This window comes from Neovison vison, chromosome 11 (assembly GCF_020171115.1).
Source record: "Neovison vison isolate M4711 chromosome 11, ASM_NN_V1, whole genome shotgun sequence".
In the NCBI taxonomy this organism is placed as follows: Eukaryota; Metazoa; Chordata; class Mammalia; order Carnivora; family Mustelidae; genus Neogale; species Neogale vison.
In genome coordinates this window covers 25,279,375-25,423,553 of record NC_058101.1, presented here as the reverse complement: position 1 = coordinate 25,423,553, position 144,179 = coordinate 25,279,375, and the positions used below count along the sequence as shown (strand labels likewise).

Below are 144,179 nucleotides of genomic sequence, written 5' to 3'. Positions count from 1 at the left end.
TGGGGAACCCCAGAACATCCTCTTCCGGGGACCCAGACCCCCTATGCAAACAACATTTTACAATGACGCTGCTTTTCCCTAGTCACCAGACAGTCCTTGGAACTAGCTGAAGCCAGTGGGCTTTACAAAGAATGCTGTCTGATGCAATTTCATTGTGATCCGGCGGCGGGAGTCTAGGAGTACACGGGACGTTGGCAATGTCAGAGTGCAGATGGTGCTTAGCTACTGTATGTAGAGCAGTGACGTGTCTTTCAAAGTGTGTGCGTCAGGGATACCTGAGGGCTCAGTCGCTTAAGCGTCTACCTTCAGCTCAGGACATGATCATGCACACAGGGTCCTGGATCGAGCCCAGAGTGGGTCTCCCTGCTCAGCGGGGAGTCTGCTTCTCCCTCTCCCTCCGCCCCTGCCCTCTTGGTGCTCTGTCTCCCAGATGAATAAAGAAAAACTCTTAAAAACAAAACAATGTGTTCATGGGCAGATCAACCCCTTTCTTAATAAGAATCAAGGATGTACACCGGTGACCCCATAAATAAGGCCAGGTATTTGTCTTATTTGATCTGAGTCCCTGAAGTCTTTGCTTTGGAAGTACAGGCCCCCCCAGAAGGGGATAGCTTGGGTCCCCTTAGAGAGGTACTACTACTCAATGTTTGGCATAGGCACTGGGGAAATATTTGTTATATTATTGAATGAATGCCTTAGAATTTGAATCTTTATCTTTTCCTCTTTTATCTGCTGAGGCCTCCTAGGGCAAATGCTATCTCTCTGACCAGACGAAGAACCTCGTTTCCCTCGGGACTGATCAGTTGCAAGAACATCCCCATCTTCCTCCGATATCAACATTCATGCCCCTGCCGGGCACGGTACTAATTCTTTTTTTTTTTTTTTTAAAGATTTTATTTATTTGACACAGAGAGAGAGAGAGAGAGAGATCACAAGTAGGCAGAGAGGCAGCAGAGAGAGAGGGGAGGAAGCAGGCTCCCTGCAGAGCAGAGAGCCCAATACGGGGCTTGATCCCAGGACCCCGGGATCATGACCTGAGCCAAAGACAGAGGCTTTAACCCACTGAGCCACCCCAGGCACCCCGGGAAACATAATTCTTAACTTCTCTCTCCAGCCAGGGATCCAGTTCTCTTCTTTTCCTCTAGAAAAGCAGAATAGGATTAAAGCTTTTTTTTTTTTTTCAAGATTTATGTATTTATTTGGAAAGAGAGAGCATGGGGGTGGAAGTGCTAGGGACAGAGGGAGAGGGAGAAAGAGTGTTAAGCAGACTCCACACTGAGTACAGAGCCGGATGTTGGGCTCTATCTCACGAACTGAGCTGAAACCAAGAGTTGAGCCGTTGAGCCTGGAGAGAGACTGACACAGGCACTTGGGCATAAAGTAGATCCACACTAGGGGAAGGAACCTCCCCTGTTCCCACAGGAGCACTTAAGAAGGACACCCACCCTATTTCTCGGGGATGGGGCTGGTGGTGGGGGCAGGAAGGATGGCCCGAAGCAGTTATCACCCCAAGCCAAGTATTAGAGAATGAGCAGCAACTGAGCTAAACAAAAAGAAAGGAGAGGGCGGTAGGAGCATCCTGAAGGAGGAAAGCCATTGTGTAGGAGAAGGTCACAGACACCGGTGACTCAAACTCAAGTCCAAGTGGCAATGCAGTTGGATACATGGAGAGACTTGAAGCAGCATCTGGGCTGCAAACATACTTGAGCGGGTCCCTGGGGACTCTTCAGTTTAAAACAGGTATACATTATCGTTATTTATAGAAAAGCACTATTTACAGAAAGGAAAGAAATGCAGAACATTCTATTTCTTAGCATTTGGAGTGTTGCTCCATTCTTTGCGGTGCGTGCTTACTTCTAGAAAGCGAATTCCATCTTGGAAGGCTTCCCCAGGGAGCGCCTGATAATTGGACAATGCGGGTCTGACATTTACCTTGGCTGCACCTACAAAGGAAGAATTTGCTAAGTTAATGAGTAGAGGCCCTGCAAGCAGAGAATGTACTTCATCTACTTCAAGGGCACTTTTTTTTTTTCTTTCAGCAGTTTGTGAAGTACACTATATGCAAATGATGCTATGCATTCAATTAAAAATCAGCCTCATCTAGTCATCAAAGCAAGCCATGGCTTAATATCTATGGGGAAATGCTTAGCTCTTATAAAATGAACTTGAATTTAATTATACAGTGCAGCATTTCATAAGTACTCTTATTAAAACTTTGTATGAATTCAGCCTGACCTTCTCTAGTTTATCTGACTAATGAGGTTTGACCAAACTTGATAGATGCTGGATTGCCTGTTCCTGACTTACATTTTTCATAGCCTTGCATTATGGAAAGGAGAGTTTCCAAATTCTTCTGATAGGAACCGTATAAGCAGGACTATAGTAACCAACTGATATATATTTATTTATTAACACAAAACTTGGGCCCAGCCTCTTTATCTAATTGTCTTATGGACAATTTATTAGTAAGACAATTTTTTTAATATCTGGAAAAGGGTATCAAAAAATCATAAAATGTCAAGCTAGAGAGTTGCTCAGAAATTTTTCAGACTCAAAGTCCTCTTTTCCCACTGAAAGAACTAATGTCTAGAGAAATGAAATGGTTTCCCCTCAATTCACAACTCTTAGTAAAACAGCGCTACAGGTTCACTTTCTCTTGTCTGAAATCTCAAAGGCCCTTAAAAACACAAGCTTTATTAAAAAAAGATTTTCTTTATTTATTTAAGAAGTGGGGGCAGAGGGAGAAGGGGAGAACCATGCAGACTCCGTGCTGAATGCGGAGCCCAATGTCAGGCTCAATCTCACGACCCTGAAATAATGACATAAACTGAAACCGAGAACGGGTGGCTGAACCGACCCAGCCACCCAGGCGCCCCTCAGTGCCAAAACTTATTAAGTAGCAAAACCTGGCCTAAGCTAACGCGAGGCTATTTTTCCCACTGAATACACATATTCATACATTTCACTGAAGAAATACCAATGTGTTTGATTACAGAAAGCTTTCCAATACTTCAGTGGAGATGTAAAATACACAGCCTTGGGGCACCTGGGTGGCTCAGTGGGTTAAGGCCTCTGTCTTCGGGTCAGGTCGTGATCCCGGGGTTCAGGGATCGAGCCCCGCATCGGGCTCTCTGCTCAGCGGGGAGCCTGCTTCCTCCTCTCTCTCTCTGCCTGCTTCTCTGCCTACTTGTGATCTCTGTCAAATAAATAAATGGAATCTTTAAAAAAAAAAATGCACGGACGCCTGGGTGGCTTAGTGGGTTAAAGCCTCTGCCTTCGGCTCGGGTGATGATCTCAGGGTCCTGGGATCGAGTCCCGCATCGGGCTCTCTGCTCAGCTGGGAGCCTGCTTCCTCCTCTCTCTCTGCCTGCCTCTCTGCCTACTTGTGATCTGTCTGTCAAATAAATAAATAAATAAATATCTTTTAAAAAAAATGCACAGCCTTTCTACAATCTGGAGAATTCTGGATGATTAAACATATCTGGTCTCAAAGGTTTTGGATAAGTTATTATAAACTCTTAACAACAGCTATCAAGTTTTGGGCATTTGCTTTGCAGCAGATAGGGTCCTAAGATTTTAGATGCATTTTCACCATTTTAATTTGACAGATTGTCCAAGCTTGACCCCACCTCCTGTCTTTCCAGCTCACTCTTTCTAGTACCCCAATTCCTCCAATCAATGGACTGGATCCTTCTCCCCTTTTTACTGGCGGCCCTATCTTCTCTCCTCACCCAGCTTAAATTCTTCAACTATCATGCTGTAATGACTCACTTCAGAACCCCTGAAACCCCTTGCCCCTCTCGCCCTGCCCCTCTTGCTTAGCAAAACCACAAGCCTCTGCCTGTATCAGAACGGTTGACTGTGTCTAGTGAAAACCTCAACTGTGCTGACCGGCCTCATTTTGAGTTCGTGATCATTAACCCTTACGTGGGCCCTTCATGTTGCCTGCCGTGTCACAGTACGTTCCCGAAGTCCACTCACTCTCCTGCTCTCCTTAGCGAGTTCATACTCTCTTCGCCCCACCGCCTCTCGGCCGCTCACCGGGCTTCCTGGTTCTCTAGGAAATTCGAGGGAACCAGCCCCAGATGTCCACGGACCCCCGCCCCATATCGACCCACTGCCGGCGTCCGCACCCACCTCTCTGCCCTTCGCCTGTTGGCCCAGATCCCTGTGCACCCACCCAGAGCTGGTCCCTCGCGCTACTCAAGCGCATCCTTCTGGCAACGTTCTCTCCTCCTTCGGGCATCAGCAATGTTCACTCACCAGATCATTACACAGCTGGGGCGTCGGCGCACAAGCCTGTTCTCCCTCCTACAGCCATGTCCCTCCGCCACCCGCCATGGGCGAGCCTTCAAAATAATGGTGATAATGGTGAGACAGGCTCCCCATTTCGCTGTGGGTGCTGGGCGCTAGCCCAAAGGTCCTGCCTGCTCTGCAGTCACTTCTCCCCCTCCCAGCCACGCTAGCTCCTTTGCTCTTGGCTCTCCAACATGCCTGGCATACTCCTGCCCTCTGGCCTTTGTACTGGCCGTTGCGTCTGCCTGGAACATTTTGTCTCCTGATACCAGCACGGTTCACTCCCTCACTAACTTCAAAACTTTGCCCAAGCATCACCTTTTCAATGAGGCTTACCCTGTCTGCCTCTGTCTACACTACATAGAACTGCAACTTATTCTCACCTCACAGATCCCTTTTGGGACTCTTAACCCTGCCCTCCTGTTGGCACATAGAACGCTAACAGAGCATATGTTGATTTGATTGTGTGACTGGTGTTTTGTTCGCTTCCCTCCCCTCTACCCTTGCTAGACTACAAGCATCACAAAGCCAAGGGGCATTATTCCATTCCCCGATGTATCCCAAACACCTACAACAATGTCTGGCACACAGTAGGTGTTCAGTACATGTTGAATGAAAATGGCATTGTACTTAAACTTCACAATAACCTTAGGAGCGAGGTTTTATATTATCCTTATTTTAGAGATACAGGCTGAGAGAGGTTTTACAAAGGTGCCCACGGTCACACCACAAGAAAGGGGAGACAGCGAAGAACCCAGTCTTTCTGACTCCCTAGTCTGACTCCCAAATGGCCCTACCATGTGGCCTTCCTACATTGAGCCTGCCTCGGAGCTTGGAATACGTGTTGAATTTACATCTACCATAGATAAACCACCATCCAGAGCCACCATCTTATGTCCCCTTGGGACAAACGACAGTTGGTAGTTTTCAATCTAAGATCAAATGCTACTCAATTTCCTTCCATACTCCAGAAGGCAACACGCCAAAAAGCCAACCAAAGGGACTGGCTTTCACTCATTTATGTATTCACTCATTCAGCATGGATTTATTGAGCACCGACCTACTGAGGCTGTCCTGCTGAGCACTGGAGATGGGGAGGCAATCAGTAGACCAAATTTCTCTCTTACCCACCAGGAAGGAAGAAATGCCATTGTCCTTTTTTGGAACTCAATCCACAGATGAAAGATGATCTTTCCTTTAAATCTATCAGAGCTAATGGCGCTCTCCTCAGCCCAGGAAGAGCCCCCTGGTCTCACCCCTGTCCTAAGGCCTCCATCCGCAGCAAGTCAAGAAGGCAAGTCTGCCAGGGGCGGGGGCGGGGGCCGGGCCCGATGGGTCTACAAAGTTACATGGTCCATCAGTTGCTCATTCTGAATAGCCTTGTGCTGGAATTCAGAAGGAATCTGTGTAGAGCTCAAGATGAGGCTCAGTTTGGCTTCAGGGACTATGTTAATTAAATTAATTATCTCTAGAAGAAACACTTAGAGCTATTTAAGCCCAAACAATAGATACTTGTTCTCGCTTCTAATAGGATGCCTGGTGCAGAGTTCTCTGGGTGAGCTGAAGACAATGCCACAAGTAGATATTCAAGGAAGCCCCCCCCCCCTTCCCCTTTGCTCGCTCTGTGCCCTTAGTGGAGGCTTTCAGAGAGGAGGGTCACTGCGGACTGCCGGCAAGATGGAAGTGTCCAGAATCTACAAGATTGACCTCCATGGCTTTCCTGACTTTCCAGGCTCCTCTGCGTCTTGCATGTCCGTCATGAGCCTTGGACCCCGAGTCACACAGCCTTGCGTGGATAGTCTGCATTTCCAGGAAAAACGGGAATTACCCTAAAGAAAAAGATGTCGCCCCCTTTCTCTTACGTTCTCCCTGCCTCATTTACTCCTAATGTTTCCTTGTTTTCAAGAACTCCAGGTTTTGTTGTTGTTGTTTTTAATGTACACCTGCCTCATTGCAAAAACAGAAAAAAAGTTTGATCTGGCTCATTTGTTCTATCCTATCTGTTCCATTTAAAATTGCAGCGAAAGAAGTAAAATAAGTCAACATCTCCTCCAAGCCCCGAGTCTTTCCCGTGTTCCTCACATCCAGCAAGGCCCTGCAACTTGTTACTTGAAAAAGAAGTACGGGGCTGGGGGTTCCCTTACCCAAAATCCACTCTTCAGACTGGTGTATTATCATTCATTGTGCATCATTCTTTTGGGGGAAAGCTTTGATACCATGGGCTCTTTTTTTTTTCCCCATTACTGAAAGGGAGAATGTTTCAAGCTTTTCCATGCTGTGCTATGCCCTCCTCCCTGAGCCATTCCTCTGAATTCAATTTACCCTCCACAGCGCCATAAATGGCCTCTGTTCTTTGGTGGCTCTTGCAGTGTCCAGTGGACATAGCACATAGCAGACAGCCCTGAAGGCAGTCACTCTGACAGACTGATGGACAATGACGCTATTAAGTGTCCTAGGAGCTGTGTTTGCCAGACTGAGTGCAAAATAAGGACCAGAACTTGCCCAATTAGCTTCCAATAAGGATGATGTGCCACAGCTCAGGGGCCACGGCTTGGGCACCAGGTAGAACAGGTCCCACGCAGCTCGGACTGGAGGCATCATTTAGAGAGTAGGACTTGGTAAATCGTGCTAACTCCACTCATGAACTACAGTGATAGGTAATAATGACACTCGGGATTATTTTAAATCTCCCTTTGGTATATTCTAATCATTACTAATGGGCAACAGAGAAAAGAAGAAAAACGGATCTATTTTATCTTACGTAGTTATTTAAAGAAAAAAAGTTCCGTTTCAATTAAAACCTCATGACTAATTGTTAATATCTGTCCCCCCTTTTTTTTTATTCTGGGATGACCCTGACTTCTAAACTATTTGGCAAAAACATTCTTTGAATGCACAGTAAAATTCCTTTTCAACATCATATGCATGCAGGTAACAATCAAGGGAGTAGACCAATTGCAAATGGCCAATGTTTAAAGTTTTTCTAACCTGCCTTGGTACCATTTGCTTCATACCCTAACAAGAATGACTAGAACACTATCCCCTTCTACAGGTAAGGAAGCAGAAATCTAGTAAAACTCAACTGTCAAAGTGAGGATGGTCACAGATTACACTGAGACAAACCTTAATTCTGAGCTGCGAAACTTTAATGTAGCCCACATGCTCCCTATTTTCTAACATTAACTATCTTAGGATATAGATGAGTTTCCACGTTTGAAAACAAGTTCTGCATAAGAGAAAAGAGATGAGGTAAATACGTAATACTGGTCATCAGACTCCGCTTTCCACTTGTAAACGCCTAGTCAAGTTACTTGGCACACACACATTCTCACATTACGACATAAATTTAGATTAATAAAGACTAAGTTTCATTGGTACACTCACTTGAAAAATGAAAAAAACAAAAAAACAAAAACAAAACAAAAAAAACAACCAAACAAAAACCCTTCGATAATTCCAGGAAAGAACAGTCTGTGGTTGGAAAAGAGCAATGCACTCTCTGGACTACCTTCAAAACCCTATTTCCAGCGAACACAAAAAGGATAGAAATGTTGATGCTGTTCCTGTGGTTTTTTCTCTTAGGACGAACTGTGTGTGGTCTAAAGTCATGACCTGCCAGAGATTTACATATTTTTTCAAAGTAGACTCTGGCCTTTGTCTCATCTCTCTTCCCATCCCATAATACTATTACCTTTTATCAGTCCCATCCGGGAAGTACACTACTTTATTGAAATCAAGGGTTGAGCTCAATACTTGAGTGTGTGAGAGATTTTTATGACAGTGTCTCTATTTTTTGTTTTGGCCTACATTTATAATCTACTGATGAGTTTCCTCACAGATGTCTGTTCAAAGTTCCCACTGCCCTTCTTTTCATTCTGAAGGGGTCTGGAGACTGTAATTTCTTTTTCTTTCTTTTTTTTTTTTTAAGATTTTGTTTATTTATTTGACAGAGATCACAAGTACGCAGAGAGACAGGCAGAGAGAGGTGGGGAGGCAGGCTCCCCACTGAGCAGAGAGCCCGGTGTGGGGCTCGATCCCAGGACCCTGGGATCATGACCTGGGCTGAAGGCAGAGACTTTAACCCACTGAGCCACTCAAGCACCCCCCGAGACTGTAATTTCTTAACAGTGGCTGGTTAGGAGTGGCCAAGCCTCTCAGTGGACACACAGAACCATGGGAGAAACGAGGGACATTTCCTAGGGTCAAAGTTGCCGGGTAATGCCAGCCATATATTAAAACAAATATGGCTACAAAATTTACTTATTCACTTGACAAATATTTCTCGAGGACTTATCATGGGTCAGGCAATATTCTTGGTGCTGGGAACGTAGTGCCGGGATTTAAATTGGCCAACATCCTCAATTTCATGGGGCTGAAAATCTAATGGAAGACATACCAAATGACAAAAATATAAATAAGATTGATGCAGACACTGCAGAGTATAATCAAGAAACTACAGCTGGGAACCCACTGGATAGCAGGGTTAATTCAGACTGAGTTGTTGGGAAAGGTTTCACTGATGGAGATGTTGGTGCTGAGGGCTGAATGACAAGAAAAGTTAGTCATTCCAGGCAAAGGCAACAGGAATAAAGGGCCCCTGAGGAGAACTAAAATTTGCCGTTTTGAATAACCAGAAAAGACCAGGTAGGGGTGCCTGGGTAGCTCAGTGGGTTAAATCCTCTGCCTTGGGCTCGGGTCATGATCTCAGGGTCCTGGGATGGAGCCCCGCATTGGGCTCTCCGCTCAGTGGGGATCCTGCTTCCTCCTCTCTCCCTGCCTGCCTCTCTGACTACTGTGATCTCTATCAAATAAAAATAAATAAAATCTTAAGAAAAAAAAAAGAAAGAAAGAAAAGACAAGACCAGGCATTCAGACTGGAGTAGGTGAGATCAGGTGCTGGGAAGGAGGAAATGAAGGTGAAATGTAGGCAAGGACCAGATTACAGAGAAATTTGGGAAACAGGTTAAGGGCAATGATTGCCCTAAGAACTGACAGAAGGTAATGGAAGCCTCGACAAAAGTGAAGAGATTCAAGTAGGGAGAATGTATTTCCAAGGGGGTGTATGGGGAGTAGGGGAATTGAGGGGGAAAACCACTCCTGCATTCTTGTCTCAAATATCGGAGTGAAAGGAGAAGCCGCATACTGACTGTGGAAGAAGACTGAGAAAGGACAGTTTCACAGGGAGAAGACCAAGAGTCCTGCTTTGGCCATTTCGAGTGTGAAATGCCTGTTTTGTTATTCAAGCAGAGAAGTGTGAAACTGGCATGTGGCTGTCTACACTTCCAGCTCAGTGGCCAGGTCAGAGCTGGCCATGTGAACTTGCATCAAAACCACGTATCAGAGGAGAGCGGACGTGAAAAGAGAAGGGCACGAGTCAAGTCCTGGGCCTGAAGCCTCGAAGCCTTCCAGCGTCTCGGGGGTAAGGGCAGGAGCCGGAGCCGAAGGATCAACTTTAGATCCAGTAACTGGAAGAGCGCGAGGTCAGGAAGTAGGAAAGGACAACGCAGAGAGGATGGAATGGTCGGCTGAGTCCCTGCCCCAGAGCGACAGAACAGTGGGGTGGGTAACCTAGAAGCGGGGAGAGCTCCAAAACCTTATTAGGGTCTGCGGACGTCAGCTGGGATGGGAGCAAGCTTCTGAGAGGCATTTTGTGAGAGATGAGAGACGCGCCAGAAAGGGATATGAGGTCCGGGGAGGATTTCGTTTTGTTTAAACATGGGAGGAGGATGCGAATGCGTGTACACTGATGAAAAGATCTGGTAGTGAGAGGCGGCCAGTGCCGGACACTTCAGAGGGACGTGAAGGTATGGCAAAGAAATTTTGGACAGCAAGAGAACACAGGTTATGTTTGAAGCAGAGTCACAACTCCCGGCGGTTAACGATTTGACGTTTGTGGGAATGAGCTAAAAATGAAATTAGCACTGGTTGTAGGTTCTTCTCCAGCCGCATTCAGCTGCTAGGTGTCGGCAGTCGGGGGCAGCTATGTTTAAAACACATGAGACTCCAGGGTGACTAAGGCAGAGGGAGAGCAGATGAAGGAGCTGCTGTAATTACAAAGCAGCAGATGCTAATGACAGGCTCTGGTAAGTTAAATCCCCCATGCAATACGGGTGTTTATTAAATGTTTGGTGAATAACACAGATCTGAAATCGAGCTTAATCGTTTCCTAGAAGAGCAAGTTTCTTCAGCGTCCTTGGCAGAAACAGAGAAACGACCCTTTATGTCCAGGTTTTCATTGTAACTTTTGTCAAGTGTGTAAAATCGCACCTGGCGATGAATAACCACTCAATGCATGTTAGTTTCAGTTCCACTTTCCAAGCACAGTTTCTTTTCTTCCTCCAGTGACTCGACCATTTCTTCGACACTCAGTCTGTGCCAGGCACTGTACCGAGTGCTAGAAAATAAATAACAAGGCAAACAGGGGGTTGCTCTGAAGGCATATCTGGGAACACAGATATCATACAAATAACTACACTTAATATTTAAGTTCAGTCATAATAAACACTATAAAGTGTTATAATTACACAAAATAGAGATGTTGGAATTCGATTTCTTAAACTTTCAGTTAAACTTTTGTGAAAATGTTCAAAGAATCAGAAGTTTAACATTCTGATTTATTCTTCCTGAGTATGAAAAAATACTAACTCAAAATAAAAATCTAAAACACAAGAAAAATCTATTCACATAAAAGAGGCCAACAGAGTTGGAAAACACTGTGATATTAATTCCAAAAACAGACCACACTGTCTACTCTGCTAGATTCAGAATGCATTTTTTTGAGAGTTGGGCTCAATGTTATAGTTCCTTAAGAAATATTTTTTTTTTTTCCTTAAGAAATATTTTTTAAGCTTGAACTTTAGGCCAGGCATCGTGCTAAGTGATGAAAAAGGCAAAAACAGCCCCTGGCATGTGGGGGCTGGCTTGTTACTATCGGCGAGGCCTTGGTGTTCTCCTGCTGAACATAAACTGAATCTCACAGAACACTACTATTAGGCATCCGTGACCCTGATGAAATGAGACAACAGATAAGCGCTCTTCATAATTTTGTCTAAGGATGGACAAAAAGCCACAGTGCAAAGCACAAATTCCAAACACTCCCCTCTCTCCCCTACTACTAGTCACTGCTGCTTTTTAACCCGTTCCAGCTTTAACTTTGCTTCATTCTTCCCTCCTTCTAAACAAGATCCAATCATAATATTACCCCACTTCCTGAGGGAATCTAAATCCAGAGCAAACTGTTGCTTCCTTGACCTCTTCCAAATTACCTGAGTCCAAATCTTATTCAAGTCCTTTCAGTGCTGTCTGACTGAAATACCCTCACTGATTCCCCATTGTGTGTGCTCTGGTTTCAACAAGCAACAACCCCCATTTTGTTCAACTCCTACTCATCCTGGTGGTTTTGGGTAGGGTGGCATTGCCAGGGGAACACATGTATTATGTTCTTTAATCCTCAGAGCTCTTTCTTGAAACAGGTGGTCTCAAAAATCCATTTTACACGAGACACAGAGCTGTTAGGTAACATCCTCAAGGTCACACAGCTGGAAGGTGATGTCAGAGTTAGATTCCAGGTTTGATTCCAGAAATTCTTTGATCCAGAATTGTTAGAATGCTAGTCTTTCCGTTAAAGGGCAAAACCAGTTTTCTACACCTCCATTCCTTCTCTCTTACCTATTATTTGGTCTTACTGCTAGAATAATGAGTTACTAAACTAAGGAATAACAACGGAGCTTATTTGGGATGATTTCAGGGTCCAAAGGAGCATTATCAATGACAGATTGCTCAGGTCCATTCCTTTTCCAAAAACCCTTCAGTAGCTTCCGATTGTAGTTAAAATTTCAGCATGATACACGTCTCTTCTTCCTTTCCTAGCCTTCTCTTGATGCTTCCTCATCATCTATTAATTTCACATCTAATTACTATATACCAGACCATTTCCCCCTATTTTCCATCATGGAGAACCCATTTTTGTGGTTGGCAGTGTGTGCCTGTGTTTGTATGTCCGTAGTTGACACAATGTTGCATTAGTTCCAACTGTACAGCGTAGTGATCTCACAACTCTGTGATGCTATGAACATAGCAGCAAGGAGCAAGCGCAGCTCCCGTCTGTCACCCTGCAGTGCTACTACAATACCGCCGACTTTATTTTCTGCGCTGAACCTCCCATCCCAGTGACTTGTTTCTTGACTGGAAGCCTGGACCTCCCACTTCCCTTCACGGATTTTGCCCATCCCCCCACCTCTGACCTCTATGTCAACTATTTGTTCCCTTATTTCTCAGAACCTCTTGGTTTTTTAATGCACCGTATTCATAACCGTCTCTGCGCATGTCTGTTAAGTTTCAACTGATCCTTCAAAATCACCTTTACTCTTTCTGCTGCGGACCTCACTTAACTTCCCACTCAATACGAGATGTATTGCTCTTTTGCAGCCCGGCCAGGCCATGTAATTCCCTTGGCTGTTACCACATCACGTGACATGCTTTCTCCGCTGGACTCAACTCTTCAGAAGCAGAGATGGTATTTCCTTTAATACCCTTTGCCCTTGGCACAATATCTGGGAATGGGCCAGCTTCATACATTGTTTGAACCCTTTCTTCACCAAACCAAATTTTTTTTTTTAAAAGATTTTATTTGACAGAAAGAGATCACAAGCAGACAGAGCGTCAGGCAGAGAGAGGAGGGGGAAGCAGAGCAGAGAACCTGATGATGCGGACCCAATCCCAGGACCCTGAGATCATGACCTTAGCCAAAGGCAGAGGCTTAACCCTCTGAGCCACCCAGGTGTATTAAGAAGAATAACTTAATTTCATTAGTAACATATTTCTAGCTCTCTTACCTGCAAATCTACATTAATCATTTAGTAAGCTGTGCATTAGCCCAACGAGGGGCAACTGGTTTTCAGACTACTCTCCTAAGATCTACTGGTGGATTGTAAGATAACTCAGCTGGATTTTTTTGTCTCACTCAGAAAGGGAAGCTTAACAGGTCTTTAGGTTACATCAGTGTCATCTCTTAGAAGTACCCTTTAATACACTTCTTTAATGCACTTAAAAAAAAAAAAAAAACCCAAGATTTTATTTGAGAGAGTGAGTGAGCGCACAAGTGGAAGGAAGGGACGGGGGAGAGGGAGCAACAGACTCCCAGGTGAGAAGGGAGTAGAACTCAGGTCTCAATCCCAGGACCCTGGGATCATGACCTGACATGAAGCCAGATGCTTAACCAACTGAGCCACTCAGGTGCCCCTCAATACACTTTTTTTTTTTTTTTTTTTTTTTTTTAAGAAAGCCTTTGTCTGCTATTCCAGGCCACAGCTTACAGGATTTGGAGACACTGTAAAAACAAATCTCTTCAGTAACTAGCAGGAAAGGAAATACTAATAACAAAAACAAAAGAAGTTTCACAATACAAGGATTACTCTATGGAAGCAAACTGAAGAGAATGAAAACTAGCAACTTCTTTCGTGCCTTCTGAACTTTGAACTGATGCCAAAAAAAAAAAAAAAGGAGGCGGTATCTCTTAAAGCTGAATTTATAGTTGTTGGAAGTAACAAAGTCATATAGATAGTATGAGATAACTGAAACAACTTATTTCACCTACGTAAGTGTAATAGACAATCCTATGAAGAAAAGTCTATTACCAGGGCTGCATTTAATAGTAGATTTAACATACTGAGCTGGACTCCTTTGCTTTAAGAAAACAGATTCGGTTATCATCTATTTTAAACTGTTAAAATTGGAATCAAAGAAAACACAGTTGACCTGGCATTAGAATGACAATAGTAATCTTGTAAAATGTTTCCCTCTTTTGTTTTTGAGAAAAAGATACCTTTGAAAGGCAATTTTGTGAGTAGATGGATTTGCTGTGATAGTAAATTCTACCTTACTTGAATTATTTTTGACATTCCCTTGGATTTGCTTTTAAGACTCCAACAATTAGATCTGGCAGTTTCAAAAAGTTCAAAGGCTTAAGCCTTTTCATGTTGAAGAAAACAAAATAAGCATTTTGTCAAAACAAACATGAAAATAAAACTCAAATTCTGAAATCTAAATTGTTATTCCAAGGCAAAACTACTACCATCTCTGGTCAACACTCTGAATTATTTAAAAGCAAGAATCATTTTTTATTCCTTCTATTTTAAACTATTTCAATATTCCCCCAATCAATTTTAGACTTCACCCAAAGGCATACTTGGAACACATTCTAACATACTATTTAAACTTCTAGATTTCAACATTGGCAGCTCCTGTACTTCATCTTCTTAATGAAAAACATTCTCCAGATGATTTTGAATGATTTAATGAATTTCATTTGTGGTGTTAATACAAATTCATCCCAAGAATGCAACTGTGATACGTAAATCAGAGTAGTTTAATAGAGGAACCACAGAGATAACCAAGAAATTCTTCGCGTTCACCCATTTATGTCTGGAAATGTGGCATTCAATTTTAACACATTCGAAGCACAGGGATAGGGGCTACACACTGCTGGAAGAACAGAGTTAAGACAACTATCAGAGTTAGTAATCCTACAACATCAAAATGCTGTATCTTCACTGATGGCCTTACTTCAAGAAGAGAACTCCAAACTAAGTTAAGTTTCTGACAGTGCTCCAGGCATTTGAAGGAAAAGCACATTCATAAAAGTATTTAAAATTCTGTGATTTTTAAAGTTTATAGTCTTATCAAAAATATATCTAAAGCTGATACTTTAAACTGTTAAATTTTCAAACTATGCAAGAACAAGTTCTTAAATGAGAGATTCTGGTTAAAGGGCTTTCAATCAGTAAAAACCATTTTAGACCCTCTAACTTCCTGCAATTGAATGGTGAACACACTTTAAATTCATATGATACACAATTTTCTTCTGCAATCACAGTCTAGAGCCATAATGCCATTATTACTGATGCCAATAACTAAACTTCGGGCCTTTCCTGTCATTTCTCAGGCACCTGCCTGTCAATTACCCTCAACTGGCAGCCTGCTGGGCGGCCAGCTCCTTGAGCATAGAGTTTTTAGTTCCAACATTTCCATTCATTACATCAGCCAGCCACTATTTCCTCCACAACCCTTTCAAATTCCTTGTAACTTCACAGAACTTCCCAAAGTATAACATGTTTAAAAGAATGACAAACTGAAGTTGAATAATTCTGATCTCTATTGAATATTAACTGTCAAACATTCCATTTTTATATTGTCATTCATTATCAAGACTTGCTATCCATGCGGAGGCAGAACTAGAGTGGCAAGTCTATGGAGAATTGGTTTGCCACATAGCTGAGCAATGGTGCGCAGACTACACTTCATTATCCCCAAGCATTTGTTATGTAAGGGAACATTATGTGCAGTTTATGCGCACAGATCTATAGAAAATGTAAAGTCGGGTTCGCTGAAATTAATGTTGCTACACATTACAGTTAGCTCACGCTTTTAAATAAAAAGGGAAATTAATGGTAAGGAAACAGGATATAGTTAAGTTAGCCTTACATTATTCACTGTTTGCTTGGAAAATGCAATGAGAACACACACATACAAATCGGTATTTGTAGACCTGCCTTTGTAATTTAAAATGTTAATGAAATGTAAATTTTTTCAATACAAAATTCATGAATGTTCATCTCTAAGCTACATTGTGTCCAACCTTGTTGGAGTCCTTTTTTTATTTTATTAGTACCGAAAGTCCCTCATTGTCCATTTCTCTTCCATCTCACCACCACCAAAGAAAATACACTTGACAATCACAATCAGAGTGGTGACAGTAAAACATAAAATAATTTTAATTTAGAAAACAACACACCCCTAGCATTTTTTTTGGTAACAAAATCAAGTTTTTGGGTTCCAAGCTATTTATCATGAAGAGAATGTGTTTAATTTGATGTGAAGTTGGCTACCCAGCAGTCTAGTCAGGCTGTAGAATGTTTAACTCAGGGCCTGGTAGGCTGCCAGCCATTCTGAATGTTTTCACACGGACCAGCAATAAATAATTAAACGTTTAAGTCACAGTTCTCAGGTTAGGCAGTAGACAGAGCTAAGATTTCCTCACTCCTGGAGATAAGAAATTTGGGGGGTTTTTTTGGCCCAAAAATTCGCTTTGGGTGATAGTCTTTCAGTTACACAAAACCAATCTTGATAATGCTTTCTGGATTTCAAATAATTACTTTTAGGACTTCTTTTTTTAATCGCTAAGTTTGCAAAAAAGACTCTATTTATAGCATTTTTTGCAGGAAAGACCCCACATTTGTGAACTAGAGATCATATGACTGGGGTTTTAGTCCTGCTACTGTCACTAACCATCTAGGAGTGTACAAGGTTAGAGCGGGAAGGGAAGGTATCTTATCATAATTGAGAAGACTTTTCAAAACACATGTTCTTCTTTCCTCTCCTCCCAGTTCTAACGGGGGTGGGAGTATATGTATATTTGAAAAAACAGAAACACTCCCCAGTTGATTCTAATGCATATTCCCATAGGACATGTTTAGGGTTTCGTCCAGCTCTGAAATCCCACATTTGCGCTATGGCTAAAGAGCAAGACCCATTACTGACAGAACTAGAAAAGAAGATAGTGCTTTTCTACACACATCCTTTCTTCAAAGCTCTTTCTAGTATCAATGCTGACGATTTTGATATTTTTTTTTAAGATTTTATTTATTTATTTGACAGAGAGAGATCACAAGTAGGGAGAGAGGCAGGCAGAGAGAGAGGAGGAAGCAGGCTCCCTGCTGAGCAGAGAGCCCGATGCGGGACTCGATCCCAGGACCCTGAGATCATGACCTGAGCCAAAGGCAGCAGCTTAACCTACTGAGCCACCCAGGCGCCCTCGATTTTGATAGTATTTACAAGCATGCCAAGCATTTATAAGTAAGCTATCTCATCTTTGCCCTAAGCAGTATACTGAACAAATACTAGTCAATCAAGGCAGAGAGGTTGATCTCTTATATTTACATTCTGTTACAAAACTACCTTCCAGCAGGTAGTAGTATATTTCATACAGAAGACGAACTTTGAATGAAGAGCTGGCTTATCAGTTTATAAATCTTAGAATAGTTTTGTTAAATTTTAGCTATATATGGAAAATAATTTCACAAAAGTTTTTAGTCCATTCTGGATGCTCAAAGTAAAACTATACTACTTATTTTTTGCTTACATGAACAGAGCGGGTTTGCCTACCTCTTCAGGTCAGGGTGTCCAAGTGCATGAATCCTAAAGTTTAAAGTAATGTATAAGTCACTTTCAATGGATTAATACCACTTTGGGGGGGAAAAAGAAAAGCTCTCAGTATATAATACAAAAATAATTATGTTTCTCACTTCTCACTAACTTTCACCTATAATTCTTATCTATTTTCCTCATTCTTACAAATTCTCAATTTTAGTATTATGACATGAAAAAAATCATAGCATTTATAGGGAAACCATTGAAAAAAACAGATATGCCAGGCTGAAGATACAAATTCATTCCGGGGCACCTGGGTAGCTCAGTGGGTTAAGCCCCTGCCTTCAGCTCAGGTCATGATCCCAGGGTCCTGGGATTGAGTCTGCATCCGGCTCTCTGCTCAGCAGGGGGCCTGCACCACCCCCCCCCGCGGTCTGCCTGCCTCTCTGCCTACTTGTGATCTCTCTCTGTCAAATAAATAAAATCTTTAAGAAAAAAAAAATACAAATTCATTCCTATACTTTTTGACTTTAGTCTTTAAGCTATAGATAATTAATTTTAAAAGCTTTAAAAATATTACAGGGGGAAAAAAAAACCACCCAGAAATATGGGTTTACCAAGACTTTGGAATGTAAGACAAAAATTCTTACCAGATGTGGTCTGGAAATTGAGATTTTATCTATGAAGCACAGTAGTTGACAAGCATCTTTTGGGAAAACCATCTAATGAAAAGGTACCATAAATACAGAAATTAAGGATTTCCTTTTCCGATGTTCTTTATAAATTTCATATTTCCCACTGGTAGCAGAATGCCTTTGGAATTTATGCTTCTTGTCCAGGTCATTCAACATTAAAGAACTATTAGAGTTTTTACTGATGTAATTAATTAACTGTTTTGAGAGAAACAGTCATTCCTTGTCTCCAAATAAGGAGGCTTATTTGCAGGCTTTTCCTTTTAACACTTGAGATACCTCTCTAGTGATCAATTTTAAATCTGCTCAGACTTGGATAGCAATTTTTCTTCAGAGGTTCCATATTATTTTTGACATTTCTTATTTAGAATGTCTAAAATTTCTTCCAGTTATATCAGTGCAGTATTCGTGCTGATTAAAAAACAAAACAGAGCGAAGCCATACACATTAATCGCAGACCATCAGAATACTGCAGACTGCTGAAAGCGTATGTATGGTTGGGCCACAAAGGTACTCATTAGTACCTTCGAGGTACTGCCACTAAGCAAATCCCTTCACTGGTTCAAGACTTGTCAAATTCCTTCCGCTCAGACAGGATATTTGAACTTTATAGTAAAGGGAGTCTTCGAAGTCTAGAATGGGATGCCAAGTAAGGAGCATAGAACTAAAACCTTCAACTTGACACTCCAGTTAACATCCTTAGCACCCAGTGACACACCAGCAAGGAAATTTGAGTGCGCTAATCCTCACCACCAAAGAACTGGTTCATCCACAGGGCCTCCTTTAAGGGACAACGCAAGGTCATAAGGTATAAAAAGTACAGTGCTAGAAGAATTCAAAAAGAGACGGGGGGGGGTAAGATAGAACCATGTCTTTGCCAGTTGAGAAAGAGTTTTTCACTTTTTTAAGGGCCCTGTATTAGTCAATGAGGTAATCTATGGTATGCAGCCTGAGCTCCAAAAAGTGGGTGGTCTTTGCAGAGGGAGGTGCTCACTCACTCTACCTCTGGCCAGAGCCAGTTCCTGCAGCTGGACCGAAGGCAGCCCACAGACTACACTCGGCACATTTCTTCATTTCTCACTTGAGTGCCCTTCTTTAGTTCCCTTTCAACTGCCCACTTTATATCGGCTTCATTACACCACCGCTCCATTTGTAATGTAAATTGGGAAACTCGGGGAAGTTTTTCTTTTGGCCTTGTCTACGGAAGAATACGGAGAGGTATTCAAAACGTATTAACACAAATCAATGGCACCAATAAAAGCAAAATCTCCTTAGCAACATAATCTTGATTGCAAAAGGAGAACTGAGAGCATTTAGCAGAACAGTGGCCCACATGGAATACGCATTTGTCTGGAAGAATCCAGCACAAAGCCTAAAAGAGAGATTTTGAAAAAATCCAAAATTAACTCACAGGGAACAGTTACTCTTTTTTTCAAAAGTACACAATTGGCTACATTAAATCTATCGTGTGCTTTTGGCTCAGCAACATTGTATCACACCACTTTGCAAACTGAAATTACAACACCCTGCATGCTTCACATGAGTTACAGGGTGTTTTTTGTTTGTTTTGTTTTTTGAGGTTTTTTTTTTTTCTTCCTTGATTTCTTTAGTAAAGCAAACAAAAAAGTCTCAAGAAATATTCATCTCACACACAATGCAAAGAAAATTGAATGGCTATCTAACAATATCTGAGACTGTAGGTACAAAAGGTTGGGCTATCTTTTTAAGGCTTTCTGTGCTGGGTTCTAAGATAGTAATGCCTGACAGCGGTAATGGTATTTTTGCTTAGGTCTCCATTTGTGAAAAAGGAAACTGAATACACTTCTGAGAACTCTCATATTTTTCTCGTCAGAATGAAAAAAAGAAGTGAATGAAAGAACAGGAATTCAGAAAATAAGGAATCAATCCTTTTAAAACTACAATATTGAGATGATTCAAGGAAAAAATTCATTCACAAACACAAAAATTTCCCTCAGTTTTTAAATGTTTCTAATAGGATTGTCCTTTTGTATTTTAACTAAAGCAATCCAGGTGATGGGGATGAAAGTATCTTTGCTGCCTAACAAAAACTGAGTTGCAACTTATCTTAGAATGAAGTGTGTGTGCATGTGTCTGTGTTGCACATACATGTATTTTCCCCCATATATGTGGAATTATTTCTTAAAAGTTTTGCACTAGAATCTGAGTCAATCAAGTAGAACTTTTCTGAAAAAGTAAAAGTATGTATGACAAAGTTACTTGAAAGAATATGAAAGATAAACTTTAGACACTGCTAAATTATGTGTATTTATAGGAGTAATGCTTAGAATATTTCTGCCTCCCCCTGAAAGTTTAAAAACCAATGCTAAACCTAAAGAAGATAATTGAGAACCCTATTTTCAAAGCTGTATTGACTTTTAAAACTTAGGGACAACTTAAATAAGATCTTTGGAGGAAAAAAAAGTAAGTTGTACCATTTTTCTATTTTTTCTATGTGTAAGTTTATGAATACACAAATACAAAAATTTATTATGCATGGTTCCTAAACTTATATTCATAATGTCAATTATTTTATTCCCAGATATTTGTAGAGATCCTACCTACAGAAGAAGTATCTCTGAGTGTATTCATTCAGACATCATTATTTTGGCCAATTTCTTTAAAAGTGATTTGTTCTCTAAGTACCAGGCTCTCTTTTCCAACTTCAACTAAATTGGCTTAACATTTTATTTAATATAGTACAGTCTTTAAAGACCAAATGCTGCAAATTAGCCCTCATTTTAGTTTCAAACACAGAACCATGTACTGAAGTCACGCACTACAACCAACTCACTTAACAACAAAAACTCAACTAGCCAAAGTCATCAAGCAAAGTAAAAAAAATTCTCCTAGTTCAAATTAGAAACCATTTGTTTACTAGAAAAACCTTGTCAATTAAGACTTGATTTTATAAGACTAAACATACTGCAACATACCTGAGACCAAAAACCAAACCACTTTAAACATAACCCATCTACACATTTCTTCACAATTATGAAGGCCAAGAAATTCTTAGCTACTACCCCCCAAAATCTTAACACAGATGTCTGACAATGGTGTTAATTTCTTAATAATTAAAGAAAAACATGATACATATCTTTAAAATTCAACTGTATATTTTACTTTTTTTAATTTTCATTTTTAAAAATGTTACTAGACTTACCTTTATGTAACTAGAATTACCTGAAAACATAATAGCGACCCTGACTTGGGTCTGCATAACTGCTCACCCACCATAAGTTTCTGATTACTTTATTCAAGAACTATTCCATGGTTACTAAGGACTTTAGGAATAAATTCCTAAAATCCTTTACTTCTTAGTGTTTTTTAAAAAAACTGTCACACTTATATTATAAAAGATAAATAAAAGAATACTTTATTCAAGGTAGCCTCCCGTTACCTTCTCAAAGGACATGATAGCAGAGAAAAGCTCTATCTAGAACAATACTTTTTCTTTAAAAAAAAAAAAAGTTCCATTATATTACATAAAGAATATATAAAAGGAAGCATAAAGCTCTGTGCAATTCCCCACCATTGCATAATTTTGCCTCTTGTAAACCAAAGTGTAAGATAACAATGTAGTTATTTCTCTCAGCCAGAAGATTTCTGCATACCGCTTTCCAATGTCTACCTTGCTTCTACCCCAGCTTCACAATGCTTAACTCTTCTGAGAGGACAAAATGTCATTCATTAGCTCCAACAGATGTAAAAAGAAATAGAGACTTTAAAAGAGCTTTGATAACTTCAAACTCCTGTTTATGAAGACTTCATAGCAATGCCATGAGATTACTGTAATTACCTAATTAAATAAGCTGCTGCTAGAAGAGAAAGAAGGAGGTGGTCTTTTATTAGTGCAAAAGGTTTCTTCAGGGAATAGAATGCTCATTCGTTCCTCTAGAACATTTTAAATTCATACAGTATTTATGTCAAGAAAGAACTAGAACCAGTTATACTAAATAACGAACCAGCAGGAGAGATAACAGGAAATCTGCAGTTTGAGAATGTATTACGTATGGTTATATAAGGTCTAACAGAGTAGCCAAAAGACTGATCTATTACTTGGATTCTCTTAAAGGCTGGATGATTTTCTTTAAAAATAAATACATACAATTTTTACCTATCTGACAAAATCAAGGATGCCTGGTATGGTTAGAACACTGAAATATTTCTGAGATAAAGCTGAGAAAGCGATATACTATCTATCTTTCATTAAGAGAAAAAAGCAGTCAACTCTTAAATTCAGAGCACTATGTTTATGAAGTAGAGATGTTACTTAAAGGGTGGGGGCATGATTTTGCTTAAGTATCTGAAAGGTAACTATATCTTAAAGAGTCTTACTAGAAAGAAACTCTTCTCAAGTATTATATTTAATGTCTGTGATTTTTAAACATGCAAGTCAGTACTATAAATATATATAGGGAGTACTCTCTTTAATTTTAAATGCAAAATTTAATAATAACTCAGGTTTCTGCTGATTCTGTAAATAAGTCAAAAAAGCTACTCATTCATTTCTACTTTTATACAGGTCTTAGTAAATAACAGCAAGAAAATGATTAAAAAATATGAGGTAGTCACAGTATCTTCCTTTTGTGGAAAAAGATAAATGCAAAGAAGCCATGTAATTTGATTATTTTGCAGAACAGCAGACATAACTTCAAAATCAGGATTAGCATTCTGGATTTCTATTTTCAGTATTGTCTATTAAGGCTACAAACAACCTCTGTTGCTTTAACTTGCCACTGTGGGAGGAAGGAGAATATTGCTCCCTAGTACACAGAATTATGACTAATAATTTAAACAATACTTAGGCTTCTCTTACATTACTACCTAATGAACAGAACAAGATAATAACTCAAGTTTTAAAGACAAATCACCTTCACACCTCAACTTACATAAAAGGCAATTTCCTAAAAATAACATAAAGCTGACTATTATATCTGAAAGTATACTTAACACAACGATACAACTATTATAGGATAATTAATAGTTTGGTTTAGGATTGGTCTTGAACCTATTCTTTCTGCCATCATACGAGATACAGATCCGTTTTCTTCAGAAATGGTGGTTTGAGAAGCCCCACATGCAAGCATCCTATTATTCTTTCCCTGCAAAGTCTGCGCGGATAAGGTCTGTTGAAAAGGAAAATACCGATTGTTCCATGGCTCCCATGGCAAATTTAAGTTAAGAAATTTTTGAAATCCAAGTACCACCTTAGCAGAATTGAGAGTGTCACCCATTAATCATTTAATATGACTAACACACTTTCATTGGCCTTCTAAACACCTAGCTAAGAATACAAAAGAATGGACCATTTGTACTGTGAGCTCTAGGGAAGGAAAACAAAAGGCAGTGGTGAACTATGTCCGCATATAGATGAAGACTCTCTACGTACGTCAGGAGGGCAGCAAAAGCACCCACACTGCTTCAGCAGGATAAGGGAAGGAAAGAGAGTCCAGGACTAGATGCTGGAATTCAGTCAAAGACAGTTTTGAACAGACTGAACTTCTGATTTAGTACTACTAACCGATACTTGAGCCAAAGCAAGTATTTACAGTGAAAATCAGGCATGCAGCTAAACATTGTAACTGTGAAGCAAAATACCGTAAGAGTTAAAACAGTCTACGTACATAACGTTATGTAAGACTACTGTGGTCTGGACTCATGCGACTGTGGACCCAGCGGTACGTGTTACTATGACTATCATTCTTTCATAACCCAAGATTGGTACGGAATGTTGTCCAAGTTTTATACAGTTTGCCTGTGTCTACTAATACAAAGATGCAATCAGAGGCTGTCTATGAAGAACCCTGAAAACACAGCCATGAAGAAAATTGTAGTTCTTCCCGATTTAAAATTATTCAATTATAAAAGTAGTTTTTCTAGTACGAAAAGGAAATTATTGCTTACTATTAAAGGTTTGAACACTTCTTGATTTTAGGCCAAAATTACATGTTTATATTTCAAACGAATGGAACCTAGTCATTAAAGAGTCTTAATAAAGCATCTGAGGACCATTTTATGTAGGGTAATGTGACCCCCCTGTGAGCAGGGCCTTAGAAGCTAAACGTGTCATTTGAATTTTACTTATAGTCTTTAGGTAGAGTATGCATGTATTTTAACTCAGATATATAACAACAGTGTGTTAAAATATAGTAAGCTTTGAAAAGTAAATGTTTCTACACAAGAATGATGAACTACCTATAAAAAGCCCATAATATATTAACGAAGACCGTAAGTTATTCACTTAGCCTATGTAAAATCTATACACTAGATTTTCTGCTAATAGTATCTTTTCTTGGCCAGTTTTAAAAGTACCTATGGTTCATGTCTCACAAATTTTAAATCAAAAAACAGGAACTGAAGAACAATTATCATTTTAAATATTTCCTTTGGAAATGTTTCCTAATGTTCACACAACATAGGCATCTCTGACATTTCTAATTTCCAGTAACATGGGCACTTAGATTCATGAATCAAGAAAGGATATGCCAGAGGGCTTACTGGGGGCCACTAATAAAAGCCCAAACATGGAACTCTAACTGCTCAAGGCGTAACTGGCTAATCGTAATGTTACATATTAGGCATTCCTGGTTCTTTTCTATATACACATCAGAAATGTAAGAGTGCACATTTCTAAGGAAACTTAAAGTAACTGACATACCTCTCAAAATCAGAAAAGCTTTAAAAAGATTCCTATACCTAAATACTATCAATTGTGAAAATTATCTTACGTTAAATTAGTCTTATGGGAATAATTTTTAAATTAAAATTTTCAGAAGACTAGTAACAGGAGAAAATAAATTGTCTAAATAGGTACAGTTATTCCTATAAAAGCTGATCAATATGGTACTCTACAAATTTATAGAATTGTAGATATAGAACGCTGTGTTGCAGAGTCTACACAGTTCTATTTTCCTGGTCTCTCTGAATCCTGAGGCAGATTTAGCCTTATCCAAACAGTAATTTTTCACACTGAAACCATATAGGAATACTAGTTTTTGTAATAGCATTACCTTTAAGTTCCACTACTTTAAGATGGTAGGACACACCCCGGACACCAGTTCAATAAAGTGAGAAAAGGTTTGAATTACCTGCACGTCCAGCTCTTCCGAGGAAAAGCGGTCTATAAATTCAAATTGTTAAGTGTTTTGGGGGGCAATGGAAATAATTCTCAGGCGGAAAAAAAAAAAAACACCAAAACTCTAGTTTTTAAGATAGTTCCTCATGTCCAAAATAGAATGTAGGATTTAAGATACTAGAATCCAACTATTCGAATTGAGATAGAATTACAGTACTTTGGAGAAGTACAGAGTAATACTTTTAAAAAATACAGGTATATAAATTAATGAAACTGGTATTTAAAAGATTTAATACAAGGAGAAAAGATATTGTATAGTGGTACCAATTCTCAATACAAATTAGTAAGCATAGTTTATATAATTTCAAAAGTTATTCACATTATTGCTAGATACCACAGTTGTATGGAACAAGTTCTTGACACACATTAAAACTTGTATAATTTCACGTTTATAAAAACAAAAATTTACACATAGGCCATTCAGAAATTTAGAAAGTTTAAAATGCATGGAGATATGTACAACAAAAGGAAGGAAAAAATATGTATGTTTGTGTATGTTTAAAAGAAACTAGCTAATCTGATTCATACTTATATGTCACATTCTTAATCAAAAAAGTATACATAACTGGACTGAAAGCAAACTAGTGGATAAAAACAGTACTAGATCTCTCCTCCATTTCTTAGTAATAATCTGTTCTAAGTATCAATGGGGTATTAAACACCAGCTCACTTTTAATTCAAGAACTTCTGCTTTCTTTCAAAAACCTTTCAGAAACATATATCCATTCTGCAATTATGTTAGATTGGGAGAAATATTTTCCTTAGAAATCTTTAAAAGGAGTATTTCCATACTTTTCTATATAAGATTTGATAAACAATAAAAAATAACACAAGTAAGGCCATTATTATCTTGATCAAAAATATACACAGACTGTAATGCTACTATATTTTGTGATCCTGAGCTCTAGAAACCATTAGGAGCATGCATACCATTCGTTATTTATCTATTCTAATAAAAATAATTTAATCCTGCCTTACTACCTCTGAAGACAGAAATACTTTCAAAAATTTGATAGGTCTTCATAATGTTACAGATATTTCTGCTGTAAACAGAGCGTTAGGAATTGAATGGGAAAGGATATATTAGGTTCCAAAAAGCTAGTAAAGAAAACTTACTATTTTAAAATAATAACTATTTTAAATTTTAAAAGGAAGAAAAATAATACAATTTTTTGTGCTTGCTAGAATAGATAAGTAGAGCCTTACAAAAGTGTTCTTCTATATTATGGCATTAATAAATAAAAGACTGTGTGTACCTTGGTGATAAAATAAAAAAGGCTGGCCACTTTTTATGCTAATTTCAAATGTATTTTTTCGATAATACAAAAAGTAATCCTTGAAAATCAGAATACATAACAGAAAAGAGCACAATAACTTAAGTATTAAACATTTGTATGAAATAACTTGCAAAGTTTGACAAAAATGCACACTTAGAACATGCGGTTATTTTAAAAACAAAACAAAACGAAACGAAACAAAAAAAAACAAAAAAACACCACACGATTCTGTAGAACCAATGTTATGTCACCACCAGGAGAGCACCAAGCAAGGCACCATTGGAAAGACAACATACTTGGAAAGTCTCTATAAATAAAGTAAATGCTAATCTGGTCGAAAAATCGGTGTCTTTGGTAAAAATTCTATGAGGATGACCTGCAGAAGGAGAAAAAAAAAGTTTTAAAAAGATATAAATAAATTTTTATCTTAAAAAAAATTCAGTTCTATTCCATCACTTACGGCAATTTGACAGTGCCCCTGAAGGAGAATGCATGCAGGGATGAATGAGGAAGGGAGTCAGAGCTAGCATTTCTTGAGAAATGACTACATACCAAGTGTCTCATACACTGTGGATCTATTTAACCCTAACAACTTCTCCATGAGGCAAGTATTATAACCCTCATTTCACAGATCAAGACACTCATTATCCAAGTAATTATAACACCACAGCACTGTGGAGTCAGTACTGAAACAAAGAACTACCTTAACTCCAAAGCTTTGCCCTTTCTACTACACTTCTGGTTACAATCAACCCAATGTTTACTTCTTCTGCCTTCCTCCTTTTGGTATCACCCAATTCCATGGGTCTTTAGGTTCTAGATCTGCTCTCACTTTACCCTAGCATGATACATAATCTCTTGATAATGGGTTCTTTATCTCTTTAATTTTTTAAAAAAGCTCTTCTCATCTTAAGTCAGCAATAATAAAGATTAAATTTGTTCCAAAGGACCTTTTACTATGAAACTAAAGGAAAACCAAAATTCATTAATACAGAAAAACACAAGTTGACCAGAGCTAATTTTTATTCCAAATTTGAGTCGTCTTAAATAACAATCAATTCTTTCCCTTGTTCCAGGCTCTGTATGAAACTGATGCTAAACAAAATATTTGAAAAGCTTCCAAGTTTGGTGAGCTCCTCATTTTTCTTTCAGAAACTTGCCCTGATGTAACCTCCAGGCTTGGACACTCTTCCACATTTAGGCAACTGGGCCAGAAACTTTCATTTTCACTCTTCAATTCTCCTGACTTTTGATCTGCCTCAATAAAGCAAGCTTTTCTGCACACAACTCAAAAATATTTCTCTCCTACTTGAGTTATAACCCTGTACTAAGTCTTCGGCGGCACCCTCTGCCACTCTTCTGACCTGGTATTTGCTGACAAAATGTTCCCTAACTTCCTACAGTTTTTTATTTGAGCTGGATTCCCCTGTTTCTCAGTTACCTCATATAATAAATAAAGGGATTCGAGTAGATGACAAAATTCATTGCAGCTCTAAAATCTGATTATTAAACTAACTGATTTGATGTTTAAACTACTCATGAGTCAACATTCAATAAACACTTCCATATTTCAAATTTGTCCTCATTAGACAGTCTTTATAAATTTCAGGTCTTAGGTATATGCATTACATTTTACAGTGTTTACTACCTAATGCAAAATAAAGGCTACCTTGACTATATTTGAATTATCATTAGTTTTTAAAGAATATATCCTACAACTTCTATTCCTTCAGAAGGAAACTGGCCACTTGTCTTATTTCTTCGAAATCACACTATCTTACTATATCTGAATAAAAGAAAAGTTGGTATCAAATTGGTATTTTTTCTAAATTGTCCCCAATATTCAAAGTATAATCAGGAGAATAATTTTCCTTTAACTAACAAATGAAATTTCTATAAGTCAAAGACAAGATGAGGTCAAAGAGAGGTGTGGTAAAAAAGGCCCCAATTCATTAGAAAAATGGAGCACTCTTCCTATCTTAACTTCTGAAAATTATTTCTTAAGGAGTTTTTGAAATTATGTTATTCTCCCATGCAACTATCACAAATATACATGCTCTGTGAAAATTTAGAAAAAATACATTTTTGTAGCAATTTTTATATTTTTTTTTCTTAAAAAAAATTTGTATTTTAAAGTAATCTTTATCTCCAAAGTGGGGCTTGAACCCACAACCCCAGGATCAATAGTCACATGCTCCATGGACTGAGCCAGCTAGGCACCCCTATATTTTTCCTTTTGACAACTCTTCTGGATACCTCCCATAATGGTATGTGAAATAATATGGCTTTAGGAAAAGTGTTTATCTAAAAATTCATAATAAATTTAACTATTTTACAAAGTACAAAGTTCAGAATGTTTTGAATGGTTAAATTATTTTTAGTTAATAAAAGAACATCATAAAAATAAACATGAATATTTGAGTGCATTTTATGAATGAATAACATTCTTAAAATTCTATCTGAAAATAACAGCACTGGAAATGACTTTCATGTTTTCCTTCCCAAAGTAAATTTAGAAATGTATTAGTATTTTGGTTCATAAATATAGCAAGTATCTTTTCCCAAAATCCTTTAAATCATCCCTCCCCCCAAAATATATAAACTCTTACCATCTATGATGAAAGCCAAGACTAGCATTTTCATAGGTCAATCTCAAAGGTCAATCTCAAAACAAGTTCTTTGAATATGCTTTTTAATTAAAAAAAAGTATCAAGTATCTTTCTCATCATCATAAATTAACATGTTTGATATAATAGATAATGATAAAATCTACATTCTTTGATTCACTGAATAGAGCTGTTCTATGAAAAAAGACATTTTTAAGATGTCTTTTATGTTCAAGGCTAGAAATGGGATTTGACTGTATGATAATGAAAGAAAGGGAAAATGCTACAGAGAAAAATGACTTTATGATAATTTTCAACTATTTAAGCACTGTTTTAATCAATGTCTTGGTCACACACGCTCTCACACACATGCACACACATACATATACTATCTATGATGACTATATTGTTTCAGAGAATAGACAAAATCTGCCAGAATGTGCCTGGTTACTTCACAAAGACTATGAATTTCCTTTTCAACAAATAAGTCTTCCACAGAGCTTTTCAATAAAGCAACCTTTCCATATTTAAAATAAAACACCCAAATTCAGGGAAGAATAAACAAAAATTCATGATTTTCTACAGTATTCTGAAATTTTCAAAAGGAGAAAAATTGTTCAAGTAAATCAAGGATTTAGTAAATTATATCCCATACTGAATAAACTCTAAAATTCATTGTACACATGGGCCAATTAGGTCTCTTTTAAAGAATACAGAATGAGCAACATCTCATCTCCTGCTTTAAAGATAATTTTTACAAAACAATATTCTAATAACATTTCAAAAGATTCTTTAAAGGCCACTGAGGTATGGGCAGTTAAAATCTATAAAGGCTAAAGGTTTCTTAAGCTCCAATGGCTTGGCTGAAAGGTTTTCTTCCATACTTGGAAACTTGATTAGCATTATATAAAAAAGCCATATCTGACTTGCTGCGTAACCAAAGTTGTGGTTATTCTTTATACAGCATCTAAAATTTCACACTCCATCAACACATGTTCAGGCTATTTTATCTTGGCAATTAATTTATTATTTTTCAGAACACAGTGAAGCCTTGTTTTCAAGTCATTCATAACTTTATAAATCAGTCTTGCACATGAAACCATGCATCTGTGAACCGTAGAAAATCCCTGCGCTCAGGAGATTAAGCTCCTGACACCTTTGCTGATTAATAATCATGGAAAGAATAAGATCAGAAGCAAAATAAATGATCATTTAATAGAGAAACTCACAAAACAGCCCTTTAACTTACATATTCCATCATGTTATTCGTTTCACATTTCCTTTTGCTCAGTCTCCAGTGCAAGCACAGCTAGACAAGTAGGAGAGTAAAAGAAGAAAAATGAGCTCTATTTTATTGCAGCACACAGACTAACCCATTTGTCCACCTTTCATATTTTTAGTTCAACAAAAGCATCTGTTTCCATACTGTGCAATTCAGACCCCAACAGTACGAAGCTGCTCCCTGTGGTACTCACCTTGTGGTATAACCTATTGTTTTCCCATTCTAATAACTTCTCAATCGATCTTCGTGTCTGGAAGACAAATGAGAAAAAAGTTTACTCTTGACTGGTTTTAGAAAAACTTTGTTTTGCAGCTGTTTTTTGTGTGAAAGGGAGAGAGGTAGAAGACAGTGACTGAGTGAGCACATGGTGGTCTATAACACTTTCAACATTTTTGTACTAAGTAGTACCCTGAACAGAAATGGTACTATTATAATAAAGATATGGTTTTATTCTTCAACATTGTATCTTTTTTTAACTGTTTCAAATTTACTAGCCTCTGATATGAAACTATTGAAGTCTTTTAAAAAGCTAATATCAAAAATATAAATAAAAATAAGATTGAAAAAATAAAAAGTTAACATCATCTACCAAATGATATAGATTTTAATGCCCATTTCTTTCAAAAATATTTCTGTAGTACTTAGTGATAAAAGTTCCTTCACTCATATTTTAAAACAAGTTATTTAAATATTAGTTAACAAAATGCAAATGACTTCAGGGTAAAATCCAAAAGAAAATAATTAAACAATCACAAATTTTTAAAAAATCCATTAGCTATCAAAACAAATCTTCGCATCACACCTAATACCCATATTTAAAAGCCCGTTTATTAATTATTCCACAGATAAAGATTTTCAGAGGCAAAATATATATAGCCCACAAAAATGATACTAAAATCAAATGCCTAAGTCAATACTACTGTTAAAGCAATCAACTGAGAAATGTAAGTTCACTTGATTTCTGCAATATCTACTGTGCAGCAGGAAATGTGTCTTGCCTGGAAGTATGAATAAAGGAGAGGGTAATTCATGATGCCAGGTGTTAGGATGAGACCGACACAGCTGCAGGTGCAAAAGGGACAGTGTTGTGCAAGAATCAACTGCAACTTGGCGCAGCTGCAGCTTCCTTGCAAGGGAAGGAGAAAAGCATCTAGTGCTATTAACGTGTACAACTGAGTACTAACAAATATGAAAATCTGCATGTCAAGCAAGGAGGAGAGACGTAAAAAATTGTTAGGATCAAGGTGGTTTTAAACAGTTTAACGTTACATAACAAATGGTTAATATTTCTTTAAAGTATCCACTGTCATCTAAGTTACCATATTAACCTTTTAGCATGTTGTAGGTACAAAAGATATACTGGTCACAGAGGTGCCAATTATAATTCATAACTACCAATGAATTACCCACTATTACCATTTTCCAAGCTTATGTCATAAAAATCAGAAAATCACCTAACTCTGAGCAATAACACGCCAATGACTAATTTATTACATTACTTTTTTTGAACAGGTTTTTTTTTTTGGCAAGAATTTTAAGGGAGAAAAAGTGCCCTTGTTAACAATGATCAGCAGACCTCACTTGTTTCTTTGTAAAGATAGCCTTTTAGAGGCAGCTCTCCTTTTAAATGAAAATAGGGCAGCAGTTATGGTCACACTTTTTGTTAATTTAGTTGCCAGTCAGCCCCAAATCAAAAGAAAATAAGGCTGCAGAGTGTAATTAACATTCAGTTCAGTCGTTTTGTCCCTTGTCTAGCCCCCAAGCTTTGTTAAAATTGCCATCTGAATGCTGAAGGCTGTAGGGAAATCGATTTGATTCTAATCGCACCATGAAAAGAACATGATCTAACTGCTTTCAGCCCTCCGTAAATCTGTACTAGGTCTTTAGCACAATGCAACTTCCAATTTAAAAAGCACTGAATGTCTCGTCAATGACTTTGTGAAGAAAAAAGAACAAGGAGCAGACATAAAAATTCCAATAGTTGTTTAAGCATTAAAGTTCATTTGCATCACAGCGAACCTGAAAAGGGCTGACCTCTCAAACCGCCTCTCAGGTCTATGAAGTTGTAGCCTTGACAAGCTCACATTGACAGAGCTCATTGACTCTGAAAGGCTACTCTATCAATGGTGAAAAATGGCAATAGGTTCTACTCTGAGCAGGCATCTGCCTGCCCACCCGCTGCTAAACCAATGGCAAAACCGATTCAAAACCTGAATCTACCTTGTAATCTTCCTTTCTAGGACTTTTTAATAATAGATTAAGATTACTATACAATTTGAGGTTTTACTTTTACTGATGTTTAAAAAGGGGGGTGGAGGATGAAATAACTAGGGTGGGGAGAAAAAGCCATCCAAGTCCAAGGTTTTGTATCAATGTAAAAAAGTAAAAGCTTAACATTACATTCAGTAAATACTCATTACTCAAAGAAAAAAGTGTAGTTAACCATCATCATATTTCATCACAAATTTAAATCTAGGCTATATTATAATAAGAATGGATCTCATTAGGAATGGATCTCATGGTGTATAGGATACATACAAAATCAATTTAGAACTTGAAAATAGTTACTTTAAATAACTTAAGTCAACTAGCAGTTTTTGGATAAAAGGTAATTACAAAGTATAAACCTAAAATTCCAAAATATTTATGTAGGAAATCTGAATTTACTCTTTGCCTCTAATTAGGAGTTTAATGATAGGGTTTGGTACGATAATTGTATCTTACAATATTTAAGAACTCAAAACAAAACGAACCCTGATATGCAATATTCTGAATAAGCATCTAAATATAAAATATTTCTACATACTTGACAGTCTGGAGAAAAAGCAGTGAATTAGCAGCATCTAATCTTGCGATAAGACTTCTTTCCTGCTTGACAGGTGAAAAAAAAGCACTTGCACGTGCAGCTTAATTAATCATTGCACTTGACATCTCAATGATTTACAGTGAGGAGCAGGTGAGAACATACAAAACCAGAAAGGAACCCTTGATCTAAGTGGAACATTTCTAGGACACTAAGGTGACAAGTATATAGATTCTAGCAGTCATTTAAAAAAGGAAAGAGAAAGAAAAAAAGAAAGAAAGAAAGAAAGAAAGAAAGACTGTGCCACAAATTATTTGTTAGTAACAACAAAAGCTCAAATTAAATGGAAGAAAAAAAAGCTTTAACTACCAAGAATGTTTAATACTCTGCAATTATTTTAGCTAAAAAAAAACCCAAAATATATTTTTAAGCTTAAATACAATACCAATTTAGCAAATACTGAAAAAAAATATGACACCTCAGCATTTATAAAAGCTATTTAAAAGCCTTTCAACATGAAAAGAAAGCATCTTATAATTGCAGTCATCTAGAAATAACAGTGAAGAGTTTAGGTCCACAGGGTTGTTAGACAGCTATCTCTAAAGAAATTTAAGATTCAACACTTCCAAACTCTATTAATTATTACTAGTCAAGCAAATCTAACCATACAAAAATCTGTTCTTGATTTTTAAAAGTTTGTATCTATCATCAAATTCAATATAAATTAAAGTAAACTAATATGCATCAGAAAAAAAATAGTACGTACAGGGCCTGTCAACACAAAATACCAAAAAAATTATCTTTCAGTATTCTAGGCCAGTGGATTTCTAAAAATAAATCATCTTAATTTTCTTAAAAGAATTTGGTCCTTGTGAAAAGCACCAGACTGATAGTCATGGGAACTAAAAATCTTCTATTTAACTGAAAAGAACAGGGGAAAGGGCAGTGCAGGCTTCAGCGCTAGCTTCCCTACAGTGGGCCTTAATCCTTTTCAGTGTTCACACCCTGGGGTGAGAGGACAGGTTAGTGGTTCTTTACCAATGAATCCTCAGACCCGCAGCATAAGATGATCAACAAGAAATCTAATTTTATCATGGATTCTTAATTAAAAGGACCAAGACCACCAACTCACACCATGCAAGCACAACAGGTTTTTAAGAGAATCATGTCGTGCCATTAACCTGGTCTGGAAGAGGACAGCCCCAAGAACTGGACTGCCACCTATCTTCCTTATCACAGAGCTCACTTTTTTCCCCCCCACATACTTCTTCACCCAATACCTTGCTAATTACATTTTTCTCACATGTGAAGTAACTATAATATAGCCATTTGGCAATGTTAAAGTAAAAAATAATAGCGATTCAAAAACATTTCAATTTTTAAATAAACTTACTTAAAACACAGACTGTTGAGTAACTAATAGTAATAGAAGGATAGAAACTTTGGCTTCTATTTCTATTGCCTTTGATTCCTTTTAAATTTTTGATAGAATTGTGGAAATAAGTGAAAACAGGAAAACCATAACAGATGTAAAATGGCCTGGATAATTCACAAAATGGCTAATTAAATAATGATTAATTAAAAATTTACATTAGATATACTGCATTATCAACTTTCAAAGAGGCATCTAAAGTACATTTACAATAGTAAAATACCTATAAAGGAACTAGAAAAAGTTAAGTTAGCACAACTAAAAATTAGGGTTTCTTGAAAATTCAAATTTGACTTATTATGAAGCATTTTTGCCATTTTTTCTAAATATTATTACTTTCTAAGGAATAAATTACTATTCCTTATAAGCAAATTACATGCCATTAGGTATATAAGTATTCTGGGGCGGCAAGGACTCTGTATTTAGAAACCCTGAGTGTATTATTCCTCTACTTTGTTACCACTATTACTTAATAGTATACTCATTACCAATGATTCACTTACCACAGTCAATTGTTTGAAAAGTGGTTTTTCAAAAAGTGATTTTCTAGAAGTTTAAAAACGAAAATCAATGGAAATCTCATGAATTTTAAAGTACTTCAAAGCCAAAGGAAAAAATGTTAAATGTGGAAGCTGTAACAAAAATTTCTCTGAATTTTTCCCAAGGAAACAGCCTTCTTATCAGTCTTGAAAACATAAAGATGCTAAAATATGTTAACAAGATGTATAAATAGAATATCTCACTAATAACTATAGAAGTTCAGCTATTTAAACTTAAAATACCTAACTCAATAAACTCAAACTTTATTTGAATGAGATTTATTTACAATATCACAATGTCAAAGAGCAATTCAAATGCTCAATTTCTTTAAAACATTTTAATTTTAAACTCCTAAATTTATAATACATTAAGCTTTAACTAGAACAATGCTTCAAATATATGCATAATCTCATTTTCTAAAGTATTTTAAGTATTTTCAAGAATTATACTTTCTTTTGACATCTGTACAAATTGAAATTGCTAAAGTAAGTGATACAACAATGTTTCTAGTTATGAGTCATTAGAAGGAAACCATATGACATTTTAAATGAATTATTTTAACAAGAGAAAATTACTTGAGTCACCTGTTTCTTCTGGATTAAAGTAAGTCTTACACTGCAGTGATGTGCAGAAAATTAAATGGCACACCTCGGTATTGTGACACATGAAAAATCTGGATTCAGCAAAAAGACAAACTAGAATATGATCAGATTCCTCAAAAGGATGTTTAAACAAATTCCCTTCCTGTATTTAAAGGCTCCTTTTAAAAATTGTATGTGAACATTAACTTTTAAATAACCCAGATAAACTAAAACATCCACCAAAATATCATCAGAACAACACTTTTAGTACTATTTGTAAAAAGTAATATTTTGAGATGAAGATAAGCTAGGCAACTACAGATATCTGTGTACCAAAACTGTAACTACGGTATGCTTAAATTCAATTTCATCAAGAGTTTATGACGTAGGCTAGTGGTTCTTACCTTTTTTAGGTTACTCTACTTGGTGAATGATGAAAAAGGTATATATACATAAATACACAAAATGCTGCACATGATATTAAGGGAGTTATCCCCTACCTCTGATAATATTTCAGTAAATACGGGTAACATCTCAAAAAACGAAAACTGCATTCATTATGGGTCCACTATACTCAAATAAATGTTTTTAAAAGCTAAAACTGCATTTTAACTGACATCAGATTAGAAAAACTGTTCATAAAGACAAGTGAATTTCACTAAGCTAATATAACCCAAGTATTACTATCATTTTAAAAAACTATGTAATTACACAAGAATGAAACACTGGTTAGGACCAACAGGTGAGAGGAAAAAAGTCACTTGCTAAGTGATTATAATGGACAACCAGAGAAACAAAAAGGAATAAAGAATAGTACCTACTGATCTTCACATCCAACTAGGTATCTTCCCTTTGTTACCATATGTAATATTCACAAAGCATCCATAAGGCATCTTGATTTACCTTCATTTTACATATGAAAACTACAGCTTAAAGGGGTTTCTAAGAAACTTCAAGCTACACTAGAAAGAGGCCAGGATATGAAACCAGGATTATATGGCCTTCAATATAATGCTCTTTTCATTATACACCAGAGCTAAGAATTTGTAAAGAATCTGTCAAATAACACATCTATGACATGCAAAAAGTATCTAAACCACTAACGAGGCTATTGGCCTTGATCATCCAACTTACTCTAAAACTAAATTCTTTCCACCTCTAATATTCTGTGATTCTAAGGTCTGAAAAATACCATTCAATTACTCTATTCCTCTGTCTCAGTGAGATTCATCCAAAATGTGTTTTCTTTTTTATACCTTGCCTCCTGCAATGAAACACAACCTGAGGTATATTTCTATTTTATACATGAAGTACACAGCCTTACAGAATTTAAATGGTTTGCCCAAGGTCACACATACCATTCAGGGGAATGACAGGATTCAAGCTCAGATCTCCAAACTTTAAGGCCAGTGATTTTTGTTTGTTTGTTTTTAGATTTTATTTGTTTGTCAGAGAGAGAGAGAAAGAGAGAGCGTGCACACCAGCAGGGGGAGGGGCAGTTAGAGGGAGAAGCAGGCTCCCCACTAAGCAAGGAGCCTGATGCAGGACTCCAGGATCATGACCGAAGCAACAGACAGATGCTTAACCAACTGAACCACCACCCAAGCATCCCTAAAGTCAATGTTCTTTCCACTTTGGATAACTATTTCTACTTGCATCTGAATTTTTAAAAATTTCAAATAAAATGTAGAAACAAGATAAAAACAATCGTCTAGTTCTTTGCTTTCAATCATGCAAAAAACATCATTCCTTATACCAAGTAAAAGTAGCTGGAGACTTCTACACTCCACTGCCAATAGAAATGAATAAAGTGAAGAAGAAAAAAAAAAGCACCATTATTTTTAAAACATCAGAAAATTCTGAAAACATGAAACACATGAAATAAAATCCAGGGACAAAAAGAGCCGTTCTTAAATCATCTGATGATTACTGGCCATTTTCTCTGTTTGTTGATTCCTAGGGTGGGCTAAGGATCCGATTTGGCAACAACCAGTGGGACTCAATAGTGGGAAAGGGAAATCAACAAAGCTTCTGCAGGTTGTGCATACTGGCTCAATAGATTGGAAATCAGATGTACCCTAAAATGCAAAGCCAGTTCTACCTAGAAACATTACTGAGTTCTTGGCAGAATGGAAGGGTCAGGGACCAAGCCAGAAAGACAGAGAAAAATTATTCACAGTCTCCCAGGGCTTAGGACACAAAAATTCTGCTGGACGGAGAAGGCTCTGCAGCAATCCAACATTTGATTGGTCTCTCCCTCAAGACATGTGAACCTGCAGGAGACTAAATGCTAAAAAGCCAAACTCAAAATATCCTAAGGGTACAACTTTTAGGAGAAAAAGGAAGAGAGAAAGAGAAGACCTGCCAAACCTCATCGAAAGTCTAAGAAGGGCCAGACCCAAGAAAAAGGGAAAAATCCAAAGGTGAACTGATTCCTACTAAACTTGTAACCCAACCGGTGCCAACCTAGCTCAGTCCCTGATTAGACCAAAGTGATCACTCTCCTCACCCTACCTGCCGATGAGAAAGGAGGAGACCCTTGACTGTGAAAGACTTCATCTGGAGCTTCTCATTTTGTGTATGATATCTAGCATAAAGTAAGAAATTATAAAAGGCAGGAAAATGTGAAGAATAATCATAAAGAAAAACACCACAGTTTAAACAGACCCGTGAATAATCCAGGTATTGGTGTTAGCCGACAGAACTTTAAGTATGGTTAATATATTTGATGAAGTAAAAGGAAAAGATGGACGAATATGTGTAAAAAGATTTCAAAGAGAACTGGACTCACTAAAAACATCAAATGGACATTCTAAAATTTAAAAGTCCAATGTCTGAAAGAACTCACTGGATGGTTAAAGCAGACTGGACACTGAAGAAGGCAGGCAAAGCAAACTTCTTTTTTTTACAAACCACACCAATACTATGTTCTAAATACTCAAAGGGGGTGCCTGGGTGGCTCAGTCATTGGGTGTCTGCCTTCAGCTTGGGTCAGGATCCCAGGGTCCTGGGATTGAGCCTGCCATCAGGCTCCCTGCTCAGCGCTAAGCCCGCTTCTCCCTCTCCCTGTCACTCCCCCTGCTTGTGTTCCCTCTTTCACTGTCAAATAAATAAATAAAATCTTAAAAAAATGAGTGAGTGAATGAATGAATAAATGAATATCAAAAAGAACTGAATGTCAGCCAGCTTTTGGCAAAAATACATTTTCTAAGTTGTTTAACATCTTTCTCTAAAGACCCAGTGCCACCTCTGTACACTTAAGGCTTAAAATTGATACTTTTTTTTTTTTTTTTTTAAAGATTTTATTTTATTTTATTTTTTATTTATTTGAGAGAGAGAGACAGTGAGAGAGAGAATGAGCGAGGAGAAGGTCAGAGAGCGAAGCAGACTCCCCATGGAGCTGGGAGCCTGATGTGGGACTCGATCCCGGGACTCCAGGATCACGCCCTGAGCCGGAGGCAGTCGTTTAACCAACTGCGCCACCCAGGCGTCCCAAAATTGATACTTTTTTTAGTATCTTCTTTTATTTTTATTTTTTTTAAAGATTTTATTTATTTATTTGACAGAGAGAGATCACAGAAGACAGAGAGGCAGGCAGGCAGAGAGGAAGGGAAGCAGGCCCCCTGCTGAGCAGAGAGCCTGATGTGGGACTCTATCCCAGGACCCTGAGATCATGACCTGAGCCGAAGGCAGCGGCTTAACCCACTGAGCCACCCAGGCGCCCAGTATCTTCTTTTATGATGAGAATTTAGTAACATGCTTTTATTCCAGTTAAAAACTAATTATCAGCACTATTCACACCAGGGCCATAGTTTGTTTCATTTATGCAGGAATCAATTTTCTAAGTTTCAGGCCTATTCCTCATAATGTGAAATCTTTTACATCCTTTTCCAAAGCTACTGAGCTAACGTTTCAAAGAGATGACACCTATTTCTTTATCCTGCACTTTAACATATGGGAGATACTGAGGAAGGGGCAACAACCCAAACACCCAATACCTAGGGCTGGACAGAGAAAACACAACTCTGAGAGTCCCTGTCCTGCCTACATTGCATTAACTCATTATACCGTATCCCCAATCTCTCTAAAATATGTAAGTTTTAAGGAAGGATGTAATATCAGGGGGGAAAAAAACCTTTACCAGTAAACGTGTATACCTATTTGTTAGTAAGTGAGAACTTCATAAGTAATTTTTCAAAGACAGGTATACTGATTTTTATTTGTTCTTATAAAAGTAATATAGAACCAGAAGCACTGTATCAACTCTTAATTGTCCAACTGGAAGGCTGTATAAAATTTAATTAAAATAGGGGCACCTGGGTGACTCAGTGGGTTAAGTTTCTGCCTTTGGCTCGGTCATGATCTCAGGGTCCTGGGATCGAGCCCCACATTGGGCTTTCTGCTCAGCAGGGCCTGCTCCCCCCATACCATCCCCTGCCCCCTGCCACCGCCTGCCTCTCTGTCTACTTGTGATCTCTCTCTGTCAAATAAATAAATAAAATCTTAAAAAAAAAAGTCAATCAAAATGTACTTCTCTCCTGTGTTCACTTTATCTGCTTTAGAGCCTCCTTCCTTAACCGAGATTCTATCTTCAAGATATAAGAAATCTATTTAAATATTAGAAAAAAAATTAATTGGAAAAATAAATTTGCTGGAAAACTCTAGTATTATAAATGCTGATATAAATGCTTGAACATTATTACCATTTATAAATCAACCAGATAAACTTAGGTAAATTCTTTTTGCCAGATAAATTAGGTAAATTATACCTTCTATGGGTCTTAATTTCCTAACTTGTGAAATAATGATCTTCTAAGTTCCTTTCGAACCTCTAAAATCTCCCTGCTTCTAGGTATAAAATCAAATTATAATAAGTACTTTTTAAAAGCTTGATTTTTTTTTTCTTATTGAAGAATTAAAAAAAAAAAAAAGAAAAGAAAAAATATGAGGTTTGGAGCTATAAGCCCAGGATTCTAGTTGTGGCTTAGCTTTAGGACTGTGGGGCTTCCAACAGATCACTTAACTTCTGAGCCTCAGTTTTCTCATCCTCAAAGGAGGAATAATATGAGCATCTACTCTTGGAACTTGGGGAAAATTAAATGGCACGGTGCAAGTAAACTGATTAAGCCAATCCCTGGCATACAGTGAGCATTCAATAATTACTAGATGTTATAGTATTTGCCATATAGGACTGTGGTAAAGATTGAAAGAGGATAAATGGATTTTGCAACGTATGTATACATCAGATCATCATGCTGTATACTTTAAATTTATACATGTCAACTGTATCTCAAAGCTGGATTAGAAAGAATGTATGGACTATATCTTATGTTAAATGTTCTTATCATATACACAAATACATACAAAAGAGGGAGGGAAGGTGGAAGTTATTAGAGGTGATGGTCAGTTCATGGTACTGTTTATGGTGACAATATCACAGGTGTATACTTAGCTCCAATTTATCAAGTTGTATACATGAATACATACAGCTGCTCTGTGTGTCAATCATACTTCAATATAGAAGGAGACAAAAAGCATCCAAAGAGAATCATACATATAAAATGCTTTGCTAACAGCAAATGTACAATATGGGTTTCCCCAGCTATCCAAGAGTGGTTTTTGTTTTTGTTTGTTTGTTTGTTTTTTGAGAAAGAGAGAGATTGAGAGCACGCAGGAGCAGGAAGGGAGTGGGGCAGAGGGAGAGAGAAACTTAAGTAGCCCCCATACTTGGCACAGAGCCCAATGCAGGGCTTGATTTCATGACCCTGACGATCATGATCGGAGCCAAAATCAAGAGTCAGGCACTTAACCAAACAAGCCACCAGTGACCCCTATCAAAGAGTGTTCTTAACAAAACCTTTCATAAACTGAAACAGCATGAAGAAGCAATTACAATTAATTTATACAGAAATTTTTTTTAGCTTTCCCAGACCCAAAAAATAACCTCTTAGGCTTTTCTGATACTCCAGGACACATCTTGCTAACAAGTGTACAAAATAAATAAGAGATAAAACATAGATGTTCACAGGGACGCCTGGGTGGCTCAGTTGGTTAAGCAGCTGCCTTCGGCTCAGGTCATGATCCCAGAGTCCTGGGATCGAGTCCCACATCGGGCTCCTTGCTCGGCAGGGAGCCTGCTTCTCCCTCTGCCTCTGCCTGCCTCTTTGTCTGCCTGTGCTCACTCGCTCTCTCTTCCTCCCTCTCTCTCTGGCAAATAAATAAATAAAATCTTTAAAAAAAACAAACAAACATAGATGTTCACAGACACAGTTCAAAGCTATGGTGGCTTGATGCTGAGATGCTGAATGTGTAGTTCCTGGGGAAGGAGTATGGTGGGACCATTCTTGCTGCTCAAGGTGCATGCTGCCTCTTTAGCAGCTGGCTGCAAAACAAACACTAAATGCTATTTTTGCTTTTTGCCTTTCTTCCTAAAAGCGAAAATCCTCTTCAGACTTCCTTCAGTTAACAAAAACAGGTAATAATATAGATCTTTTGTAAAATTGGAGTGGTCATAATGTGAACTTTCAAAAAGCAGGGGATATATACAATTATTTTTCTTTTTATTTGTTCCTTGGGGCCTATTAATTCCATTATATATCACTACAGATTTTATATTTTAGCAAAACATTTTCAGTTATACATGTATTAGGAATTTAGCAAACAAAATGTTTGCTAGGGGCACCTGGGTGGCTCAGTGGATTAAGCCTCTGCCTTCGGCTCAGGTCATGATCTCAGGGTCCTGGGATCAAGTCCTGCTTCGGGCTTTCTGCACGGCAGGGAGCCTGCTTCCTCCTCTCTCTCTCTCTCACTCTGCGTGCCTCCCTGCCTACCTGTAATCTTTCTCTGTCAAATAAATAAATAAATAATCTAAAAAATATATATATATATACAAATGTAGAATTCAATTTGCTTCTCCTGATTTACAGGACAGAAATTGCTATAAATCATATTTTATATTGCTAAGTCTATCACTGTACAGTAGAACAATATTAAATCTTCCTTCACAACAAAGATCAGCTTCCTGAAAAACTTCTGTAATAAGGCCATATAAAGTCAAGTAAAAAGGATACTGAAGACTAAGAATATTCTGACTGCATGAAAGCCCTTATGAATATTTATTATATTTACAGAAACAAAGCAAATTGGATAGCATTATATTAAAAAAATTTTTGCATTGATTTTTCTGCATCTTCAATTAATAATAATGGCTGTCATAAGAACACATTTTATTCATCATCCCTTGTTCACTAGAAACTTTTCAGGGTTCCCCTTTAATAAAATTTAATTAAGATACTTTTAAGTTTGGGGGTGCCAGTCTGGCTCAGAAGAGCATGCAACTCTTGAACTCAGGGTCCTAAATTCAAGCCCCACATTGGGTGTGGAGATTACCAAAAAAAATAAACTTTAAAAGACATGCTTTTAAGCTTATTTTGCTTTGTTTCATTATCTACAATATGTTAAAGGCATTTCTGTTTATCTAATTCTTCATCCAAATGTTCAATGCCACTCTCATTTTATGATCTGGTTACCAACCACAAACACTCAAATTACAGAGTAAATGAGAAATCTGAAAGTTGTGGGTAACTTCCAATGCTGTCTGTATAACTGAGTAAGTATATTTCAAGTTCCTCCCATACACAAATATTTGTAGGTTCCTAATTATGATTTCCCTATGTTGACTTTCCCTTGAACTTCCTTAAATCTGAATGGTACATTCTCACTCAAAAACTCTACTCCTGACCTCTCCCATTTGGATTTTCAACTCCTATAACATCCCAAGGAAAGTAACTCACAATTACTAGATAACTAAACCGGGGTTGAGAGAAAAGATATCCAAAAGTGAATCTAAGCATTATACTAAATTTAAAGTAAGAGAAATGCAGTTAGACTGGCTTTGTATCCTTTTCATCAAATTTTTAAGAACTAAATAGCAATTTTCTTTAAAAAACAAAACAAAACTTGGAGTGCCTGGCTGGCTCAGTCAGTGGAGCATGCAACTCTTGATCTTGGGGTTTTGAGTCTGAGCCCCACGTTGGGTGTAGAGATTACTTAAAAAAAAAATCTACAGGGCGCCTGGGTGGCTCAGTGGGTTAAAGCCTCTGCCTTCGGCTCAGGTCATGATCCCAGGGTCCTGGGATTGAGCCCCACATCGGGCTCTCTGCTCAGCAGGGAGTCTGCTTCCTCCTCTCTCTCTCTCTGCCTGCCTCTCTGCCTACTTGTGATCGATCTGTCACATAAATAAATAAATAAATAAAATCTTTAAAAAAAAAAAATCTACAAAAAAACTCAGAGAAGCAAAACAAAACAAAAAACTAAAAAACAAACAAAAAAACTGAAAATTTTTACTAAAATGTTAGTTCTTTAGATTTGAAATAAAAATCAACATTGAAAACTTCTTTACTTAAAGCTTAGAAATACAAATGTTTTTATAGACCAATACAACTCTCAATATTCAAAGGATTATAGACTTTTCAGAGCTATAAAGGACCTGAGAGGTCAGTTAGTCTCTCTTTTTCTCAGATTAAAAGAAAGAGAAGAGTAGGAGGCAGAAAAACTCCAGGCTCAGAGAGGTTTTTCAGTGACTAGCTCAAGTTCACCCAGCTTCAAACAGTGATTTACTACCTATTACACTTTGTCACATTGTCCTTGCAGAAGAAAAATGTCTGTTATTTACTCTAAGAAACAAAATCTTGTTTAAACAGCAAGGACTATTATCTTCTGAAATCTTATGACCTTACTACTCAAGGATTTCAAAAACCAAAGAGTACATTCATTCAGCAAATATTTATTGAACACAAAGTAGATGTGAGGTACTGTGAGAGACACTGGGGATAGAAAGACAAAAACTAGGAAGAATAGTAATAAAATGATAATAATAGCAACTGCCATTAATTAAGCCCCCACTACAGGCAAAATACTATAGTAAGTATTTTATATGCACTTGCTCTAATTCTTAAAGTAACACTGTAAGAGATTAATAGCATTTCGGATAGGTGAAAACTGAAGTTTACTCAGAGTAAGTTCCACTTTCCAAATGCCAAAGTGCAAATCCTAGGTACCCCATGATGTAGCCTACTTCCCTATTCCTAAGCAAATGATCCCCTGATATAAGACTAAATACAAACAAAAGAATATAAAGAGGATAGAAATATACACTATATACAACAAATCCATATAGAGAGCACTTTTAGAAACCCACATAATTCTGGTCATCAAACGTAAGAGAGATGAAACACTAAAAAGAAGGAGGTAAGACACAAACAAGGTTAAGAAGTTGATGTATTGAACAGTCAACAATCTAAAGTTTTCAGTCAAAAAAGGGTAATGGCTGAGAGCATATACAAAGTCTATAAAGTCACTAAAGTTGGGATAGGATATATATACATACAAAATCTCAGAAAATGAAAACAAATAGTTACTTCAATACGAAAGACAAAGCAAAACAAATACACTGTAACACAACATACAGTAAAATTATGAAACTTGTTTCCTCAAAAAAATCAGCTAAGCTAAAAGCACATACAAGTCATAAAGAGTTCACTTACTTGGACATCAATTTTCTAAACTCTAATACTAAAATTACAATATAATCAAGAAGCAGAGTATAAACAAATGTACAAACAAAAATAACCTTTTGCAAAGGAAATGTCATAAAATCTATTTAATAAAACTGAAGCACTTTATTCACTTCGAAGCTCCTCAGGCTGAGGTTTCCTGTTTTATTGTCTTCCAAGTACTTACCACAATTTGCAATCACCTCATTGCTTTTTGTTTACCTTTTAAGTCTACGAGAGGAACCACATAACCTCTAAATAGTATCTAAACAGCATCTAAAACAGTACTGAGCCCATAGTATGGTTTCAGAAATATTAGTTGAATTGAGTAATAATTGCCAGAGAATGGCACAAGAGCAGCATCAAGAAATGGCAGCTGGGGCACCTGGGTGGCTCAGTGGGTTGGGTTGCTGCCTTCGGCTCGGGTCGTGATCTCAGGATCCTGGGATGGAGTCCCGCATCGGGCTCTCTGCTCTGCGGGGAGCCTGCTTCCCTCTCTCTCTCTATGCCTGCCTCTCTGTCTACTGTGATCTCTCTCTGTCAAATAAATAAATAAAATCTTTAAAAAAAAGAAAAAAGAAATGGCAGCTGAAATGCATTTTTGTAAGACATTCTTTTCCAACAGTACTGACTTAGTAAGTCATTTTAAACATTTTCCATTAAAACAAATATATGTTGTACAACAGAACGAAAAGTTCAAATGAGGGGCGCCTGGATGGCTCAGTGGGGTAAGCCTCTGCCTTCAGCTCAGGTCATGATCTCAGGATCCTGGGATTAAGTCTGCATCATGCTCTCTGTTCAGCAGAGAGCCTGCTTCCCCCCTCTCTCTCTGCCTGCTGCTCTGCCTACTTGTGATCTCTCTCTCTGTCAAATAAATAAATAAAATCTTTTAAAAAAAAAAAGTTAAAATGAGTATCTGAGATGTAAGACAAGACTTCAAATATGTTTTGTAATTATGTGGCCATTTCGTATTTCTAGGCCCTAAAGACATATACTTACTGTCATTATTATTAGGTACTTCATGAAAAATATGACAAGTACTTACAAACTTAAATTACCTCTGCCCTCAGCCAACTGTCCAAACAGACTACATGCCATCTGAGTAGAGCATTAATATATATCTTTCTATGCCCAGCCTCTAGTGCAGTACTTTCATGTCAAGAATGCATGTCTATACAGCAATGTCCACAACAGCCAAACTATGGAAAGAAGCCAGATGTCCATCAACAGATGAATGGATAAAGAAGATGTGGTGTATATATACAATGGAATATATGCAGCCATCAAAAACACCCAAATCCTGCCATTTGCAATGACATGGATGGAACTAGAGTGTATTATGCTAAGTGAAATAAGTCATTTAGAGAAAGACAATTATCATATGATCTCTCTGATATGAGGAATTTGAGAGGCAGGGCAGGGGGTCGTGGTGAGTAGGGAGGGAAAAAAATCAAAGAAGATGGGACTGGGGAGGCAGACAAACTGTAAGAGATTCTTTTTTTTTTTTTTTAAAGATTTTATTTATTTGATAGACAGAGATCACAGGTAGGCAGAGAGGCAGGGAAGCAGGCTCCCTGCTGAGCAGAGAGCCCGATGCAGGGCTCGATCCCAGGACCCTGGGATCATGACCTGAGCCAAAGGCAGAGGCTTTAACCCACTGAGCCACCCAGGCACCCCAAGAGATTCTTAATCTTAGGAAACAAACTGAGGGTTGCTTGGGGGTGTGGGGGGAGGGACAGAGTGGCTGGATTATGGACATTGGGGAGGGTATGTACTACGGTGAGTGCTGTGAATTGTGTAAGGCTGATGATTCATAGACCTGTACCCCTGAGGCAAATAATACATTATATGTTAATAAAATATAAAATTTTAAAAATGCTTCTATAAAAAGAGAACATTCGGACTTTCATTTTCTGCAAAAATACTGCAACAGGTACCAGATTTACCCTCTCGCCTGACACGATAAAAAAGGGTGGGGCGGCAAATCTTAAGAAACTCTTTCAAAAACAACGGGCTCCAGACAACAAAAAACACTGATTCCTGAGAGATCAGGAAAAAACGAGATCGGACCCATGATTTCCCAAGCTTATTGATATAAGAGAGCTTCCAGACCACATCAAATGCAGCCTAAAACCTGGGGACTCCCTAAGTTAAGGAAACAAAGCTGAGAGTCTGAGGAGACCAGGGCAGCTAAAAGCCACAGAAGAGTACCAGAGAAGAGAGTGATACACAGAGAATGAACTCCAAAGATATGCAGGCAGTCCCAAGGAGTATTAAGGTGAGTACTGAGCAATGCATGCAGGTAAAGACACTACCAAAGAAGGAACAAAAAGAACTATGAGAAAGGACTAGAGGTAACAATCTCCAAAGCTTACCAAGATGCAGCAAAATTGTCTCCCATTATCAGTCACACTAGGAAATGTCACAATCCATAGACAATTAAGTGACTATCCAGGATAGGGGCGCCTGTGTGGCTCAGTCATTGGAGTAGACTCTTCATTTCACCTCAGGATGTGGTCTCAGGGTCCTGAGATTGGCCTGACATTGAGCCTGGTATTGGGCTTCATGCTCAGTAGGGAGTCTGCTCATCCCCTCCCCACCCACCACCCCTGTTTGCACTCTCTCTCTAAAATAAATCAATAAAATCTTTTAAAATTTAAAAAAAAAGAAGAAGAAAAGAATCCATGATAGTCTTGCCTCCCTGGTAGGGAATAATTAGCCCTAGACTAAACCCTCCTTTGGTTACCCCAAGAAGTTAAACATAGAGGGGAGCCTGGGTGACACAGTTGCTAAGTGTTTGACTCTTGATTTCAGCTCAGGTCATCATCTCAGGGTCTTGAGACTGACTTCTGTCTGGGGCTCCACACTGGGCATGGAGCCTACTTAAGATTTTCCCTCTCACTCTCCCTCTGCTCTTCCCCACCCCTCTCTAAAAAAAATAAGATAAAATAATGGGGCACCTGGGTGGCTCAGCTAGTTAAGAGTATGTCTTTGCCTCAGGTCATGGTCTCAGGGTCCTGGGATTGAGCCCCATGTTGGGCTCCCCACTCAGCAGAGCACCTGCCTCTCTCTGTCCTCCCTACTGGTGCTCTATCTCACTGTCTCTCTCAAATAAATAATCTTTAAAACAACTTTATAAAATATACATATAGAATAAAAAGAAGTTAAACATACAAGTACCTTATGATCCCACACTTCTTGGTATATACCCAAAAGAACTGGAAACAGATATCAAATACATGTTCACCCATGTTAATAGAAGCACTAATCACTTTTGGGTGAAAGTAGTCTAAATGTCCATTAATGGATGAATGGATAAACTAATCACGGTATATACATACAATGGAATATTATTTAGCCATAAAAAAGAAGAAAATAGGGCGCCTGGGTGGCTCAGTGGGTTAAGCCGCTGCCTTCGGCTCAGGTCATTATCTCAGAGTCCTGGGATCGAGTCCCGCATCGGGCTCTCTGCTCAGCGGGGAGCCTGCTTCCCTCTCTCTCTCTCTGCCTGCCTCTCTGCCTACTTGTGATTTCTCTCTGTCAAATAAATAAATAAAATCTTAAAAAAATTAAAAAATAAAAAAAAAAGAAGAAAATATTGACACATGGATGAACCTCAAAAACATTATCCTAAGTAAAAGAAGACAGACACAAAACGTCACACATTTCCATTTATATGAAATATTCAGAATAGATAAATCCATAGAGACAAAACACAAAATGATGGTTGCCAGGGCTGGAGGGAGAAGGCAATGAAGAGAAATTGCTTAAAAGGTAAGGAGTTCTACTTTGGAGTGATGGAAATGCTTTGGAACTAGATAGAGATGATAATTATATAATACTGTGAATGTACTAAATGCTACTAAATCATCCACTTTATAATGGTTAATTTATGTTATGTGAATTTCACCTCAATAAATTATTACTTGGAAAAATATAAAGGCAGAAAATGAGAATGGAAACTAAAAAATTGATGTAGAAAAAAAAATAGTAAAATGAAATTTTAAATTGGCCTTAACACTAGTCACAATAAATGTAAATGGTCCAAAATCCCTAAAAGGCAGAGACTGACAGATTGAATGAAAAAGCAAGAATCAACACTGCCCGTAAGAAATTAACTTACTTTATTTATTTATTTTTAAGTTGGCTCCTGGCTCCATGTTCAGTGTAGAGTCCAAAACCAGGCCTGAAGTCACGACCCAGAGATCAAGACCTGAGCTGATGCTTAACCCACTCAGCCACCCAAACACCCCAAGAAATGAACTTCATTTATTTTTTTTAAAGATTTTATATATTTATTTGAGAGAGAGCACAAAGGGAAAGTGAGAGGGAGAAGCAGACTCCCCCCTGAGCAGAGAGCCTGGTGTGGGACTCAATCCCAAAACCCTGAGATCATGACCTGAGCTGAAGGCAGATGCTTAACCAACTGAGCCACCCTGGCACACAAGAAATGAACTTTAAATAGGGGGGCACAAATAAGTAGAAATGGCTAAGTTAATATCAATGTATTTTTTTAAAAAAAACAGTGAAGATAAATAAGGTCAATTTCACGATCATAAGGAGGTCAACCCACAAAGTAGATACAAAACCTGAAAGTTTATGTACCTAATTACAGTGTCACAATACATAAAACAAAAACTGTAATAGATAAATCCACAATCACATATAGTCAGAGATTTTAATACTACTCTCTTGTTAACTGATAGAATAGTCAGAAAATCGGTGAGAATACAGATGATCTAAACATATCAACAAACTTAACTGACATTTATAAAATACTCCCTCCAGTAATAGATAAACACATATTCTTTTCAAGTGCACAATAATCAATTAATTTATCAAGATAGCTCATATTTTGGAATAAAACAATCCTTAATAAATTTATAGGGATTCAAAACAAAGTGTTATCTAACCAAACTGTTAGTTTTTTATTACAAATTAAATTAAAAATCAGTAACAAAAAGATCTCTATGAAGTCCCCAAAATATCTAAAGCCTAAATAAAATATTTCTAAATAATGCAATGGTCAAAGAAGAAATCAAAAGAGAAATATAAAAGTAAAATGAACTCAATGAAAATTAAAACACACATATGAAAATTTGGGCAATACAATGAATGCATAAATTAGGAAGGAAATTTGTAATACTAAACACCAGAAGAAAGTCTCAAACTAATGACCTTTGTTCCCACCTTAAGAAACTAGGAAAAAAAAAAAAAACTAAGCTCAAAGAAAGAAATAATAAAAGTCAAACTAAAAACCAACGAAATATAAGACAGAATCAAAAGAATAGACAATGAAACCAAAAACTGGTCTCTGAGTCAATTAATAAAATTGATAAACCTCTAGCCAAACTGGCCAGGAAAAAAAAAAAAAAAAGAAAGACCAGGGATAAATTAACAATTTTAGGAATAAGAAAAGTAATTATCACTAGAGATTTTACAAAAGGTTAAAAAGGTAATTAGTAAATATTATGCCTATTATAAACAACTACGATAAAATGGACAATTCCCTTAAGAAACAGAAACTATGAAGCTTAACCCAGATAAAAAAGATGTCCTGAAAAGTCCCGTATCTATAAAAGAAATTGAATTTGTAGCTTAAACTCTTCCAACAAAAAAACTTCCAGGCCCAAATGGTTTCATCAGTGAATTCTTCCAAAATTTAAGGATGAAACAATGCATATTCTGCACAAACTCTTCCAGGAAAATAAAGAGGAAAGAACACTTCCCAACTCATTTTATGAGGCTATCATTACCCTGATGCTGAATTCAGATACTATAAGAAAAGACTACAGGAAAATATCCTTCATGATCATAGATGTAAAACTTTTTTAAATTAATTAATTTATTTAAAGTAGGCTCCACACCAATGTGAGGCTTGAACTCATGACCCTGAGATCAAGAGTTACATACTCTACCAACTGAGCCAGCCAGGAGCCCCTAGATGTAAAACTTCTAAACAAAGTTGTATTCTGTCAAATCCAGAAGAAATATAAAAAGAGAAATAGATTTAACCAGCCAAGTGGGGTTCATCCCAGGAATATAAGGTTGGTTTAACATCAATAAATGTAATTCAACATATTCCTAATCTAAAACTCTTCCTAAAGAGGAAAAAGGCATTTGACAAAATCTAACATGTGTTCCGAATAAAAACTTTCTGCAAATTAGTGCAATAAAACTTCCTCAAGCTGATAAGAAAAAACATTTACAAAAGCCCTACAATTGGGGCACCTAGGTGGCTCAGTTAATTAAGCATCTGCCTTGGGCTCAGGTCATGATCCCAGAGTCCTGAGATCGAGTCCCACCTGGGGCTCCCTGCTCAGTGGGGTCTGCTTCTCCTTCTCCCTCTGCCCCTTCCCCCACTCGTGTGCACTCTTTCTCAAATAAATTAATAAAATCATTAAATTTTTAAAAACCCTACAATTGGGGCACCTGGGTGGCTCAGTGGGTTAAAGCCTCTGTTTTCAGCTCAGGTCATGATCCCAGGATCCTGGGATCGAGCCCCACATTGGGCTCTCTGCTCCGCGGGGACCCTGCTTCCTCCTCTCTCTCTGCCTGCCTCTCTGCCTACTTGTGATCTCTGTCAAGTAAATAAATAAAATCTTTAAAACAAGCAAGCAAACAAACAAACAAACAAACCCAAAACCCTGCATTAAGATCTGAAATGAAGAAAGCGTAAATTCATTTCTTCTAGATCAGGAGCAAAGTAAGAATATCTATTCTCACTACTTCTAATCAATGTTTTTCTGGAGATTCTAGTCACTACAATAAAGAAAAGCAACAAAAAGCATCTATATTACAAAGAAAAGCAATACTGTCTTCATTGCAGATGATATGACTGTCTATAAAGAAATTCAATACTCCACAAATAAGTTAATGGAAAAGGTGTGTTTAGCAAAACTAAACACTTGGCAAGAAAAAAATAACTGAAATTTTAAAAATATACACTACACAATTTCAGACTTCAAGTCTACAAAGCTGTAGTGATCAAGACAGTGTGGTACTGGCTCAAAACAACACACAGATCAACGGAAGAGAAGAGAATATCCAGAAATAAACCTACTATTATATGATCAATTAATCTTCAACAAAGAAGAAAAGGATATACAATAGAAAAAAGACAGTCTTTTCAATAAATGATGTTGGAAAACTGGAAGGCTACATGCAAAAGAATGAAACTACTACTTTCTTCCACCATACACAAAAATATAAACTTGAAATGGATTAAAGACCTAAATACAGGACCTGAAACCATAAAAATCCTAGAAGAGAGCACAGAAGTAATTTCTCTGGCTATAGCAACATTTTTCTATCTACATCTTCTGAGGCAAGGGAAATAAAAGCAAAAATAAACTTTGGGACTACATTAACATAAAAAGCTTCTGTGCAGTGAAGGAAACAATCAACAAAACTAGTAGGCAACATACTAACATACTAAGTGGGAGAAGATATTTGCACATGACATATTCAATAAGGGGATAATACCCAACATATATCAAAAACATAAACAGTTCAATACTCAAAAAACAAATATTCCAATTAAAAAATGGGCAGAAGACATGAACAGACATTTCGCTGAAGAATACATACACAGAGATGGCCAACAGACACATGAAAAGATACTCATCACCACTGAAACTAATAAATACGATATATTAACTACACTGGATTTAAAACTTAATTTAAAAATTTAAAAATAGGGTGCCTGGGTGGCTCAGTGGGTTAAGCCGCTGCCTTCGGCTCAGGTCATGATCTCAGGGTCCTGGGATGGAGTCCCGCATCGGGCTCTCTGCTCAACAGGGAGCCTGCTTCCTCCTCTCTCTCTCTGCCTGCCTCTCTGCCTACTTGTGATCTCTCTGTCAAATAAATAAATAAATAATCTTAAAAAAAAAATTAAAAATAGGGTTGCCTGGGTGGCTCAGTCGGTTAAGCGTCCGACTTCAGCTAAAAAGGTCATGATCCCAGGGTTCTAGGGTTGAGCCCCACATCAGGCTCCCTGCTCAACTGGGAACGTGCTTCTCCCTTTCCCTCTCCTCTGCCTGCCACTCCCTCTGCTTGTGCTCTCTCCCGCTCTCTGTCAAGATAAGTAAGTAAAATCTTTTTTTTTTATTTATAAATAAATAAAAAATAAAAATACATACCATTTGAAAGAGCATAAAAAATAATACTTGAGTAAATCTATACAAGATATGCAAGACATGTCCACTCAAACTTAAAACACTGCTCAGAAAAGAATGTTAAAGACTTAAATAAATTGAGTGAGACACTGTTTCCTGGTCAAAAGACTAAATATTTTTAAGTTATCAGTATCTCAAAATTGATGCATGATTCAATGCAATCCAAACTAAAACTCCAACAGGATTTCCTTTGTAGAAACTGACAAACTGATCGTAAAATCCATATGGAATACAATGTAAAAAGCAAAACAACTGGGAAGGGAGGACAAAGTTGGGGAACTAACACTACCCAATTATAAGATGCAATTACAAAGCTACAATTCAAGAGACAGTGTGGTGCTGGCATCAAAATAAACAAACACATCAAAAGAACAGAACAGAGCTAAGAAATATATGTGTGTGTGTGTGTGTGTGTGTGTATCTGTTTTGCAACAGAAGTACAAAGGCAAGTCAGTGAAGAAAGAATAGCCTTTATAACAAATGTGAATGAACAACTGGATTTCTATACATGCATACACACACAAATTTTTAACTTCAATCCTTCCATTGATAACACTGTACCATACAAAAATTTTTAACTCAAAATGAATCTTGGGCCTAAAAGCAAAACCTGAAACTATAAAAATTATGGAGGAAACACAGGAAAAAAATCTCTGTACTTAGGCAGAGGAAGAGCTATTAGGTATAACACTAACAGCACAATCCATAAAAGAGCAAATGGACCAATTGGATTTTATTAAAATTAGAAATTTCTGCTTTTGAAAAGACTGTTGGGGATAAAAAGTCAAACCACTAATTGGAATAAATCCTTTAAAGTATACACTTGTACTCATAATATATAGACAAGTCTCAAAATTCAACAATAAAGAAACAATAACAAAAAAAGCAAAAAAGTTGGAACACTTCAACAAAGAACATTCACAAATGTTACATAAACATGAAAAGATGCGCAACGTCATTTATTATTAAGGAAATACAAACTAAAACCATAATGATAACACTACACTCCTATTAGGATGACTGAAATTAAAAGGACTATCCATACTAAATGTGGACAAGAATACAGCAGGGGCGCCTGGGTGGCTCAGTGGGTCAATCCTCTGCCTTCGGCTCAGGTCATGATCTCAGGGTCCTGGGATGGAGCCATGAATCAGGCTGTCTGCTCAGCAGGGAGCCTGTTTCCCCCCTCCCTCTCTCTGCCTGCCTCTCTACCTACTTGTCATCTCTTGTCTATCAAATAAATAAATAAATAATCTTAAAAAAAAAAGAAAAGAATACAGCAGAAGAGACTCTATCATATGCTGCTGGTAGAAATGTAAAGTAATACCACCACTTTGGCAAATAGTTTCTCAGTTCCTTAAAAAGTTAAACACATATACACTACAGGATCAAGCTATTCTATTCCTAGAAATTTTTACTCAAGAGGAAAGTATATGTTTACAAAAAGACCTGAACAAGAATTGTCACAGCAGCTTTATTTATAAAGATGAAAGATGGAAACACATATGGCAATCCAGGAAATAAATGTGGTATATCCACACAATAAAACATTACTCAGCATTAAAGGGAAGGAAATATCATGGATTTAACAACACAGATAAATCTCAAGATAATTATGAGTGAAAGAAACAAAAAAGAATACATACTGAACAGTTGCATTTATATAAAACTCTAGAAAATGCAAACTAATACATACTGCTAGAAAGCAGAACAGCAGTTGCCTAGAAGAGGTTGGGGGGAAGGGGTGGAATTACTAAAAGACTCAAGGAAACTTTTGGTGGTGATGAAGATGTTCACTATTTTGATGTATACATGTATATGGGTGTTAATTATAAGACAAAACTCATCAAATGGTACACTTTAGATATGTGCAGTATACTGTATGCGAACTACATCTCAATAAAGCTGCAGAAATAAAAACAAAAACTGTAAAGACATCATTAACAAAATACACTATATTTGAGGCCATAAAATGAAACAACACATTTTAAAAAATGGTATCACACAAAGTATACTCCCTGACAATAGAATTAAACTAGAAATCAGTAACACAAAGGTGTCTGGAAAATTCCTAAATATTTGGAGGTTAAATAACACACTTCTTAATAACACAGAATCAAGAGGAAGTCTCAGGGAAAATCATAACATGTTTTGAACTGAATGAAAATAAAATATAGAATGCAGTCAAAGCAGTGCTTTAGAGAAAAATTTTAGCTTTATATGCTTACACCAGCATATAAAAAAGAAAACTCACATCAATATCCTCTTCAATGAGTTTAAGAAACTAAGAAACAGTAAATGAAATCCAAAACAAGAAGAAATAATAAAAATCAGAGCAAAAAAGTCAATTAAGTTTTTCAAAACAGAAAACAACAGAGAAAATCAGGAATGAAGCAGAGTCCACTCTCATCACTCCTATTCAACATTTTACTGGAAGTCTTGCCCGGTGGAAAAAAAAAAGAGAAAAATAAATAAAAGGTATGCAGATTAGAAACTAAGAAATAGAACTATCACTATTCTCAGGCAACATGGTTATTAATTGCATAGAAAATCCTGTGGCATCTACAAAAGCATTCTGGAATTTAATAAGTGAATTTGGAAAGGTCACGGAACACAAAGTTAATATGTAAAAATCAACTGTACTTGTTATGTACAAGAAATGAACTGGAAATCAAAATTTAAAAAATACCATTACCTTTAACAAAAGCCCTATGCACAAAGAAATACATACATATAAAGCTAATAAAATATGTGCATGATCTGTATCCTACATGAAATACTATAAAACACTGATGAAAAAAATCAAAGAAACCTAAATAACTGAAGAGATATGCCATGTGGAAGACTTAAGATGTCAATTTTCCCAAAAATTGGTCTGTAGATTCAATCCTAATAAAAAAAAAATTTTAGACATAGTACTGGCGTGCTGATTCTAAAATTTACATGGAAAGGCAAACAAATTAGAATAGACCAAACAATCCTGAAAAATAAGAACAGGTTTGGAATACACGCTTCGTGACTTCAAGACTTACTATATAGCTACAGTAAAGACGACCATATGGTATTAAAATCAAGAGACACGGGGCGCCTGGGTGGCTCAGTGGGTTAAAGCCTCTGCCTTAGGCTCAGATCATGATCTCAGGGTCCTGGGATCGAGCCCCGTATCGGGCTCTCTGCTTAGCGGGGAGCCTGCTTCCTCCTCTCTCTCTCTGCCTGCCTCTCTGCCTGCTTGTGCTCTCTGTCAAATAAATAAATAAAATATTTTAAAAAATTAAAAAATAAAAATAAAATAAAATCAAGAGACACACATGGAGATCAATAGAACAGAGTTCAGAAATAGATCTACATAAATATGGTTGACTGACTTTTGTCAACATTCAATGGCAATTTAATGAGGGAAGAAAACAGTCTTTTCAACACATGGTGCTAAATAACCCATAGTCATCTATAGAAAAAATGAACTTTAACTTGTGCCTCTCAAGTATACAAAAAACTGACTCAAAATGGGTCACAGAGCTGAAAGTAAAATGCAGAAGAGATCATAGGAGAAAAAGTCTGTGACCTTGGTTTAGGCAAAGAATCCTTAGATATAACACCAAACACAGAATCTATTTTTTAAAAACTGATAGATCACACCTCATCAAAATCAAACTGTGCTCTGCCAAAGACATTATGAGAATAAAAAGACAAGCTACAGACTGGAAAAATATACTTGGTTATATACCTGACAACAGATTTATATTCAGAGCACGAAAAAGACTCTCAAAACTCAACAGTAAGAAATAACTATTTTAAATGGGCAAAATAGGGGCACCTGGGTGGCTCAGTCAGTTGGGCATCTGCCTTCGGCCCAGATCATGTTCTTGGGGTGCTGGGATCGAGCCCCGCCTCAGCTCTGCTTGGCAGAGAGCCTGCTTTCCCCTCTCCCTCTGCTTGCCACTCCCCTGCTTGTGCTTGCTCTCTCTCTCTCTGTCAATAAATAATATCTTAAAAAAATAAAAGGGAAAATATTTGAATAAACACTTTAACAAAGAGGTTTTACAAATGGCAAAGTGCTCAATACCATTAGTCATGAGGGTAATGTAAATTAAAACCAGAATGAGATGCCACCAAATCTATCAGAATGACTAAAATTTCTTAATCTAACAATACCAAGTCCTGGCAAAGATGCTGAACAATTGTCACTCTCAGACACTGTTGGCTGGAATGTAAAATGGGAAAGCCACTTGGGAAAATAATTTGGTAATTTCTTAGAAAATTAACCATACAGTTACTACAGGATCCAACAACCTGACTCCTAAAAGCAAAAAACTTATGTTCACAGAAAAACATACATGTGAACATTTATAGCACCTTTTTTTTTAAAGATTTTATTTATGTATTTATTTGACACAGAGAGCAAGTACAAGCAGGGGGAGCAGCAGGCAGAGAGGGAAACGCAGGACCCCCAGCTGAGCAGGGAGCCGGACGTGGGGCTCAGTCCCAGGACCCTGGGAAAACAACCCGAGCCAAAAGCAGATCCCTAACAACTGAGCCATATAGGTGCCCCCTTTATAGCATCTTTATTCAAAGATTATTATTATAGCCCCATTTATACCATCTTTATTCAAAATCACCAAAATTGGGAACCACCCAATGTCCTTCAGTTGGTGAGTGGATAAACAAGTTACAACACATCCACACAATGGAATACTATTCAGACAAAAAAAAAAAAAAAAAAAAAAAGAATAAACTATTGATACATGCAACAAAATAGATGAATCTCAAATGCACTAGCTAGATTAAAAAAAAGCTAGACTCAAAAGGCTACATATACTGTATAATTCCATCTATATAACAAACTGGAAAAGGCAAAACTGTAGGGAAAGCAAATAGATCAGTGGTTGTCAGGGTTTAAGAGCTGAAAAGGGTATGACTACAAAGGGACAGTACAAGGAAGTTTTTTTGGAGAGAATAGTAATACATCTTGGTTGTGGTTTTACACAACTATATGCATTTGTCAAAAAGCATAAAATTATATACCAAAAAGAATGGATTTTGCTTTATGGTAAATAATTTTTAAAAATAGTTTATGGCAATTTTTTTAAAAAGGAAAGGTAATTTGGAAGGAACAATAATAATAATACAGATTTAAAAACAATGTCTCCAGAACAGGATCAGTTCATAAAAAGGGACACTCAGTTGGGAGATGGATTTCAAAATTAAGGCAGAAATCTAGTTACCCAAATTCCTGAATAATGTCATGAAGGTGAAAATGCTGATCTGCATATAAAGTATGCTTTCGGTCCTGATTTGTCTTAAGACTCAGACAATTCTAACCATACTCCACATCACAAATGAGGACAAAGGAACAGTTCAGAGGCTAATGATCAGGCAGAGTTTTAGCCTTTATTTATACTAGTACCTCTCAGTCAAGGGTTCCTACTCTTAACATGCAATACCTAGATAAAATTCTAGGAATCTATGAAAGTGGATGAAACAAAAATTCATCTTCATTTTTATGAACCTCTAACTGGAATGTGGTATAGTTTCCTTAGGTTATGAATGTATGCAGCTAACTGTGGTAGAATAAACTGGACCTCTATCTCTATCACTTCCTATCACATCATATTACCATAGATTCCTGCTATCTTATTTTGTATGCATTAATAAACATTTATAAATAATATATTTGAGGGGTCTTATTTTTAAGATTTTATTTGAGAGAAAGCAAGAAAGGGAGAGAGAGAGCACAGAGGGAAAGGAGAAGCAAACTCCTTGCTAAGCAGGGAGCCACAGGTGGGGCTCGATCCCAGGACCCTAAGATCATGACCCAAGCTGAAAGCAGATACTTAACCAACTGAGCCACCCACCCCTAATTGAGAGGTTTTAGTACTTTAACTTTATTTCATATAACTGGCTTCCTTTGTAATCTTGTGGATTTCATTTAACACATTTAAAATACATTAAACATTTTGGGGCACCTGGATGGCTCAGCGGGTTAAGCCTCTGCCTGCAGCTCAGGTCATGGTCTCAGGGTCCTGGGATCGAGCCCCGCATCAGGCTCTCCTCTCAGCTCAGTGGTGAGCCTGCTTCCTCCTCTCTCTCTGCCTGCCTCTGCCTACTTGTAATCTCTCTGCCAAATAAATAAATTAAATCTTAAAAAATAAATAAATAAAATACATTAAACCTTTTAAAATACAAATAAAACATTATTTAAGAGAGGGTTCATAGGCATCCCTCGAACACCAAAAGGATTCACGACAAATAGAAAGTTAAAAACTCCTGCTCTAAATTATCTTGCTCCCACTGTACACAGCACTACTTTTCTCAGGGTAACTAACACCTTCATACATGCATGAAATGTCATTCTCTCCATGGGTATATAATAGTTTACACCCAAGACACGGAAATGCACAGCTTTTTATTTAACAATAATCATTATTTGTTTGCATTCACTAGATAGTAAAGTCCACATAAATTTTAATTATATACATACAAAGAGAGACCATAGACTGAATACTACACTGTTAAATGAAATGTGCTTTCTGAAACTATAGAGAATAGCCTAAAAAAAATTAATCTAACCTATGATTCAAATAAAAAGGAATTTAATGAAATCATCTGAAAAGTGATCTTATGTTGCTAAAAATGCATACAGAGGAATAGAAAGTTAAGTTTTGTTTTCTAAATCCTATGTTGTGCACATATTGCAGTATCTTGCTTTCTCATTTAGAAAGTAAAAAACAGGAGCATCTGCCTAGCTCAGTCGGTTAAGCATCAGACTCTTGATTTCGACCCAGGTGGTGATCTCAGGGTTGTGGAATCGAGCCCCATGCTGGGATTTGCCCTTAGCAGGGAGTCTGCTTGAGATTCTCTCTCTCTCTACCCTTCCCCCTGCTAGCTCTCTAAATAAACAAATACATAAATCTTCAAACAAACAAAAAAAGGCTCTCAAAAACTCAAAAAACCCAGATCACACAGATTTCTAAAATAAGATTCTTATGATTCCTCAGGTTAAGTAATAACCAAGGGATACAGAAGTCACTTTTTTTTTTTTTAAAGATTTTTTCTATTTTCTTGAAAGATAGAGAGAGCACAAGTAGAGGGGAGAGGCACAAGGAGAGGGAGAAGCAGGCTCCCCGCTGAGCAGGGAGCACAACTCAGGGCTCGATCCCAGGACCCCAAGACCAAGACCTGAGCCGAAGGCAGATGTTTAACCAACTGAGCCACCCATGTGCCCTTATTTTGCCCATTTAAAATAGTTTTTTCTTACTGTTGAGTTTTGAGAGTCCCTCTCATGTTCTGAATATAGATCGTTGTCAGGTATATAACCAAGTATATTTCTCCAGTCTAGGCACCCTAAGACAGCAGTCATTTAAATGATGAAAATGCCCTAACAGTAGGAGGGAGTGAGAGGATCTATAACTCCAAGAGCAGCAAATTTCAAGGGACAACTGAAAATTAAAAAAAAAAAAAAAAAAAAAAAAAAATTGTGGTCTGAAGATGATGTGGTCAGAAATATGGAGGAAAAAAAGAAGAAATATTTTTTGGAGGAAAAAATAAATATGAATATTACAGTAAATATTACAAAATTAATCCTACTACAAAGGCATTATCTCCTTACCTATAAAATGTATTAGTGAAATTTTTTCAGTAGAAATATACTACTTACAGAAATCAAGAGACAAACAAAATTTGCTTTTCCATATTTCCTATCATTATGTGATGATAAAATGAAATGGAGCCACACAAATCATTCATAGTATTTCATTTTTATACATACCGTTACAATTTTTTAAAACCTTAATAAAAATGTAATGTGTTCCATCTATAACAACTTGCCATATCTTTACCCATATCTTAGAGATTTTTCATTATAAGCAATCAAAATTATGAATCTTTAAATCATTTTTTCTGATTACAGAATCATTATGCACTCATCTCAGAAAATTTGTAAAATACAAAAGAAAAAATTTCTTAAAAAGAAACCAGAATTCCCCGTAATCTTACCAACTAGAAAAAAACACTGTAACCATGTTATTTCTTCTAGGGGTACTACCATAAATATTAGTAATAATGCTATTAGTCAATATCTATTATTTGAGCTATTTTGCTAATAGCTTTACATACACTATTTCATTTTATACTTAAAACAATCCTATTCAAGCAGGTGGGTGAATACTGCCATTTTACAGATAATTAACTAGAGATTCAAGAGGTTAGGAAACCTGCTTAGAGTCACAGAGATAACTGACAGATCTGAACCCAGCATTCTCAAACACTATGCTATACCACCATGAACGTATACAGAGAGAGAGAATGTTGTATTCTCTTCTACTCTTACGTAACTTCCTAGGTCATAAAAATTATGAATGAAATTTATAATTAAATTTAATGTAACAGCATGTGGACATACCATAATTTACTTTATCGCTCCTCTACTAGATCAGACCATTTTTTATAGTATTTAGCATGGTATGACTCGTTCAATACAAAAAAATAAAAACTAGATGAATGCAAGACTTGCTTGTCGACTTCTAAATTTAAATTAAAATATATTAATTCAACTTACTCTTTTACTGAGGCAAATAACTGGCCACATACTGCAACCTAATGTGCAGCAGCAACAAAGGCAGCCACAAAGTAGCCAACGTACATTAACAGGAAGGTTCTTCTTAAGACAACTGTTAACTCTGTTGATGCTGGCTTTAAATTCTTCGGGAGCTACCTAAAGAAAAATTTTAAGAAATAACAACACTGCAATATTAATGTCAATAATCATGTCTCATTAAAATAATTGTTTTTATAATTTGTTAGGAAAAGACTTTACTTTTTAAGTATATAAATAGTACCTAAGTAAATGATAGACACTCACTTTTCCAGTTAATGATGAAGGGAATTCTGATTCAAATTTGTTGCTCAGTCCAAATCTATTTTTAAAAAAAGAAGAAAAATATGTCATTACACATACATATGTTGAAAAAAAGCCATCTAACTTAATCAAAGGTCAAGTAAACAGATGCAACTCAATATACAGAGTAACAATGGAAGTTTGAAACACAAAAACACTGTAATCTGCAATGTATGAAATGTAACAAGCAATTTTAGCAGCTGAATAAAAACTTTTGTATAAGAGGCTGAAAATACAGAAAGAAATTACTTATTTGGGACTCTGTTTATAAACAAAATATTAATGTAATGGAAAACAATACAATTATTCAACTTTGTAAAAATTACTGAGATTCTTCCAACTAAGTACCAGAAAGCTACGATCTCTGCCACGGATTATTCTTTAGGTCAAGACCCCGTGTTAACACTCAATAAAGCTGTAACATATCTAAGAATGCAAGTTCATCGGCTGGCATTTTCTGAAACCAGCATATTGTTGTTGCAGCCAGAAAATGCTAAAAAACATCTGGAACAAGGTGATAGCTGCCTGCCTACTTTAACTTAGAAGTACAACACTTGTTGTATACAAAACCCCAAAGAAATGAACTGACGTAGTACATTTTAGTATCTTTAAGCTTTTAAATGTCTGTAAAAATCATGAGGATGGATTGGGCACTTGACTATTTCTTTTTGTAAGTTATTAGGAAAGAACAAAATACTCAAGGACACATTGGTAATAGCTCATTGCACCTAGAAATAAAAATTGAGATACTTCAATATAACTTTTGTTGGATCCAAAAAAAAAGCCAAAATTTTTTTCAGTTTTAATGACATATACTTGACATACAACAATATTAGTTTAAGGTATACAACATAATGATTTGATACATGTATGTACTGAGATGATTACCACAGTAAGTTTGGTTAACATCCATCTCCTCACATTCACTGTCTTAATAACACCTATAAATACATAGTACTGGACTTTAGGTAGCTTGCACAAGCAAGAGGTATCTCCTGAGATATTCTGCATGAAACAACTGGCCAGGTCAGGGGTCTCTTTACTCAACCATCAGTACAGCTAAACAGGGAGACCAAGTAATATGGGCTATATGAAAGCAGTAAGGAATGGTGGAGGCTGGCCAAGTGGAGGGTATACAGAATGGGGGGGGGGGAGTCATGGGTCGGTCAGATCTGGCTGATTACTATCATATTAGAATACAGGCCCACATCTCAGAGGTGATATGACTTTTTTTTCTCTAAGAGGAGCTGGGAAACCAGATTTCTATGTAAAAATTTCCCATCTTTAAAATACTGTGCAAGGCAAACAGAACACTTCAGTGGTCTGCATCATTAGTATCTAGACTTTCCTACCTGTGGACGGTGGCACTGGAGACCATTTTATCTTCATCTTAAGTGATTATATATTATTTTATTGCAGCATTGAATGACGTTAATCTGACATTGAATGATATAATATCATAATATAATGTCTTTATAAATAATGGATACTATTTATCAAAAAGATTAAAATGCAACTACCTAAGTCCAATACAAAGTTCTTTTCACACTAAACGCACACTGGCAACTATTACTGTTCTATGTAATTCAGGCATTAATGCCATTCTAAGACTGACAGACTCACTTAAACCCATCTTCTGTCTATATGCCTCAGTGCAACATGGTTCTACCTGCCCCAAGAGATAACTCATTTCCAATCTTAAAACTCCTGAAATGAGGAAGAGGTGTGACATGCTAGAATGACAGCTCTCAGTGAGGTCTCTAGATAATGTACTTCCTTTTCATCTATTTCCCTTAGGGAAGAGGACAATCAGCAAATGTTTATTGAGTATAAATTTTAAATTCTATCTCTTGAAGTATTATGTCCATTAGTCTGAAGATTTTCTCTTTCAATTAATAGTTTCCATTTCAACCATTTTTTTAAAGAATATATTTATTTCAGAAAAAGAGAAAGAAAAAGAGAGTATGACTGCGGGGGAGGGGGAGGCGGGATGGGATGAAGAAAAGGCAGAGGGTGAGCCCAATGTGGGACTCAATCCCAGGATCCTGGGATCACGACCTGAGCGGAAGGCAGACGCTTAACCAACTGAGCCACCCAGGTGCTGCTCCTCAACCATGTTTTTTATTCCAATTAACCATCTCCTTCCAACTGGTCTTTGAAATTTTTTAGAAAACAACCAGGTATCTCCAAGTCTCCTTTCTGTTTTTTGTTGTTGTTGTTGTTAGAGAGAAAGAGCACACACACACGCCAAGCAGGGGAAAGGCAGAGGGAGAGAATCTTAAGCAGGCTCCATGACCAGTGCAAAGTCCATCTTATGACCGTGAGATCATGAATTGGACCAAAAAGAAGAGCCAGACACTTAACCAACGAAGCCACCCAGGAGCCCCCCACCAAGTCTCCTAACTAGAAAAGTCTTTCCCTTTCATTCCACCCATTAAGACACTTAACACAGGTTAAATTATTTTGTTTGCCACCATATAATATGCTGAGGGAGCAGTCCAGGATGAGCTTAAACCCTAATTTCCTTTCTTTCTAGAGCCTCAGTATTTCCTTATTGGCCATGTGACCGAGTTTTAATTCCTTACCCAGGGAGCACAACCAGCTAATTAATTGCCCTGTCAGTCCTGCAGGTCAGGACTCCTTTTAAGTCAGGTTCCAAGGACATTCATTCAACTCCTCTTCAGTTATACTTTTTTGTTAAGTTGTATCTTAGGAACAGATAGTAAACCTTCCACTTTGTGCATCTCGCCCCCCAAAAAAATGTCCCAAGAAAGATTATCCAGTGAAAGATTATCACAATATGAAAGTGCTTAGCTTTTCCACCAGCCATTAACTTGGTGCTAATGATTTTTCCATTCCCCTTACTTGCACTTCTCCACCCACTGAACAAGAATTACCTGGAACAAGTGTCAAGATAATGCTGCACTTAAAGTCCTTAAGGTCTCCCCAGCCTACAGGAGCGAATCCCAACTGTACTCCGCTTCCTCTTCTAAAATCTCCAAATAGGGTGCCTGGATGGCTCAGTGCGTTAAGCCTCTGCCTTTGACTCAGGTCATGATCCCGGGGTCCTGGGATTGAGGCCAGCACTGGGCTCTCTGCTCGGCAGGAGGTCTGCTTCTCCCACCTCACCCGACCCCCGCCTGCCTCTCTGCCTACTTGTAATCTGTCAGATAAATAAATAAAATCTTAAAAAAAAAAAAAAAATCCAAACAACAGGGCACCAGGGTGGCTCAGCCAGTTAAGTGTCTGCCTTCAGCTCAGGTCACGATCCCAGGGTCCCCATGACAGGCTTTCTACTCAGTGGGGAGCCTGCTTCTCCCTCTCTTGCTGCTTGTACTGACAAAGAAATAAATAAAATCTCTAAATAAGAAATTTAATATTCAAATCAAGTACTCATGATTACTGACAGAGTGAGCCATGATAATCAGGCAATCTTTCTTCATCTCCATTTGGAATACAATTCGGCCCTAAAGGGGGATTCCAAGGTTAGGCATAAGGACCTTTTTGCTCTCTTAAATCCTTGAGGACCTCGATAAGCTTATGTGGTTTATATTTATCAATATTTTGGATTAGACATTAGAACTGAGATACCTAAAATACTCTGTAAACTTATTCATGGCCGGGGGGGGGGCACCTGGGTGGCTCAGGGGGTTACAGCCTCTGCCTTCGGCTCGGGTCATGATCCCAGGATCAAGCCCTGAATCCGGCTCTCTCCTCAGCAGGGAACCTGCTTCCTCCTCTCTCTCTGCCTGCCTCTCTGCCTACTTGTGATCTCTGTCAAATAAATAAAATTTTTGAAAGAAAAAAAAAAAAAAACCTATTCATGGGGTGCCTGGGTGGCACAGTCAGTTAAACAACCAACTCTTAATTTTGGCTCAGGTTGTTATGCCAGGGTCGTGACCCCATGTGGGGCTCCGTGCTCAATGTGGGGTCTGCTTGGGATTCTCTTCTACTGCCCCTTCTCCCTCGCCCTCCCCGAGCTCTCTCTCTCTCCCCCTAATAAATAACTCTTTAAAAAAAAAAAAAAACTTATTCATAAATAAGCCCGGTATATGCTAACAATCAGTTTTATGAGAAATAACTTTTTCAAACAAAAAAATTTTAGAGAAAAATATTGTTTTCCATTTCCACACCTTAATGTCTAACAATGGAAGACAGCTGGGTTCTCAAATCTCTTTGTGCATTCCATCTGCTGTGATATGCTCTCTGGTTGATTTTATAAAGAAAATTAGGCCTCACTAGGTATGTAGTCAGAAATTCATGTATATCACTCTTGATAATATAACAAAACTTGACAAGGGATAGTGTCTTAACAGTTTATTACAAGAAAGGAAACTGAAACTACATCAATGAACTTTAATACTCTGTTAAATTAAATTCCATTGGTATATCTTGCATTTTGAATGGTTTTACCTATACCTGATTTTTAACTTCATACATCTGTCCCTTAAAATATGAGTAAATTGAGTTATTCAGATTTTCAAAAATGTTGACACACTTCACTGGATGATATTAGAATCAGCACATTCATTAACATGAAACTGATCTCATCGGAAAGGTCTTTTACCTATGGGAAGCTGTCAAGTTCATGGTGACAAATACAACTTTTCCAAAATTCTAATTTTTATCTGAAAGTTAGAATTTCATTATAGACAACAAATGCTATCAGCTGTTTTCCTTGAAATGACAGTCTTGCTTTATTTATAAAAAATAGTGAGAGGTTCAGGGGGCCTGGGTGGCTCAGTCGGTTAAGAGTGTACTTTCAGCTCAGGTCATGATCCAAGGGTCCAGGCATCGAGTCCCACATCAGGCTCCCTGCCCAGCGGGGAGTCTGCTTCTCTCTCTCCCTCTAGCCCTCCCTTCTGCTCATGCATGCCCTCTCTTTCTCAAATAAAATCTTTTTAAAAAATTTAAAAATAAATAAATAATGAATAAATAATAAGAGGCAGAAAGTTAGCCAGCACTAAAGAAAAAAATGATTCATTTAAAAATATTTGAGTTACCACCTATGCCTTAAAAACTAACTTCAAAGCATACTATTTTAATATTTTTTTTCCTAGCTTTGAATGATACTAGTGGAAATGAGCAAGTTTTTAATTTTAAGACGTCTCCTAGGTACACACAGGCAATAAAAGCAGAAGGAAAACTGTAGGGAAAAGTAGGGAGGGAGAAATAGAAGGAGAGAGGGAGAGAAGAAATAAAGAAGAAAGTAAACACTGACAAAGTGCTACCAACAGTTGTCTCATTTACCATTCAATACCTACTGTCAATCCATTAGATGGTATAAAAGAAAATGAAGACATGTAGACGTGTGTTATATCTATCTTTATGCCTATTACCTCAAAGGCCCTTTCCTCAATTATGGTTAAAACACTAATGGCTTCAGAAATGATGAAAGATTTAAATTTTTTTCAAAGAATGGCAAATATGACAAGATAAAATACATTAAACTAAACATATTTTACTCTTACCTATTACAAGTTTTCAAATATACTAGTACTTAAAGAGAATTCATTCAAATCACAACTGCTGAACACCTTCTACATAGTACTTCATGATAACAAGATCCTACAACAGAAGACTTACATCACAGTCCTTATCACATATCATAATTATGTTTACAAGCCTACCTTCCTACTGATAAATGAGTTATTTATGGGTAGGTATGGTATATTAATTATCTTTATACCCCAAACATCTGGCCCAATGCCTGATACTCAATAAATATTTGCTGAATAAATTAATCAATTTCCAAAACATAAAATATGTCTACATTCCACTAACAGTTCACTGCAAATTTCCACACCACTGTTCTCTCTTCCTCTGATGCCCATGATTTTCTGTTTCTATCACATTGTTTCAAATCTCAACCATCATTTTCAGCCTTCCAGGTCACTCCTTCTGTGCCAGAGATCCACAAAACTACCCTCAGGTTTGATGATTCACTAGGAGAACTCACCTGACTCAGTCTATAGTAGTATCCACAGTTAAAAGGATACAAAGCAAAATCAGCAAAAGGAAAAGGCATATAGGGCAAAGTCCAGAGGAAACCAAGAGCAAGCTTATGAGAGTGTCTTCTCAGTGACGACACAAGGTGCTTAATCCTCACAGCAACTAGTTTTGACAACATGTACAATATGTACAATACAACAACATGTATAATGCAATACAACAATCCTTATAGCAACTAGTTTTGACAACATGTACAATACAATACTGTCTACTAGGAAAGCTCATTAGAGACTCAGTACCCAAGACTTTTATCAGGAACTGGTAAACATGCACCCCCTATTTAACTTATACCAAAATTCCAGATTCCCAGAAGGAAGACAGATGTTCAGTATAAATCACATGGTTTATTCAAACAGTTTAGGCTCAGTGAACCGTTCTTATCAATTTTGGGAATACTGGAGACTCTCCTAAAGTCTAAGTTCCCAGATTTTAGCCAAGAGCCAACACTGCAAACAAGTATTTCTAAGCGCAGCAGTCCGGAGCCTGCTATGTTAACTCTTTTTCCTACACCTTCCTACTCTCTAAGGACAGTTTAGACTCTTGTCTTCACCCCAGTTAGAATTACCTGTGTCTTCAGTATATTTACCATCTTTCTCAATGGAGGCAAGCCTTCTAAAAGCTAACCATTTGCTCCTGGTTGCATCCCCTCCAGTCTCCTCTGCAATCTACTATATTGATCTCTCTCTTTTGGCTCCTTACAAACCAACCTGTAAGTCTACCCAGCTTGAGAATCTGAAGCTCTATTTTTTTTCCCTTAATGGATGAGGGCATCTACCTCTTCTCCTTCTCATCCAGTATCTTGAAAGAGTCCTCACATTTACTATCTTTATCTCACCTTTCATTCATTATTCAAACTACCACAATCCAGACTTTAATCTACATTTCTTTACTCATGAGACCGCTCAACAGGGTAGTTGAAAACAACTCCTTTCAGCAGGTCCTCCTTCTTTAGAGCACGCCTTCTCCCAGCAAAGAGCTTGAGTATTCAGAGTGGGGAATGTCTTATTTGGCACAGGATGTAGCAAACACCTCCCTTGCAGTGCCTTTGATTTCTGCCAGGTTTTTTGTATAGTATATGTATCTCCTATGTTATTAGTTTGCAAACTTCATTTTTTTAAAGATTTATTTTATTGAGAGAGCTTTTGTTTATTTGTTTAGCTCTAGGCCAATGAAAGCAATACTGACAGATAAAGTTTTAAGAAGTTCATCTTATTTTATTAAATGTATAAGGAAAGGCATACTTCATATTGGTTAACATAACTCCAATATCACCTTAAATGGTTTTGATGCCACAGAGGTTACTTAGTGTTGATACTACCTTAGTCCCAGTTTGGGGAGAGCTTTTTTTGGGGTTTTTTTGTTTGTTTGTTTGTTTTTAAGTTTGGCAGGAAGTGGGGTCTGTTAGCAGTGAAAATGAGATGTACGATTTACCTTAATTTGACAGCATTATAAACTACTTTTATCTATTATGCTCTCCAAGTTTTAAGTTTTTAAATATGGCAAAGAATAACTTCCTTTATTCTAAATCAAAGTACAATTATCCCTGCACAGGACCAAAAAAACCAAATTTTATCATATAAAATGATAATTTGGTATGGTTGAAAGAAGAGCAATGGGTAGGAAGCCAAACTCTCTTCAAACTTAAATAATCTAACATTGCATTAATCCAAAAAGCGGCAAGTAGCCCTTAGTAATTTCAAAAGATAAGATTCAAGGTGGGTAGAATCTTAATTCAGTTATCTACAAAGAATAATCTGTAAATAAAACTGAAAAATATTTGGCAGGAGGTCTTACGATGGAAAATATCATGCATCGTGAATGGAACTTTTAATTATTACAAACATTCCAGAAATCAATTTGGCATTACAGATATTTAGACCTTTGTCACAGTAATTTTTTTCTCAGGAATCCAGCCTAGAAAAATAATCTCTCAAATAAATAAATAAATAGTTTAAAAAAATGAAGTTTGCAAACTAATAACAAAGAGTATACATACACTATAGTATTAAGTAAAAAAGAAAACACAAAATTGCACATACAGTGGGATCTCAACTGTAAAAAAAGAAAACTTACAAAATAACAGATATTTTCAGAATACAATTTGATAATATATAAAAGTCAAAACAAATTCATACCTTTTGACCCCGGGTACTAGTGGGTCAATTCTACTTCTAGGAATGTATTAAAAAATAGTTACAGTTGGCACAGATATGTTAATGAGTAATGAAGTCTTCTACAGTGTTATTTTGGTAAGGGAGTATTATACATTTTATTTGTTATTCCTTAAATTAAGATTTAATTTTCACATGTATAACTGTTGCTAAATAAATATTTTTAAAGCATTTTATAATATACAATGCCATTATCATAATCTCTTCTATATGAATCTATTATTTGGTATTAACTAGGTAATTTATCATAAACAAACAGGGAGTTTGGTTTCACTAATCAATAGTTCCCCTGAATGTATTTCAACCTTTTCTACAATTCAAGACCATACAATCTCTAGTCCTCTTTACTTCATTTTGAATTCTTCCATGTTCCATGTATCTCCTCATATTAATGCCTCTTATAATTCACTAATGCACTGTTATTTTGAGCAGAATTATGTTGCACTATCATGATGAATTTTACCTTTTAAATACAGAACTTCAAGAATTTGATTTCAACTTGTTTTGCTTTGTGCTTATTTTCTCTTGCTTCTCAGTTACAGTGCTATTTTTAACAGTGAAAGTTCTAAAACAATAAAAATGTCAATTATACTAATTATAATACATCAATTTGAAAAGACACTGTACAACTCAAAACCAAGTATACTAGAGAGTAGCCTGTCATTCTGAGTGCCTAACTGGGAGCTCCTAGGTGCTGTGGTGAATCTGACCACAAATGGGCATCTCATCTAAGAACAGCTAATACCTGGGCAGGTTAGCAGCATATGGGATGGCAAGGCCCAACAACGGCATCCAACCTGGACAACATTAACTAACTCAATCTGATAGGAGAAGTAAAGAATAAGCTGAAACCAATGGTAAGCAGACACTATGAGACAGAGGGGAAAAGCAGTCTGCCAGTTCACACTGCAACAGCAAAAGCTGGAACGGAAAGTAGTAAGTCACTGTGACAGACACTAGATCAGGGAGCAAAGGACACATGCTGTTGAGAAAAGTGAACAGAAGAACTTCATAACCAGACTGCACTACGTCCATAAACAATAATATTCGGCTCCTTGAAGCCTGGCTGTATAATGGCGAAGCTTCCTGTCTTTCTTAGTATCCATGCATTCTTATAATAAACTTCTACTGCTTAAGGTCCCCTGAGTGGTTCTGTTCTTTGAAATCTAATAGAGCCTTATATTTCATACTTTAAGAACTCATAATGATACCGGCATCTGTTCCCAATATGTTAAATGAAAAATGTAGAATACAAAATAAGTACAGTCTCAATTGTTTTTTAAGACTTTATTTATTTATTTGACAGACAGAGATCACAAGCAGACAGAGAGGCAGGCATAGAGAGAGGAGGAAGCAGGCTCCCCGCCAAGCAGAGAGCGCGATGCTGGGTTCGATCCCAGGACCCTGAGATCATGACCTGAGCCGAAGGCAGAGGCTTTATCCCAGGTGCCCCCGGTCTCAATTTTTTAATAAAAATACTTACATATATGCATGGAACAATTTAAAAAGTTAATCCATCAAAATATTAATCATGGTTAATCATAGGCAATAAGCTTAATGGGTGATATTTCATTTTATTTCCTGGTTTTCCAAAATTTCTGTAACATACATTGCTATTTTAAACTAAACAGGGGCTCCTGGGGGCTCAGCTGGTTAAGTGTCCAACTCTTGATTTTGGCTCAGGTGGTGATCTCAGGGATGTGAGAATAAGCCCCGCTTTCACCAAGGAATCTGCTTATCCCTCTCCCTCTGCTCCTCCCCCGCAGTCCCCACTCCCGCTCCCTCTCCCTTGCTCTCTCTCTCTCTCTCTCTCTCTCTCGCTCTCTCAAATAAATAAATAAATAAAATATTTTTTTACAATCCCTAGAAAGAAAAACTACATAAGGATGAGAAACAATACACCAAAATATTAAATGACCTTAGTCTCTTGGTGATTATAGACAGTTTATTTTCTGCTTCACTGAGAGTACTACTTCCCAGTTTTAAAATAATCTTTGTTTTTCATTATAATTAGAAAAAGCATTTTTTTTTTAAAGATTTTATTTATTTGCAAGAGAGCACAAGCCTGGTAAGGAGTAGAGGGGGAAGCAGACTAGAGCAGGGTGAGGGGCAGATAAAAAGAGAAGCAGACTCTCTGCTGAGCAGGGAGCCCAAGCGGGGCTTGATCCCATGAGTACAGGATCATGACCTGAGCTGAAGGCACACATTTAACCAACTGTGCGACCCAGATGCCCCGAAAAAGGATTTTTTCTTAAAAAAGAAAAATGAGGGACGCCTGGGTGGCTCAGTCAGTTAAGCATCTGACTTTAGTTCAGGTCATGATCTCAGGGTCCTGGGATCGAGTCCTCCATCCGGCCCCTTGCTTGGCAGGGAGCTTGCTTCTCCCTCTGCCTGCCGCTCCTACTTGTGCTCTCTCTTGCTCTGACAAATAAATACAATCTTTAAAAAAAAAAAAAGAAAAAGAAAAAGGATTAAGCCTAAAGTAAAAAACCGATGATTAAAGAAACTTTGTTTTGTTTTTAAAGATTTTATTTTTAAGTCATCACTACACCCAACATGGGGCTTGAACTCACGGCCCCAAGATTAAGAGTCACATGCTCCAATGACTGAGCCAGTAAGCCAAGCACCCCAAAAGGGGTTTTGTTTTTAAATCAGACTAAAGAAATACATGTACAACTGGCATGCCTAGATTTCAAAATAATTCTACTTTTAAAGTATATTGTAGCATACATTCTTTAGGATTTTTAAAGTTTTAAATATATAATAGGTATATCATAAAGAATTTAGAAATTAAGAGAAAAAAGTAATTTCTAATTCACAACAGGAGAGTCTCGGAATCTGAGAGCTAGAAAAAAAGAGTTACCATTTAGTCTAAATATTTCATTTTACAGATGAAAAAACTAATGCGTAAGAGAAGGAACTTAACATGTAGGACCTAGTCTAGAGCCTTACTTTCTTGAACCCAAGCCTGAGACAATTTCTACTACAGGACAATGGCTCTAGTTAAGAAACTTCTAGATTGAGAAAATATTTGAGAATTGGAGGGGGGAAAGTTCTTTTTCCATCAAACAAATTATAAAATTACAATTAGCACAAAATAAATGTTAACATTTTTATATGGATCTAGAAAAATAAAAATAAAATGTTTTTCAGCTTTTCACAGGAAAATCATAGGATTTTTTGTACCTAAAATCCCAAGATATTTAGGATTTATAAATGTTTGTGTTGATGAATAATACAGAGAATGCATAAATTTGTTGCTTTGGTTCAATAAAATAAAAGATGCAATTAAGCAAACAGACTCTGGAACTAGGCAGACTGCCTGGAATGAAATCTTGACATTGCCATTTACTAGATGTGCCACTTTGAGCAAGCTGAGTTATCTTTTCTGAGCCCAGTTTCCTTATTCATACACCAGGGATAATAATAGTGCCTGACTCATTAAATAATATCATAAAGCACAATCAGTGAACGGCATAAATGCTGTATGCAGCAACTGCTTTTATTATTATAAAACAACATAAATGTCTGGTGTGTTTTTATCATGGTTATCACTCTTCTAGTAAAGTGGGCAGTATCATTTCACAGGCACTATGGAAAACTTGATATATGAGAGAATGCCCTAATACCAATGACTTCACAAATATCCCCTTCAAACAGCTTAGAAAATAGAATAGCCAATGATTAAATTGGTTAGTGTTAACTGTGAAAGATTTTCCAACTTTTTGCCAACCTCTTAAGGTCAGGGAATGGTATGAAGTAAACAGGGTACCCAGGGAGGTGCTACGTTAAGGAAAGCCAGGCAAAACTAAAGAGTTACAAACCCTGCAAGCTAATACGGGCAAGCATCAGGCCACAAATCCAGGCAGGTGAGACAAAGGCTGAAAAGCACAAAGAAGTTACTATGGTACAGATGGAAGGAAAATACAATGGAGAGACATATGCCCAAGTTCTAATCTTGGTTCAGAAAGCAGCTAGGTACATTGTCTTAGGAAAACAAATCTCCCGTCTGACTTTATTTGCTGCAAGTAAGACAAACTGGCCTCTCTGAGTCATATATAGCCCAAAGGTCAAATGTTTTTAAAGAAAACAAAATTAGCAAGGCTTTCTGAATTCACATTTTACAGGTGGGACAGATGCTGTAAACTAGGAAGAAAGTTTGTAACATTATTCTTGTCAAAAAGTTTCTGTTTTTCTCCTTTCAAGAGAAGATTGTATTCTTTATCAAGTATGCCTCATCTCACCTTTTTGAGAAAGCAATTGTGAAAAAAGAAGAGTGGGCGCCTGGGTGGCTCAGTGGGTTAAGCCTCTGCCTTCAGCTCAGGTCATGATCTCAGGGTACCGGGATCGAGCCCCGCATCAGGCTCCCTGCTCAGCAGGGAGCCTGCTTCCCCCCTCTCTCTTTGCCTGCTTCTCTGCCTACTTGTGATTTCTCTCTCTCTCTCTCTGTCAAATAAATAAATAAAATCTTTTAAAAGAAAAAGAAAAAAGAAGAGTAAGGGGGACATGAATGAGTTTTAATTTTAAAAAACGTGGGGGGTTATTAAGAAGACAATTCTGAAAAGAAAAAAGAAAGTAACTGTGAAAGATCTGAAAGTGAATGAACTGGCCAGTTGGCTATCTGGAGGGAATAGTCCAGGAAGTGGAACCAGCCAGTACAAAAGTCCTAAGCCAGGAGTGTGCCTGGAGAATAGAAAGGAGGGTGGTGTGACTGGAGTGGGGTAAACAAATCAGAGAATAGTAGAGGGGACCCTTGGGTGGCTCAGTCAGTTGAGCATCTGACTTGATTTCCACTCACGTCATGATCTCAGGGTCTGGGATCCAGCCCCACCTCGGGCGGGATCCCCGCTCAGTGTAGAGTCTGCTTGAATTTCTCTCTCCCTCTCCCTTTGCCCCTCTCCACTCCCCACTCATGCTCTCTCGTGCTCTCTCTCACACTCTCTCTCTCGAAAATAATAAAACTGTTAAAGAAAAAAAAGAGAAAAATAGTAGAAAAGAAGTCAGAAAAGTAACAATGGGTCAAGATAACATAAGGTCGTGTAGGCCACTAAAAAGGATGAGGATGGGAAGCTTTGGGGGGGCTTGATACAAAAAGAGACAGGATCTGATTTATGTTTTAAAAAGGATCACTATGGGAGATGTACTAAGAAGACTGTAAAAGTTGAGAGGCAAAAGAAAGAGAGAAGAATATTAAGGGTAGAGCAGAAGAGAGATGGTAACAACTCACACCAGTAACAGACATGATAAAAAGTAGCCAAATCTTGAAAACATTTTGAAGCAAAATCAATGGATGATTTCTTCTTCTTCTTCAAGATTTTATTTATTTATTTGGTAGAGAGAGAGAGCACAAATAGGAGGAGCAGCAGGCAGAGGGAGAGGGAGAAGCAGGCTCCCTCAAAGCAGGGAGCCCAGTGCAAGGCAGGATCCCAGGACCCTGAACCCTGGGATCATGACCTGAGCCCATGGCAGATAACCAACTGAGCCACCCAGGCATCAAGAACGGGTGATTTCTTGACAGCTCGCATGCAGTGAAAGAGAAAAAGAGACCTTATGTGTCAAAATGTTTTTAGTGTAAGCAAATAGGATGCCAGATCTGCCATCAACTGAGAATTAGAAGGCTGCAGTTGAAATTGATTTGGGGAAAAGATTATGAAATCAGTTTTGGGTATTTTGGATCCTGAGATACTCAACCTATACAAATCTAGACTCATAAGATTTTATCTTCCTACAGATAGGACAAGACCTATAAACATGAACTAGAAATTTCAGATTCAAAATAAAAACATCAGCTGTGCAGATGACAAGTGAAGACAGCACTTGTTTCCTAATGTTGAACTCTGAGCTCAATGGAATCAGCTTTTTAGCTATTTTGGTTGATGAAGTCATGACTATAGAAGAAATTAAGGTATCAATTCATAAAAGCCACACTTTAAATTCATCAAATTATTTAAATCATCTGGCTGCCTCAATATACATCTGAGTATCAATGTGGCTAACGGAAGAAGAGCTAGAACTGAAAGTGTTTACCTGTGTTTACTCCGAAGATACAGAACCCCTAAAGTTGGAGACATAGATATGAATCTCAGAACACATCTAAAAATTTTAACTGTGTGATCAAATTCTGAAATTATGGGTTCATCCAGCTCTGTGAAAATAGAATCTTATTAATAAACTAGTGAAATCAAAGGCTTAATTATTTAAATCATTTATTAATTCGCTCTATCATAAACCCCGTCACTATACAGTTCTATAATATTCTAGCATTAGAATTTTACTAATTTTCAATTATTAAGATTTTATTTTCAAGTATTTACAGATGATTACATATGTTGTTAAACAATGGAAGTTATGTAAATATATACTGATTAAAGTTCATGGTATTAACCTCTGATGACAAACAAATTCAACTAATCTAACTCAACTATCTAATTTATACGCATGTTAGAATATTCTTCACACTTACATTAATCCTTTGAGGAACACAATAATGATTACTTATGTTCATTTAAGAAATAATAAATGGTTGAACTGGATTATAAACTACCAAAAATACCAATTTCAAGGGACATCTACAATAATCTATAGACTTATTTTGCTGTTCCCCATACCTGGGATGCTCTTCACAGAACCCTTTCATCGTTCCTAAATGTTACTCCTCAGAGAGCTTTTTTAGAAAGGGCAGAAAAAGAAGGCTGAGTACACAGTAATTCCTTTATTACACTAACCAAGGACTCCACTACAACTACAACACAAGATCAAAGAGAAAAAAAAAAGGAGCTCTAGCAGGAAGCCTACATACAAACACAATAAAAAAAACAAAACAAAACAAAGATAGGTTACCCCAAGTCAAACCAACTCCAACCTAAATAAGTTTAGGTTTATTTAGATGGTAGGATTTTACGTAGATGGCAGGATGGAGAAGAGCTTAAGGAAAAAAATCATTTGTCTAGGACTTTGTGAGAAAATCTCAGCCCTGTGTACTCGCTTTAGTTTTAAAGTGTAAAGACTTAAAAAGCACAGCCCCTCCCTCAAATCTAAGAAACAGATCCTGGTTATACACCACACATCTTGTAACTAAAGGGTAAGACTTTACAAAGTTCCTCACTTCAAATGTCTGATCTTGGGGGAAAGACCCTTTCCACTTCCGGCACACGCTGTTCCTTTGCGTGCTAACTGCCCTGTGGTAGCAGAACAGGAAATGCAGGTATGTCATGGAGACAGTCTCCAGTCAACAGTAAGGGCAGCCACAGTTCTTAGACCTGACTCCTTACAATGCCAAAGCAAAAAACACAAAACAAAACATGAGATGGGAATGAGAATGAGATGGACGCAGGGAAAGGGATGGCACAAGCAGCCACTGCTGTCTTTCCAGACCTCACAGGAAAGCTGTGAAATTTGATGACTTACAGACAGAACGAGAACATCTTCTTACAGACAGAACGAGAACATCTTCTTTATCTAAAGACCAACACCGCGATCACGTCTTCTCTAGACCATTCAACGGCCTCCTAACTCCTCTCCCCACTTTCTCTCTATTCTCTCTACAATCCTTTCTGCCCTACTGAGCTCACGAACCTCATGTCAAGGCACCATTCCCTTTACTCACTATATTCTGGCCACAACACGCAAGTAGCCTTTCGGTTCCTCGGGCCAGCCAGAGTTATTTTGCTGTTCCCCATACCTGGGATGCTCTTCACAGAACCCTTTCATCGTTCCTAAATGTTACTCCTCAGAGAGCTTCTGTCTAATCACATTATTTTCAGGCACAGAACTCTATCAGGCTCCTTCGAAGCAATTTGCTCAGACATAATTTGTCTCTTAACTATAAGCTCTATGAGGGCAGAATAACCATGTTTGTTTTATTCATCACTATGTGTATCTTGTGTCTCAAATAATACTTAACATAAAATTTAGTAAATGCTTGTTATATTATTTACCAGGAAACCTCAGTAAGACAGCTGATAAGGAAGGATTAAGCCAAAAAAAAAAAAAAAAAAAAAAAAAAATTCTCTGAGGAACCAAGTATCTTAAAACCCAAGTATTAAAATTCAAGCATCTAAATCCAGTACTCAGAACCAACTTCTCTCACTTTATTGCAGTTCTAATAATGCCGGCTGCCTCATTCCCAACCTATGGTTCACCCATTAGATAGAAAGAAGGTAAAACAAAAGAAAAGCCCACACATGTGAAAGTTAAAAGGAAGTGCCATTTAGAGGAGATCTTCAGACCCCAAAATACCTCAATGATCCCTAAGAATATCACTGTATACCAACCTGGTAATACTGGTTTCTCATTAAATGTTTCAACTCAATCGAATAATTCTGATTTATGCTCAGGGTCTTATTTAAAAGCAGAAAGCATATGTTACCTTTTAGATGGATTTCCAAGAAACTGGTCAAGACTAGCCAAAAACTGTGCATGAAGGAATAAACACCAATATATGTAATAAGTAATAATTTGCTTAATGTCTACTGTGGGTCCATAACATTAGATAAATTATTCTTTACTCCCTCACCTAATCTCTGAGGTAGACATTATCCCTTTTGCAGATGAGAAAACTAAAGCTCAGAAGGTTAATGGTTACAGTTAGGTTACAGTTGGGAAGTACCTGAGAATTAAAACTAATCTGCTTAACATTAAAGACCATGCTCTTTCCAAATACCATCAATTGCTTCTAAATGTGTCCGGTATGATATGAGAATTGCCTAAGCTCTTATTAAAAATAAAAATTCCTAAATTCTTCTTAAAAATTCTGATTGGGGATGTCAGAGCTAAGAATCTAAAATGTGTATCTTTTAAAATGCTCTTACTGATTTTAGTAATCAGACAAGTTTAAGAAATTAATTGCATTGGAATTAAGCTAGACTGCCTGAACACTGAAAGTCTGGTTTAAGATCTGATTTTATAAATGGATTCTGAAACAAATAATAAAAAGTCACAAAAAAATCTTACACAAAAGATACTAAAGGGTACTTACAAGTATCTACTGCTACATGTTATATTTAAAGCATAATTTTATTGAGAATAAAATCTTAAATAGCTTTAGTTTAGGAAACAAAATCACAGATTTTATAGAGATTCCCTTCCGAGCATACACTTGGTCTAATATCCTGAGCCTTTAACCTATTAGGAATATAAATTCAAATCTGGGGGGCACCTGGGTGGCTCAGTGGGTTAAGCCGCTGCCTTCGGCTCAGGTCATGATCTCAGGGTCCTGGGATCGAGTCCCACATCAGGCTCTCTGTTCAGCAGGGAGCCTGCTTCCTCCTCTCTCTCTGCCTGCCTCTCTGCCTACTTGTGATCTCTCTCTGTCAAATAAATAAATAAAATCTTAAAAAAAATAAAATAAAATAAACTCAAATTTGAGTTCAAGAGTAGATCTCAAAGTAAAAATACTACTCTTTAGGGGCACCTGGGTGGCTCATTGTTAAGTGTCTGCCTTTGGCTCAGGTCGTGATCCCAGAGTCCTGGGATAAAGCCCCACATCAGGCTCCGTGCTCTGCAGGAAACCTGCTTCTTCCTCTCCCACTCCCCCTGCTTGTGTTCCCTCTCTTGCTTTGTCTCTCTGTCAAATAAATAAACAAAATCTTTAAAAAAAAAAAATACTATTCTTTAGAGAAATATTCAGAGCAGTGTTACTTGGAATAATAGTATTTGAGTAATTACCATCATAAATAATTTCATATAACTTATTTTTTACCAGTTAGTCTCTGTATTCCACTTAGCTAGTCACATACAATTTTAAGTATTAGTCAGTTTTACATCTGTTAATGGGCAGAAATCCAACACTGAACTGTTTGGACTGAAATACCACGTAAATTTCAAACTCAAATACAGTAAAAGTTTGAAACTTCAGTTTACTACCACATTCCTCACTTCTTCAAGAAAGTTTACCCACTGAGAAATTTTAGTAGTTGATCCAATTATTAATCATTTTTTTCTTTGTATTATCAAAAGTATGTTCAATGCTATATTCTAAATCAAACCAATCTCCTTCCAAATGATAAAGAGAAGGAAAAGTTTCTGGGGGGGAAAAGTCTTAATTTTACAATTTCCCCATATTTATCAAGTTTTGCTTAAAAAAAAGAGAACTCATTTATCTTCTGAATATGATTTTATAAGAGTTCTATTGTAAAATATTGTTTACCTTCAGTAGGAGGTGCAGGAAGAAAGGAAAACAGTTGCTCGTTTGGCAATTCTGACAAGATCCAAAGATGTATGCAACTACCTCATTTATTTAGAGAACATTTTAGGACTTACAATATTCCAGACACTGTATTTAACAGTGGAGAAATAAGGCCAATAAACACAATTCCTGCCCTCAAAGAACTTTACAGCTTTCTGGAGAAACATCAAAGGTCTTCAAAAATCTCAAACCATGGGTGCCTGGGTGGCTCAGACAGTTAAGCATCTGCCTTGAGCTCAGGTCATGATCCCAGGACTCTGGGATGAAGCCCCAAATCGGGCTCCCTGCTCAGCGGGAGCCTGCTTCTCCCTCTCCCTCTGCCTATTGCTCCCCCTGTTTCTGCTCTCTCTCTGTCAAATAAATAAATAAAATCTTTTTAAAAATTCCTTAAAACAAAAACTTTAATCTTTAAAAATGGAGTATGTCTTATATATCATGCTGGGGGGGGGTAAAAATTGTAAAGTTAAAAAAACTGTTTAATCAAAGTGATTCATGTTCTGATCTCCTGTTGTTAAGTACAGCATCTGATAGCCATCTTGAAATACTGATACATTTCAAGATAGACCATTTTTTATTAAATCTACCATTTGAAAGGTCAAGGTGTTCTTGTGATATCTCCTATGTAAAGATCTTATTGTACCCCAGAGTAGTTTCTGAGTTTTTCATTTCAAGCCACATTTCTAAATCTTTCAATTTTCCACAGCACACCTGAGATGAAGACAAGCAAAGAGAGTGAGTTCCACAGCCATTGGTAAAAACTTGTGCTGAAGGATGAGGAATTATTTGTGGAGATGGTAGGAAGATTATACCTCAGAAGAGAGTACATGAAGCTACAATAATTTAGTGAAATTAAAAGAGAGTAACATTATTAGAAACAAACACTAGCAAAGTAACATGGCTCTATGACAGGGCTTAAGTTAGAAGTCAAAGGAAAGCCCCAAGAGTGACCGTGATATGGGAGGGCATGAAGCGATACAGAAATAAATAATGTCAGTTATAGTGATAGATCAGAGAGGGAATACTGGCCTAAAAACCAGATTTAAATTCTAATATTTTGATTAACATCCTTTAGCACTATCATCATTGTGAAAACTCAGTCTTCAATATGATCACTATATGTTGTACAAATTTACTGAGAGGTTAAAAAAAATTCACAATTATAAAATATTAACCAATATGGCCTACACCACCTAACAAGTTAATAATCACTTTTCCCCTCCTCATTACATAGTAAGACTCTCTCTCTCAAACATACACACACAAACACACACACACAGAGGAAATCTTTTAACTGAAGTGTGAACTGAAGTCTTTTAAATTACATGTACATAAATATTAAGGAATAATAGGAACTTATTTTCTTCTTCCTTCAAATACTACTTTTTCTCAAAATATGCTTCTGTTTATCTCCCTGCTGGAATCGCCACATTGCTCCATACTGCTACACGTAAATCTAACAAAGAAAATTAATAAACTCACCCAGAAGGGATGTCAAAAAAGAATACTGATCATGATGGAAGTACAAAGTATAAGTCTCATTTGCAGCCAATATAAAAATATTTGCAAGACACCTAAGTGGCTCGTTGGTTAAGCATCCCACTCTTAGCTCAGGTCTTGATCTCTGGATCATAAATTCACACCCCAAGTTGGGCTCCACACTAAGCATGGAGCCTGCTTTAAAAATAAACAAATAACTAAAATGAAAATATCTGTATTAAAAAACACATTAAATGGGGCACCCAAGTGGCTTAGTCGATAAGCGCCTGTCTGCCTTCAGCTCAGGTCATGATCCCAGGGTCCTGGGATGGAGCCCAGCATTGGGCTCCCTGCTCAGTGGGAAGCCTGCTTCTCTCTCTCCCACTTCCCGTTTGTGTTCCCTCTCTCACTATGTCTCTCTCTCTCAAATAAATAAATAAAATCTTAAACAAAACAAAACCCACACACATTAAATCAGACTTTGTTTAGACAAATTATTATTTTATATCTTCATATCTACAAAATCTGGTTATGCCCCCAAACTGACCTGCTTGTGTAGTAGAAAATGGAAAGAAACTTACTTTCCCACAACGCTATAATGACATGCCAAATCATGTCATATGAGAATACAGTGATTTCTAAAATAAAATAATACTATAATAGGATACATTGAAGTAGGAAGGGAAAATAGAGCAAAAACATCCAACTATAAAGGTCCACTCAAAAGTAGAAATCTATGAAAAACATAAGTGGTTGAATCTGTATCTTTTCAGATTGATCTGGATTACAGATGATTCAGTTTGCACTATCATTTACTTCCAAACTAATAAGGGACAACTACGTTAAAGAGCACCTTAGTTAAAAAACAAAAAACAAAAAAACAGGTGGGATAGTAGTAGTTTTACCATAACTGTTTTACTAGTTCTTCCCATTTATATTTAGAGGCAAGAAAAACTGACCATGCTCAACAGTTATAGTAACCCATAAACACCAATTTCAAAAACCTTTTTAGGCACTAACTGGGCTACCAATTGGCATAGCATGCCTGTGAATTATACATGACAGAGTCATGTAAAAAAAAGTTTGTATTACTATCACTCTACTTATCTATATCACCACAAAACAGGGTTAGGTTTTCAATAAAGATTCTTACTAATTTTCACCAAAATACTCCACCTACCAATTTAAATATATAAGCTGTTTAGAGATGGAAAAACAGGACTAAAGTCCATCACTGTTAGGTCTGAAAATGGTAGTTCTGATTTTTTATTTCTATGCCTTATACTTATGTTTCTCAAAGTGAAAAACTAAGTGTGGAGGATAATTAATGAAGGTTGATATTTATTGAGCACAGTATCACATAATGTGATGATGAATTCTTGGCACAAATTGTCTAATTTAATCCTTAATAATCTTAAAAGTTAAGGACTATAATCTCTGTCTTAACTGAGACTTATAAATAATCCACCCAAGTAGCAGAGGGTAGATTTGAACCCAGAGCCTCAAATCAACGTAATGGTGAAGAGAGGTAGTGATTGAGGGATCACAGAATTAACTTCCAATATAGAAAGGCATATTGCTTACTGATGGCACATAATTCCTCCTCATACTCTGGAATAGTGCTTTTCATCCCTGGCTACACAGCAGAGTCACCTGTGGGACTTGTCTTGGGGGGTGGGGGGGGTGGGTATCCTTGCCTGGGGCCCTCACTTAGATAACTGGCATTCAATTGGCCTGGCCTGGGGAGAAGGCACCATTTTCTGTTCTTCTGTTTTTTTCATCTCTCCAGGTAATTCTAAAGGGCAGTAAGACTGAAAACTACTAATAATTCTTCCCCACCCTGTTAACCTAAGTACTCAACTACAATCAAATTTACTAGTCACCTATTTTGTTCTGAGCACTTCATCTATTATATATTCTATTTGCCCAGCCAAGTGCTTAGTTTTTCTTTTTCTTAAACAGAGGAAACATTAGAACTATACCTGCACCTTTTTAAATAACAAAATTTTGCCAGCTGTTCTTTGACAAGAGGAATGCAGGAGGAAAGGCAGCGAGACAGCATGAAAGAGTTTGAAAAACCCCTTCTTTAAGCATCCTTATACTCCTCAGGTAAAAAGGTCCTAAGAGTCAAACTAAAAAATTACTTGGCAGGCTATGAGACTAAAAAAATTCCGTGATATATGTTAAAAAGAGATTTAATATCCATGATCTCTCTGAATTCTGCTGGAGGTGACAGTTAAAACACTAAGTAACTGCTACTGTGGTGATAAATCCCCCAGTCTTCCCATGGCGTTGTGATTATGCAGTGTGGTTTTTACCCTGTAAGTCACCTGAACATGAACTTAACAGGTGCTAAAGAAATCAAAGCATTACATAAGCATATCCAAAAAACAATACGGCTGGTCATAACACGTAGTGAGAAATGCAAGGATTTTGCTGACAATCTCATATGAGAGTCTTAGACCGTTTCACTGAAAGTTACTCACTGCACATCCCACTCACCCTACACCAAAAGTATAATGAAAACTGTTCCAGACAGTCTCAGACTTGCTGGCCTTTTTTTTTTTTTTTTACTAAAAAGAAGTGTGGAGATACCTGACAACCGTGGAAGTTTGATCTAGGATTTGAGCAGGAGATCTAAAATGAAGAATATAAACACTTCAAGTTGCACAAAACTCTGGACTTCTCACAGAAACATTACAAAACTTCCTGCTTCCGGACAGCTCATTATTTGGTTCAAGTCTTCACATTCCTCTATTAGTCATGACCTTTTACAAAGCTCTCATTCCTTATTGTCTCAATAATGCTGGACTTTTAAATGTTGCAAATCAGACTTACAGGAACCCTTATCGAATGAAGAAACCATCCCAGAGTTCATGCCCAGAGGAGACTTAGATTACAGAGAGCCCTCGGTAACCTGAGCAGTGCGTGTCCATCACATAGATTTCTTTTTAAAAACTGGCTGTAAACACACATCGCTCTGCATATCTCAAACAGACGTTCACCTATACGTTCTTATCATACACGATCACAGGAACCTGCATTACTAACGCAGAAATTGCCTCTGCAAGAAACTGGGAAGACCTGTGAATGTGTTGAAAGGCACAGGCACAACGACAGTCAACCACTCATTACCAATTGTCACTGGGGTCTCATATGGCCCAGATCTGGCCACAGCCCGATGTCAATAGGCTCAAAGGCACAGACGAGGAGAGAGAACCACAGGGTAAGTGGATGAGACATCAAGGGGGAGGCACCTCATAAATACGTGTACTCCACTCCGCAGCTGAAGGGGTGGCCCAAAGGGCAGACCCTAAGGAAAAATCATCCCTCCTGGGATCCGTGACATCGCCCGGGCCTAAAAGGGCCGCTAAAGGGGGTTGGGGGGTTGGGGAGAAAGGGCAGTGTCTGTCCCCACTTCGGAGACCGAAACAAATAAAATTAAAGCAAGTTCTCACTTCCTGGTAGCCTACTCTTCCCGAAGGCCCCGGCACAAGACGGACACCGCGGATAGAGGGCTCCCCGGGACCATGGGGGACGGGTGGGGGGACCCACCCCGGCCCTGCACCTCCCCGTCCTCGCCCTCCCCTCCTCCGGGCCTTACACGGTGACGTGACCGGAGCCGCGGACCACCACTGGGTCCGGCGAGTACTTGAGCAGCTGCTCTTCCAGGGCCCGCTCCTCGTCCTCCTCCTCCTCATAGATCTCGTCGAAATCCGCCATCCTGAGCCTCCAAGACCCCCTACTCAAAGGGGACTGACTCCAAGGGCTGGGGCCGGGGGTGCGGGCTGGCGAGGCGGCGGAGGCTGAGGGGAGTCGCTGCCGCGGGCTCAGAGGCCGCGGAAATCGGTCTTGGCTGCCTCGGCTCCGGCTACAGAGGAGATGGGGTCCCGGCCGTCGCCGTCGCCGCCGCCGCCATTATCATCAGCGATAACAACAACACAATGTCAACATCCGCCCAAAGGCCGACACCTCCACCAGTACCGCGGCTAACGCTGCCACTGCCGCCGCCGCCGTCGCCGCCGCCGCAGCAGCAGCAACTCAGGCAACCACAGCAACAGTCAGAGCCAGCCGCAGCGGGAGCAGCCGGCTACGGCATCGCGAGACTTCCCGGGAGAGCGGGCGGGCGCGTGGGCGCCGGTGTGCGCAGGCTGGCGGGCGGGAGCGCGCACGTGAGGCCTCGCGCGCTCCCAGGGCGCCTTGCTTCCTTCCTCCGCTCCCCACGCCGCCGCCGACGACACCTCGGGAGCGCGCTCCCGCGGGCGAGGTCCCGCCCACCACCAAGTGGGTCGCGGTCCCTCAAGGGAGGGCTGGAAGGCTCGGAGGCGTTGACCCCCACTCAAAGGACCGAGCTCGGAGTGTCCAATGGAGCGCTTAGTCACCTAAAGTAATCTCTAATCAAAACAACTAAAAATAAAAACACTGGTTGGAATAGAGAATTTATAGTGTGTGTCTGCCTATTTATCTAATAATTGAATCTCGCTTTTTGTCAGTTTCCTTAGTCTTGATGAGAACCAGAGTATGTACTTTCCCAGTTTGAGGAGCCCAACAGAAACACTGCAAATATGTTTGTTCACTTTAATACAGGAATTTTCAAAACATGTCCAAACTCAAACCTTGTGTCTTATCATCCCCTTAAATATAGTCCAATATATTAAGGCAGTGATGCTATGGTTTTTAGAAGAAAACTCACTGTAGTCATGACACGAAACAAAATTGACACATTCTCTGGATTCCAGATTAAAAGATGCAGTTTTCTGCCCCAACTCCCTCATCAACCATAACCTGTTGGCTTCTGTTAGAGCTTTAGGGAATCCCTTTTCCTTCCTTACAGCTCCTCCCACCAAAGGGAAGAGTGGAGGAGGGAGGGGAGGGGAGAACAGGGGAAGGGAAGAAAGGAAGAGTATAACAGATTTTACTTATCTGCTTAGACCACTTGTAAAGGCCTAGGGGTCACTTTGGATACTAAGTTTCATAGTCAAGAAACTGTCCAGACATACAAAAACTTCAGGAGCAGGAGTGAGCTCCTAAGAGTCCTGGATAATGATTATACACTGTGGAGGCAAGAGAGGATAGCCACCCTGGATCCAGTGCTGGTCAGACCATTCTCCAAGTACAGTGTTCACATTCTAACATTTCCCTTTAGATGAGTCAGTATTGACCTTGAGAAAATGCAAAAGAGGACAATAAAGATAGCAAGAAATACCATTTTCTTACTGGAAATACTTGAAGGAAATGAGGGTAGCTAGCCAAGAAAAGATAAAGCGAAAGCACAAGAGTTGTATCAGACTTGCTGTATGCCTCCCCAGAGGACATTTATTCATTCATTCATTCATTCATTCAACAAATATTTAGTGAGCTCTAACTATGTGTCAGGTACTGTGTGTGTGAATGAGATACAGTCCCTCTAATCTAGTAGCTTATTTATCACAAAGGTGAGCAATTATAATTCTGTCAAGTGGTCCCAGAGGAGTTTACAGAGGGTACTAACAAAGCACACAGAAGGCAGTTTAGTTTGGTGGTTAGCAATGGGCTCCAAAGCGTGGCTGCCTGCTTTTGAATCTCAACTCTGCCCCTTACCATGTGACCCTGAACAAGTCATTTAACCTCTCTGTTTCTCATGTGTAAAATGAGGATAAAAGTACCTAACCCCACTGGTCTGCTCTGCAGATACATGAAATGCTTAGAAGAGGGCCTGGCACACAGCAGCTATGGGGTAGCAATAAACGATGTCTAAGGTCCCTAATCAGCTCTATGAGGATGAGCACAGATGTTTGCATTGTTTAATGCTCTACGGTTTATGCTTTACGGTTAATGCTTTATGGTAAAGCACATACCTAACAAATCTTTTTTTTTTTTAAGATTTTATTTATTTGACAGAGAGAAATCACAAGTAGGCAGAGAGGCAGGCAGAGAGAGAGAGGGGAGAAAGCAGGTTCCCTGCGGAGCAGAGAGCCCGACACAGGGCTTGATCCCAGAACCCTGGGATCATGACCCGAGCCGAAGGCAGAGGCCCCAACCCACTGAACCACCCAGGCGCCCCCCTAACAAATCATTTAATAATCCCCAAGAACCCAGTGAGGTATCCAAGGAGGATGTAATTTCTTCCTTCACTTCAGAGACCCTATGTGACTTTCTCATGGCCAAATGGCTATCTAAAAGTCAAACTTAGGGCTTCAACTTCAATGCACTGATAAGCCAAGCTCCTGAATTTCCTTCTCTGCAGGACACAAGAGGCCAGTGGCTCCATTCTCTTGAAGGAGTGCATGCAAATGGGAGGTAAGAAAAGGGAACAAGAGGAAGGAAAATCAGTATGTTCCAGGCCTGGCCTACATCCAGCGTGGTGCGGTAACTGGAACTCACCTTTCTGTGGAAGCGGTGGCCAAGATAAGGGACTGGTGCCCCAAAGTATTTAAATCATCACATAGCTGACAACTTCCCAAGGGCAGAGGAAATTACCCACAGCTCCTTCCACCTCAGCATTTTCCCAAGTTCCTGCTTCAGAAAAGGAGCCCAATCCATGTTCTCTGAATTGAGGTGTGTTGTTACTAGCGCTAGCTCCAGAACGTCGCGAGTTAGTTAGGCTTCTGAGGACTGTGAGAATGTCACCCTTTATCTTAACACTGGTTCTGTGTGGGAGAAATGTTCTTATTCTAAGTTCTGTTCAACAGAGTGGTCTTTGTATCTCCCGCTGCCTCAGTGTAAGATGGGGGCTGTCTTATTTTTGTTCTTCCTCTTTTGCTCTTCTTTTTCTTGCTCTCAAAAACGTGTCAGAGCTAGCAAAAGGGTGTGGGACCTGGGAATGAGGGGGAGACGATGAGAGAAGATGAGTCGAATATTTCCCTGATGATGGTTGACATCATAATCCCAAACTCCACCCCAAACCCTCCAGGGTCCAGTTTCCTGTCAAACTCCCTCTCTAGTCTCTTTCTGGGAACAAACTCCCATTTCTCAGTTTGTTTTCCCTCAGTGTCCAGGTGTTCCCCTGCTCTCTACCGTATACACTCCTCACCATTTGCCATCCCCTCTTCATTCCTGCTTCACACACTTACCACATTTCCCTTCAGACAAAAGCAAACAATAATAATGCGTCAGGAGCCTCAGGAGGCAACAGATCTTCAGTTGATTTTTAAGGCAGATATTCCTAGATTTGAAAACTTCCAAGTTCTGTCACTACCTAACTAAGTGGCTTTGGGCAGATTCAACTTTCTTTCTTTTTTTTTTGTTTTTTAATAGGGAACGCTTCACAAATTTGCGTGTCATCCTTGCGCAGGGGCCATGCTAATCTTCTCTGTATTGTTCCAATTTTTGTATATGTGTTGCCGAAGCGAGCACCAGATTCAACTTTCTAAGCCTCCTTTTCTTCATTCTGAAATCGAATCTATGTCGTGAAGTTATCAAAGGTCAAATGAGGTAATGCTATGGACTGAACTGTGTCCCCAACAAATTTATATGTGGAGTTACTAACCCCCATTGTGATGGCATATTGGGAGGTACAACCTTTGGAGGTAATGAGGTTTGGATGAGGTCATGAGGGTAGGTCCTCAGGATGGGATTAGTGCCTTTATAAGAAGAGACCAAAGAGCTTGCTCTCCCCACCTCTCCCTACCTTGATGTGAGGATACAGAGAAAAGATTACCACCTGCATAACAGGAAGCTATCTCTCACCAGGAGCCAAATAAGCCAGGGCTTTGATCTTGGACTTCCAGTCTCCAGAGTGGTGAGAAATCAACTTCTGTTGTTCAAGCCACCCACTCTATGGTATTTTGTCATGACAGCCCAAGCTGACTCTGACAGCATGTAAACCCTCACTTTTCCACACATTCCTTCATTAAGTAAATATGCTCTGAATGACTCCCATGTGCTATATTCTCTGCCAGGAACTAGGGCTTAGCAATAAGATATTAAACAAAACACAATTCCTGCCTTCGTGTAGCATAAAGCCCATTGTGGAGGGCTGACCAGTAATTACAAAAATGATTAACTGTTAGAATTGTAGTCAGTCCTGTGGAGAAATACAGGGGACCATGAGAATAGTTAATGGTCCTAACTCACCCCAAGAAACCAGGAACTCTTCTCTAGAGAAATGACATTTAACCTGATGATTCATTCAAAAGTATGAGGATGAGGAAATAGAGGAGAAGAGAAAGCTCCAGGAAGTGGGACCAGCATGTTGGTAGCAATAGTCTGGGACACTGTAAGGGAATATTATAGGCTTATAAACAACAGAAATTTATTTCTGCACCCTCTGACCTAATCGTCTACCAAAGTCCCCACTTCCCAATACCATTACACTGAAGTTAAGATTTCAACCCATGAATTTTGGGGAAACACAAGCATTCAGTCTATAGCAATGTTTAAAGACTCTAAGGCAGAAAAGAGAATAACCTAAATCAGGTTCAAACTAAAACCAGCATGGTTGGACCATCGTAAGGAAGGCAGAGACAAACTGAGATGGGGTCAAGGAGGTTGAGAGAGACTTGAAGGCCTTAGTAAAGAGTCTGAAGTTCGTATGTGAAGGCAAGCAGTGTGCCTAAGAAAGCCAGTGCATTTTAAAATTCCCAAATGGGACGCCAGTAGTCCAACCTACCCAGAATACATCCCCTACTTCTTTTGAAGATTTTATTTATCTGACAGAGAGAAATCACAAGTAGACGGAGAGGCAGGCAGAGAGAGAGAGGGAAACAGGCTCCCTGCTGAGTAGAGAGCCCGATGCGGGACTCGATCCCAGGACCCTGAGATCATGACCCGAGCCGAAGGCAGCGGCTTAACCCACTGAGCCACCCAGGCGCCCCCCCTACTTCTTTTGAAAACAGCACATTCCCAAGATGACTTGTGGTAAATCATACCTCCCTCCCCCACTCTCAGTACATGTGACTGGGTTAAGCTGACCATATCCCCAATCATAAGAGTGAGCTCATGGCCTAAAGCTAGCAAATCAGAGAGCATAGGATAACCTTGGTCACAGTGATTGGTTTGGACACATAATTCAGAAGACCCAGTGAGATTCAGTACCAGGACTTTTAATAGAACTATGGGGAAGGGGAAAAATCTCTTTTTCTATGGATCTACCAGGATCTGTGCTGTTCTTGCAATGGTAGAAAATGGTTGGGAATGATGCCAACCCTGAGGAAAGCAGAGCCAAGGAATGAAGCAAACACGACTTTGTCTTGATGATCATGTTTGGGTCCCCTGAGTTCAGCCATACCTAAAGATCTCCTGGGTTTGTAGAAGAGGATAATGGATTCAGTTTGTGGAATGTGAGACACCCAATGGAGATGACTGGTAGAATATAGATAAAGATATTAGAAAGATAGATGGATAGAAGTGTGCATGCATGAATGGTTAGACAGATAATATAGAGAACAGAAAAGGGGAGCAAGAGGCTCAAATCAGAAGTCTTGGCAGGAAAGAAATACATTGGGATCCATCAGCCAATAGACGATAAAAGTACCATAGCAATGACCGAGATGGCAGGACATCTGTGTGGCTCAGTTGAACAACTGACTCTTGGTTTTGGCTCAGGTTCTGATCTCATAGGTCATGGGATTGAACCCCATGCTGGGCTCAGTGCTCAGTGGTGACGCTGCCTGAGATTCTCTCCTCTCCATTTGCCCCTCCCTCCACACCCCTCTCTCTAAAATCAATCAGTCAATCAACCAATCAATTAATCAATCTTAAAAAGAAAAAAAGAAAGAAATGACTGAGATGGTTCAAAAGCCAAGAGGTGAGATGGCCTAGGGAGAGAGTGAGAAGGTAAGAGGATCTAGAATGAAGGAATTTCGGTTGATTCGAGATCGGGAGAGGAGGAGGGACTGACAAGGGAAAATGAAAGGAAATAGGCAAAGTGGCAAAAGGCAAACGGAGACAGTATGGTGTTACAAGTGCAACAAAAGGGGGGAAAAAAAGGAGGTAGTGATCATCCATGTGAGATGCTGCAGAAATGATGCAAGATAGGAACCAAAGAGTAGAGTGTCACTGTATCATAGAGAAGGACTCAATCAATTTCTATAACCAGCAATTTGACAGAGCCAACCCAGAACCCCTCGACTCTGCAAACATACAGAAATCCTAAATCAAATAGGGGCGGCTGGGTGGCTCTCTCAAGACTGACTCTCGGTTTGGGCTCAGATTGTGATCTCAAGGTTTTCAGATCAAGCCCCTTAACAGCTCTGTGCTCAGCGGGGAGTCTGCTTCAGGATTCTCTCTCTCTCCCTTTGCTCCTTCCACCCTCTCACGTACGTACTCTCTCTCTGAAATAAATAAATAAAATCTTAAAAAAAATCTTAAATCAGATATAACCATTAAAAAGCAGTAATAAGGGGCGCCTGGGTGGCTCAGTGGGTTAAGCCGCTGCCTTCGGCTCAGGTCATGATCTCAGGGTCCTGGGATCGGGTCCCGCATCAGGCTCTCTGCTCGGCAGGGAGCCTGCTTCCTCCTCTCTCTCTCTGCCTGCCTCTCTACCTACTTGTGATCTTTCTCTGTCAAATAAATAAATAAAATCTTTAAAAAAATAAAATAAATAAAACAAACCCTTATTTTAAAAAAAAAGCAGTAATAAAGGGGAGCATAACTCCCCACTCTTTTTTTTTTAAAGATTTTATTTATTTATTTGACGGATAGATCATAAGTAGGCAGAGAGGCAAGCAGAGAGAGTAAGGGAAGCAGGCTCCCTGCTGAGCAGAGAGTCCGAGGTGGGGCTTGATCCCAGGACCCTGGGATCATGACCTGAGCCCAAGGCAGAGGCTTTAACCCACTGAGCCACCCAGGCGCCCAACTCCCCACTCTTTAGGTGAGGGTTATACATAAGACTTCCTTCCAAAGACTGTAGTATAGAAATTAAGGAAGACTAACCACTGTGGTAACATCGACAAACACGGTGGCAGCCAGGTGATCAAGGTCAAAACAGCTGTCAGTCATGTTGATAATAGGTACCTTTGTTATGATACGGTGAAAATGGCACCTAACCTCTCTGATCTAACCCCCAAACACCCATAACCCCACTCTACTCATGAGAAAAACATTAGACAAATTCCAATAGTGAGACATCCTGCAAAATACCTGAACAGTCCTCCTGACAACTGTCAAGGTCATCAAAAACAAGGAAAGTCTGAGAAACTGTGAGAGCCAAGAGGAGCCACAGAAGATATGATGATTAAATGTAACGTGGTATCCTGAACAGGATGCTGGAACAGAAAGAGAACATTAGGTAAAAACTTAGGAAATCAGAAATAAACTATGGGGGCACCTGAGTGGCTCAGTGGGTTAAAGCCTCTGCCTTCCGCTCAGGTCATGGTCCCAGGGTCCTGGGATCGAGCCCCGCATCGAGCTCTCTGCTCGGCAGGGAGTCTGCTTCCTCCTCTCTCTCTCTCTGCCTGCCTCTCTGCCTACTTGTGATCTCTGTCTGTCAAATAAATAAATAAAATCTTTAAAAAAAAAGAAATAAACTATGGACTTTAGTTAATAATAATGTGTCAATATTGGTTCATTAAATTTAGCAAACATACCTGAAAATGTGAATAACAGAGCAAATAGAGAGTATAGGGAACTGCCTGGACTATTTTCTCAATTTTTCCTAAAGTCTAAAACTGCTCTAAAAAATAGTCTATTGTAAAAAATAGTAATATAGTAAATATTAAATTCAAAAGAGAGGAGAAATGTTTTACTGCCAGAAAAAAAGATGAAGCCTAAAGCTTGACTGACAGATTCATAACCTATACCATGGAGCTGGGAGAGAGAAGTGGGTAGGGAGGGAGTTATTGGACCAGAGGTTAATTCCCAGGAGCTGAAGGCAAGAGTTCTAACACATGATAAGAGACTTGGCCATGGGGAGATTTAAGGCAAGAGCACAGCATCCAACCAGGAGGAGCTGCAAAACAGAAACCAGAAAAACTCTGCCCATGGGCCCATGGAAGCAATGTGGAAAATTTTTCTCCTGGAATTCTGTACTTATCAACCCACTTAGCCTCACAGACATCCTTATAACATAGGTACCATCTTCATCCCTATTTTACATATATGCGAACTGAGGGCAAAGGAAATTAGGTAACTTGGGCCAAGGTAACATAGCTAGAAAATGGTAGAACCAGGATTTGAGCCTAAACAGTATGTTTCTTCATCTCATGAGCTTATCACTTTGCTCTACAGTCTTAAACACCAGCAGAGAAATAGTCACATTATTTCCCTCTATTTTTGCAATACCTACAACAGTGCCTTATAAATATAGTTAGTGCCTTATAAACATTAAATAGATGGCTACATGTATGAAATCATCCTGTTTCATTTTTCCTTGATGATTTCACACTGTATATACATATTTACTGTGTCTGTCCCCAAATATTTTTATAATAAACTAAAATCCATATGGATTCTCAGATTACCCTAGAATAATATTTATGTGCTCATCTGATTTAAAGCCATGTTGTAGGGGCGCCTAGGTGGCTCAGTATCTTAAGCCTCTGCCTTCCGCTCAGGTCATGATCTCAGGGTCCTGGGATCCAGACCTGCATCGGGCTCTCTGCTCAGCAGAGCCTGCTTCCCCCTCTCTCTCTGCCTGCTGCTCTGCCTGCTTGTGATGTCTCTCTCTGTCAAATAAATAAAATCTTTAAAAAAAAAAAAAGCCATGCGGTAAACATGACATACAAGTTCTAATGGGTTTTCTCCATTGCCATCTTTTAAATTCACAAGTGTCTGGAGACTTCTCCTAAAATTATAGGCTCACAGAACCAGAATGCAGCCCAGAAGTCATCTTGTCCACATTGGCTCCAAAACTTGCTTCAGGCTAAATCTTGTGGTGTTTCCTTCTTTATTGAACATCTCAATAATTACATTAAATAGCTATAATATATTGAGCATATGCAAAAATATGTTCTTCTACAGTTTTTTTTTCAATTTTTTATCCAATTTATTTATTTTCAGAAAAACAGTATTCATTATTTTTTTCACCACACCCAGTTCCTCCACAGTTTTTAAAGATTGCATTCTTTAAGGTCTAAGACCATGTCTTGGATTTTTTTTGTTTTTTTCCTTCCAATCCCTTGAATATTGCCTGGAATCCAAGAGTCATTCAATACCTCTTCATCTGTTAATTCTCATTCCAGTCTCTAGGGAGACAAGTTTACTCTTTCTTCTAGGTGATAGTCCTGCAAATAAGTGAAAATGTCCCCACCTGAAATCTTTTTTACTTGAGCCAAACATGCCTATTTATTTCAACCATTTTTCTTTCAAGAAGGTAGTTTCAAGTTCATGACTGTTTGCAAAGACTGTATCTGACTCCTACCAGCCTTATTTGGCGAATAGCCTTTTTATTATCTAGGGTTCAAAAGCAGTGATTTGACCAGTGTGACTGCCAACCTCCAAGATGATCCCTAGTGTAGCTTCCTCCCACTCCGAATAAAGCTGATTGGTGTGACCAATAGGATTGGTGAACATGAGGGTATGTGACTTCTTAGTCTACATTATACAAGACATGGTGGTATCCATATTATTCTCTCTTTTTTTTTAAAGATTTTATTTATTTATTTGATAGACAGAGATCGCAAGTGGGCAGAGAGACAGACAGAGACAGAGGAGGAAGCAGGCTCACTGCTGAGCAGAGAGCCCAATGCAGGGCTTGATCCCAGGACCCTGGGATCATGACCTGAGCCGAAGGCAGAGGCTCTAACCCACTGAGCCACCCAGGCACCCCTATATTATTCTCTTAAATCACTCCCACTGGAGAGAAGTCAGCTATGTCATACGGATACCCAAATATCCGGGAGGCTCAAAGGGAGAGAAACTGAGGCCTCCTGACACTCTTTGTGAATTAAGCCGTCCTAAAAGCAGATTCGCCAACCCTAATCAAGCCTTCAGCCCCAACTGTAGCCCCAAATAACATGCTGACTACAATATTATGAGAGACCCTGTGCCAGACACCCAGCTAAGCCACTTACCAATTCCTAACCCACAGCATTTATTTACTCTTCTTTCAGCCACAAAGTTTTGAGGTACTCAGTTATGAAGTAAGAGATGATTATTATAGCCAACTCAGAAGAAACAGGAACTCACTCTTCCTTCTGGATTCCTTCTGGATATCATAAGAAATGGTAGGAAGACAAAGAAAAATAGATTGAATAGATTGATCAAAATATTGATTTTGAAGGTTTTGGGGGAGATACGGATGTGTGTGTGTGTACATGTGCCAAAGTTTCTTTGGTACCTTTTTTAGTTAAGTTGTTTTATTTTATGCCTCTGTAGCGATGCCATAATTCCATACTTATATAGACACTCAGTACATAACTTTTGAAATATTGTGCTTCTCCTTTAAGGCTTGAGGGGTGCAACCACTTTTTGCTCCTGAATGGGTGTGATGATAATCTGTTCTCCATCGTTTTGGAACTCTTATTGGGAGCCAATGGCCTTCTTACTCACCCATGTTAAGAGCTGTCTACACTTTTTTGAACATGGTACAGTGAAGAGCTGGATTTAGTAGTTAGAGTCAGGCTGGACTTCTCACATGATCGAAGTTAGTCAGCACCCAGCTTCATGTGGGAATGGGGGTCCATGGGGCGTATCACCCTAAACGCACCGACCCCGGCTGGTTTGGGAAGCGAAGCAGGGTCAGGCCTGATTCGTACTTGGATGGGAACACTCGGGAACGTGGGGGACAGCCTGCCTCTGTGTTCTTTCTCACTGCTCACCCCACCCCAATACACCAGCCTTGCTATGGTGTGTTTTCAGTCACATTCTAATTTTTTTCTTATAATATTTTCTCATACCATTTTCTTTCTGAACGTCTGATTTTTACACTCACACTTCTGAAGTTTCTTTCTTTCTTTTTCTTTATGAGATTTTATTTATTTATTTGACAGAAAGCGAGAGAGAACACAAGCAGAGGGAGCAGCAGATAGAGGGAGAGGGAAAAACAGGCTCTCTGCTGAGCAGGGAGCCCGATTCTGGGCTTGATCCCAGAACCCTGGAATCATGACCTGAGAGGAAGGCACCTGTTTAACCGACTAAGCCACCCAGGAGCTCCTCAGAGTTTCTTTCTTTTCTGGTCATTGGCTACTGTGTTTCAACCTCTTCTTAAAATGTGAGTTACTGGGGCACCTGGGTGGCGCAGTGGGTTAAAGCCTATGCCTTCAGCTCAGGTCATGATCCCAGGGTCCTGGGATTGAACACCGCATCGGGCTCTCTGCTCAGCAAGGAGCCTGCTTCCTCCTCCCTCTTTTTGCGTGCCTCTCTGCCTCCTTGTGATCTGAGGCAGAATGAATAAATAAAATCTTTAAAAAAAAAGTTTGTAAAAAAAATATGAGTTACTTTTACATGGAACTAAAATTTGGAGGTAGAATCCTCTCAAATTAACTTTAGGGCTTCAATATTCAAGGTATTGTGTTGCGCCTAGTGACATTAAGCACTTAAGAAGATGCATGAACGGGGCGCCTGGGTGGCTCAGTGGGTTAAGCCTCTGCCTTTGGCTCAGGTCATGATCCCAGGGTCCTGGGATCGAGCCCCGAATCGGGCTCTCTGCTCAGTGGGGAGCCTGCTTCCCCCTCTCTCTGCCTGCCTCTCTGCCTACTAGTGATCTCTCTCTCTCTCTCTCTCTCTCTCTTTCTCTGTTAAATAAATAAATAATTAATTTGGAAAAAAAAAAGAAGATGCATGAACAATTTTAGGCTTTGGGAGATTAACTAATAACTCTGGGCATGGTGTATTTAAAGATACCAGTGTGAGGGGCACCTGTGTGGCTCAGTGGGTTAAAGCCTCTGCGTTCGGCTTGGGTTATGGTCCCAGAGACTTGGAATTGAGTCCTACATCGGGCTCTCTGCTTGGCAGGGAGCCTGCTTCCTCCTCTCTCTCTGCCTGCCTCTCTGCCTACTTGTGATCTCTCTCTGTCAAATAAATAAATAAATAAATAAAAGATACCAGGATGTCCTTAGAAGATGTAATGAGCTGTAAGTTATTGTGGAGGTTCAGAAAATGAAATACACCTTACTACCATGAGACTAACTTATACCTAGTGGTACAAAATAGTTGTAAGTGAATTTCCTCAGAAATCTTGCTATTATCTTTATTGTTGTAGTTAATTGCACCACGGGAAGACATTCAGATACGAACATGTAAAAAGAATGCAATCTCGGGTGCCTGGGTGGCTCAGTGGGTTAAGCCGCTGCCTTTGGCTCAGGTCATGATCTCAGGGTCCTGGGATCGAGTCCCGCATCGGGCTCTCTACTCAGCAGGGAGCCTGTTTCCCTCTCTCTCTCTGCCTGCCTCTCCGTCTACTTGTGATTTCTCTCTGTCAGATAAATAAAATCTTACGGATTAGATTAGCTTCTCATTTGAACCATTTTCCTTTAGAACAAAGTTCGGGTTAAGATTTATTTATTTGAGGGCGCCTGGGTGGCTCAGTGGGTTAAGCCGCTGCCTTCGGCTCAGGTCAGGATCTCAGGGTCCTGGGATCGAGTCGCGCATCGGGCTCTCTGCTCAGCAGGGAGCCTGCTTCCCTCTCTCTCTCTCTGCCTGCCTCTCCGTCTACTTGTGATTTCTCTCTGTCAAATAAATAAATAAAATCTTTTAAAAAAAAGAAAGAATGCAATCTCTATTCAGAGAAATAAGGGGAAATTGAGGCAAAGAGAAAAGACCATCTACACAGAAAAATAGTATCTATATCAGTGTTTACAGAGTGCTAAACAATTTACAAAACATTTTCACTGAAATAAACAGTGGGATATTATTTCTATTCTATAAATTTCAGAGGAAACAGGTTAAATGACTTAACTCGAGCTCAAGTGGCTCTTGAAAGGCTGAGATACAGTGAAGATCAAAGAAAGACTCCTTTTATTTCTGTGGGTACGTTTCCACTACCAGGAAGGGAAGATAAATAAGAAGGAAAAAATATAAACTAATGAGAAAATGAGGCTGTTTTTACACAGTATAATGAGGAACTGCTGAGTGGTTATAAAAAAGCTCATTTACCTCCCCAAACACTTAACATTCCCAGGATGATACTTAAGAAACAGGAAATTGGGTTGACTCAATACTTGTTATCCTCATCTGTGCAGGGGAGCTAATTATAGCCCTTATTGCATAGAGTTGTTGGGAGGATTAAATGAGATAATACACCTAAAGAATGGTTAGTATTCAATAAGTGTTAGTTGTTATTATTGAAGACAGTGTTACTTCAATCAGGGTGGATGGAATGCTAGAATAGAGAGCGGTAGATATGCATTTTCAGGCTGCATTGTAATCAGCCTACGCTAAATTATCTTCCTTCAATTCTCTTATCTCGAAAATGAAGACAGTGTTCCTGTCTAGCTGCCTCACTCACAGGAACAATTCATCATGCCGGGTCATGTTCTGAGCATTTATAAATCCATATAGAAAGACAAGAAAATATGGCAACCATTTCTCTCCTGGGTTTTTTTTGTTTGTTTGTTTGTTTTTCTCTTTGCCCTTCTGAGCAAAGTCATATGGGAAGGTAGTGGAAAGGGTCTATGAGTAGTCATTCATTCAGACCTACACAGGTGCTGGGCAACTTAAAAATTCAATGGCCAAGGGGCGCCTGGGTGGCTCAGTCGGTTAAGCATCTGCCTTTGGCTCAGGTCATGATCCCAGGTGCTGGGATGGAGCCCAACATTGGGCTCCCTGCTCAGCAGGAAGCCTGCATCCCCCTCTCTCACTCTCCCTGCTGGTATTTCCTCTCTCACTGTCTCTCTCTCTGTATGTCAGATAAATAAATAAAATCTTAAAAAAAAAAATCCAATGGCCAAGCTGGAAAGAACAGTCAATTTGACTTATTGTTCTCTGAGATTCAAAGGAACAGTACATATCATCGATAAGAGGTTCACTTGGGGGGCAATACATGTATCATCTAAGGAAAAGACAGATGATTTTGCCGTGGATTAGCATAGTGATTAGCCTGTGAGAGGTTTGTCCGTAAGGAGATACTTCCTCCAAATGTCCTTGCAAGGCTGGTGTGCCAAGTGATCCCACTTGGGCTGGGAGATCTCATTCTGCCTGTGGTCTGTTAGATCTCTGTGATTTCATTCCCACAGCACCCTTCCTGCCACCCCACTGCCAACCATGAAGAACTGATGTTTAAGGCCATGTCACATGAGCAGGGGTACCTTCTTGTTGGTATCACAGAGCAGCTGATCATTATGATTAGAGCATGACTGTTGACTAAACCAGGGCCATCGGGATCCGTCTACACCCTGCGGCATCAGCATGCGAGTCTACCCTGTCCTGCCCAATTTGAGATGCTTCAAGAATGATGTAACTTGGCAAATGAACCCAAAATCAAAAGCTCTTTAGATGATAATCTTAGCTCAACCACAAGCGGTGCCAATCAACCCAGGAATGTAATATTTCTCACATGTTGATTTTATAATTAGTGCTCACTAATAGAGGGTTTTTTCAGCTTATTGAAATGAGCTTATAAATGTTAGATAGCTCAGGACCCTAACATCCCACACGCGTCAAATACCATTCTGATAAATGCCATTGTCAAAGGCTCAGATTACTTTCTGTTCTCATTCCTAAAATGATCAAAAACAACATTTTGACGGTCATGCTGATCAGCAATTCAGTCAGATTTAATGGAGCCAGATTAGGCTCATACCATTAGGGAATAGTCCTTCAATCCTTTTAAATCCCCCTTTTGTTTCTGGATCATAATTAAAATAACATAGAAACAACTTCATTAATATAGTTTGGACTATATTCGTCTATATTGAGCCTGTCTTTCAGTTTTCTGTCCACTTAAACTTAAGAAATCTCCTTGTGGGGGCACCTGGGTGGCTCAGTGGGTTGAGCCTCTGCCTTTGGCTCAGGTCATGATCTCAGGGTCCTGGGATTGAGCCCCACATCAGGTTCTCTTCTCGGCTCCCTTTCCAGACTATTGATTTTAACCTTCTCTTTTGATTTCTTCCATCTTTTCTTTTTCCTGAGGTACGTAATTTCTATCAACTGTGATCATAATGACCTCTTTTTTTCCTCTCTTCTTTTCCTTAATTATCTGAAAGTTGTTTTAAACACCGACTGAACAACCATATTAAAAAATTTAACCACATGCCATTTTTTAAAAGATTTTATTTATTAGAGAGAGAGCACAAGTAGGCTGAGCAGCAGGCAGAGGAAGAGAGAGAATCAGATTCCCTACTAAGCAAAGAGCCCGTTGTGGGGCTCGATGCCAGGACCCTAGGATCAAACCTGAGCCAAAGACAGATGCTTAACCTACTGTGCCACCGGGCACCTCTACCACATGCCATTTTTGAAGATTAACAGTGAAGAAGATTTCTTTGCACTTCGACTACATAATAGTAGATACAATTATTTCGCAAAAACATTTGGTCAAGGGGCACCTGGGTAGTTCAGCTGGTTAAACATCTGACTCCTGATTTCGGCCCAGGTCCTGATCCCAGGGTCCTGGAATAGAGCCCCTTGTTGGGCTCCCCCTCAACAGGGAGTTTATTTGTCTCCCTCTCCCTCTGCCCACTCCACCTCTTGCACCCTCTCTCTCTTTCAAATAAATAAATAAATCTTAAAAAGAAAAAACTTAGTCAAAGGGATGCATTATTTTATTAACATATAATGTATTATTTGTCCCAGGGGTACAGGTCTGGGAATCATCAGGCTTACACACTTCACAGCACTCAGCATAGCACATAATGTCCATAACCCAGCCTCCCTTTCCCTACCCTTCTCATCCCACAGCAACGCTCAGTTTGTTTTGTGAGATTAAGAGTATCTTGTGGTTTGTCTCCCTCCCGATCCCATCTTGTTTCATTTTTTCTTTCTCTACCCCCCAACCACCCACCCTGCCTCTCAAATTTCTCATATCAGTGAGATCATATAATTATCTTTGTCTGATTGACTTCTTTCGCTCAGCATAATACCCTCCAGTTCCATCCGCATCAATCCAAATGGCAAGATTTCATTTCTTTTGATGGCTGCATAGTATTCCATTGTAGATATAAACCATGTCTTCTTTATCCATTCAGCTGTGGACATCTGGGCTCTTTCCATATTTTGGCTGTTGTGGACATCGCTGCTATAAACATTGGGCTCCAGGGACCCCTTTGGATCACAATGTTTGTATCTTTGGGTTAAATACCCAGTAATGCAATTGCTGAGTCATAGGGTAGCTCTATTTTCAACTTTTTGAGGAGCTTCCATGCTGTTTTCCAGGGTGGAAAGTGCACCAGCTTGCATTCCCACCAACAGTGTAGGAGGGTTAAAGGGATGCATATTTTATCCTCTCTAGGACATTGCCTAATAGCTATCAACTGTCAAAATCTGCATTTCCCAATGTGATTTTATTCTGAGAAAACCTAGTCTTATAAAATGTTTCTAGAAAAAAAAATAGGGAAAGGTAAGTGTTTTTTCATTTTCTATTCTTTTTTCTCTTGTTTTAGTATAAACAGCTATACTGTAAGTTGCAATTAGCGAAAGGGAATTCAAACTGTTTCAAAAAATGAAGATGTTTATTGGCTTCACTGATGGCTAAAGTCTAGAGCCCTCCAGCTCCATTTCTGGACTCTGCTTACATCTGTGTAACTGATTCTTCCCTCTTCTCTGCAAAATGACTGCAGAAGATCCAGTCCTTATATGTACATATCTCACTCTCCTGAGCATTAGAAAGAATCAGTATTCTTTAAAATTTCTGAGACTTGCTCTTATTGGACCTTCTCAGGTCACATGCTATTCACTAAGCTGATCATTGTGGAAGGGATAGCATATTGATTGGCTAAACCTGGATCATACGTTCCTTCATGGAGCCATAGATAGTGTCAGCTTCCCCAGAATTCCAAGGCTGAAACCATACACTATTCATGCTTTAGAAGCAACTAACAGGGGGTGCTTGGGTGGCTCAGTTAGTTAACCAACTGCCTTTGGCACAGGTCATGATGGGATGGAGCCCCATATTGGGCTCCCTGCTCAGTGGGGAGCCTGCTTCTTCCTCTCCCTCTGCTGTTCACCCTGCTGTGCTCCCTTTCGAATGAATAAATAAAATCTTAAGAAGAAGAAGAAGAAGAAGGGGAAGAAGGGGAAGAAGAAGAAGAGAAAGCAGCAGCAGCAATAACAGGTGTCTACTATAAATAAATTTGGAAAATACTGGCTTATACCCACTTCTAGTTCAAGCATAATCCTGAAAATGAGGAAGTCTTCAAACCAGGGAATAAGCATCAGGAAGAAAACATCCACATGAGAATTACTCTCACTAAAACTTAATATAAGACTGTTGGAACAGAAGCCCTATTAAGACAAAATTTATCTGTTATGCTCACCACTTCTCCCTGGTGCCTCGAAGAGTGCTTGACATATTGTTAGCTCTCAAATATTTGTTGAATTAATGAAAGAACTGGTTTCTAATAAAGGGCCTTTTATCTGAGACCTTTGCTCTCACAGGGAAAGAGGAGCCATAAAACTCTAAGTAAGGCCGTTCTGAGGAAATGGGCATGAAGAGCAGTGATTTTTTTAATTCTCCATGAGATCTGGCTTAACAGTTGTTGAGGCAGATCCTACTTTCCTTTACTTCCCCATCTGTGCTTACCAAAACTCACATCCACTGAAGGAAATTAGCAGCCATGTGTTCCTGCAACCTCAGATTTAATTACAGCATTCGGTACACAGCCCTGTACAAGGAGGAATGGAGAGAGATGAAGAAAATACCAGAAACTGTTTTTGTCCTTTAAAAAACAGACACTGAAAACATGGCAAGATTATGAACTGTAGAGTCTCAAAGACTGGGGTTTGAATCCAGTTATGCTCTTTACTAATCATGTGACTTCAAGCAAATGCTTAACCTCTTTGAACCTCAATTTTCTCATCTGTAAAATGACGATGATCTCCTCCTCACTCTTTATTGTGACAATCAAATGTAATAACATGGCAAAATGCTTACTATGGTGTCTGCCACACCACTCAGTGAATGAATCATCGTTATTATTACTCCCATCATCCAAAAAACTTCAAATTGACTTTGTTGAAGAGTCCACTCAACCCAACAATCTATCCAGGTGATGCTGAGGGCTAGTCTATAAAATATTGCTCTGGAGCCTAGATGTCCACCAACAGATGAATGGATAAAGAAGATGTGGTATATATATATACAATGGAATACTATGCAGCCATCAAAACAACCCAAACCTTACCATTTGTAGTGACGTGGATGGAACTAGAAGGTATTATGCTAAGCAAAATAAGTCAATCAGAGAAAGACAATTATCATATGATCTCACTGATATGAGGAATTTGAGAAACAAGACAGAGGATCATAAGAGAAGGGAGGGAAAAATGAAACAAGATGAAACCAGAGAGGGAGACAAACCATAAGAGACTTTTAATCTCACAAACTGAGGGTTGGTGGAGGGGAGGGGATTGGGAGGAGAGGGTGGCTGGGTGATGGACATTAAGAAGGGTATGTGCTCTGGTGAGTGCTGTGAATTGTGTAAGACTGATGAATCGTACACCTGTATCCCTCAAACAAATAATACATTATATGTTAATTTAAAAAATTGCTTTGGAAAAATTAAGGGTATTCATAAGTTCTAAAGAAATAGGATATACTATGTAGAGATAAAACTTATAGTTAGCATATGTGTAAACGTTGAGGAATTTTGGATAATGTGAGTTGTTACCATTAGGAAGAAGTCATATGAAGAAGCTACCATTCTGAGGAACCGTTCTTTTTTTTTTTTTTAAAGATTTTATTAATTTATTTGCTGGAGAGAGAGCACAAGCAGGGGGAGGGGCAGGCAGAGGGAGAAGCAGGGTCCCCACTGACCAAGGAGTCTGATGCAGGGCTCGATCCCAGGACCCTGAGATCTTGACATGAGCTGAAAGTTGACTCTTAACTGACTGAGCCACCCAGGAGTCTCTTGAGGAGCATTTTAAAGATTAAAACTGGATGAGTGAGAAAAAGATAGAAGCACTTTAAGTGGGGAAAGGTGTGGGTAAGAAGCCCCATGTAAGGGGCTGTGTGTGCTATGACCACAAACAGGTCTGCCTGGTGGAAGCAGAGAGTTGATCTAGAATGTCACAGGATGAGGGCAGTTAGGTGATGTGGTAACTGATAGGAAAATTAATAGAACTAATACCAAATTCTAGCTGATGATAAATAGTGACACTGTATATGATTCTGAGCATCGATTTGTAATTTCTCCCTCATTTTCCCATCTTCATAGGATCTCAAAGATGAGCAGTCTTCCTTCTGGAGGTGGATATATGACAGGCTACTTTGCAAGCATTTAAATCCTTCAGGAAACACAAACATCTTGTGACCTGGCACAGTCACTTAGGATTCTGACTCAGACTGGGAATCTGAACAATGCTGTGCTAATAAGCCAGAACCAGGCCATAAACATCTGGCTGCCCTACTTGATAGATCCTTGCTGTCAGCCCTACTTCATGGCATGTTGTCAGCAGGCCCTGTGAAGATAAGGTTGAATCTATCAGAAAATATCTCAGGTCTGCGTAGGAAAAGAAGTCTTTTGGAATGAAAACAAGGCAGGATACCTGAAGATGACATCAAGATTTCCCTACTTCACTCTGTTTCTATTAGATCGGATGGGGACTGAGTGCTCAGGCCAACTTTCTAAGGCAACTGGTTGGCTAATGGAGGCTATTTTAAATTTTTTTAAAAGATTTTTAAAATTTATTCATTTGACAGAGAGAGAGACACAGCAAGAGAAGGGAACACAAGCAGGGGAAGTGGGATAGGGAGAAACAGGCTTCCTGCTGAGCAGGGAGCCCAATGTGGGGCTTGATCCCAGGACCCTGGGATCATGACCTGAGCCAAGGGCAGATGCTTAATCGACTGAGCCACCAAGATGCCCCAAAATGTTTTTAAAGATTTTTTTTTTTTATTAGAGAGAGCATACGTGCACAAGTGGGGGAGGGGCAGAGGGAAAAGCAGCCTCCCTGTTCAGCACATGTGGGGGCTCATTCCCAGAACCCTGAGATTATGACCTGAGCAACACACTACACTTAACCAACTGAGCCAGCCAGGCACCCCTAAATGAGGCTATTTTTAACTCTAATCCTGTATTCACCCCAAGCTGCCTTCCAACCTGGGTTTGCCTTCCAAACCCACTATATTCCAGAACCATTGTCAAGTGGTAGGTACTCGATTGATTACCTCTAGATAGACTGACCAAGAGATTAGGTAATTCCCGAGAGCAGGGAAGTGAGACCTGGAACAGAGTCAGCATGTAACAAATACAGTAACTACTATGTGCCAATTACTCAGAAAGTTACTATGACAAGACAATGAGCTTGGCCGTCCTAACCATCACCTCAACCCTCAGTAATGTCATCTCACCTTGAGGTTCCAACAATTATATATAGTTTAAATACTATAGGCTGATGTCATGTTTATTTCCAACCCCAGTTTCTGTGAAGTTCAGCTCTATATTTCCAACTGCTATTACATGATCAAAAATTTCCAACTGCTGTTACACACTAAAAATGGTGTTAAGCACCAAAAACCTCACCTCCTTTCTCTTTCACCCACTCTATCCACCAGCCCAACTGAAACAATGAAACGTGCTTACCTTCTGTAACCGCTCTATTTGTTAACAGTACCCTCACTAACACAGATACCTGAGCCAGAAATCCAGCTCCCCACTGAATCGTTACTCTATCTATACCCGCGTCCCATCTAAAGAACAACCGAGGACTGTTGGCCATCTTGAATGTATCCTTTCCTCTCCTCTCCTTTTCCACCATTAGTGATTTGTGTGACCCTCATCATTTTGAGACTGACTCCTAGACTTTTTTTTTTTTAATATTTTATTTATTTATTTGACAGAGAGAGAGCACAAGTAGGCAGAAAGGCAGGCAGGGAGAGAAAGAGAGAGAAGGCGGCGGGTGGGGGAAGCGGGCTCCCTGCTGAGCAGAGAGCCCGATGCGGAGCTCGATTCCAGGACCCTGAGATCATGACCTGAGCTGAGGGCAGAGGCTTAACCCACTAAGCCACCCAGGCGCCCGAGACTGACTCCTAGACTTTAACTGCCTCTGAGTTTTCTCTCTTCCAGTCCCTCCTGTAGAATGATTTCAATCTAATCTTTTCCATTTCCTACTTAGCATCCCTCAAAGACTATCCATCTACTCCCATCTCCTGCTCCTTCACCAAGCGCCCTAACCCTCTGCTTCTGTTGCTAGGCAGCCTTAGCTCATTCTCCCAGCTTCAGGCAGCCATTGCATTGCCAAAGAATGTACCTTCCACGTCTGTGCTCGCTCATGGACCCTGGGCCTAGAGGTCTCATCTCTCACTGCTATGCTATTGCTGTTGTTGGGTTGTTTTTAATCTGAATGTACCCTACACACAGCTCCAAGGCCCAATCCCGGAGTTCCTGATGCCAGCTGGAGGACAGAATGGCTCTCTCCTCCATGAGTCCATAGGTAATTGCATTCCATTATCACACACCTATTAGCATTCATTAAGGGCTGTGCTGAGGCTTGAGTCATCTTTGGACCCTAACACCTAGCTCATGCAGGTGCTTGATAAAGAATGGTAAATTTCAATAGCACCTGTAGCTCCATGAGCTCTATGATGAACTTTCCAGAAGTTCATCCAACAGTATGATTTAGGCCATATCTTTAAAAGTAGCCATTCATCTGATATGCTTTGCCTTTTTTTTGGCAACTAAATACACAAATACTTCTCTGGCTAGGGGTCATTCTCTGGCAAATATAAACGGTATTATGATCATCCCTAGGTACATTGTTTGGAACTCCAGTAACTTGCTCAGTCTCAAACAACCACCACCACCACCCAAGGTGAAAAAAAAAAAAAAAAGCCCCTGAAGAACAGCAATGTTGCAGTAAACTTTGGCTGCCATTGCTCCTCTCTGAGCCATGCCTTCTGCATTTGTAATAGCCATCTCTGGTGCTTTAGAGCACCTGGAGCAGAAAAACAGTGTAAAACCGAGACATGTATTACATTTTTTTTAAGGATTTTATTTATTTAGTTGACAGAGAGAAAGATCACAAGTAGGCAGAGAGGCAGGCAGAGAAAGAGGGGGAAGCAGGCTCCCTGCTGAGCAGAGAGCCCCATGCGAGGCTCAATCCCAGGACCCTGAGATCATGATCTGAGCTGAAGGCAGAGGCTTAACCCACTGAGCCACCCAGGCGCCCCTACATGTATTATATTCTAACTGGAGATGGCATGGGTTAATCCATGAATAACCAAACACCAAGTTAGTATTTCAATAAACAAATTGTTCTATTCTTTTTCTTGTCTTAAAATGTTTAAATTTTCCTTATTCACATAAAAAGGTAATAATTCATGGTAGGTATTTGAAAGATAACAGAGAAGTAACTCATATATTTTCCTACATGTGAACATCCTTGAGGAAATGGTGTTATCTTTTTTTTTTAAGTTTACTTTATTTTTAGTAATCTCTACACCCAGAGTGGGGCTTGAACCCATGACCCCAAGATCGACACTCAAATGCTCTTCCAACTGAGCAAGCCAGATGCCCTGAAAATATGTTATCTTAAAAACTTGTTCAGGGGGCACCTGGGTGGCTCAGGGGGTTAAAGTCTCTGCCTTCGGCTCAGGTCATGATCTCAGGGTCCTGGGATCAAGCCCCGCATGGAGCTCTCTGCTCAGCGGGGAACCTGCTTCGCCCTCTCGCTCTCCCTCTCTGACCACTTGTGATCTCTGTCTGTCAAATAAATAAATGCAATATTTTTTTAAAAAACTTGTTCAGAATTGGTAGTTACATGTTTATATCTATTTTCTGAATCATATAACCTCTTTCTGCTACCTTTGTATTTCAATATGATAAATTCTTGCTCTAACAGCAGTCATTGATGAATGACTCTTGAGCTATTAATGTCCTCATAAGACGATGTCAATTATTACTAGTATCTGGGGAAGACAATGTTGCTGTGTGTGCCTAGAGAATGAGGGACATTGTCTTGCTCAATCAGTTTTCAGTCAATGAGCTCATCAGCTAAATCTGATGGACTGACAGAGAACACAAACATGAGGAAGGAACTGTAATGCACTGACTAAGACAGTATGTTGGTTCACCCAGAGCAGTCAGATGAGGGAGGGCATCCAGCCAAGTCAAGAGATTCAGGCCAGACTCCAAATGAGCTTGAGCTAACAGCAAGACAATATCTCTTGTTTTCAACCCTGTGCAAATTATAAAAACAAGAGGATGAGGCCATTGTGGAATGTTCCCCCAAACATCACTTATTTAGCTGGGGATTGAACATAATCCCAAAGGCAGGCAGCAGAAGGAGGACCAGCCCTCATCCCAGGGCCAGAATTTAGGATTCGAGTAAATCCAGTAACCTATATTTTCCTCATTTAGCCAAGAGGCTTAGAATAGAGAACTTGTCTTCTATCAAAAATGGCAATCTGATTTAGATCCCAGTCCTAGATCTGATTTAGACAAGTCCTTTAACCTCTGAATATCTCATTATGGAATTAACAATAATAAGAAAGTCCTATCCAGTTTATATAACTACACACATCCAATGACCTAACAGATTGAAAAGTCTTTGTAAACGCCAAAGTGCTACATAGAGGTAAGATAGAATTGTGTTCAGGCATCTACCAAGAACACTGGCTTTCTTCTTTTGAATCCTCATCAAATATTGACTGAGAAACTCTTATGCCAGGCACTGTTCTTAGTGACCCCATGGACATAAATACCCTCCAGGAGTTTTCATTCTGAAAGGCAGATTCAGACAATAAACACATAAACTCTATACATTATATAGTATGTTGGAAAGTGGTAAACGCTATGGAGAACAAAATAAAACCTGGTAAGGGGGTTGGGAGTGCAGAGGGGCTTTGATATATATATTCTTAAAAGATTTTATTTATTTATTTGACAGACAGATCACAAGTAGGCAGAGAGAGAAGGGAGGGGAGAAGCAGGCTCCCCACTAAGCAGAGAGCCCAATGTGGGGCTCCATCCCAGGACCCTGGGATCATGACCTGAGCCAAAGGCAGAGGCTTTAATCCACTGAGCCACCCAGGCACCTGGGGCTTCAATATTTTAAAAAGAGTGAGCAAGTGACATTTGAGGGAAGACCTGAATGTAAGCAAGGGGACTTGTAGGGAAGTGTTCTCAGCAGAGGGGAAGGCCAGTGCAGGAGAGGGTCAGACAAGAAAGGAAAGCAGGGCAAGGGAGTGGGTCAATAGGAGGAGAGGAGTTCGGAGAGATAGCCACTGTCAAGACCAGGGAGGGTCTTTTGGGCCATTGTGAGGTCTTTGGTTCTTACTCTGACCCAATCTAACTTCAGTTTTTAGAGTCTTCCTCTGGATGCTAAATTGAGAACAGATTGTACAGGCAAGGATGGATGGAAGGACCCAGTCAAAAGGCTCTGCAGGAGACCAGAGTGTGGTTTGGACCAGTGTGATAGTTGTGGGGATGTTGGAAGTGGTCAGTTTCTGGATGTGTTTAAAGGCAGAACCATTAAGCCTTCCCCACAAATTAAATGTACAGAGAAAAAGAGGGGATTTGAGGGAGATTCCAAGGGTTTGGGACTGAGACACCACAATAGGGATGTGCCAGTCTGGAAGGGAGCTGGTAATCCTCTCACTTTTCTCTTCCTAATGGCCAGGACATCTTCCTACAAATGTGTAAGTGTGGATAGTGTGGACAGAACAAAATTGAGATGGTCCTACTTGGTGACTGCTGGAAGGGATTGACCACTGGTAACACTACTTCTCTTTCGACCTCAGTTCCTCTGATTGTAACACAAGATGGATGGGTCAGCAAGATAATGGCAAAATTCATTTTCAGCTGCCAAGTTTGAGAGCCTCAATGCTGCAACCAATTCTCATATTTCTCAAGACTTTTTTTTTTCTCAAGACTTTAAAAAATATATTTATTTCTTTAAAAAGTCTCAAGAAGGAAATTCAGTCGTTAAAGATACTCCTTTTGGGTTTAAAACAAGATTAATTTGTGGTCTTAGTTTGAACACCAAACCAAACAAAACAAAACGTAGTAAGACATTATGACATTAAAAACAAAACAAAAGTACCATGTCCCGTAATTGTTTATAAATTACCTTGTTCCAGGGTGGCACATAGCTAATCAGGAAACATACTTCCTCTGTCATACTTAATTGGAAGTTTCGTTTACAAGGACTAACTACAGCATGGATTTTGTCACTGCGAAAATATTCCCTTTCACTGTAATGGCACATGGGTGGACTAAAAATGCTTCTAAGGCTGCCTGAAAGAACATTTGGCTCTGACAGGTTCTTGCCGTCTTCTCCCAATACTTTTTCCTTTCCCCTTAACAACAGCATGAGTAATAACATTGGTTCAGGAGGGTAAGAAGTTAGTAGAGAAGAATAAAGACCAAGCATCTGGGCGCCTGGGTGGCTCAGTGGGGTAAGCCTCTGCCTTCCACCCAGGTCATGATCTCAGGGTCCTGGGACCCAGCCCCACATCAGGCTCTCTGCTCAGCAGGGAGCCTGCTTTGCCCTCTCTCTCTGCCTGCCTCTCTGCCTGCTTGTGATCTCTGTCTGTCAAATAAATAAATAAAATCTTAAAAAAAAAAAAAAGACCAAGCATCTGATATTCACAGCCTGATACGACATAAATATGGACAAATTAATTTGAATCTGTAGATAATCTCTCAAACTGTGTAACCTGCATCACATGGGGGCACCTGGGTGGTTCAGTTGGCTAAGCATGGGACTCTTGATTTCCTCTCAGGTCATGCTCTCAGAGTAGGGAGATGGAGGCCCTTCTCCCTCTCTCACTTTCTTTCTGCCCCTCCCCCCTCAAACAAATAAATAAATCTTTAAAAACAACAACAACAACAAACCTACAGCACATCTTCCCTTCTCCACAGCATTCCATCAGGCCAACAGAACATCAGCGTCGGCATCGCTGAAGTTTGTACGTATTGAGTCTTAACCCTGTGCCAGGCACTGTGCCAAGGGTTGTCATGACAACTCCTTCACCGCACGGAGCCACCTGACAAGAAGAGCGCCTTGATAATTTCCATTGTCAAGGAGGAGCATTCACCCCCAGGACTGCCTAGCCTCCAGCCCAAGCTCAAGAGCGCAGTGGAAGGGCTGTGGTTTGGATGGAGATGGAACGCCTCTGCACTTATTTGAACATACGTCTCACTGCTCTCGTACTCTCTCTTCCAAGCTCTCCGTGCCCCCCTGCTTGAGGGCAGAGAACAAAATCTATGTTTACAACACCAGCATTCTGCAAAGAAGTTACACGGAAACAGAAAGCCCCGTGTTAGCTCCGTGATGAGGGAGACCTAAGCTGTCTGGTTCTTCTGGTGTCCCCGGCGTGGAAAGCAGAGCCTGGTTTAACGTAGGTACTCCGTGAATACTTGTTGGGTAAATGGCCAGAAAGAGGATCCAGAGGGTGAACGAAGAAAACTGGAGGACAGGTGAAAAGGGGGCTCCTGGTGATGCCCCCAAAGCCCCTCCCACTTATTCGCAGGTTTCCCCCATTGAGGGGCCACCCCGGACCCCCCTCCTTTCCCTCCATCTCTCGGTGGCATCCCTGCACGGCTGAGAGAGGTGCGGAGCTGCTGCGGCAGCCCACTGGGAGGGTGGGCGTGAGCGGGAGGAGGTCCGGCTCCCGGAGCTCCGCCCCACGCCCGTGTCCCACGCACGCACACTCACAGGCAAGCTTCATGCGCGCGGTCTCCCACACCCCCGCTCTTAACTCTTTACACACACCCTGGTGCGCGCACGTCCTTACATTACACATCCGCCTACGCACAGATTCAGGAGCACACGCTTTCTCACACTCACCGTCTCTCACACACTCAGCCTCTCTTCTCCGGCCCTTCATATACCCACAGTCATGCTGACAATCCCCACTCGCGCTCTGAAACACCTACACGCTTCACTTACACGAGTGCACACCTACACGCACACACTACTACTCATATTCGCACTCTTCACGCGCTTGCCGACACACGCATTCACTTCCACACACCCCGTATCCCACTGCCACGTACGCACTCATTCTTACGCTCACGCACACTTCCCACGCGCTTGCGCACACAGATTCACGCTAAATCCCCCCTCGGGGCACACACGCTCGCGCATGCGCGCCTGTCTCGGCGAGGACGCAGCGCAGAGCGTGGATGCCAGGTGTCTGCCTGGGGGCCGCGGCTGGTCGCGGTGTTCTCCGGCTGTGGGTTCAGTAGGATGCCTTAGAGTCGCTTCGTTTTCCAATGAGAAATAAATCAGGGAGAAGGAGAGACCGGGACCCAGGAGGTCAAGACACCAGGAAAGGGTACGACGTGGGTCTCCAGCTCCCTCAGCGAAAGCGCCTAGAGTGGCAGAAGCGCTGGGAACGCCTCGCGCGCTCTCGGAGTCCATTTATGTCAATCTAGGTAGCGGTCTCCCTCGGCTTCACCCGCGTTTGGAGTTCGGGGTTGACTGAGGACCGACTTCAGACCGGCCCCCAGACGCGCAGCCCGGGATCCCCCGCTCAGTCCTCGTTGTCCAGGGGGCACAGCACAGGGCGCTGTGGGCTGTGGTGGAAAGAAGAGCAGGGTCTTCGTATGAGAAAGACGTCGGTCTGAATCCTTCCTCTGCCACCTGGAAGCTCTGCGCCTTGGACAATTTGTGTAGCCTCTCTGAGCCTGTTTCCTTATCTGTAAAATGAGAACTCACTCGACAAATATTTATTTCCTGATATATGCCAGCTCTCGGCTGGGTGTTTGACACGGACGGTGAATAAACAAAACAGACCCAGTTTCTCTCCAGGGGCAGCTTGCAGGCATTTGCGGAGGGGCGCGTACCCAACCAACCAGTGGACCTATGTATGATTACAGTCAAGGCGTTTCAAGTAAAGGAATAAGCTGTTTCATTTACCCACTTCAAATGTCTTTCAGTACTTTCTATGTTCAGGTTGTAGGGGAATAAAAACAATCCCATTTCCCCCCCACTACCAGTTTGTGCCCCGTCATATGGACCACATTAAACTGGCCTTTGTGATCTTTACTATATAGGAAAACCACACTAACCAAGAAGTGGACAAAAACCAAATGAGTAAATAATAAAAGTACCTACCTCACAAGGTCATTGTGAATATTTAAACGTACATTAAAAAGCTTAATTGATACCCTGGCACATAATAGGTGCTCAATAAATGCTAGGTATCATTAGGAGACAGTATTACCTAGTGCCCCAAACTCCACACCCCTGCATTAGATAGACAGCATCTGAATCCTGGCTCTACCATCTTTAGTTATCTGGCCTTGTCAGTCTTTGAACCTCATTAAGACTGAGGATTCTCATACAAGAAACAGCCATCATAATAGCATTTTACCTGTCAGATCAAATGAGATCATGCAGGCAAGGCTCCTCATCATTCAGAGCCAGGCACACCGTGGAGCTCAGGAAATGGTGGCTCTGAAGACTGGCATACTGAAATGGCACAGACCACAAAGGGGCTACCTGCCTGGTTCTGCTGGAGGAGCACAAGAATCTTGATCTCCAGGCCCTGAGTTCTAGCCCCACGTTGGGTTTAGAGATTACTAAACAAATAGACTTTAAAAACAAACAAACGAACAAAAAACCAAACAGACCAGCAATGCCAGAAGGTTTCTCCAGGCCAGAGGAGTGTTGAAATTTAGGGCAAGGTCCCAAGGAGGTGCTTCCAGTACACCAGGCCTTCAAAGGGGTTGGAGAGTGGGACGTGGGAAAATTCCCCTCGCGGGCCCAGGTTGATGGGGCTGCTGAAGGAGACAGGTTCGCCCAGAAATTGAAGGTTAGAGGAACCCCGAGTTGGGCACCTTCCGGGTGCAGGCTCCAGGCTGTGAAGGAGCCTTGGAAGTAGAAACTCAGCTCAGAAAAGGTGCGCCATCTCAGAGAGATGCTGGGTCGCTTACTCCAGCCTCCTGGTTTCCCTCTGCAAAGCCCAGTGTTCTGATACTTCATTCCCGGGCCTCGAGGGCACATGGACCTGCAGATCCCAGATAATAATAAAAACCAGAGCCACTGACAGCTCTTACCAGGCACCAGGCCCGGCGCCAAGCAGTCCTCAAGTCCTCACAAGGACTAGAAAGTGGTGGGCATTTTCCCATCTCACAGGCTCAGAAACTGAGATTCTTCCAATCTCCCTGGCTTCCTTTCAGTTCTTGCAATTAACCAAGAGAAAGTCTTCCCAGCTTTTGTGTGTGCCCTTCGGTGGCCCGGAACACATTTCCCAACCCTCTTTCCCAGGCCAACTGCCACTCATTCTGCCAGTCACCTTCAGGCTTCAGTTCTACCCACTCTTAGAGCCAAATGGTAGTTTCTCTCCTTTTCACGCGACCTTTTGCCATTGACCGCCACTGAGTTGAGTTGTTGAAATTCCCAAGGGAGCTGTCTCATGCAACAGCATTCCCTGTCTGCCAAGAGCCTGCATACAGTAGGTGCACCATACACACTTTCCAATGACCAACTGCTGAACCAGCCTTAGAGAGGGTTAAGTTCTTCTCTTCAGGTTCCAGGATTAGCAGGGTAGGATTTATCATTTATTTCTGAACCCTCACCTGCATCAGAATCATAGCAAGCATTTTTGTTTAATTCTTCAGCTTGGGGCCCATACCATTAAATCAAAATCTCGAAAGCATCTTTATTTTTATACCACTGTCCGGTTCATTTTTGTAGATGACCAAGGTCGAACACCAAAAAGGCTAGATGGCTAAAAATTACAAAGGTTCACTCTCTTTTTTCGTAGCATTTAAAAAAAACAAAAACAAAAACAAAACCCAAGACTGTCTTGAATTCCATTACTAAGCAGCTATTTCAGGACATGGCTTTCAACAAACTTTAGACCGAGGTAAGTGGGGTGGGGAATTCATCTGCGTGTGAACGATTCAGCCCTCCCCTTATGCTCCCAGCAACACCCTCCCCAACATAACAAAAACCACCAACTTTGAAGAAGGTAGTTTAAAAAAAAAAAAGGCCAGCGCCAAGGGAACTGGAGAGGGAGGGAGGGAGGTGGAGCATTTGCTTCAATTATCCGGATAATTGTTCCGCACCTCAGGCCATTGTTACTGAAATGAAACAATATTCTATTGGATACAGTCTCGGCCTTTTCAGGCGTGCTCCCCGCAGGGCCTAGCACACGCTGGGCACTGAGTAGGCTCTCAATAAATTTTATTCTGATGACAGAGGAGCGCTTTAAGGGTGGGGGAGGGATGCCCTGTTAGGCTGAAGGATTTGGGAGTGGGCGAATATGAATTAAGGGGAAGTGGGGAGCACTGGGGCTGTGTGGCTGGGACTCGGTGTCATCAAAACCGTTCAGGCTGTTCCCGAAATTCTGAGCCAGACTCCTCACTCCTTTCCCAGAAGCCTCCTCCCAGCCCCCTTCTCCGAGGGCCGTATTGAACTCTGGCGCTTGTCGTGAGCACAAAGGCGAATTGAGGTTTCTCAAAGGCCCATCCGCTCTGAATAAACACTAGGGAGAAGCAAGACCATTTTTTTGGTGGCGGGTGAGCACGGGGCCCGCCGGCTGCCCTCTCGGCGGAACGGGCTCGCCTGCGCTGCGCTCACAGTAGTATTCCGGCAGCACACGGGAGAGCCGGGCGCCAGAGCCCCTCTTCCCTCTGCCAGCGCAGGAATGTGGGGACCGACTCGGAACGGCCCTGCTTTCATCCCGACTCAAGGCTTTTGAAGAGGGGCTTGGGTTCTCGAAGAGTGTGTATTTGCTAATGGCAACCTCGGCTTTAATGAGATTCTTTTAGTCCCCCCACCCCCAGTCCGGTTTGCAGGTTACAGCCTTATCTGGGGATCCTCGTTTTCCACCCAGGCTACACATCCCGTGAACAATCGCCTCTCCGGCCCCTGAAAAGAGAGCGAGCGCCCCATTTCTGCGGAATGCACGTCTCCGTTCATCCGAGGCTGGCGGGCTTTTGATGGCCACAATGCGAGTTACGCCCAAAGAGTGTCTCTTTGGTCAGATCGACAACGCTTGGCTTCACGTTTGCAAGTTAAACGGACGGAAACCCGGCTGAAACTCCCACGCCAGACGCCGGGGACGTTTCCCTCCGCCCTGCTCAGAGCAGAACGGGGGAAAGGGTCTGGGCAGGGGTGGCGGGGGGAGGGGGGGGAGAAGGGAGGGAGGGAGAGTTGTCAGGAAGCGGCGCGGGAAAGGAGTCCCGATTCTAAGCCGCCATCTAGAAGAAAGGGGGGGAGGACCATTTTCTCTAGTATATCCCTCTTGTTTTTATTTTTAATTTTTTTTCATTTTGCTTTGTTGGCAGCTTTACCCAAACAAAAATGAATAAATAAATAAATAAAACGAGAGCGTTTTCTCCTTGTCTTCACCTAGGTAGCTGCTTTCCTCCAGCCCCTGAAAATGTGACTCCTTCATAAAATCAAAATTTATGATTATTCAAATGTTGGGGACTGTGAAAAGAGAGGAAGAAAGAGAGAAAATTAATATTGCAGCTGTTCTTCTGATTAATGAGAGATAATTGCTCATGAAAAGTCACCCCTGTGGCATTTTGTTGTCTCCTGGATCTTTGTTCTTTTCCACTATTATTGAGGACTTTCTTGAAGACTAAGCGGTTCTTTTCAATTTTTGGGTATTCAGAAAGGGTTGCCTGGTTACAGAGAATGGGGAAATCTCGGGCTATATCGGGTAAGATGTGCCACAGACAGCAATATCACAATGCCACTCGGAGAAAAGGATGGATACAAGTTAACGATGCGCTTTCAATAAAACATTCATAGACTTGTTCACGCTTTGATAATGACCTCATTAAAGGGAGCTGGGGGCAAGTAAGTCCTGTCTCCTGTTTGTGTTCGGCTAACAAAACCCAGCTTTGAGATCATTCATCGCTTTGGAAACTAATATGAAATCAATGTAAGAGGAGCAAATAAATCCGAGGCCGCCCCGCCAACTCCTGGGCTGTCCCGCCCTGCTCGCCGCCTCCGTTTGGGGCAGGAGAACCGTGTGGGCAAACGCTAAAAACGAGAGAAAAAGGACTAGGGATTGGGGGGCGGGGTGCTGTTCCATGGGCTGGGGTGTGCGCAGAGGAAAGGGCAATGTGGGAGTTACAGCTCGTAAAACAGCTAACACATCAATAGGTCAGAACTCTAGGGACTGCGGAATAAGCTACACTAAGTCCACATCCTTTGCTTTCCCTGACTTTGCCCATGAAAGGAAATAGAGTGAGAAGCAAGCGGAGAATGTGGGGTCCAGGTCAGGTGTGATCCCAGGTTGGGGAAGTATTGGAAGACCTCTTGAAAGCTACAACCAAGATTCAAATCTCAAGACTGAGTAGGAGGAAACTGCTCATCCAGGCTCAAGTGGGAGAGTCCAGGGGCAAGAAAGTGGCACCTCTGAAATGCTTTAATTTTTTTTTCTCGTTGGAGGGTAAGAGTGGGGTACCCCATGGGCATGTGTTCAGGGGGATGGGGGGACAATTTTGTTACCTTCATATTTGTGACATTGTCTTGCACTCAAGGAAGACAAAGCCGTCTTCTGTCATCCCAGCAAGAAGGAGGAAATCAAAGGATCCCCCTGCCCCTTAAAAGAACTAATTTTCTCCTTGAATTATGAAAGTAATGGCTTAGGTAACAGCCTGTACTCTGTACCCGACTGCTTAATACCGAATAAATCCTTCCACGTGGCTCCCCGAGTCGTGGCAATTAGAGCTCATTATAGGCTCATAAGAGCTCTCATTTCAGGGATTACTTAATGGACGATGAAATTTTATCGGACAGAATCACTGAGAAATAAAATTGCGTGGCAGCGGGGGCACTGTGGGGGCACACTGACAGACTGCTCAGGGGTTCCCTTTGGCTTTGAGCAGATTCAAGGAGCTGCTGTCCTAGGGAAGGGTCTGACTGGGCAGGCCAGCCACATAGCTGCTCAGGGACATGGAGGGTAGGCTTCCTTTGGGAACAGGGGTGGCAAGGCACAGTGGGACCAACTTCTGAAGATGGGGCTGGAGTTGAGAAAAGAAAGAAAGACAGCGATTCAAAGAGAATTAATGAGGAGACTCTAAGGAGAGCCTCCGATATAGAACGTGACCCACAGATTTTTGCTGTTGGTGGGCTCAAGCAATTTATTCTTTAATTTTTTTAAAGTTTGTATTTTAATTCCACTTGGTTAATATGCAATGTTATGTTAGTTTCAGGTGTGTAATATAGTGACTTCACACTTCCATATGTCATCCTGTGCTCATCACCATGGCTCAAGCAATGTACCAAGTCCTCTCACACAGGCGAGTTTCTCAGGCAGGGTCTGCCTTCTGCCTCAAGTCTGGCCCCTAGCCATTGCTCCCCCTGCAGCCCTAAGTCAACCCGTGGGCCTCTCACTTTTCTCAAAATTCCTTAGCATTCCAGTTGGACGTTTCCATACTTAGACATAAATTAGTTGTCCAAGCTTCATAATTAGGATTCTCTAAAACCAAATGGTCCTTGCATAAGCACAAATTCCAGCAATTAGCATAGAAGCTCTTCCCGTGAGCATACCCAGAACCACTGGGAACACAGTGACCCAAAATGTAAGCCGAAAACAGACCTCTGATGACCTTCAACCCAATCCAGAGGGGAAAAAGGAAAGGGGAAAGCTATTACTTTCTTCGAGCACTTGCAAAGTGAATAAATACACATAAGCATATATTATATAAATTACACACACATATACACACACGCATCTGCAAAGTGAGTGGGAAAATCATGTCACCTGTTTGCACAATTTAGACCTGTTAAAAAACACCCAGCCTTTAAGCTTCTCTTAGTGGTTGAGCTCCCATTCTTGTTGGGGCTTGAGTGATTCTGGGACTATGGGCGTTCTCCTGACACGAGTGAGGATGGGTGGGCAGGCTGGGTTGAGGCTGAGTGTCTAGGATGGCTGCTTTGGCAAATCTTGTGGTACAAAAGTAGTTACAGCTGAGCTGCCCTGAGTTAAGCCCTGAGACTCCTTAATTGTTGTCACAAGATGTTGGATTAGCACATTTCTGGAATAGCTGTCTGTTTACACTCTGGAGACCCACCGTCCACTAACCGCTTTCTAATTGAATTCTAATCACATTCAAATAGCTCAATAACCAGCCTCAGCTGCAATTCATAAAACTTTAATTGCCATCCATAAATCCTGGGCTCCCCAGAGCGGGGCGTCCCTACAACCCAATTACACTTCTCTAGCAGGCAAAAGAAATGGTCCCAGAGATGAAAAAGGGGAAGGGAGACACAGAGGACAGAGAGAGAGCCTATGCCTCGCACTGAGAAGTTGATGCTCCCCTAGGATTTGGGCACTGGGTTCTCAGAGATGGAGGGAGTCCTGTCCCCAAGTTTCTTCACACCATTGTGAATGCAGGCCTGAAGTCAGCTGTTTTGGAAAACGGATCAGATTTGTATGGAGTGTTTGCTCACCCTCCCTGCTCCAACCGGACTTTCCTACAGGAGCAAAAAAGGGAAAGGTCTCACCTCTGCCCTCTCACCTTCTCCAAAAATCAATAGCCTCTATCTTGGCAGCCACCAAGGTGCAAGTCTTCTGCTGGAGCCTGTGCACCTCGGATTTCCTTTACCAAACCACCTCTTCTATCCTGAGGCAGGATTCCTTGAGTGGCTCAAATTCCTTCAGCCTCTTTCAGCTTTTAAAGGGGTGCGGGGTGGGGTGGGGGGGAGTGCTTCCCGGTTAGCCTGCCAGTTGCTCAAGGTCTGTAAAACAGAAAGGCGCAGAAAATCACAGGACCCAGAGCAAAGCCTTCCCCAAGCCTGCTCGGTCTCTAGGAGGGCTGGGGTTTGGGTCCTCTCTCCAAAATCATTGGGATGGAGTTTCCAGGGTTGTCCTGGAAATGCACTGGCTTGGAGAAAGGAGAGTGACTCCTGGACGGGTCTCTCCGCCGAAGATTCGGGGATTACAAAGGAGCACAAGGAAGTGTCCTTGATCTAAGCAGCTCCAGGAAGGCCCCAAGTGCAAAGGCGTTTTAGAGCGTCTCAAGCATTAGAATGAAAAGCTCTCTGAAGCTTCTTAGGTAGGAGGCTTCACTCTTGCGCCCCGGATCGGATGGGTCACGAACTAACCACCTGAATGACTCTGGCCAAGTCCAAATGCTGGCGGGGGCGGGGGCACTGTGTGTGTGTGTCCGTGGTCCAAGCCGCGGTGCGGGACTGGGCTGGAGCCAGTCCACCGCCCACACAATCGTGCTGGGAACAGCGGGCCTCACACTCTCCCGGCCTCAGCCGCGGCTGGTACAGAGGAGCAGGGAGCACGGGGCATCCCTATTAAAAAGGCCTCAAGGTCCCCACCTGGTGCCCTTTTCGGCCGGGAGTGGGTAAGAGTTGGCTGGGGCCCAGGCCGGGGAAAGGGGTAGGATGGAGGATGCAGCTCCTATTTCTCGAGAAAGCGTGGAGAAAGAGGGGGAGGAGGCCGGCCTCCCCGCGAAATTAACAAAACCTGCACTTTGCAAAGTCTCCCCCATCCCCCTCCTTCGAGTTCTTCCCTGCCGCGCGCCCGCCCCTCCTCGCCGCCTCTGTTGTGACTCGGGCAGCCTATCCCGAGGGTGGGGAGCTGCTGAGGAGCCTGAGCCGAGCGGTACTCCGCAGCATCACGTGCCGGGGTGGGGGCTATAAAATCCCGGAGCCGGGGCGCCGGGCGGGGGACGTGAGGACCAGCCCTCTCCAGGGACCCCTTTGTTCGCAGCCCAGACGCCGAACACCTCCGCGTCCCCGAGGGCTTGACCGCCTGCGTCCGCGCCGCGCCCGGGGCAGAGCTCAGAACAGGAGAGGAGGGGAGGGGGCGCCACCGCCGGCCCGGCCCTCCAGCCACCCCCCCCTCCCGACATGTCGCGCTCCTTCTATGTCGACTCGCTCATCATCAAGGACTCCTCGCGGCCCGCGCCCTCGCTGCCAGAGCCGCACCCGGGGCCAGATTTCTTCATCCCGCTGGGCATGCCGTCCCCGCTGGTGATGTCTGTGTCGGGGCCCGGCTGCCCGTCCCGCAAGAGTGGCGCGTTCTGCGTCTGCCCACTCTGCGTCACTTCGCACCTGCACTCCTCTCGCGGGCCCGCTGGCTCCGGCGGCGGGGGCGCAGGCGCCGGGAGCACAGGAGCCGGCGGTGGGGGGGCGCCGGGGGGCGCAGGGGCCCTGCCCCTGCTCAAGGGTCAGTTCTCTTCGGGTCCCGGGGACGCGCAGTTTTGTCCTCGCGTGAGTCACGCGCACCATCATCACCACCCGCCGCAGCACCACCATCACCACCATCAGCCCCAGCAGCCCGGCTCCGCCGCCGCCGCGGCGGCCGCGGCGGCTGCGGCGGCGGCCGCGGCAGCCTTGGGGCACCCTCAGCACCACGCACCTGTCTGCGCTGCCACCACCTACAACGTGGGGGACCCGCGGAGATTCCACTGCCTCACCATGGGTAGGGCGGGGGCTCTGGGCACCTACGCGCCGCGCCTTCCCGGCTCCCAGGAGCAAACTTTCCGCCTCCAGTGGAGGAAGTGGCAGCCTGGGGCGGGGGGTGAGTGGGAGGAGGGGCTTTTCGTGTAACTGTGGAGTCGTCCCCAGAAGTTCCACCAAGGTGGAAGTTAGCTTTCCAACCTCTCCAAGCAGCCTGGTCCGTGCACTCCGGGGACCTGGTGTCTCAGTCTTGCGTGATATCGGGGCCTTTGGGACCTCAAACTTGAGGGTTGAGAAACCGAAGGCTAAACTGGCTGAGGTTCGGGGTGGGTATGTTTGAACTTAAGTGTGGCATTCCGTCGTCGGGGCTAGCTAAAGCATGTCCATGCTTTTGGCCAAGCCAGCCTGCCTCTCTGCTAGGCTTGAAGGGAGACCGGACAATGCCCCCCACCCCTCTTTAAGCCTCTGACTTCACATCTCACACATTAAAGGCCTTCACTTGCTGTGGGGGTCTCTGTCCTTCCCCGCTGAGTAATGAAATAAGAAAGGGAGAGGGATGGGTACAGGTGCTTGAGCTTCGCGGGTGGGTCCTGGAGAGGCGTCCTGTCCAAGGGCTGGCACGTGGGGTGGGATCGCCTCACCCGAGAATTACGTCTCTGCCTCTCTTGGCCGGTCTGCAGGGGGCTCGGACGCCAGCCAGGTACCCAATGGCAAGAGAATGAGGACGGCGTTCACCAGCACGCAGCTTCTGGAGCTGGAGCGCGAGTTCTCTTCCAACATGTACCTGTCTCGACTCCGGAGGATCGAAATCGCGACATACCTGAACCTATCAGAGAAGCAGGTGAAAATCTGGTTTCAGAACCGTCGGGTGAAGCATAAGAAAGAAGGGAAGGGCACTCAGAGGAACAGTCACGCGGGCTGCAAGTGCGTAGGCAGCCAGGCGCACTACGCGCGCTCCGAGGATGAGGACTCCTTGTCTCCGGCCTCGGCCAACGATGACAAGGAGATTTCTCCCTTATGAGGAAGGCCCGCCTCCCTCTCACACATGCTCCTGGGCACCCACACAACACAAGGTGACCGGTACCTAGGGGCCCAAATCCTCACCCATGCTGGGGTCTCATCTGCAGAAGGACGGAGTTGAGCACATGCCCGGCCTGACCCTTCAGGTCTCATCCTTGACCTGTTTATTTGAAGTTCCACTCAAAGTTATAGGTCTTTGTTTTTTTAATGTAAATAATCTAGATTCAACTCTGCTTTGTCAAGTAACAGGGGGAAAAAAACACGGTTGGTTTAAGTTTAACACTGTATGTGGGTTTTTGAAAGCGCATGTCCTTTCCCCTTCCCCACTGTCTTTCAGAACCTAAGAAGAGAATGGGGGTTTCTTGATTATTTTCTGTTCTTGTTTTTTAAATGAAAGTATTCAATTGCAAATAATTTAGAGAATTGAATCCTGTAGGTCTCACCTCCTGAAAATTTGCCTGGGGAGAGATTGGAATTCAAGTTGCTGAAGTCCCTATGTATGTGAATAGTTTTATATAAAATTTATATTTATATTTATTTAAATAAATGAAACAAAATCAAGGTTTTCAATTTGTGGTGTTTGCTCTCACCATCTTTCCCCGTCTCCCCCTTGCCCATACCTAGAGAAAGGCACGGATGGGGGGAGGGAAGGTTTCTGAGAATATAGAGGGAAGTGTTGACTAAAAACTAGTAATGTGGGGCTTGGGTTGAGGGAGCTCATGGCACCCCTTCAGTGATGATGTTGCCTACCGAGTACTAACTCCCCATCCTCAAAAGAGCTAAGCTGCTCACAATTGAAAGGACAAGTCATTCCATTTAAAGTGACACTGACAATTAATGACAGACAAACTTATTGATTTATTTAGCAGGGAAATGTCAATATTCCTTACCTAGTATTTATTTTCTGTGGCAGTTCTCCTTTCCTCCCCTTTCCCCTACAGCTCTTTTAGTACTAAAACCAGAATTATGTGATGGAATTCGAACAGTTTTAGGAAGAGCAACAATCCATCAAACAGGTTGGAAGCAATGCACAAGGAAACTTACAAATGATGCTGCAAGTGACTGGAAACATTAGTTCCCGGTTGTTCCTCTAGTGAAGAAATCAGCTGATTCCATCAGTGCTGACAAAACATGAGGGCAGGGACAGGGGATTATTCTGCCCAAAGATTTATATTCTCAGTTTTCCAAAATAGCTCAGAGGTGCCTTCGGACTCTTGCCGTTTTCCTTGGTCTCCCTAACTTTAACCTAAATCTGTTCCCTCCTGATCCCTTTCTTCCCCCTCATCTTGCAGAGTTAATTGCTGCAAACCTGTTCCTGGAGATTTACTCTGCCCTCAGCAGGGCAACCTGGCTCTTTGCTCTGTGCAGCCAGGGCCTGTCACCTAAGGAAGACAAGTGAAGCTGGAAATGTGGAAACTGGGTCTCATTCCCGGCAAGCTGAGCCCTCTAACCCCCACTGGTATTATTTCTGATTATTTTCTGTAAAGATGCCACCCAAGAGGTTCAAGCTAATAGGAACTGTTTACAACACACAGGTTTCTCTAGATCTGATATACTTTCGGTAGGTAGGAACTGAAATCTTACCAGGTGAGATGGGGCTCTACAACTGAGGTCAGGAAGCTAGTTTGGGCAAAGGGCAAAGTTGGGTGGGGGTGGGGTGGAGGATGTGATTATGGTTTTTCCCTGCCCAGAGTTCATTAGTTCTTTCCCTTTCTCTTTTCTTCTTTTTCTTTTCTTTTTTCTTCTCTTCTCTTTTCTTTTCCTTTCCTTTTCTTTCCTCTCTCTGTCTCTGTCTCTGTTTCTCTCTCTCTCTCTCTCTCTCTCTCACACACACACACACACACACACACACACACACACACACACACACGGGAGGCTCAAAGAAGGACTTTGGTCTTCAGCTCCTATTCGGGTACCGACCAGGGCAGGCGGGAGGGACTGAATAGGGAGCTGTCGCCGCTTTGTGCACCGGTCTGGGCCTGGTCCTACGCAGCGGTCACAGGCATCCAGCTCGCTCCTACCCCGGCCTGGGAGGCTGAGCCTCCCGGACTCTCTCACGCGGGGAACCTTGGGCCCGTCGCGCTTCCCGCCGCAAAGGGGAGGAGGTAACCCGCCCGCTGCCTTTCCTGAAGATCCCATCTCCCCCCGTCCCAATAAACAGGACTCTCCGCCCACAAATATAAGGGTGGGAGGAAAGGAGTTTTGAGGCGCAAAGAACGAGAGCGTTTACAGAGAATTCATTTTCGGGAAATAACGGGAAGGACAAAGAGCCCCGGCTGTAGCTCTCCGCGCTCCTGCCCAAAGCGAATCCTCAGCTGGACGGTGGGCCGACACCTCTGTTCCCTGGTCCCCCTCCCAACCACAGCCGGCTTGGGGGGGGGCACCCCTACTGCGCCCAGCGCTGGGCCCTGGTCCTCCCCGAGTCTCAGCCCAATCGGAACCCGAGCTTCGTGTCTCTGTGCCTCGCCTGGCTCGCGCACCCCAGGCCCTGCGCCCGGAGCGCGGAACCACCCACCTGCCACACCCGACTCTGCTCGGCGTCCAGCCCCACCCCCACGGGAGAAGGACACGCGGCACCAGCCCATCTTGCCAGGTTTTGGGCTGCTTGGATGGTGTCAGTCCCCCTCCTTTCTGTCTCGGGGGCGGGGGGGGAGTTCCTTAGGGGAGAGACAACAATTCGTCTCCGACCAGAGGCAAAAAGTTTCAGACAGAGATACATAGCTAGACGTTGGACATTCTCCTGAGAAAAACTAATTAGGGGGTTTCAGGGAGGTTCTAGGATATTCGGTGCCCAGTGGACCTTCGTCTCACTTTCACGGTGAACCATGAGGTCTCCCGTCTACTAGGGTAGGTTTTACACCCTTCCATCCACCCAAGGTAATCATTTGCTGTTTTTGAAGTTTGCAAATCCCAAGGAGTTCTTGGGAATCTCTGATTTTAAAGGTCTACAGTCTGACCTCACGTTAAGAGTTCCTAGGGCAACATTTAGGACATAGTCTGCTAAGCAATCTTGATATCAATCAAACACTTTAAGTGAAATACCCACAGATTTATTTAAAGAGATGTGTGGGGTCATTCTTGACAATTTCTCTACTAGGAAAGCACCAGATGCTAGCTTTTCAGTAGTTTTTCCCAAAACATGGCCTCTTAGGGGCCTATAAACACATCATGGAAAGAGAGAGAGAGAGAATGAAAATGAGAATTAGAAATTAGGATCTTGGTACAGAGAAAAGAAGTCAGCAGCAGGGGCCATTAGTGTGCTGGAATCCAACTCTTTGCAAGCAGTTCTCGTGATGGCTTCAAATGGGAAGAGGTTCTGGGTGGGAAGGGTGACCTTCTGCCCTTGTGCCCTAAGCCCAGTGCTGACATTCTGAGAGAAAAGGAGGAACAGAGACCTTTCCCCTTCACCCTCCCACTCAGTGACCAGCACAAGTCCAAGGCCAAGGACTTAGCATCGATAGTAGCACTTGGCAAGGCTTCTTCTTTTTTTTTCTTTTTTTTTTTTTAAGATTTATTTATTTATTTGACAGAGAGAGATCACAAGTAGGCAGAGAGGCAGGCGGGGCGGGGGGTGGGGGAGCAGGCTCCCTGCTGAGCAGAGAGCCGGACTCGGGGCTCATCCCAGGACCCTGAGATCATGACCTGAGCCAAAGCAGAAGCTTAACCCACTTACCCAGGCACCCCTTGGCAAGGCTTCTTGATTGCAAACCATGCTCAGGGCAGAAGGGACCCAGCATCCTATCCCTGGGGTATCCACAGACCCAGATGATAGAAATGCAGGTAATGATAGACTTCCTTTATTCAGAAGTATTCTAAGTTGATTATCTTAGCTTGGTTCTCCTCCCCCTTACACCACATCTCCCCTACTCCCCCTAAGGATATCAGAAGGTATTTTAAGAGAAAGAAAAAGTTGAGGATGTGAAGTCTTTGACTTTTGGCTCCCTCTTCTCTTTTCTTACCTCCACTGTCTAGCAGTTCTGATCAGTATTAGAAATGCAGCTCGCTGGGTTTGCTCTGACTGGTCAGAGGATTGCCAGGAAGGTGATTGTTCTAAGTGAAAGTGGTCACAGAAACAAGAGGGTCTGTGTGTGTATGTGTGTGTGTGTGTGAGAGAGAGAGAGAGAGAGAGAGAGAGAATTCCACTGGGAGGTGGTCATATACATGGAAAGAAAGAGCTATTTGCACCAGATTTTATTTTATTTTGTTTCGTTTTGCCTCCCATCTCTACCTTTCTTGCAGGTTCTACTCACTTTTCATGGCACTCCTTGGGAGATTTCTTTGAGGGAGGTGGAAAGGTATTTAGAGCTGTTGGGGGGGGAGGGAGGAGAAAAAGGAGAGGGACCCGGGAGAGAGATCTCCACCTCGGGCCTTAAGGGTATGGGAGAAAGGAGAATGACACTCCCAATAGAACCTATTTGCTAGAGGAAATTGGGTTTAAAGGAGCAATCACTGCTTTAAAAGGAACTCCTCCCACCCTCTCCAAACACAGCCTAAAGCTGTCCTAGACGATGAATACAGCTCAGTGCATCAAAGCAATTGTTCCTATTTTCATTATTCACAGGGAATCTTTGAATGTACCTGCTAAGGTGACAGACCTCTTAAAAGGGAACATTTTTCCATGCAATTAAATGGTGCATTTACTAGGCTTCTATTAACATAATTTAATATAAATCTATTTTATAAATCTTTAGGCTCACATTACTGAAAATTAAGCTTCTCCGGAAAAAAAAAATGCCCACATCTCTCCCCTAAATTAGATGTAATAGAATCCAAAAACTTGCTATTCTAAGCTAGCTGGAAATATCAAAAGTAGAAGAATCTTTTGTACTGTCTTTTGTTAATGGTGAAAGTGTGAAGAAAAAAGGCAGTTCATTTCACAGGGTAATTCTACAGGGACGCAGCTTTCCTTCACCCAAGGTCCTGGCCCTTGGAGTCACGCAGGCTGGAGCTAAGAAGGGGGGCCAGTAAGAACAGGAACTGGCAGAAGTCTCAGCAACAGAGTTCAAGCAGAACTCAGATGAAAAAAACAAAAGCCAGCAGTGACTCATATTGGGAAGTAAGTTTCTTCAGTCTGAGGAAAGAAAACCCAAAGCCCATGAGACCTCACAGACCTGAGACCCCACAATGAGGTAGATATTGCCTGTCTGTTCCCATGGCTGGGCTCCTTGTTCTCAAGTGCACCCTCCACAATTCTGGGCATCCCATTGTCTCTGAAAATAGCGTTCTGTGTGCCCTTATACTGATGCCCCTGCCGGCCCTTCTGGACTGGGCATTGCCTCTCTTCAAGCTGAGCTCTGTATTTTCCTGAACCCTTATCCTACCTTTGTTGAGCCTTCCAAATCCCAAACCCAGGAAGGCCCCAGGGACTCCTCTGAGTGAATCCCCACGGATCGGAAGTGTGTGCTGTGTGCTTAGGAAAGTAACTAGTTTCAGATTAATGAAGCAGTGACAATTTCAATCTGCTTAAAGGCGGAGGTTGGCACTGCCCAGGCCTGAGCGTGGGGAGCTCGCCAGGCTGGGCTTTATATTGTCCGCTTTTCTGAAGAGCAGACAAAGATGGATAGAGAGACATTGAAAAGCAGGGGGCGTATTTTAAACAGCCCCATAAAGAGGGCTGTCACTTTAAGACAAGAACCATAGTGCTTTGATGACTTTGTATTAGCTGCACCATTTCAAATAAGGAACTCAAGTCTCTAGCCAGAGGGAGGAGATGGAGAGAGAGGGAGGGAGCGAAGGAAGGGAAGGGGAGAAGGACAGGAAGAGAGTGAGAGAGAGAGAGGAGGCAGAGAATAAGGGGAATGTAGCAATATTCAGCCTGTGTGAGCACTGCAGGCCGACTAAATCTTAGGCTACTACTTGATTTCTGAAGTTCAGGGAGAAACGATCCACAGCAGGTGCAGAGGAAAAAGGCAGGTGGACCTGCTCCCGATGGCAAAGAGTTTCCTGCCCATGGGCGGCAGCCGGCTTCGAGGGGCTCGAGACAGCTTGGCCTCGGTTTGCGGAGAAGGGCTGGAGAGGGACCCGCCGCCCTGCGGCCCCAGCCGCTGAGGATTATAATGGAAATTTTTGAGAGCTTGAAAGAGGAAGGAGGGGGGAGGGCAGGCTTTGGGAGTCTACCTTCACAAAGCCTAATTTAAATTGTTTGGGGTCAAGCAGCAGCAAGCCACCTCCCCCCTTTCCTCCTTAATTAATTAATGACCACGATTAATTATTAGGGTCGAATTTCAAGGCTTCAAAACGCTTTCCCGGAGGGGCTGAAGAGTTGCTAGAGCCAGACACGTGGTTTAACTTGGGAGAAGGGAGTGGAGAGCTGGTAGTTAGTCTCTCCCTTGCTGCTACCCTCTCACGCGCGCTTTCTCTCTCTCTCTCTCTCTCTCTCTGCCTGCTTCTCTCTGACTCTTTGTGCCTTGGGGGTCTCTCTCTCCCTCTTTCTGTCTCTTTTTCTCTCTCTCTCTCTCCTTTGTTCTCCTGGCCCACCTTCCTATTCTCCTCCAAACTCCCCTGCTCCTGGCTCAACCCTGCCAACTCCAGGCCCCCGGTTGGCCGGTGAGAGGGGGGGAATACCCACGCTGTGGTCCCTACCCGGGGCGCCCCACCGCCTTGTCGGGGGTGAGAAGTGAGTGGGCACCAATGTCATTTCACCAGTAGAATCAAGAGTTTTTGACAACTTGCTTTTTTAAAAATTCCTTTCTACCAAAGAAACTAACTTTCTTTTTCTCTATCTTCCTTTCTTTTTCTTTTTTTCCTTTTTTTCTTTCTTTTTTTATTAAAGCATATGGAGCTGGGACTGGGAGATCGCGCCGCTTTAAAGGCCGGCGAAAGGGCTGCCCCGACGGCGGCGCCGGAGGGAGAAGCGTTTAGTCACTGTTTCATTAGGCACTATTTGAACCTTGCAACATGTGGTAATTTCTGGAAGCTGAAAAGGGGGGATTATGTAGGAGGGACACAAGGAAATTAGCGAACGGTTAATTTAACTCGTTTTCTGCTAGACTTTTCGATACATTCCTAATTGACTGAGGGGCAGGTGAAGCTCCCGCCCCATGCAGGCTCATTCACGGTGGGAATAAATGGTTCTTTTTCAACTCACACTGCTCACAATATATCATCGGGGAAAAGACATGCAATGAATATGTTGATTTTTTTATTAATGGAATTACACCCTGCCACGCAGGTGTGAGGGTAAAAACCTATACTGCAATGAAATAAGATTAACAATGAAATTAGAATTTTATTAGCTTTATATGTCACATAGACCTGGATTTGAACTGTCAAAACAAGCAACAAGAAAAGATATTCGGAAGGCAGCCCTGCCAATCAACCAGGAGAAATGGAACAGCGACGAAACCAAATCATAATCGGCTTCCAGTTCCTTCCGCACGACACTGGGCCTTGTGCTGGAGGCGAGCGGGCTGTGGGCCCCGCACGGGTAACGGCCTGTACTCTGGACCCGCAGGTAGGAGCCGAAAACACCACTCGGGGTCGGGAGGCCCCGCCCGGAACAGGACCCAGCTGAAGGCAGAAGGGCCGAGATGGCCCGAGGCCGCCCAGAGGTCAGCGAGAGGGGCCGCGCCACCGCGGCCCGCCGGCCTCAAGCTTCGCATCCTTTCCATCAGCTGCCCGCGCTGGCTGCGATCCGAGGAAATGCAGAGACAAGTCGGATGCGAGGCTGGAGGCAAAGTAGGACGGCCCTTGGAAACCACACTGAGTTTTGTTACCCCGGGGCCTCGGAGCTTTAGGCTCGGCTGCTACCTGGGTCTGGCAGGCGCGGAGGTGCCCTATGCAAATGGTTCACTATTAGGGGGGAAAGAAATACTTCAAATGGCCCTTTGTAACCTTCTATAGAAAATCGAGGTATTCTGCATGACAAAGCACAATTAAGCTTTCTATTCAGGAGTTCTGCAGCTGGTAGCCCATTGGGAAAGTGGGAGGAAACGCGAATATATTAATAGTGTGGCAAAAGTTTTTGTGTGCGTGTCCTTTTCTGGGTCGGGGGTGGGGAGGGGCGGAGGGTGGACCCGGAGGGGAAGAAGGCTCCGCCTTGGATCCTTGCCACCTGAACCGCGTCGCCCCTGCCCACGTGCAAAGCCCCGCTGGTCCCAGACCCGGAGTCCTCGGAATGGTCGCGGCGACCCCGGAGCTCAGAGCTCGGCTGGGCCGACCCTGCGGGTGCCAGCGCCCGGGCGGGGCAGGAGGTGTGCCCCAGCCTGGCCTCCTCGGCCCCTCAAGGCTGGGCGGAAACCCGGGGCCAGGCTGTTCCAGGCGTCTGGTCGCCGCGTAGAAGGGAAGGCTCCCAGTCCTGGTCCTTCTCCCAGACCCCACAGCAGGTGGTGCGCACAAGAGCGCACCGGGGGCCTGCCGTGGTGGGACAGCCTGTGGGGAGAGCAGAGCCAGATTTTCCGTTCAGTTCCAATTTTCTCCACTCCTCCTCCCCCATAGTTGTGGTTTATCTCCTAATCGTTCATTTTTACGGTCCCCAGGGAGAATTTGTTTTGCTTCTTAGGGAAGAAGGGTCCTTAGCCAGCTGTACTGGTTATTCTGTTTGCCTTTCTAGATCCATCTCCACCCTCCTCTGACCTGCCGGGTGCCCGCAGACACCGCCCTTTTTGCACTGTATTATTTCCTCTGTGACCTGCCTCTCCTGCAGCCCCCTGGATCTGGCTTCCATTTGGGTTTGGTGAGTGGCACTGTGACTAACAGGGCAGCCTAAGGAGGGAGGAGACGTGTATTAGTTGTTTCCTGGGATGTTTCTGCTGCCCTGTTCCAGTTCTGACAATTGCTGCTACTTTCCAGAAACTTCCTTTCTGAGAGCCTCTTTTCCAAGGCTCCAGTTCTAATCAGGCTCCCCTGCACCTTCATGGAAAAGGGTGGAAATGCTTTCTGGACTCTACTGGTTCCTAGGTGCATCCACATTCTTGTTCGTTGCCTCAGCCCTACACACATCTCTGCAAATAGTCATTTCATTGAAATATTTCTTCAAAAATCTCAGCTCAGTGTGGTTGCCTAGTGACTGACCAGCCATGTTACCCTTGAGTCAGTCTCTTCTGTAATAGCCTAGTCCATTGTCTCCTCATCTTTGCTGGGATAACTCCTGTAAGAGAAGCCGTCCCAGCCCATTCCATCTCACACAGACTTGACCATGAGGAACACTTCCTTGTGTTGTATCAGAGTCTTCCCTCATAATTCCTTTTTTTTTAAATTTTAAAGATTTTTATTTATTTATTTGATGGACAGAGATTACAAGTATGCAGAGAGGCAGGCAGAGAGAGAGGAAGAAGCAGGCGCTCCCTGGTGAGCAGAGAGCCCAATGTGGGGCTCCATTCCTGGGACCATGACCTGAGCTGAAGGCAGAGGCTTTAACCCACTGAGCCACCCAGGAGCCCCTTCCCTCATAATTTCTGTCCCTAGGTCCTACCGAGTTTTTCCCCCCATGGGCTTCAAGGTGTCTTCTTCCCTTTTCCCATCTGTGAGCGCCATGATGGCAGCAACTATGTCCTCAGCACTGATCACAATCCTAGTATGCAGTAGGTGCCTAATAGATGCCAGCTGGATCAAAGCATCAGTCTGCTTCCAAGTCTCCACCAGTTGCTTCAAACATGGAGGTTAGAAACAGCTATATTTCATGGTAGTTGTATATACATATATGTGATAAATATAATGTATAGGGTATACACACACATCTATAGGATACACATACGTGCACACATATATAGAGAGAACGAGAGAGAGAGAGAGAGAGAAGCTTCTGGAATCACTTTATCTGCCCTCCTATATACTAGCAATTGACTTTGGGCAATTCACTAACTTCCATTTTTCTCAGGTGTAAAATGGGGATAATTAATAGTGCCTTCCTTATAAGAGTGTTGAGGGTTATTTTTTTAAAAGATTATTTATTCATGAGAGACAAATGTGTGACCCTATCCAGGACCCTGGGGTCTTTTTTTTTTTTTCTTTTCAGCGTAACAGAATTCATTGTTTATGCACCATACCCAGTGCTCCATGCAATCCGTGCCCTCCATAATACCCACCACTTGGCTCCCCCAGCCTCCCACCCCCCACTTCAAAAGCCTCAAATTGTTTTTCAGAGTCCATAGTCTCTCATGGTTCATCTCCCCTTCCAATTTCCCTCAACTCCCTTCTCCTCTCCATCTCCCTATGTCCTCCATGTTATTTGTTATGCTCCACAAATAAGTGAAACCATATGATGACTGACTCTCTCTGCTTGACTTATTTCACTCAGCATAATCGCCTCCAGTCCCGTCCATGTTGCTACAAAAGTTGGGTATTCATCCTTTCTGATGGAGGCATAATACTCCATAGTGTATATGGACCACATCATCCTTATTCATTCGTCTGTTGAAGGGCATCTTGGTTCTTTCCACAGTTTGGCGACCGTGGCCATTGCTGCTATAAACATTGGGGTACAGATGGCCCTTGTTTTCACTACATCTCTATCTTTGGGGTAAATACCCAGGAGTGCAATTGCAGGGTCATAGGGAAGCTCTATTTTTAATTTCTTGAGGAATCTCCACACTGTTTTCTGAAGTGGCTGCACCAACTTGCATTCCCACCAACAGGACCCTGGGATCTTAACCGACTGAGCCACTCAGGCACCTGAGTGTTAAGGATTAAATAAGGAAATATATATGAAGATATATAGATATTTAGAGAAAATAGAGAAAGACTAACTGAAAGAGTAACTTTGGAATAAAGACCTGAAAGAAGTGTGGAGAAAATGAACTTGTGGCTTTTGATGGAGCAAGAAAATTCCCAACAGAGGTAACAACAGGTGCAAAGGTCTGGGTGGTGACAGGGCTGAGGTCCCTGAGAAATGGGGTAGAGGCAGCGTGACTGCAAGGAGTATGTGTCTGTGGGTGGTGGAAGGGAGGTCAGAGTGGTGATGGATCCTATAGGTCATAGTGAGGACTTGGGCTTGGCCTTTCTTCCTTTCTTTCTTTCTTTCTTTCTTTCTTTCTTTCTTTCTTTCTTTCTTTCTGTCTTTATTTGACAGGCAGAGATCACAAGTAGGCAGAAAGGCAGGCGGGGTGGGGGGGAAGCAGGCTCCATGCTGAGCAGAGAGCCCGGCAAGGGGCTCCATCCCAGGACCCTGAGATCATGACCTGAGCTGAAGGCAGAGGCTTTAACCCACTGAGCCACCCAGGTGCCCCTTGGGCTTTTATTTTTAGTCAACTGGGAAGCTTTGGGAGAATTTTGAGTAGAGGAGTGATATGCATAACATATGGATTATTTGGCTGTGGTGTTAAAAGAAACAAGGATGTTAAGTCTGTCAGATTAAGCCTGGTAAGAGGTGATGGTGGCATGGACTACAGTGGAGGTAATGGGAGTGGGGAGAAGTGCAGAATGCTTGGGTTTGATTTGGTAGAGTAGCTAGGATTTTCTGAAAGACTGACTCTGAGGAGTGAGAGAGAGTGTCAAGGAGAACACCAAGGTGTTTACCTCATGCATTTAGAAGAGAAAAAGTTGGCATTAAGAGGAATATAGGAGGGGGCACCTGGGTGGCTCAGTGGGTTAGGCCTCTGACTTTGGCTCAGGTCATGATCTCAGGGTCCTGGGACCGAGCCCTGCATCGGGCTCTCTGCTCAGTGGGGAGCCTGCTTCCCCCCTTTCTGCCTGCCTCTCTGCCTACTTGTGATCTCTCTCTCTCTTTCTCTGTCAAATAAATAAATAAAATATTTTTAAAAATTAACAACTCTTGGGGTGCCTGTGTGGCTCGGTCAGTGAAGTGTTAAAAGAAAAAAAAAAGAAGAATATAGGAGGGACAAATTTTAGGATATGTTAAGTTTGAAATGAAAATTAAACATCAAAGTGAGAGTAGGATATCATGAAGGCAATTGGGAAAGACGCCTGAAGTTCTGAAGTGAGATCCAGACTGGAGAACTGAATAGAGAAGTTATGGACATAATGATATTAGAACCATGTGACAAGATGAACTCATACGAGAGTGAGTATAAAATAAAAAGGAAAGAAACCTGAGGGCTGAGGACTGGAGACTCAAAAATCTAAGACTTACAAGTATGGGGAAAAGTCACAGAGATGAGAAAGAACTAGCAGAGAGGGAGACAATGAGGTGGGTTGTCTGACCCAGCTTCTTGCCTGGAGAAAATTTCATGCACTCAGGGAGGGTAACCTGAATAAAGTCCAGCAGTTTCCCTGAATTCTGAGGAGATAGAATTCAGAAGCCACCAAGATGGCCAGGATTCACAGGACACAGTACCTACGCAGTAACAAATTGCTCAGAAAGAAAGTTCTAGAAATCTATAGAAATTTCCCCTTCAGGTTTTCAGCTAAGTGTTCATTGGTACTTTCACATAAAAAACTTACCTGAGGCCAGAGAAAGAATACCACAAAGAAGCAGGCTGAACAGGTGTGCCCAGTTGGCTCAGTTGGTTAACTGTCTGCCTTCTGCTCTGGTCATGATCCCAGGTTCCTGGGATGGAGCCCCACATCCTGCTCCCTACTCAGAGGGGAGTCTATCTCTCCCTCTCCCTCTGCCCCCACCCAGCTTCTGCTCTCTCTCATAAATAAATCAAATCTTAAAAAAAAAAAAAAAGGATAAAAAAAGAAGCAGCAGACTGAATTCAGCACATCACACATGCCTGGTAATACTTTGTCCTCCCTCTGGCCAGAATGAAAAGACCTCCTAACACACAGCAGTCTTTTCATTCAAATAGAGTGCTCAGAAAGGTATTTCCTCAGTAGTAGGGCAAAATTAGCCCGGGACTAAAGGCTGCTCACGTTCCACCTAACAAAGCTTAAAAGCAAGCTTCAAAAGGATCAAACTGTTTCCAAGTAAACTAACTGCATGTGAGAGTGAAGCTCAAAATTATTTAAAGGAATTAAAAAAAAAAACAAAACCCAAAAAACCCTAGTACCCTAGAAGATAAAATTCATTTAATGAAAACATACCAGGCATGAAAAGAGGTTGCAAATTATGACAATGAGAAGAAAAATCAATCAATAGAAACAGACACAGAAATGACACAATTGGCAGAATTAGTAGACAAAGACATTAAAACAATCATTTCATTTAAAAATCCCCTCCAGTCGTTAAGCATCTGCCTTTGGCTCAGGTCCTGATCCCAGGGTTCTGGGATAGAGTCCCTCATCTGGGTGCCTTGCTCAGGGGGGAGCCTGCTTCTCCCTCCCTTCCCACTCGCCCTGCTTGAATTCCCTCTCTTGCTCTTCCCCTCTCTATGTCAAATAAATAAATAAAATCTCTAGAAAAAAAAATCCCATCCATATACAGCTGACCCTCAAATAATGTGGGTTTGAACTGCACAGGTTAACTTACAGTTGGATTTATTTTGATAAACACAGTCCAGTATCATAAATGTATTTTCTCTTCCTTAAGATTTTCTTAATAACTTTCTTTTCTCTAACTTTTTAAATTGTAAGAATACAGTGTATAGTATATATAACATACAAAATATGGGTTAATTCATTGTTTATGTTATCCATAAGGCTTCTAGTCAACAGGAGGCTATTAGTAGTTAAGTTTTGGGGAGTCAAAGGGTACATATAGACTTTAGACAGTGTGTGGGGGTGTCAGATCCCCAACCTCTCTATTGTTCAATGGTCAGCTATATTCGGGAAGGTAGAGGAAAGCATGAGCATGGTAATGAGAGATCTGGAAAATATTTTAAAAAGAGCTGAATCAAAATTATGGAATTAGGAAATATAATGCCTGAGATGAAAATCCCATCAGATGTGATTAACAACCACAAGACACCCTAAATAAAAGATTAGTGACCCTAAGGACAGCCATCAAGACTGTCCACAGCAAACTATGGTGAGTTTAAAAAATGAAAAGGCCAAGTATCAGTGAGTTGTGGTACAATATCAAGTGGCCTATACATGTTATTGGAGTTCCAGAAGGAATTGAAAGAGAAAGAGGAAGGGGCAGAAAAAACATTTAGAGATATCATGGCCAAACCTTTCCAAATTTGATGAAAACTATACAGATCCAAGAAGTTCAGTAAACTCCAATCATGAGGAAACATGAGGAAAGCCATCCCAAGGCACATCAAAATCATAATGATAAACAGAAAATCTTAAGAACAGCTAGAGAAAAGAAGACATTATATACAAAGGAACAGCCTGCCTCTCAGCCTGCTTGTGATCTCTCTCTGTCAAATAAATAAATAAAATCTTTAAAAAAAAAAAAAAAGATAAGGATGACAGTCAGTTTGTCATCAAGAAGGATGCAAGCCAAAGACAACAGTGGTTTCTGTCTTTAAACTACTGAAAGAACAAAACAGTCAACCAGAATTCTAAACTCAGCAAAAATATCTTTCAGAAACAAATATTGAATGAAGACGTTTTTAGATATACAGTGCCGAAAGACCTCATCATCAGCACACCATCACTGCAAGAAATGTTAAAGAAAGTCTTTCAGGTAGAAGGAAAATGATATCAGAGAAAAATCTACATATATCCAAAGGAGTGAAGAACACTGGAGATAGTAACTATGTGGGGGTAAATATAGAATATGCTTTAGAAAATTTCCTTAAAAAGAGAATTGACTGTTGGCCACCTGGGTGGCTCAGTTGGTTAAGTGTCTGCCTTTGACTCAGGTCATGATCTCAGGGTCCTGGAACTGAGTTCCACATTGGGCTCTCAACTCACTGGGGAGCCTGTTTCACTCTCACTTTTCCCTGTGCTCTCCTTCTCTCTTTCTCTCTCAAATAACAAATAGATAAATCTTTAAAAAAGAGAGAGAGAATTGACTGTTTAAAGTAAAATAAAGTATTATGGAGTTTAAACATATAGTTGATTCTTGTTATTATGTAGTTATGTTTTTTTCTAATTAGCTAACATGTATTATTGGTTTCAGAAGTACATGTCTGTGATTCACCAGTCTTTTATAATACCCAGTGCTCATTACATCACATGCCTTCTTTAATATTCGTCACCCAGTTACCCCATCCCTCCACCCCCTCCAACAACCCTCAGTTTGTTTCCAAACCTTCAGTTTGTCTCTTATGGTTTGTCTGTCTCTCTCTCTCTCTCTGGTTTCGTATTGTATTTTTTCCTCTTTCCCAGATGATCCTCTGTTTTGTTTCTTAAATTCCACATATCAGTGAGATCATATGATAATTGTCTTTCTCTGATTGACTTATTTTCTTCAGCACAATACCCTCCAGTTCCAGCCATATCAATGTAAATGGTAAGTATTCATCCTTTCTGATGGCTGAGTAATATTCCATTGTGTGTGTATGAAATCACATCCTCTTTATCCATTCATCTGTCAGTGGACATCTGGGTTTCTTCCATAGTTCGGCTATTGTGGACATCGCTGCTATAAGCATTTGGGTGCACATGTCCCTATTGATCACTACATTTGTATCTTTGGGGTAGATACCTAGTAGTGCAATTATTGGGTCATAGGGTAGCTCTATTTGCAACTTTTTGAGGAACCTCCATACCATTTTCCAAAGTGGCTGCACCAGCTTGCATTCCCACCAACAGTGTAGGAGGGTTCCCCTTTCTCTGCATCCTCTCCAACATCTGTCATTTCCTGACTGGTTAATTTTAGCCATTCTGACTGGTGTGAGGTGATATCTCATTGTGGTTTTGATTTGTATTTCCCTGATGCCAAGCGATGTTGAGCATTATTTTATGTGTCTGTTGGCCATTTGGATGTCTTCTTTGGAGAAATGTCTGTTCATGTCTTCTGCCCATTTCTTGATTGGATTATTTGTTCTTTGGGTGTTAAGTTTGATAAGTTCTTTATAGATTTTGGATATTAGCCTTTTATCTGATATGTCATTTACTAATATTTTTTCCCATTCTGTCACTTGTCTTGGTTTTGTTGGCTGTTTCCTTTGCTGTACAAAAGCATTTTATCTTGAGGAAGTCCTAATAGTTCACTTTTGCCTTTGTTTCTCTGGTCTTTGGAGACATGTCTAGCAAGAAGTTGCTGCAGCTGAGGTGGAAGAGGTTGCTGCCTGTGTTGTCTTCTAGGATTTTGATAGATTCCTGTCTCACATTTAGGTCTTTCATCCATTTTGAGTCTATTTTTGTGTAGTATAAGGTAATGGTCCAGTTTCATTCTTCTGTGTGTGGCTGTCCAATTTTCCCAACACCATTTGTTGAAGAGACTGTCTTTTTTTTTTCCATTGGCTATTCTTTCCTTCTTTGCTGAAGATAGTTGACCATAGAGTTGAGGGTCCATTTCTGGGTTCTCAATTCTGTTTCCTTGGCACTGTTTTTGTACCAGTACCATATTGTCTTTTTTTTTTTTTTTTTTTCTTTTTTTTTTTTTCCCAATTTATTTATTTTCAGAAAAACAGTATTCATTATTTTTTCACCACACCCAGTGCTCCATGCAAGCTGTGCCCTCTATAATACCCACCACCTGGTACCCCAACCTCCCACCCCCCCGCCACTTCAAACCCCTCAGACTGTTTTTCAGAGTCCATAGTCTCTCATGGTTCACCTCCCCTTCCAATTTACCCAAATTCCCTACTACTCTCTAACGCCCCTTGTCCTCCATGCTATTGGTTATGCTCCACAAATGAGTGAAACCATATGATAATTGACTCTCTCTGCTTGACTGATTTCACTCAGCATAATCTCTTCCAGTCCCGTCCATGTTGCTACAAAAGTTGGATATTCGTCCTTTCTGATGGAGGCACCATATTGTCTTGATGATTATTGCTTTGTAATAGAGCTTGAAGTACAAAATTGTGATGTCACCAGCTTTGGTTTTCTTTTTCAACATTCTTTTGGCTATTCTGGGTCTTTTCTGGTTCCATACAAATTTTAGGATTCTTTGTTCCATTTCTGTGAGAAAAGTTGATGGTATTTTGATAGGGATTGCACTGAATGTATAGATTGCTCTAGATAGCATGACATTTTAATAATATTTGTTATACCAATCCATAAGCATGGAACGTTTTTCTATTTCTTTGTGTCTGCCTCAATTTTTTTCATGAGTGTTCTAGTTTTCTGAATACAAATCCTTTACCTCTTTGGTTAGGTTTATTCCTACATATTTTATGGATTTTGGTGCAATTGTAAATGGATTGATTCTTTGATTTCACTTTCTTCTTCATTGTTAGTGTATAGAAATGCAACTTACTTCTGTGCATTGATTTTATATTCTTCAGCTTTGCTAAACTCCTGTGTCAGTTCTAATGATTTTTGGGTGGAGTCTTTTGGGTTTTCTACGTGAAGTATCATATCATCTGTGAAGAGTGAAAGTTTGACTTCTTTGCCAATTTGGATGCCTTTTTTCTTTTTGTTGTCTGATTGCTGAGGCTAGGACTCCCAGTTGAACAACAATGTTGAGAGTGGGCATCCCTGCCATATTTCTCAGCTGAGAGCTTTTCCCCATTGAGGATGATATTTACCATGTGGTTTTAGTATATGGCTTTTGATATTGAGGTTTATTCCTTCTATCCCTACACTGTGGAGAGTTTTTATCAAGAAAGAATGCTATATTTTGTCAAATGCTTTTTCTGCATCTATAGAAGGGATCATATGGTTCTTGTCCTTTGTTTTATTAATATAGTGTATCACAATGATTGATTTGTTGATGCTGAATCACCTTTGCAGCCAAGGAATAATTCCCACTTGGCTGTGGTGAATAATCCTTTTAATGTGCTGTTGGATCTTACTGGCTAGGATCTTGTAAGAATTTTCACATCCATGTTCATCAGGCATATTGGTCTGTAATTCTTCTTTTTTGTGGGGGTCTTTGTCTGGGTTTGGGATCAAGGTAATATTGGCCTCATAGAATTAGTTTGGAAGTTTTCCCTTCATTTCTGCTTTTTGAAACAGTTTCAAAAGAATTAATTCTTCTTTATATGTTTGGTATAGGGTGCCTGTGTGGCTCAGTGAGTTAAGCCTCCATGTATTTGAGTTCTCTCCAAATTTCCTCTTGTGATTGAGTTCCAGTTTCAAAGCATTGTGGTCTGAAAATATGCAGAGAATGATCCCAGTTTTTTGGTACTGGTTGAGACCTGATTGGTAACCTATTATGTGATCTATTCCTGATTATGTTCCTTGTGTACTTGAGAAGAATGTGTGTTCTGTTGCTTTAAGATGGAATGCTCTGAATATATCTATTATGTCCATCCTGCCCAGTGTATAATTCAAAGCCTTTGTTTCCTTGTTGATCTTCTGCTTAGATGATCTGTACATTGCTGTGAGTGGGATGTTAAAGTCCCATGCTGTTATTATATTATTATCAATGTGTTGTTTTAATTTTGTTATTAATTTGTTTATATATTTGGCTGCTCCTAAATTAGGGGTATAAATATTTACAATTGTTAGATCTTGTTGGATAGACTACTCTATTATGATATAGTGCCTTCCTCATCTCTTATTACAGAGAGAGAGAGGCAGAGAGAGCGAGCACAGGCAGACAGAATGGGAGGCAGAGGCAGAGGGAGAAGCAGGCTTCCTGCCGAGCAAGGAGCCCGATGCGGGACTCGATCCCAGGACACTAGGATCATGACCTGAGCCGAAGGCAGCTGCTTAACCAACTGAGCCACCCAGGTGTCCCCCTCATCTCTTATTACAATCTTTGGCTGAAAATTCAGTTTGTCTAGGATGCGTGGGTGGCTCAGTTGGTTAAGTCGATGGCTTCGGCTCAGGTCATGATCCTGGGGACCTGGGATCGAGTCCTGCATCAGGCTCCTTGCTCAGCAGGGAGCCTGCTTCTCTCTCTGCCTCTGCCTGCCATTTTGCCTGCTTGTGTATGTGCTCTCTCTCTGACAAATAAATAAGTAAATAAAATCTTAAAAAAAAAATCTAGTTTGTCTGATATAAGGATTGCTATGCCAGTTTTCTTTTTATGTCTGTTAACATGATAAATGGTTCTCCACCCCATCAGTTTCAATCTGGAGGTAGCTTTGGGTCTCAAATAAGTCTCTTGGGGTGTCTGGGTGGCTCAGTCAGTTAAACGTCTGTCTTTGGCTCAGGTCATGATCCTAGGGCCCTGGGATCCAGCTCTTCACCTCTCTATAAGAGACTAATTTTATTTATTTTCTTAAGAAATATTTTATTTATTTATTTATTTATTTATTTGTCAGAGAGAAAGAAACAGAGAGAGCACAAGCAGGGAGAATAGCAGAGGGAGAAACCGGCTCTACACTGAGCAGGGTGCATGGCTCAGAACTTGATTCCAGGACCCTGGGATCATGACATGAGCCAAAGACAGATGCTTAACTGACTGAGCCCCCCAGGCATCCCTTGTTTGTTTGTTTGTTTGTTTGTTTAATCCAATCTGCTACCCTACATCTTTTGACTGGAGCATTTAGTCCATTTGCATTCGGAGTAATTATTGAAAGGTATGAATTTAGTGTCATTGAATAATGTCACTGTTTCTGTGCATTGTCTCTGTTTCCGTTCCTTTCTGGTCTTTGTTACTTTTGGGCTGTCTCTTTGATCAGAGAATCCCCTTTGATATTTCTTGAAGGGCTGGTTTAGTGTTCACACATCCCTTCAGTTCTTGTTTGTCCTGGAAACCCTTTATCTCTCCTATTCTAAATGACAATCTTTTTGGATAAAGTATTTTAGGCTGCATGTTTTTCCTTTTTAGCACCTTCAGTATATTATGGCAGTCCGTTCTGGCCTCCCTGTTCTGTGTGGACAGTTATGCTACCAGCGCTATGTTTCTACCCTTATAGGTTAAGGACCTCTTGTCCCATGCTGCTTTTAGGATTTTCTCCTTATCTCTGAAATTTGAAAACTTCTGTATTATAAGTTGAGCTGTTGACCTATTTTTACTGATTTTTGAGGGGAATTCTCTGTGCCTCGTGGACGTGAATGCCTGTTTTCTTCCCCAGATTAGGGAAGTTCTCCCTTATTTGTTCAAATAAACCTTATGCCCTCCCTTATCTTCTGGAACGCTTTTTATTGAGATATTATTTCACTTTATGGAATCACTGAGTTTTAGAAGTCTCCCTCTGTGATCCAGTTAGCTGTTCTTTCTGTATTTTTTTCAGCTTCTTTATTTTCCATCATTTTTCCTTCTATATCACTCTCTCTTCTGCCTCATTTGTCTTCATTTGTGACTGTTTCTTAATAATAGCATTTTAAATTTTGGCATGATTATATTTTAGTTCTTTTGTTTCTATACTAAGGGATTCTGTAGTGTCTTCTATGCTTTTTTCTGCCTTTAAAAAAATTATTTATTTATTTTTCAGAGAGAGAGAGAGAGTATGAGCAGAGGGAGTAGCAGGTAGAATGAGAAGCATACTCCCCACCAAGCAGAGAGCCTGATGTGGGACTCAATCCCAGGACCCTGGGGTCATGACCTGAGCTGAAGGCAGATGCTTAACTGACTGAACAACCCAGGTTTCCCTCTTCTATGCTTTTTCCAAGCCCAGCTTATATTTTTATAATAATTGTTTTAAATTCTAGTTCAGATATCTTACTTATATCCACATTGATTAAAGTCTTTTTTTTTAATTTTTTCAATTTATTTATTTTCAGAAAAACAGTATTCATTATTTTTTCACCACACCCAGTGTTCCATGCAATCCGTGCCCTCTATAATAACCACCACCTGGTACCCCAACCTCCACCCCCCCGCCACTTCAAACCCCTCAGATTGGGGCACCTGAG

The 144,179-nt window shown here is 40.7% G+C and overlaps 2 protein-coding genes, 1 long non-coding RNA gene and 1 other non-coding gene across 4 annotated transcripts; 1 reads left to right on the top strand and 3 right to left on the bottom strand.

The window, feature by feature from the left end:
- Nucleotides 1–1,784: 1,784 nt before the first annotated feature.
- LOC122919230 lies at nt 1,785–4,506 on the bottom strand. The gene is made up of 2 exons (XR_006386770.1): nt 4,264–4,506; nt 1,785–1,943 (listed from the first exon to the last, which is right to left on the bottom strand). It is a non-coding gene; the product is annotated as an uncharacterized LOC122919230 (long non-coding RNA).
- A 20,998-nt stretch (nt 4,507–25,504) lies between these two features.
- CHIC2 (cysteine rich hydrophobic domain 2) lies at nt 25,505–86,373 on the bottom strand. Its single transcript, XM_044268150.1, has 6 exons — nt 85,885–86,373; nt 62,400–62,454; nt 62,097–62,252; nt 30,649–30,705; nt 30,423–30,482; nt 25,505–26,943 (listed from the first exon to the last, which is right to left on the bottom strand). Exons 1-6 carry the CDS (start codon nt 86,001–86,003, stop codon nt 26,893–26,895), a joined length of 498 nt encoding a protein of 165 aa, XP_044124085.1. The 5' UTR covers nt 86,004–86,373; the 3' UTR covers nt 25,505–26,892.
- Nucleotides 86,374–89,508: 3,135 nt separating this feature from the next.
- On the bottom strand, nt 89,509–89,615 carry LOC122890684. The gene has a single exon (XR_006381134.1). It is a non-coding gene; the product is annotated as a U6 spliceosomal RNA (small nuclear RNA).
- Nucleotides 89,616–122,012: 32,397 nt separating this feature from the next.
- On the top strand, nt 122,013–124,145 carry GSX2 (GS homeobox 2). The gene is made up of 2 exons (XM_044268149.1): nt 122,013–122,586; nt 123,245–124,145. The coding sequence occupies exons 1-2, from the start codon at nt 122,013–122,015 to the stop codon at nt 123,583–123,585; spliced, it is 915 nt and encodes a 304-aa protein (XP_044124084.1). The 3' UTR covers nt 123,586–124,145.
- The last annotated feature ends 20,034 nt before the right edge of the window (nt 124,146–144,179 follow it).

Coding starts and splice junctions, on each gene's coding strand:
- CHIC2 (XM_044268150.1), bottom strand. CDS start 86,003: ATGGCGGATTTCGACGAGATCTATGAGGAGGAGGAGGACGAGGAGCGG. Junction 30,706..62,096: donor TTATTTGCCTCAGTAAAAGA/GTAAGTTGAATT, acceptor TTTGTCTTCCAG/ACACGAAGATCGATTGAGAA. Junction 30,483..30,648: donor ACAATAGGTTATACCACAAG/GTGAGTACCACA, acceptor CTACTTGTCTAG/CTGTGCTTGCACTGGAGACT.
- GSX2 (XM_044268149.1), top strand. CDS start 122,013: ATGTCGCGCTCCTTCTATGTCGACTCGCTCATCATCAAGGACTCCTCG. Junction 122,587..123,244: donor ATTCCACTGCCTCACCATGG/GTAGGGCGGGGG, acceptor GCCGGTCTGCAG/GGGGCTCGGACGCCAGCCAG.